The sequence below is a fragment of the Lithobates pipiens genome, unplaced genomic scaffold (assembly GCF_037356315.1).
Source record: "Lithobates pipiens isolate NorthernLeopardFrog02 unplaced genomic scaffold, aLitPip1_a1.2 Scaffold_30, whole genome shotgun sequence".
NCBI lineage: Eukaryota > Metazoa > Chordata > Amphibia > Anura > Ranidae > Lithobates > Lithobates pipiens.
Genome location: NW_027507791.1, coordinates 27,530,431 through 27,658,774, shown reverse-complemented (window position 1 = coordinate 27,658,774; position 128,344 = coordinate 27,530,431). Strand labels below are relative to the sequence as shown.

The 128,344-nt window shown below is 50.8% G+C and overlaps 3 protein-coding genes across 3 annotated transcripts; 1 reads left to right on the top strand and 2 right to left on the bottom strand.

Annotated features, from left to right (window-relative positions):
- Nucleotides 1–6,664: 6,664 nt before the first annotated feature.
- On the top strand, nt 6,665–39,877 carry TRIM46 (tripartite motif containing 46; the record flags this gene model as incomplete). Its single annotated transcript, XM_077463817.1, is given in 9 exon segments — nt 6,665–6,908; nt 8,389–8,732; nt 8,834–8,977; nt 9,519–9,614; nt 11,204–11,457; nt 12,202–12,323; nt 23,397–23,696; nt 25,889–26,186; nt 38,685–39,877. Coding segments are annotated over 9 exon segments (2,181 nt in total), but the record flags the coding sequence as incomplete, so codon positions are not given.
- Nucleotides 39,878–63,792: 23,915 nt separating this feature from the next.
- Nucleotides 63,793–67,392, bottom strand: LOC143942504 (uncharacterized). The gene is made up of 2 exons (XM_077463818.1): nt 66,237–67,392; nt 63,793–66,162 (listed from the first exon to the last, which is right to left on the bottom strand). The coding sequence occupies exons 1-2, from the start codon at nt 67,390–67,392 to the stop codon at nt 65,996–65,998; spliced, it is 1,323 nt and encodes a 440-aa protein (XP_077319944.1). The 3' UTR covers nt 63,793–65,995.
- Nucleotides 63,793–96,242, bottom strand: MUC1 (mucin 1, cell surface associated). The gene is made up of 7 exons (XM_077463816.1): nt 96,110–96,242; nt 81,207–83,326; nt 81,047–81,120; nt 76,359–76,495; nt 76,018–76,136; nt 75,804–75,935; nt 63,793–68,142 (listed from the first exon to the last, which is right to left on the bottom strand). Exons 1-7 carry the CDS (start codon nt 96,153–96,155, stop codon nt 68,074–68,076), a joined length of 2,697 nt encoding a protein of 898 aa, XP_077319942.1. The 5' UTR covers nt 96,156–96,242; the 3' UTR covers nt 63,793–68,073.
- Between the last annotated feature and the right edge of the window lie 32,102 nt (nt 96,243–128,344).

The window sequence follows — 128,344 nt, the reverse complement described above, 5'->3', positions numbered from 1 at the left end:
TAGTTTGGCCCTCATGGTGGTGATGAGGATAAGTGTGGCCCCAATGGTGGTGGTTGGAGGCTTTGTTTGGCGCTCTTGGCGGTGGTGTGGCTTAGTGTGGCGCTCTTGGTGGTGGTGTGGCTTAGTGTGGCGCTCTTGGCGGTGGTGGTGGCTTAGTGTGGCGCTCTTGGTGGTGGTGTGGCTTAGTGTGGCGCTCTTGGTGGTGGTGTGGCTTAGTGTGGCGCTCTTGGTGGTGGTGTGGCTTAGTGTGGTGCTCTTGGCGGTGGTGTGGCTTAGTGTGGCGCTCTTGGTGGTGGTGTGGCTTAGTGTGGCGCTCTTGGTGGTGGTGTGGCTTAGTGTGGCGCTCTTGGTGGTGGTGTGGCTTAGTGTGGCGCTCTTGGCGGTGGTGTGGCTTAGTGTGGCGCTCTTGGTGGTGGTGTGGCTTAGTGTGGCGCTCTTGGTGGTGGTGTGGCTTAGTGTGGCGCTCTTGGTGGTGGTGTGGCTTAGTGTGGCGCTCTTGGGGGTGGTGTGGCTTAGTGTGGCGCTCTTGGTGGTGGTGTGGCTTAGTGTGGCGCTCTTGGTGGTGGTGTGGCTTTAGTGTGGCGCTCTTGGTGGTGGTGTGGCTTAGTGTGGCGCTCTTGGTGGTGGGTGGCTTAGTGTGGCGCTCTTGGTGGTGGTGTGGCTTAGTGTGGCGCTCTTGGTGGTGGTGTGGCTTAGTGTGGCGCTCTTGGGGGTGGTGTGGCTTAGTGTGGCGCTCTTGGCGGTGGTGTGACTTAGTGTGGCGCTCTTGGTGGTGGTGTGGCTTAGTGTGACGCTCTTGGCGGTGGTGTGGCTTAGTGTGGCGCTCTTGGTGGTGGTGTGGCTTAGTGTGGCGCTCTTTTGCGGTGGTGTGGCTTAGTGTGGCGCTCTTGGTGGTGGTATGGCTTAGTGTGGCGCTCTTGGTGGTGGTGTGGCTTAGTGTGACGCTCTTGGTGGTGGTGTGGCTTAGTGTGGCGCTCTTGGTGTGGTGTGGCTTAGTGTGGCGCTCTTGGTGGTGGTGTGGCTTAGTGTGGCGCTCTTGGCGGTGGTGTGGCTTAGTGTGGCGCTCTTGGTGGTGGTGTGACTTAGTGTGGCGCTCTTGGTGGTGGTGTGGCTTAGTGTGGCGCTCTTGGCGGTGGTGTGGCTTAGTGTGGCGCTCTTGGTGGTGGTGTGGCTTAGTGTGGCGCTCTTGGTGGTGGTGTGGCTTAGTGTGGCGCTCTTGGTGGTGATGTGACTTAGTGTGGCGCTCTTGGTGGTGGTGTGGCTTAGTGTGGCGCTCTTGGTGGTGGTGTGGCTTAGTGTGGCGCTCTTGGTGGTGGTGTGGCTTAGTGTGGCACTCTTGGTGGTGGTGTGACTTAGTGTGGTCCTCATGGATATGGTGGAGCTTAGTGTTGCTCTCATAGTGGTGGTGAATCTTAGCATGGCCCTCGTGGTGGTGTTGGGGTTTAGTGTGGTTCTCATGAATATGGTGACATGGACCTTAGTGTTGCTCTCATAGTGGTGGTGAAGCTTAGTGTGGCCCTCATGATTGTGATGAAGCTTAGTGTGGCCTTCATGGTGGTGGTGTGGCTTAGTGTCATCCTCTGGATATGGTGGGTCTTAGTGTTGCCCTCACGGTGGTGGTAAGGCTTAGTGTGGCCCCCATGGAAGTGGTGGGAATTAGTGTTGCCCTTGTGGCAGCGGTGGTGGTGGTAAGGCTAATGCCCCATACACACGATCGGACATTGATCGGACATTCCGACAACAAAATCCGTGGCTTGTTTCCGAAGGACGTTGGCTCAAACTTGTCTTGCATACACACGGTCACAGAAAGTTGTCGGAAATTTCGATCGCCAAGACGCGGTGACGTACAACGAGCCGAGAAAAATAAAGTTCAATAGCCTGTGCGGCTCTTCTGCTTGATTCCGAGCATGCGCGGAACTTTGTGCGTCGGAATTGTGTACACACGATCGGAATTTCTGACAATGGATTTTGTTGTCGAAAAATTTGAGAACCAGGTCTCAAATTTTGTGTGACGGCAATTTGGATGGAAAATATCCGGTGGAGCCCAAACACGGTCGGAATTTCCAACAACAAGCTCCCATCGAACATTTTCCGTCTGGTATGGGGCATTAGTGTTGCCCTCATGATGGTGGTAAGGCTTAGTGTGGTCCCCATGGTGGTGGTGAGGATTAGTGTGGCCCTCATGGCAATCATGGAGCTCAGTATTGCCGTCATGGTGGTGGTAAGGCTTAGTTTGGTCCTCGTGAATGCGGTTGGGCTTGGTGTGGCCCTCATGGTGGTGGTAAGGCTTAGTTTGGTCCTCGTGAATGCGGTGGGGCTTGGTGTGGCCCTCATGGTGGTGGTAAGGCTTAATGTGTTCCTCATGGATGTGGGGGGGTTTAATGTGGCCCTCATGGTGGTGGTAAGGCTTAGTGTGGTCCACATAGATGTGGCGGGGCTTAGTGTGGCCCCCATGGTGGTGGTAAGGCTTAATGTGTTCCTCATGGATGTGGGGGGGGTTTATTGTGGCCCTCATGGTGGTGGTAAGGCTTAGCATGGTCCACATAGATGTGGTGGGCTTTAATGTGGCCCTCATGGTGGTGGTGAGGATTAATGTGGTCCCCATGGTGATTTTTAGGCTTGCGTGGCCCCCGTGGAAGTGGTGGGGATTAGTGTTGCCTTTGTGGTGGTAGTAGTAAGACTTAGGCCGCGTACACACGGGCGGATTGTCTGCCCAACTAAGTTCGTCATACAATCCGACGGACAGTCCGTCCAACTTTTAAATGAACGGACTTGACCACACACGGATGCACAAACAGTCCGCTGAAAGCTTGCGCGATGACGTGTACAGCACGTACGACGGGACTAGAAATTCGACGTCAAATACACTGCAATGCAACCTTCGGCCGTGTGTAAATCCTTTCTGAGCATGCGCCATACTTAGTCCGTCCAGCTTGCCTACTCACGAGCGGACTGTCCGCTGAAACCAAGTTTGGACGGACAAAATTACGGAAATTCCGAAATACTAAGTCCGTCAGACTGTCCGCTGAAAAAGTCCGCTGAAGCCCACACACGAGCGGACTGTCCGCTGAAACACGGTTCAGCGGACTAAGTTGGGCAGACAATCCGCCCGTGTGTACGCGGCCTTAGTGTTGCCCTCATGATGGTGGTAAGGCTTAGTGTTATCCTCATGATGGTGGTAAGGCTTAGTGTTGTCCTCATGATGGTGGTAAGGCTTAGTGTTATCCTCATGATGGTGGTAAGGCTTATGCCGCGTACACACGAGAGGACTTATGTCCGGCAGACTTCCAAAGGAGTTCCGCCGGAGTTCCGCCGGAGTTCCGACGGAGTTCTGGCGGACTTTTCGACCGAACGGACTTGGACACACACCATCACACCAAACTCCGACGGAGTCGAACGTGATGACGTACGACTGGATTCGAATAAGGAAGTTCATAGCCAGTAGCCAATAGCTGCCCTAGCATCGGTTTTAGTCCGTCGGAGTAGCATACACACGAGCGGATTTTTCGTAGGGGACCGGGTCCGGCGGAGTTCCGTCGGGAAAATTTGAAGCATGTTCCATATTCTAAAGTCCGTCAGACTTTGGTGAATCAAAAGTCCGTTGCAGCCCACACACGATCGGATAGTCTGACGGACTCGGTCTGATGGACTTTGGATGTTGAAAAGTCCGCTCGTGTGTACGGGGCTTTAGTGTTGTCCTCATGATGGTGGTAAGGCTTAGTGTTGTCCTCATGATGGTGGTAAGGCTTAGTGTTGTCCTCATGATGGTGGTAAGGCTTAGTGTTATCCTCATGATGGTGGTAAGGCTTAGTGTTATCCTCATGATGGTGGTAAGGCTTAGTGTTATCCTCATGATGGTGGTAAGGCTTAGTGTTATCCTCATGATGGTGGTAAGGCTTAGTGTTGTCCTCATGATGGTGGTAAGGCTTAGTGTGGTCCTCATGATGGTGGTAAGGCTTAGTGTTGTCCTCACGATGGTGGTAAGGCTTAGTGTTGTCCTCACGATGGTGGTAAGGCTTAGTGTGGTCCTCATGATGGTGGTAAGGCTTAGTGTGGTCCTCATGATGGTGGTAAGGCTTAGTGTTGTCCCCATGATGGTGGTAAGGCTTAGTGTTGTCCTCATGATGGTGGTAAGGCTTAGTGTTGTCCTCATGATGGTGGTAAGGCTTAGTGTTATCCTCATGATGGTGGTAAGGCTTAGTGTTATCCTCATGATGGTGGTAAGGCTTAGCCCTTGTACACACGGTCGGAGAATCAGTCGGAATATGTCCTATCAGACCGTGTCGTCGGATAATCCGACTGTGTGTGGTCTGCATCGGACTGATTCCGTCCGAATCTCCGTCGGACCCAATTTTCCAATTTGTTGGAAATATTTTCCGACCAACTGGTTCGATCGGACATACTCCGATCATGTGTAGAGAATTTTGATCGGACCAAGTGCCACGCATGCTCAGATCAAATTCCTACATCAAAGCTATTGGCTACTAGCCTGAACGTAGTCCCATCGTAACAAAATTACGTCATCACGTTCTGAATGATCGGATTTTTCGACAATTTAGTCCGACCGTGTGTATGCAACAGTTTCGGACAAGATCCGAGGGACAAAATCCGTTGGATTTGGTTGTCGAAATCTCCGACTGTGTGTACAGGGGCTATGTGTTGTCCTCATGATGGTGGTAAGGCTTAGTGTTGTCCTCATGATGGTGGTAAGGCTTAGTGTGGTCCTCATGATGGTGGTAAGGCTTAGTGTGGTCCTCATGATGGTGGTAAGGCTTAGTGTGGTCCTCATGATGGTGGTAAGGCTTAGTGTTGTCCTCATGATGGTGGTAAGGCTTAGTGTTGTCCCCATGATGGTGGTAAGGCTTAGTGTTGTCCTCATGATGGTGGTAAGGCTTAGTGTTGTCCTCATGATGGTGGTAAGGCTTAGTGTGGTCCTCATGATGGTGGTAAGGCTTAGTGTGGTCCTCATGATGGTGGTAAGGCTTAGTGTTGTCCCCATGATGGTGGTAAGGCTTAGTGTTGTCCTCATGATGGTGGTAAGGCTTAGTGTGGTCCTCACGATGGTGGTAAGGCTTAGTGTTGTCCTCACGATGGTGGTAAGGCTTAGTGTGGTCCTCATGATGGTGGTAAGGCTTAGTGTGGTCCTCATGATGGTGGTAAGGCTTAGTGTTGTCCTCATGATGGTGGTAAGGCTTAGTGTTGTCCTCATGATGGTGGTAAGGCTTTGTGTGGTCCTCACAATGGTGGTAAGGCTTAGTGTTGTCCTCACGATGGTGGTAAGGCTTAGTGTTGTCCTCATGATGGTGGTAAGGCTTAGTGTTGTCCTCACGATGGTGGTAAGGCTTAGTGTTGTCCTCATGATGGGGGTAAGGCTTAGTGTTGTCCTCATGATGGTGGTAAGGCTTAGTGTTGTCTTCACGATGGTGGTAGGGCTTAGTGTTGACTCATGATGGTGGTAAGGCTTAGTGTTGTCCTCATGATGGCGGTAAGGCTTAGTGTTGTCCTCATGATGGCGGTAAGGCTTAGTGTTGTCCTCATGATGGTGGTAAGGCTTAGTGTGGTCCTCATGATGGTGGTAAGGCTTAGTGTGGTCCCCATGATGATGGTAAGGCTTAGTGTGGTCCCCATGATGATGGTAAGGCTTAGTGTTGTCCTCATGATGGTGGTAAGGCTTAGTGTTGTCCTCACGATGGTGGTAAGGATTAGTGTTGTCCTCATGATGGTGGTAAGGCTTAGTGTTGTCCTCACGATGGTGGTAAGGATTAGTGTTGTCCTCATGATGGTGGTAAGGCTTAGTGTGGTCCTCATGATGGGGGTAAGGCTTAGTGTTGCCCTCATGATGGGGGTAAGGATTAGTGTTGTCCTCACGATGGTGGTAAGACTTAGTGTTGCCCTCATGATGATGGTAGGGCTTAGTGTGGTCCTCATGATGGGGGTAAGGATTAGTGTTGTCCTCATGGTGGTGGTAAGGCTTAGTGTTGTCCTCATGATGGGGGTAAGGATTAGTGTTGTCCTCACGATGGTGGTAAGGCTTAGTGTTGCCCTCATGATGATGGTAGGGCTTAGTGTGGTCCTCATGATGGTGGTAAGGCTTAGTGTTGTCCTCATGATGGGGGTAAGGATTAGTGTTGTCCTCACGATGGTGGTAAGGCTTAGTGTGGTCCTCATGATGGTGGTAAGGCTTAGTGTGGTCCCCATGGTGATGTTGAGGATTAGTGTGGCACTCATGATGATTTGGGGGATTGTGTGTCCTCATGGCAGTGGTGGGTATTAGTGTTGGGACTTATGGCAGTCCCCATGGTGGTGGAAGGACTTTGTTGAGCCCTCATAGAAGTGGTGGGACTTCGTGTGGCCCTCATGTCTCATGCTATGTTCCTCGTGGGATGCTTTTACTAATGAAATTGTACGGAGACGTTATATTTCGGTTTTCAGTTGGTGACACTTGGTGGCCATAATTATCCCCTTCTATTGGCTTGTATACTTAGCCTAACCAATAGGCACATCACACTGAGGATTCTGGGAAGAGAACGATGATGTCATCACGGAGCAGTGTTTATAATCTGTAGGGAACTGTGATGTCATCACCCAGCATTCCCAGCCTCGGTAGCTCCATTGAATTGGATTGATGGTAATCCTGGCATGTTCTCTCTCTCTCTCTTTACAGACCAGTATGAAGAACATGGAGCGTGAGCTCTTGTGCCCAGTGTGTAAGGAGATGTACAAGCACCCCGTCATCCTGCCATGTAAGCACAACGTGTGCCATGTGTGTGCCAGCGAAATCCTCCTCCAGAGGGGGTACGTCTGCGACCCCAACTCCGAGCCCAACTCGCCAGTCTCCTCCCCCTCCACCCGCAGCCCCCGCATGGGCAGGAGGGTAGTGCCAAAGCAGGAGCGGCTCGTCAAATCAGGTGAGTGCCGCCCCACCCCCTGTCCTGGTCCACCCCGCCCCTGAGGAATGGTGAAAGACAGACACGTGATCGCTCTGTACACTGGATGCTGAGCTGAGGGGGGTCCTTAGGGGAATGAGGAGGAGATATGGGGGGGGGTCCCTGATATAGGTGGTTACTGAGGGGCATTGATAAGGAGATATATTGCTTGATGGAAATGATGAGATATGGTGGGGGGAGGGTCATTTAGAAGAATTAGGAGCAAATATGAGGGGGGGGGGTCGCTGAAAGCAAAGAGGTGGGAATATGGAGCATTCCTGATGATAATGAGGAAGAGATTAGGAGGGGTCAATGAGAAGGAAATATTGGGGGACTGTAATGAGGGGATGTGGGGGTTACTGAGAGAAATGAGGAAGAGATATGGAGGGGGGTTCCCTGAGAGGAATGAGAAATTATGAGGGGGTAAGGAGAGAATTTGGGTGGTCACTAAGGGGAACAAAGATGAAATATGGAGGGGGGCGGGTCACTGCGAGGAATGACGAATGAGATGAATGAGGAGATGTGGTGGGCACAAGGAGGAATGAGGAGGAGATAGGGGTTACTGAGGGGAATGAGGAGAAGACATGAGGGGTCACTGCAGGAGATGAGGAGAAGATATTGGGGTAAGCCATGGTGGTGGTGGGGGGTCACTAAGGGGTATTTAAGGAACAGCAGAATTTGGGGTTATTGGAGGGGTTTCAGTTGGACCGTCTCCAGGGATTCTCTCCGGTAAGTTCTGGTAGACTCCATTTCTTTAGGATATTGGAGGGGTTTCAGTTGGACCCTCTCCGGTAAGTTCTGGTAGACTCCATTTCTTTAGGATATTGGAGGGGTTTCAGTTGGACCCTCTCCGGTAAGTTCTGGTAGACTCCATTTCTTTAGGATATTGGAGGGGTTTCAGTTGGACCCTCTCCGGTAAGTTCTGGTAGACTCCATTTCTTTAGGGTATTGGAGGGGTTTCAGTTGGACCCTCTCCGGTAAGTTCTGGTAGACTCCATTTCTTTAGGGTATTGGAGGGGTTTCAGTTGGACCCTCTCCGGTAAGTTCTGGTAGACTCCATTTCTTTAGGGTATTGGAGGGGTTTCAGTTGGACCCTCTCCGGTAAGTTCTGGTAGACTCCATTTCTTTAGGGTATTGGAGGGGTTTCAGTTGGACCCTCTCCGGTAAGTTCTGGTAGACTCCATTTCTTTAGGGTATTGGAGGGGTTTCAGTTGGACCCTCTCCGGTAAGTTCTGGTAGACTCCATTTCTTTAGGGTTAGGGGTTCGTCAGAGGGCGGTCTGGTGACGATTGGCCCGTGTATGGACCTCCATCTTCTAACAAGCCAGCAGATATCAGACACTCTTGGGGGGCGCCCCTCCATGTACATTGAGTCCTCTTATCTGATGGCTGATGTCCCTGGAGAACTCACATCTGTTGACCACAGAGGATCATGTCCTGGTTGTCTCTCTTCTCCCTGGCAGGGTTTGGCACCTATCCTGGCAGGAAGCGCGGCCCTGCCCACCCACAGATGGTCCTCTTCCCGTGTCCGTCCTGCCACCACGATGTGGACCTCGGGGAGCGGGGGCTGGGCAACCTGTTCCGGAACCTGACCCTGGAGCGGGTGGTGGAGCGCTACCGGCAGACGGTCAACATCAGCACGGCCATCATGTGCCAGTTCTGCAAACCCCCCCAGCAGGAGGCCAGCAAAGGCTGCACCGAGTGCCGGGCCAGCTTCTGCAACGAGTGCTTCAAACTCTACCACCCCTGGGGCACCCAGAAGGCCCAACACGAGCCCACGCCGCCCACCCTGACCTTCAAACCCAAGGTGAGTGCGGGAGGTGAGCGCCGAAGGGCCCGCGTCTGGGGGGGGGGGGGGGCGGGAGGTGTAGAACGCCTCTGACTCCATCTTTGTTTTATCTACCGCAGGGCCTGACCTGCCCCGACCACAAGGAGGAGGTCCACCTCTACTGCAAGACCTGCCAGCGCCTGGTGTGCCAGATCTGCCGAGTGCGCCGCACCCACAGCGGCCACAAAATCACCCCCATCATCAGCGCCTACCAGGCACTACGGGTGAGATGGACGCCGCGCCATTATATACTGTCTGGTCAGAGTATAAGAAGTATAATCAATCGATCGGGGGAGGGGGAGGGGCTTCATGTAATAAGAAGAAGTATAGAGCAGACTTTATTCTCTGTCTGATACGAAAAATAGACTTCGATAAAAGAGGAATATGAAATAATATACAGTAATTCTATACAAAAGAAAATGTTGGGTTTTTACAATGTAACAATATTATAATACAATATAATATAACCTGATACATTGTTGTGTTTTAGGACATTCTATATTCTGATGTAATAGAAGAAATTGAAATATAATATATAAGCTCAGTCTCTGTATTTCAGGTTATTATGATCTAATACAATATATTCTATTACAGTGTGTCTTATTATCATATTATATTGTTATTTTCTATTATATTTCGGAGTAGTTTCATATTTTTAAACTCTTATGTATGTTTAGGTTATATTGTACCACAAGAGATGATATTGTATAATAATGTAATGATATTATAATCCATGAGATGATATAATGGGGTTGTGTGTTGCAGGAGAAGCTCAGTAAGAGTTTGGGGTACATCCTGGGCAGTCAGCACGTTGTTCAGGGGCAGATCAATGAACTGGAGGAGAGTATAAAGCAGACCGAGGTGAGGACTGACCGAGATCTCCTATTGGATACCACACCCCCCCCCCCCAATACCCGCCGCTCACTGTACCTCATTATCAATATAATGGTATTGTTGCTGGGAGTGGGGGGAGGGGGGGACTGGACAATGAATAAGATATTGCCTCCATCACTTGTCCCCAGAAATTGGCCATTTATTCCCCAATCTGGGCGTACAATGGGGGGAGGGGGGAGAAGAGGGGCTGGACACAAGTTATCCCCATCCTTTCTCCTCCCTGTAACCTCCGCACCCCCCTCCCCCTCCTGACACCAGGGACCGACAACAGTAAAAGGTTTAAAGTGGTTGCCCAATAATTACTGATCAATAATTACCCCCATACTTTCCCAATAACTACCCTATAACTGATCAATAATTACCCCATACCTTCCCAATAACTACCCTATAACTGATCAATAATTACCCCCATACTTTCCCAATAACTACCCTATAACTGATCAATAATTACCCCCATACTTTCCCAATAACTACCCTATAACTGATCAATAATTGCCCCATTCTTTCCCAATAACTACCCTATAACTGATCAATAATTACCCCCATACTTTCCCAATAACTACCCTATACCTGATCAATAATTACCCCCATACTTGCCCAATAACCACCCTATAACTGATCAATAATTACCACCATACTTTCCCAATAACTATCCTATAACTGATCAATAATTATCCCCATACTTTCCCTGTAACTGATCAATAATTACCCCATACTTTCCCAATAACTACCCTATAACTGATCAATAATTACCCCCATACTTTCCCAATAACTTCTTTATAACTGATCAATAATTACTCTCATACTTTCCTAATAACTACCCTATAACTGATCAATAATTACCCCCATACGTTCCCAATAACTACCCTATAACTGATCAATAATTAACCCAAACTTGTCCAATAACTACCCTATAACTGATCAATAATTACCCCCATACTTTCCCAATAACTACCCTATAACTGATCAATAATTAACCCAAACTTGTCCAATAACTACCCTATAACTGATCAATAATTACCCCCATACTTTCCCAATAACTACCCTATAACTGATCAATAATTACCCCCATACTTTCCCAATAACTACCCTATAACTGATCAATAATTACCCCCATACTTTCCAAATAACTACCCTATAACTGATCAATAATTATCCCCATACTTTCCCAATAACTACCCTATAACTGATCAATAATTACCCCCATACTTTCCCAATAACTACCCTATAACTGATCAATAATTACCCCCATACTTTCCCAATAACTATCCTATAACTGATCAATAATTACCCCCATACTTTCCCAATAACTACCCTATAACTGATCAATAATTACCCCCATACTTTCCCAATAACTATCCTATAACTGATCAATAATTACCCCCATACTTTCCCAATAACTACCCTATAACTGATCAATAATTACCCCCATACTTTCCCAATAACTATCCTATAACTGATCAATAATTACCCCCATACTTTCCCAATAACTGATCAATAATTACCCCATACTTGCCCAATAATTACCCCAATAACGGGACATATCTCCCCCTCAGATGAACGGGGGGAAGGCGCAGGAAGAGGCTCTGCAGCTGATTGGGGCGCTGCGCTCGGCACTGGACGACAAGCAGGCGGCGCTGACCCGGGACATTGCGGAGCGGCAGAGGGAGCGGCGCTGTGTTCTGGAGTCCCAGGTGTGGGAGCGGCAGACATTGCTGGAGAACTCGGGGCTGGTTTGTTACGCTCACGAAGTGATGAAGGAGATGGAACAGCCGTGCTTCGTGCTGGCGGCCAAACAGCTGCACGAGCGGTGAGAACCGACACCCCACCCATTGGGCTCCCTCATTTCACCCCACCCATTGGGTGCCCTCATTTCACCCCACCCATTGGGCGCCCTCATTTCACCCCACCCATTGGGTGCCCTCATTTCACCCCACCCATTGGGTGCCCTCATTTCACCCCACCCATTGGGTGCCCTCATTTCACCCCACCCATTGGGCGCCCTCATTTCACCCCACCCATTGGGCGCCCTCATTTCACCCCACCCATTGGGTGCCCTCATTTCACACCACCCATTGGGCATCCTCATTTCACCCCACCAATTGGGGGCCCTCATTTCACCCCACCCACTGGGCGCCCTCATTTCACACCACCCATTGGGCATACTCATTTCACCCCACCAATTGGGGGCCCTCATTTCACCCCACCCACTGGGCGCCCTCATTTCACCCCACCCACTGGGCACCCTCATTTCACCCCACCGATTGGGCGCCCTCATTTCACCCCACCCACTGGGCGTCCTCATTTCACACCACCCATTGGGCGCCCTCATTTAACTCCACCCATTGGGCGCCCTCATTTCACCCCACCCATTGGGCACCCTCATTTCACACCCCACCCATTGGGCGCCCTCATTTCACCCAGTGATAATACACACAGCAGCGACACTCAGTGTCAGGCTAAAGCTGCACAAGCCGATAAAAATTGGGATATGGAAGAATTATAGACCCCTCCCCCCTCACTTCTCCTCCAATGTCCTCTTTTTATTCCTCAGGATCATCCGAGCCATCGACTCCGTTCAGACCTTCCGCCTGGCGGCGTGCGTCCCTCTGCCGCCATTCAAGCTGGACGTCAGTAGAGAGCTGAAGCTGCTGACCGAACTCAACTTCGTTCGAGGTAATTCCCATCCCCCCCCCCCAGAGAGTGAAAACACTACAGAGAGTCATGTCTGATATGAGGGGTGCTAAACCATCGTCAGAAAGGCCCCGATCCATCCATCTGGTGTGCTAACATGCCGGCCGTGCCCCTTATGTGATGAGTATAGCTGGATGAGACCCTTCTATACCCATCCAATCAGAAACTCCTCCCCCAAAGAAGAGAAAAACACGCAGCCAAATCCTCCTTTTTACTATAAAGAGCCCTAACGCTTTTACCGTAATAAACCCTCCCTACAGCTTTTACTATAAAGAGCTCTTCCTAATGCCCGTACTGTAATGAACCCTTTCCTACAGCTTTTCTTAGAAAGAGCCCTTCCTAGGGATGAGCCGAACACCCCCCGGTTCGGTTCACACCAGAACTTTCGAATGGACCCCAAATTCGTATGAACGTTAGAACCCCATTGAAGTCTATGGGACTCGAACGTTCAAAATAAAAAGTGCTCATTTTAATGGCTAATATGCAAGATACTGTCCTAAAAAGGGTTTGGGGACCTGACTCCTGCCCCAGGGGACATGGGTCAATGCCTAAAATGTTTTTAAAAACGTCCGTTTTGGCGGGAGCACTGATTTTAATGACGATTAAAGTGAAAAAAAAAGTGAAATATTCCTTTAAATATGGTGCCTGGGGGGTGTCTGTAGTATGCCTGTGAAGTGCCACGTGTTTCCCGTGTTTAGAACAGTCCCTGCACAAAATGACATTTCTAATGGAAAAAAAGTCATTTCAAACTGCTTGCGGTTTTAATGTTATATCTGGTTCCTGCAATATGGATGAAAATCATTGAGAAAATGGCATGGGTAGCCCTCCCTGCCCATTACCAGCCTATTTGGGTCTTGTACGCATATTAAGGGGAACCCCGTACCCATATTAAAAAAAGGAAATGCGTGTGGCCCCCAGGCCCTATATACTCAGAACAGCAGTATACAGGCGGTGCAAACAAGACAGGGACTGTGTAGGTTTGTTGTGTTAAGTTGAATCTGTTTGTAATTTTGAACTGGTACATTTTTAAAGTGTAGCTCCAGTCAAAAAAACGATTTTTAAAGCTTTTTGGAAAACATAGGGAAGGGTTATCACCCCTGTATAATTTGTTTTGTCATCCATCTTTTTTCATCTCACTTCCTGTTGTCTCCTTCCGTTTGCAAGTAGGAGATGTTTGTAAGTTGGATGTTTGAAAGTAGGGGCCTGCCCTATATGCTCTGCAGAAATGGCGGAACAAGGTGTTGGTTTTGCCACAACATTGTAAGCCCTGAAAGTGACTCTTGGTGGGCGCTGGAGCGCCCTGCTGTGACCGATTATATCAAGAATTGTAATTACATGCCATTGTTGAACAGTGGTAGAAAAATTGACCTTTGGTGGTTGTGGTGCTGGTGCCACAACACTATAAGTCCTCACCGTTACTCTGGGTGGGCACAGGAACGGGCCCTCCTGTGAAATATTATATCAAGAATTGTAATTACATGTCCCTGTTAAACAGGGGCAGAAAAATTGGGCCTTAGGCACTGGTGCTGGTGCCACCACACTGCAACCTCTCCCATATACTCTAAATTTATTGCAGGAATTAGCCCTGCTGCAAAGCATTGCATCAAAAATTGTAATTAAACGCCCCTGTTAAACAGGGGCAGAAAAATTTGGCCTTAGGCACTGCTGCTGGTGCCACCACACTGCAACCTCTTCCATATACTCTAGTTTTATTGCAGGAATGAGCCCTGCTGCAAAGCATTGCATCAAAAATTGTAATTAAACGCCCCTGTTAAACAGGGGCAGAAAAATTGTGCTGATGGCATCACCCAGAACCAAAAATGTTCTTCCAACATATCAGCGGAGGAGGAAGAGGATAGACAATCAACATAACAGGACAGTCACTCAGCATCAGCATAGGCAGTCTTGAAGGGATGTGATATTTCAAAAAAAATTATTCTGTTACATCAGCTTCAGGTGCTTGGTAGCTGTGGGTGATCCAAGACTGATTCATCTTGATGAAGGTCAGCCGATCAACCGAGTCTGTGGACAAGCGCACTCTGTGATCGGTAACAAAGCCACCAGCAGCACTGAAGGTGCGTTCCGAAAGAACGCTGGATGCAGGACAGGCCAGTAGCTCAATTGCATACTGTGCAAGCTCTGGCCAGTGATCCATCCTCAAGACCCAGTAAGCCAGAGGATTTTCGGTGGGAAAGGTGTCCAAGTCTGACCTTGCCCCTAGGTATTCCTGCACCATGTAAATCAGACGCTGGCGATGGTTGCTGGAACCGATCATACCTTGGGGCTGCGGACTAAAAAAATTGTCTGAAAGCATCAGTCAGATGGCCACCTTCTCCACCGCTCCTTCTGACCGATGCCTCAGCAACACGTTGTCCAGGACCAGGAGTTTGTAACCTCCCAGTCTCTGGGAACGCGTTGCACAGAGCTTTCTGCAAGGCCTCCCGGAGATGTCTCATCCTCTGCTCCCTCTGCGATGGCAAGATAAGGTCGGCAACCTTACCCTTGTACCGTGGATCAAGGAGAGTGGCCAGCCAGTAATGGTCCCTCTCCTTGATCCGAAGAATACGAGGATCCTTCCGCAGGCTTCGCAGGATCAGGGAGGCCATGAAGCGTAGGTTAGCTGAGGCATTCGGTCCGGAGTCCTCTGGGTCACTAAGGACAACATGATCCGCAGCTACCTCCTCCCAGCCACGTACAAGTCCACGGGTAGGGACATTTGCCTGCTATAATCGGACGTGGGTGTACTGCTAGCAGAGTGCCCGGAAGCACTTGGCTGTGACACACCTAATTATACACCTTCATTCCTCTCAGAGCAGGTTTCAGAGAGGACTGAAGGTCTAGTGGGGTTGGAGATGCCAGCTGATGAGGAGCAAGGAGAGCTCCGCTTTGTTCTTTGGTGTGGGTCTTTGAGGTACGCTTGCCAACGAGCTGCATGGCAGGTCAACATATGTCTGGTCAAGCATGTGGTGCCCAAGCGGCTGATGTTTTGGCCACGTGAGATACGCTTGAGACATATGTTGCAAATAGCAGCGGTGCGATCTGATGCACTCGTCTCAAAAAAGGCCCACACCAAAGAACTTTTAGAATAACGCGCAGAGGCAGCGCCCTGCACAGGCGGAGCTCTGCGGTGTGATTCAGTCGGTGTGCTGCCCCTAAGCTGGCCCCCGGAGGGCATCCTGCCTCGTTGGACATGTGCCTCCTCCTCTCTCCTTCCAGGCACCCACGTGGAGTCAGTGCCCTCATCATCCCCTCCCTCTTCATCACTGGAGCAAACCTGGCAGTATGCTGCAGCTTGTGGAACATGACTGCCAGATTGCTGTCCTTCTTGAGCATCCCCTCTCTCTGCGCTCACGCTACTGCCTTCCTTTAGCTGAGTGTCATCATCAGAGCCCACCAAACACTGGGCATCCTCCTGGAGCATGTACCCAACACTGTGCTCAAAGAGTTCAGGGGACTCCTCAGGAGGACGTGGTGGGTCTAGGGAAGGAGTCACTGATGATGACATTGAGAGGAGGGAAGACGATGCGTTGGCAGCTGCTTTGCTACTACCCTGAGACTGGGTGAGAGAGGATGAGGAGGATGAAGAGGGCTTGGTCATCCACTCTACCAAGTCGTTGGCATGTTGGGGTTCAACATGTCCAGCTGCTGAAAAGAAGGACAAGCGTGTCCCATGGCCACGTGCTGATGATGACGATGCACCGCGTCCATGACCAGCACTGTTGTCTCTAGACACAGAGCCTGCTTGCCCTCTTTTATTGGCTCGCGCCTGTCTGCCTCTCCTTGCTGGCCTTCCAGACATGGTAATGGCCTGAAGGGAGTTGGGTAAAAAAGCAGTTGGGTAGTTTATATTGTGCTGGAGGCACGCAACACCCACTAACTCCTGCAGATGGCAGATGGCTCAATTACAGAAGAGCAAGATAGCTATATAGGTGGATATAGCGGTGTATACTGCGGTCAGGGCACACAGACAACAACCACTACAGAAGAGCAAGAACGAAAATCGGCCAAAAACGATCGGTGTATACTGTGTTGAAGGTACACAGAACACCCACTAACTCCTACAGATGCCAACACACTACACAAGGCCGCCGCGCTGGCGGCCTTATATAGTGTGGGGCGTTTACTACACAGCCTGAGCTATGATCGGCCACAGGCATCCTGCCTGTGGCCAATCATGGCTCTCCTCGCTGCCGGCGCTGTGATTGGCCAAGCATGCGGGGTCACAGTGCATGCTTGGCCAATCATGAGCCAGCAATGCACTGCGATGACGCAGTGCATTGTGGGCTGTGAGCGCTACACGAATTTGGCACGAACGGCCCATAACGTTCAGTATTCACCAAACGTGCGAACAGCCGATGTTCGAGTCGAATGTACGTTCGACTCAAACACCAAGCTCATCCCTAGCCCTTACTGTAATGAACTGTTTCCTACAGCTTTTACTATAAAGAGCCCTTCCTAATGCCCTTACTGTAATAAATCCTCCCTATAGATTTTACAATAAAGAGCTCTTCCTAATGCCCTTACTGTAATGAGCCCTTCCTACAGTTTTTACTATAAAGAGCCCTTCCTAATGCTCTTACTGTACGTAACCCTTCCTACAGCTTTTACTATTAAGAGCTCTTCCTAATGCCCTCACTGTAATAAACCCTCCCTACAGCTTTTACTATAAAGAGCCCTTCCTAATGCTCTTACTGTAAAGCGCTCCTTCCTGTAGGGAAGGTGAGATCCCTTCCCCCCATACACAGCTCCCCTGTACTGCTCTGTAGGGTGGAATCTCTCCATATTAGAAGTATTGATCGCCATTGGAGGAGACCTCCCCTCAGGAAATGAAATTTCCGGCCTCGAGAAGATCCAATCAGGAGAGAGGATTCGGGATTTGGTGTCGGAAGGATGGATGGAGATGTTGGTGGATTGGCTCGTCTATGACGGGGCCGGCGCTGTATACCTTGCATATATATGAAGGGGTTCTGGATGGGGGGGAGGAGCTTCAGCCTTATATATACTATGATGTCATACATTAAAGGGTCACTCCACCAAAACCTCATATGTCAGCTTTGCCTCCAGCAATCAGGAAGTCCGTCTGAAAAGATCCATCACTGAGAGGAGACCAGCGTCCCCGAGAGAGAAAAGACCCCGGGGAGGGGGGGGGGGGTAATTGTCCTTCTGGAACCCACCCATAGCTGACACATGGATTAATGGTGGAGTGGCCCTTTAAATGGCGTGCTGCGCTCACAGTATACCACCGGCAGGCTGTATTGGATTGTTCAGACAGGCTGGGAGTCCTGCTGCCTCCTGCAGGGGGCACTACTGGCCCAGACATGGCCCATTGCAGATCCACATGTCCCTCTCTCTGTTTGTAGGCCTCTCAGTGTGACCTGCAAGTCCAGGAGGCAGAAGAGGCAAGTGATCAACCTAGTCTCCTCCCCCGAGGCTTGGACCTCCCCTTTCTCCTCCCACCCTGTCCCTGTCCCCACCCACTGCTAAGGGGGAACTCTACCCTCTTCTTCCAAGATGGCCTCCACTTTGACTTACTTTTATCTTCTTCTATGTTTAGGATAATTCTAAACACCCCCTCCCCCCCAATCTGCCCTCCGTGTCCTCTCTCCATGAGATCATTCCCCTCCCCCCCTCCAATCTGCCCTCCGTGTCCTCTCTCCATGAGATCATTCCCACCCCCCCCCCCAATCTGCCCTCCGTGTCCTCTCTCCATGAGATCATTCCCACCCCCCCCCCCCAATCTGCCCTCCGTGTCCTCTCTCCATGAGATCATTCCCACCCCCCCCCCCCAATCTGCCCTCCGTGTCCTCTCTCCATGAGATCATTCCCACCCCCCCCTCCAATCTGCCCTCCGTGTCCTCTCTCCATGAGATCATTCCCATTCCCCCCTGAAATCTGCCCTCCGTGTCCTCTCTCCATGAGATCATTCCCACCCCCCCCCAATCTGCCCTCCGTGTCCTCTCTCCATGAGATCATTCCCATCCCCCCCCTCCAATCTGCCCTCCGTGTCCTCTCTCCATGAGATCATTCCCACCCCCCCCCCCAATCTGCCCTCCGTGTCCTCTCTCCATGAGATCATTCCCCTCCCCCCCTCCAATCTGCCCTCCGTGTCCTCTCTCCATGAGATCATTCCCACCCCCCCCCCCCCAATCTGCCCTCCGTGTCCTCTCTCCATGAGATCATTCCCACCCCCCCCCCAATCTGCCCTCCGTGTCCTCTCTCCATGAGATCATTCCCACCCCCCCCCCCAATCTGCCCTCCGTGTCCTCTCTCCATGAGATCATTCCCACCCCCCCCTCCAATCTGCCCTCCGTGTCCTCTCTCCATGAGATCATTCCCATTCCCCCCTGAAATCTGCCCTCCGTGTCCTCTCTCCATGAGATCATTCCCACCCCCCCCCAATCTGCCCTCCGTGTCCTCTCTCCATGAGATCATTCCCATCCCCCCCTCCAATCTGCCCTCCGTGTCCTCTCTCCATGAGATCATTCCCACCCCCCCCCCCAATCTGCCCTCCGTGTCCTCTCTCCATGAGATCATTCCCATCCCCCCCTCCAATCTGCCCTCCGTGTCCTCTCTCCATGAGATCATTCCCATCCCCCCCTCCAATCTGCCCTCCGTGTCCTCTCTCCATGAGATCATTCCCATCCCCCCCTCCAATCTGCCCTCCGTGTCCTCTCTCCATGAGATCATTCCCATCCCCCCCTCCAATCTGCCCTCCGTGTCCTCTCTCCATGAGATCATTCCCATCCCCCCCTCCAATCTGCCCTCCGTGTCCTCTCTCCATGAGATCATTCCCATCCCCCCCTCCAATCTGCCCTCCGTGTCCTCTCTCCATGAGATCATTCCCATCCCCCCCTCCAATCTGCCCTCCGTGTCCTCTCTCCATGAGATCATTCCCATCCCCCCCTCCAATCTGCCCTCCGTGTCCTCTCTCCATGAGATCATTCCCATCCCCCCCCCCAATCTGCCCTCCGTGTCCTCTCTCCATGAGATCATTCCCACCCCCCCCCCCCATCTGCCCTCCGTGTCCTCTCTCCATGAGATCATTCCCACCCCCCCCCCCAATCTGCCCTCCGTGTCCTCTCTCCATGAGATCATTCCCACCCCCCCCCCCCAATCTGCCCTCCGTGTCCTCTCTCCATGAGATCATTCCCATCCCCCCCCCAATCTGCCCTCCGTGTCCTCTCTCCATGAGATCATTCCCATCCCCCCCTCCAATCTGCCCTCCGTGTCCTCTCTCCATGAGATCATTCCCATCCCCCCCTCCAATCTGCCCTCCGTGTCCTCTCTCCATGAGATCATTCCCATCCCCCCCCCTCCAATCTGCCCTCCGTGTCCTCTCTCCATGAGATCATTCCCATCCCCCCCTCCAATCTGCCCTCCGTGTCCTCTCTCCATGAGATCATTCCCATCCCCCCCCCCAATCTGCCCTCCGTGTCCTCTCTCCATGAGATCATTCCCACCCCCCCCCCCCCCAATCTGCCCTCCGTGTCCTCTCTCCATGAGATCATTCCCATCCCCCCCCCCCAATCTGCCCTCCGTGTCCTCTCTCCATGAGATCATTCCCATCCCCCCCTCCCCCCAATCTGCCCTCCGTGTCCTCTCTCCATGAGATCATTCCCACCCACCCCCCCAATCTGCCCTCCGTGTCCTCTCTCCATGAGATCATTCCCATCCCCCCCCCAATCTGCCCTCCGTGTCCTCTCTCCATGAGATCATTCCCATCCCCCCCTCCAATCTGCCCTCCGTGTCCTCTCTCCATGAGATCATTCCCATCCCCCCCTCCAATCTGCCCTCCGTGTCCTCTCTTCATGAGATCATTCCCACCCCCCCCCCCAATCTGCCCTCCGTGTCCTCTCTCCATGAGATCATTCCCATCCCCCCCTCCAATCTGCCCTCCGTGTCCTCTCTTCATGAGATCATTCCCATCCCCCCCTCCAATCTGCCCTCCGTGTCCTCTCTCCATGAGATCATTCCCACCCCCCCCCCTCCAATCTGCCCTCCGTGTCCTCTCTCCATGAGATCATTCCCATCCCCCCCCCAATCTGCCCTCCGTGTCCTCTCTCCATGAGATCATTCCCACCCCCCCCCCAATCTGCCCTCCGTGTCCTCTCTTCATGAGATCATTCCCATCCCCCCCTCCAATCTGCCCTCCGTGTCCTCTCTCCATGAGATCATTCCCACCCCCCCAATCTGCCCTCCGTGTCCTCTCTCCATGACATTCCCACCCCCCCCCCAATCTGCCCTCCGTGTCCTCTCTCCATGAGATCATTCCCACCCCCCCCCCCCAATCTGCCCTCCGTGTCCTCTCTCCATGACATTCCCACCCCCCCCAATCTGCCCTCCATGTCCTCTCTCCATGAGATCATTCCCATCCCCCCCTCCAATCTGCCCTCCGTGTCCTCTCTCCATGAGATCATTCCCATCCCCCCCTCCAATCTGCCCTCCGTGTCCTCTCTCCATGAGATCATTCCCATCCCCCCCTCCAATCTGCCCTCCGTGTCCTCTCTCCATGAGATCATTCCCATCCCCCCCTCCAATCTGCCCTCCGTGTCCTCTCTCCATGAGATCATTCCCACCCCCCCCCCAATCTGCCCTCCGTGTCCTCTCTCCATGAGATCATTCCCATCCTCTTTTCCACCATCCTCGTCTCCATCTTCATCCTCTCTTCCATCTCCTCTCCTCTCCTCCATCTTCATCCTCTCCTCCATCTCCTCTCCTTCATCTTCATCCTCTCCTCCATCTCCTCTCCTTCGTCTCCTCCATCTTCATCTTCATCCTGTCTTCCATCTCCTCTCCTTCGTCTCCTCCATCTTCATCCTCTCTTCCATCTTCTCTCCTCTCCTCCATCTTCTCTCCCTCTCCTCCATCTTCATCCTCTCCTCCATCTCCTCTCCTTCGTCTCCTCCATCTTCATCTTCATCCTGTCTTCCATCTCCTCTCCTTCGTCTCCTCCATCTTCATCCTCTCTTCCATCTCCTCTCCTCTCCTGCATCTTCATCCTCTCTTCCATCTCCTCTCCTTCGTCTCCTCCATCTTCATCCTCTCTTCCATCTCCTCTCCTCCATCTTCATCCTCTCCTCCATCTCCTCTCCTTCGTCTCCTCCATCTTCATCCTCTCTTCCATCTCCTCTCCTTCATCTCCTCCATCTTCATCCTCTCTTCCATCTCCTCTCCTTCATCTCCTCCATCTTCATCCTCTCTTCCATCTCCTCTCCTCCATCTTCATCCTCTCTTCCATCTCCTCTCCTTCATCTCCTCCATCTTCATCCTCTCTTCCATCTCCTCTCCTTCGTCTCCTCCATCTTCATCCTCTCTTCCATCTCCTCTCCTTCATCTCCTCCATCTTCATCCTCTCTTCCATCTCCTCTCCTTCATCTCCTCCATCTTCATCCTCTCTTCCATCTCCTCTCCTCCATCTTCATCCTCTCTTCCATCTCCTCTCCTTCATCTCCTCCATCTTCATCTTCATCCTGTCTTCCATCTCCTCTCCTTCGTCTCCTCCATCTTCATCCTCTCTTCCATCTTCTCTCCTCTCCTCCATCTTCTCTCCTCTCCTCCATCTTCATCCTCTCCTCCATCTCCTCTCCTTCGTCTCCTCCATCTTCATCCTCTCTTCCATCTCCTCTCCTCTCCTGCATCTTCATCCTCTCTTCCATCTCCTCTCCTTCGTCTCCTCCATCTTCATCCTCTCTTCCATCTCCTCTCCTTCATCTCCTCCATCTTCATCCTCTCTTCCATCTCCTCTCCTTCATCTCCTCCATCTTCATCCTCTCTTCCATCTCCTCTCCTCCATCTTCATCCTCTCCTCCATCTCCTCTCCTTCATCTCCTCCATCTTCATCCTTTCCTCCATCTCCTCTCCTTCGTCTCCTCCATCTCCATCCTCTGTCTCCTTATCTTCAGGACTCATCTTTTTGTTTCTCACCTCCTCCATTGCAGCCATTCTTTCCTTAAATCCTATGATGGATTTTGTTCTCCATCTCATGTGATCTCCTCTCCTCATCTATTGTGTTCTCCTCTTTGCTTTTGTCCTTCTCTCCTCATTTCTTCTACCCTCCTCTCCTCATCTCCAGCATCTTCTATTTCTTGTGTTCTCCGTTACTTACCTCTGGTGTTCCCCTCTCCTCTTAATGTTTTCTCCTTTCCTTATTTCCCCCATCTTCCCATCTCCTTTGATCTCCCCTTCTCTCCTCATCTCCCATAACCTGACCCCCCATCTCTTCACCTAATGACCCCTCTCCTTATCGCCAGCATTCTCCACTCCCATCTCCTGTGTTCACATTTCCTGTGATCTCTTGTGATCCTTTTGTGTCCTCCTCGTCTCCTCCTCATCACCTGTGTCCTCCTCGTCTCCTGTGTCCTCCTCGTCTCGTCTCCTGTGTCCTCCTCGTCACCTGTGTCCTCCTCCTCGTCTCCTGTGTCCTCCTCGTCTCCTGTGTCCTCCTCGTCTCCTGTGTCCTCCTCGTCTCCTGTGTCCTCCTCGTCTCCTGTGTCCTCCTCGTCACCTGTGTCCTCCTCGTCACCTGTGTCCTCCTCGTCTCCTGTGTCCTCCTCGTCTCCTGTGTCCTCCTCGTCTCCTGTGTCCTCCTCGTCACCTGTGTCCTCCTCGTCACCTGTGTCCTCCTCGTCACCTGTGTCCTCCTCGTCTCCTGTGTCCTCCTCGTCTCCTGTGTCCTCCTCGTCTCCTGTGTCCTCCTCTCCTCGTCACCTGTGTCCTCCTCGTCACCTGTGTCCTCCTCGTCACCTGTGTCCTCCTCGTCTCCTGTGTTCTCCTCCTCTCCTGTGATCTCTTCTCCTTTTTTTCTGTGTTCAGCTCCCCACATCTGCTGGTCCCCATCTCCTCACCTCTTCCTTCTCCTCATCTCCTGCATCCTCCTCTCCTCTTGACTCTCCAGGCTCCTTGGACTGCATCCTCCTGCTCGTCCTCCGATGTGCAGTAAGGAGGTCTCTCTCCCTCTCTCAGCATGGACTTCTCCCTGTCTTCCCACTCTGCTCGCTCCACCTCCGTCCATCTCCTCTCCATCCTCTCTTACTTTTCTCCTTCCTCCCCCTTCAGCTCCGGACGCTCCCGTTATCGACACCCAGCGTACCTACGCCTACGACCAGATCTACCTGAGCTGGCGCCTCCCCCAGGACTCCGCCCCCGCCTGGCACTACACGGTGGAGTACCGCAAAACAGACCCCAAACACAAGACCCTCAAGCTATGGCAACGGCGGGAAGAGATCTGGAGCCTGAGCACCATCCTAGAGGGTCCCGACATCGACAGCGTGTATGTGCTCCGAGTCCGGGGCTACAACAAGGCCGGATACGGCGAGTACAGCGAGGACATCCACCTGCACACCCCGCCCGCTCCAGGTACGCCCCGCCCCTACCAACGGCCCGCTCCAGGTACGCCCCGCCCCTACCAACGGTCCGCTCCAGGTACACCCCGCCCCTACCAACGGCCCGCTCCAGGTACACCCCGCCCCTACCAACGGCCCGCTCCAGGTACACCCCGCCCCTACCAACGGCCCGCTCCAGGTACGCCCCGCCCCTACCAACGGTCCGCTCCAGGTACGCCCCGCCCCTACCAACGGCCCGCTCCAGGTACGGCCCGCCCCTACCAACGGCCCGCTCCAGGTACGCCCCGCCCCTACCAACGGTCCGCTCCAGGTACACCCCGCCCCTACCAACGGCCCGCTCCAGGTACACCCCGCCCCTACCAACGGCCCGCTCCAGGTACACCCCGCCCCTACCAACGGTCCGCTCCAGGTACGCCTCGCCCCTACCAACGGCCCGCTCCAGGTACGCCCCGCCCCTACCAACGGCCCGCTCCAGGTACACCCCGCCCCTACCAACAGCCCACCCATACCAACGGCCCGCCAATCACCTCCTTCATTATACCCTGCACACCCCGCCCGCCTGAGGTACGGCCCGCCCCTACCAACGGCCCGCTCCAGGTACGCCCCTCCCCTAACAACAGCCGACCGATACCGACACACCCCGCCCGCCTGAGGTACGCCCCGCCCATACCAACGGCCTGCCCATTCCAACAGCCCGCCCATTCCAACGGCCCGCCAATCACCTCCTTCATTATACCCTGCACACCCCGCCCGCTCCAGGTACACCCCGCCCCTACCAACAGCCCACCCATACCAACGGCCCGCCAATCACCTCCTTCATTATACCCTGCACACCCCGCCCGCTCCAGGTACACCCCTCCCCTACCAACAGCCCACCCATACCAACGGCCTGCCAACCACCTCCTTCATTATACCCTGCACACCCCGCCCGCCTGAGGTACGCCCCGCCCATACCAACGGCCTGCCCATACCAACGGCCCGCCCATTCCAACAGCCCACCCATTCCAACTGTCCGCCCATCACTTCCTTCATTATACCCTGCACACCCCGCCCGCTCCAGGTACGCCCCGCCCCTACCAACAGCCCACCCATACCAACGGCCCGCCCATTCCAACAGCCCACCCATTCCAACTGTCCGCCCATCACTTCCTTCATTATACCCTGCACACCCCACCCGCTCCAGGTACGCCCCGCCCCTACCAACAGCCCACCCATACCAACAGCCCGCCAACTACCTCCTTCATTATACCCTGCACACCCCGCCCGCCTGAGGTACGCCCCGCCCCTACCAACAGCCCACCCATACCAACGGCCCGCCAACCACCTCCATTATACCCTGCACACCCCGCCCTGACACCAACCTACCTCTAACCCTGACACCAACCTACCTCTAACCCTGACACCAACCTACCTCTAACCGTAACACCAACCTACCTCTAACCGTAACACCAACCTACCTCTAACCCTGACACCAACCTACCTCTAACCGTAACACCAACCTACCTCTAACCCTGACACCAACCTACCTCTAACCGTAACACCAACCTACCTCTAACCGTAACACCAACCTACCTCTAACCCTGACACCAACCTACCTCTAACCCTGACACCAACCTACCTCTAACACTTACACCAACCTACCTCTAACACTTACACCAACCTACCTCTAACCGTAACACCAACCTACCTCTAAACCTAATATCAACCTAACTCTTACACCAAACTACCTCTATCCCTTACACCAACCTACCTACAACTCTAACACCAACCTAACCCTTACACCAACTTACCTCTAACACCAACCTAAGCCTTACACCAACCTAACCCTAACCTTTACACCAACCTACCTCTAACCCTAACACTGACCTAACCCTTACACCAACCTACCTCTAACACCAGCCTAACCCTAATGATTGTCCTATCACTAACACTACTCCTAAGCTTAACAGTAACTCTAACCCCAACGCTGCTCCTAAAGCTTCTATTAATCCTAACACCTAACTCTTACCCTAAGGATATTACTAGCTTTAAGGTTAATTCCTATGCTACTCCTAACCTTAACACTACTCCAAGCACTGCTCCTAATCCTAACTCCAAACCTAACGCCCCCCCAACTCCAACCCTAACTCTGATTTCAAGGCTAACCCTAATTCTAAACCTACCTCCAACCCTTACGCTCACCCCAACTCTTCTCTCTCTCTGCAGTGCTAAACTTCTTCCTGGACAGCAGCTGCGGCTTCCCGAGGGACCGCCTGGTGGTCAGCAAGGATCGGCGGGCAGTGCGGAGCATCCCGGGGGTCCCCATGCTGTTTGCCGCTGAGCGCCTGATGACCAGCTGCCACGTCTCCATGGAGTTGGTGCTCGGAGATGTCGCCATCACTCAGGGCCGCTACTACTGGGAGTGCACGGTGGACCCCAGCTCCTACGTGGTGAAGGTGGGCGTCGGCCAGGAGAGCAAACTGCAGGAGTTATTCCAGATGCCACAAGACGTGGTGAGCCCGAGGTGAGAGCGCCAACCCCACCCCCATCATCACATTCCACCAATCATCAGGGGTTCCACCATCCCTATGCCGAGTTCCCGGGTCTGTACACCCGCTGTGCCCATTATGAGGGGTTCCACCATCCCTATGCCGAGTTCCCGGGTCTGTACACCCGCTGTGCCCATTATGAGGGGTTCCCACCATCCCTGTGCTGAGTTCCCAGGTCTGTACCCCCGCTGTGCCCATTATGAGAGGTTCCCACCATCCCTGTGCTGAGTTCCCAGGTCTGTACACCCGCTGTGCCCATTATGAGGGGTTCTCACCATCCCTGTGCTGAGTTCCCGGGTCTGTACACCCGCTGTGCCCATTATGAGAGGTTCCCACCATCCCTGTGCTGAGTTCCCGGGTCTGTACACCCGCTGTGCCCATTATGAGGGGTTCCCACCATCCCTGTGCTGAGTTCCCGGGTCTGTACACCCGCTGTTCCCATTATGAGGGGTTCCCACCATCCCTGTGCTGAGTTCCCGGGTCTGTACACCCGCTGTGCCCATTATGAGGGGTTCCCACCATCCCTGTGCTGAGTTCCCAGGTCTGTACCCCCGCTGTGCCCATTATGAGAGGTTCCCACCATCCCTGTGCTGAGTTCCCAGGTCTGTACACCCGCTGTGCCCATTATGAGGGGTTCTCACCATCCCTGTGCTGAGTTCCCGGGTCTGTACACCCGCTGTGCCCATTATGAGAGGTTCCCACCATCCCTGTGCTGAGTTCCCGGGTCTGTACACCCGCTGTGCCCATTATGAGGGGTTCCCACCATCCCTGTGCTGAGTTCCCGGGTCTGTACACCCGCTGTGCCCATTATGAGGGGTTCCCACCATCCCTGTGCCGAGTTCCCGGGTCTGTACACCCGCTGTGCCCATTATGAGAGGTTCCCACCATCCCTGTGCTGAGTTCCCAGGTCTGTACACCCGCTGTGCCCATTATGAGGGGTTCTCACCATCCCTGTGCTGAGTTCCCGGGTCTGTACACCCGCTGTGCCCATTATGAGAGGTTCCCACCATCCCTGTGCTGAGTTCCCGGGTCTGTACACCCGCTGTGCCCATTATGAGGGGTTCCCACCATCCCTGTGCTGAGTTCCCGGGTCTGTACACCCGCTGTGCCCATTATGAGGGGTTCCCACCATCCCTGTGCCGAGTTCCCGGGTCTGTACACCCGCTGTGCCCATTATGAGAGGTTCCCACCATCCCTGTGCTGAGTTCCCGGGTCTGTACACCCGCTGTGCCCATTATGAGGGGTTCCCACCATCCCTGTGCTGAGTTCCCAGGTCTGTACCCCCGCTGTGCCCATTATGAGGGGTTCCCACCATCCCTGTGCTGAGTTCCCGGGTCTGTACCCCCGCTGTGCCCATTATGAGGGGTTCCCACCATCCCTGTGTTGAGTTCCCGGGTCTGTACACCCGCTGTGCCCATTATGAGGGGTTCCCACCATCCCTGTGCTGAGTTCCCGGGTCTGTACCCCCGCTGTGCCCATTATGAGGGGTTCCCACCATCCCTGTGTTGAGTTCCCGGGTCTGTACACCCGCTGTGCCCATTATGAGGGGTTCCCACCATCCCTGTGCTGAGTTCCTGGGTCTGTACACCCGCTGTGCCCATTATGAGGGGTTCCCACCATCCCTGTGTTGAGTTCCTGGGTCTGTACGCCCGCTGTGCCCATTATGAGGGGTTAATTTTGTTTTATTGAAAATCTTACAAACAACAACTTATATACAATAAAACCATAATAAATAAATAAAAACATATTTACAAAATAATTGAATATAATTATACAAACCAGAAAGAACAAGAACAAAATAAACAGTGCAAAACAAATTGCACACAAGATAATCCCTATGGGAGAGCCAGACTAAGGAACATCACCGTCCCCATGCATGTAGCCTTTTATCAAAATTGTATTTGATCTGAAAATCTAAGGGAGTGAAAGAAGAATACAAAGAAAGCCGCACACCCCGAGATCAACAGGCAGCAGCTACAGAGCCCTGATATTCCTCCACGCCTTTATCCAGGCCTCCTGCTGCCACCTGTCTTTCTCAAGACCCCGAATCTTCCCAACCTCACCCCGTAAGGATACCTGACACCGTGCACTCCACGTGAAATAACGGACTACTAAAGTAACTAAAAAAAGGGTTTCCAAATCATAATCCCGACGAGTCTGGAAAGCCCCATACACCCACTCTGCATAACTCATATGGGGGAGGAAGGGTATACTCAGAGCCCTCCCCACCCTCTTGTACACCTCTATATTAAAAGGGCACTGAAGTAGAAAGTGATCCATGGACTCCACCACTCCTCCACACTCCACTCTCGGGCAGCCCCGATCACTCATGGAAAGAAACTTCAAGTTGCCCTTCACATATAGTTTTCCATGAAAGGCAAGCCAAGCCTGATCCCTAAACTTCATTGGGATTCTCTCCAAATTAATCAACCGCAAACCCACCCCCAAAACCAGGCTTGGGCAATCCCTCAAGGCCAGTGGCTCGCAAAAAACAGAGCTCATGATCCGCTTCTCAAGAAGTTTCCTTGGAAGAGATCTGACTTCTCCTGCCGTTACTTGCCACTGCCGAAGTATTTTCAAACACGGGGCAACATAAGCCGGGAGCTTATCATGCTTGACCCTCAGGCTTTTCACTGGCCCACCATTTTCCCAGTCTCGCAGAAAGGGCCTAAACCAGGACTGGAAAATACCAACCCACCCAGGCGGTCTCTCTGCCAACATGTTACCAAGATTGTACTTCACAAACATCAGAGAGAAAAAGACTACAGGGTTGATCATCCCTAGACCACCCTCCCGCCTAGAAAGGTAAGTCACATTCCTTTTGACAAGGTTTATTCTGTTCCCCCATAACAGCTGGAAGAAACAAGTATAGACCCTGGTATAGAGAGAAGCTGGCAAAACGCAAACAAAACTGACATATAGAAAAATCGGAATCAGGTAAGTCTTGATCAGATCAACCTTTTCCCTCAAGGAAAGCTGCCAACCTTTCCAGCTTGCCACCTTGGCATCGGCATTCTCCAGCCTGTTCACCCAATTTGCATGACCATAGTCACCTGGGCCAAATTCAATGCCTAGAACTCTAATTTTTTGCTGGGGCTCCGGGAAGTCATCCGGGAGAACAAAGCTCTCACCTTCCACGCCCATCCAGAAAGCTTCACACTTGTCCTGGTTGACCTTTGAACCTGATGCCTCTGAATACTGCGTTATCACTGAGACCACCTCCTGCGCCTCTCCAGTCCCAGAGACAAAAACAGAAACATCATCAGCATAGGCCACAACTTTCAAAGGAGGCTCACCAGCGATGCCCAAAGGTACCCCACACAATGGCCCATTCTCCAGCCTTCTGACGAAGGGGTCGATTGCAAATGCATATAACAGAGGACTCAATGGGCACCCCTGACGCACACCTGAGCCAACCACAAAGGGTTGCCCGACCCAACCATTAACTAGCGGAAAGCTTTCAGCCCCTTTGTACAAAATCTTGAGCCAATCAATGAAACCCCCCTCCAGGCCATATCTGCCAAGAAGGAGCCATAAGTACTCATGATTAACCCTATCAAAGGCCTTAGCCTGATCCAATGTCAGCAAAAATTTACCCCAACCAGCAGCCCTACAACGCTCCAAGGCCTCCCGGACGGCTAACACTGCTGAGAAAGTGCTTCTACCTTGGACCGAACAGTGCTGGTGGTGGGATAACAAACTGCCTGCCACTGGCGATAATCGCCAGAAAAAAATCTTTGCCAGTATCTTTCTATCGACATTAAGAAGGCTAATGGGGCGCCAATTCTCAATCATCGAAGGATCTTTACCCTTTGACAGAAGGATCACTGCAGATTGCCTCATGGAGGGAGGGAGAGAACCCTCCTGCAAACAGCTATTAAAAACCTCCGCAAGGTAGGGAGCCAGGATCGTCTTAAAACATTTATAAAACTCAGCTGTCAACCCATCTGGCCCTGGCGTTTTCTTGATGGCCAGTTTATCAATAGCCTGGACTACCTCATCTGCAGTGATTTCATCCGTCAAATTCATCAAAGGAACATTACTCTCCAGTCCTGGTGTAGAGTCCAAAAAACCCAACATCCTTGTCCGATCAAGGTTCCTTCCTCCCAGGAGATCGGCATAGTATGACCTGACAACCTCCAGGATCCCTGACCTAGACTTCGTCAGGGAGCCCGTACTGTCCTTCAGGCCATGGACCGTCTTAACTGCTACGCTCTGTTTACAGTTCTGGTAAGGGTCAGGCGAATGGTATTTCCCGTAATCCCTCTCCTGAACCAAAGAGGCGTGCCGGTCATATTCATGTCTCCTAAGGAGGAGCTTCACCTCAGAGATCGCCCCAGAATCTCCTCCATTCGAAACAAGACGGTCAAGTTTCCTCCGCAAACGCTGGTAGGTGATATACTTATCTCGCTGCTTCTTTCTTCCTATGGCCTTGAAAAGCCTAACAGTCCGCTGTTTTACAAGCTCCCACCATTCTGACTTGCTGTTGCAAAAGTCTAGGATCGTTACCTGTGCTTGAAAAAAGTCCTCAAAGGATTGTCTTACTCTCTCGTCTTCCAGGAGGGCCGAATTCAATCTCCAGATACCCCTCCCCCTAGGTGGCATGTCTGAGGCATTCAGAGTCACAGATAGAATACAGTGATCAGAAAACTCCACTGCCCGGCACACAGGTGCCGAAAAAGCAGAGTCTCCCTTTAAAAAAAACCTATCTATCCTACTCTGACTACTACCTCTCTGAAAAGTGAACCCCGTGCTGTCTGGGCAACGCTTAATGTGCGCATCTACCAGACCTGCTTCCCTAACTATCGCATTGAGAAAAAGGGTGTCATAGCCCAGCTTATCTCTGAAACCTCTCCTGTCTTTAGACCTAGTAATGGTGTTGAAATCACCTCCAAAGATAACCTGCTGGGCCGTAAAAAGAAAAGGCTTAATCTTTGTAAAGAGGCATTTCCTGTCCCACTTCGTCTGGGGACCATAGATGTTAATCAGGCGCAAGTCCTGCCCCCCTACAGAGACGTCCAAGACCATGCATCTCCCAATCTCTACCTCAATTACCCGCCGGCACGTTACCATACCAGAAAAAAGGACTGCAACCCCGCTGTAAGGCTCGGCCGCAAGAGACCAAAATGAGGGACCACGTCTCCACTCCTTCTTTGCCAGATGTATATCAGCCAGACTACTCAGATGGGTCTCTTGTAAAAACAAAATGTCAGCATCAAACTCGCTGAGCAAAAATAAGGCCATATGACGAGCGCTTACTGATCTCAAGCTGGCAACATTAATGGTTGCCACTTTTATCGGAGTGGGAACTGCCATTAGGGTAATTGAGGCAGACGTTTCTTAGCCTGACTACTCCCTCTGCCTGGAGAACCAGCACGCTTTGTTGCGCCCTGGCACTCATCATCCATGGAGGACGCTGAACTGAACGAGTCCCACTCATCATCATCATCATCCGACAGGACCTTAAACTTATTTTCCAAAGGCAAAACTACAGGATTTAAGGGAACTGAACCCCTTTTTTTCCTTCTTTTGCCCCTCCTCCTCCTATCCTCCAACCACTCCATATCATCTTTGGATAAACCACAACCAGCCTCCCCACACCTATCCTCCCCTTCAACCCCCTCCCCCCCACTCTCCCTTCCCTTATCTACCACCAGGCCAGCCTCCCCACTATTTTCCCCACTCCTCTGGCCCCCACGATCTGCAATAGGAACCCTGCAGCGTCGGGGGAGGGGGACTGGCACCACACCTGATGCACCAGCCTCAGCACCTCTTGCTGCCTCTGCAATTTTAGAAGACACAGAAGGATTGGACACAGAAGGATTGGACACATTCTTGGCAACTGAAACTTTACATACAGGCTGGGCGGACACAGACACATTGGGTACTGGCACAGACTGGGAGGACACAGACACATTGGGTACTGGCACAGACTGGGGAACCACAGACTGGGGAGACACGGACCCATTGGGTATGGGCACAGACTGGGGAGACACAGACACATTGGGTATTGGCACAGACTGGGGAGACACATTGGGTATGGGCACAGACTCCGATGGAATCACAGGCCCTCCAGCTGATGAGCTCTGTGCATCCTCCATGTCCAGACGGAAGAACTCTCTCATGAGCTCCGGCTTGTTGTGCATTGCCTCAGGACACTGACTATAAGGATGTCCCACTGCATTGCACAGATTACACCTTATAATATTACAATCCTTTGCCAAATGTCCTATACCCTGACACAGAGAGCACTTCATCACTGGACAGGAGGATGCAAGATGCCCTTTATCTCCACATTTATTGCAGAGCTTTGGCTGGCCCGGGTAGAAGATGGTCAGCCTGTCCCTCCCCAGGAAAGCTGAGGATGGCAGATGCTGGACGACATTATCAATAACCTTTAGTTTCAGCTGCACAGACCATCCCCCTGTCCATATTCCCCGATCGTCCAAAATCTTTCTCAGGGGGCTCAGGACGTCCCCATACCTCCTCAACCATACAGTCAGATCCCCTTGGGGTATGGATTCATTGCGCACAAGTATTGTCACCATCTTAATGAGGGGCTGGCGGGATATAAGTTTGGGGATGAGCCCTTTCCAGTCCGGCAGGCCCCTACACACGTGTTCAAACTTCTCCCAAAATATGTCCAGAGACTCGGGACGGATAAAGGACAAATCATATTCATAGGAACCTGCCGGACTGATCAGGGCGAAGATATCCGCAGGCCTAAACCCCATCTGCAGGATTTTATCCACCACCACCCTCCTATGTGGGGGGTTTCCATCACCTTCCCATTTCAATTGTACAACATTCCTCCTTTTAAACAGGGAGAAAGATAAAACGTCCCCATGGTCCCTCCCTGCTTGTTCCCCCTTCCCAGATCCTGTGGCAGCAACACCAGCATAAGTTTTTCTTCCAGCTTTTGCAGTCTTGTCCTCAGATACATTCAAACCTGCTGGCAGAGAGTCTGAATCAGCTGGGATAGCAGTCTTCCGATTAGCAGGACCCACCCCCTCCCCCGAACACTCAGCTTCAATCCTGGGAGCCATCGCAGTCTTGGCTGCTGCAGACTCCTGGAGAGCTGTAGTACTACTGCTCCCAGCATCACCTCCACCATTCACAGGAACAGCCGCTGTGCCTGGTCCAGGCAAAGTCACTGTATTGTCCATGGACCTCTCTGCAGACTGAAGCTGACAGTTATTAGCAGATGTTATTGCTTGCAGTACATTGTCTATGGGTCTGGGCTGACTGTCTGCAGTACCACAACCCTCAGCAGGCCCATTGTTATTAAAGATCCCACCATCCTGCACACACACAGTACCTGCAGCTGCTCTCTCCACAGGAATAGGAACGGTGTCCATCTTCTCCTCACCTTCCTGGGGAGCTGAATCTGGACTGGACTCCAGTTTGTTGATCAGATCCAACATGTCAGAACCTTCAACCTCCGGCTCAGATGTTCCACATTGCTGGGGAGGGAAGGGGACAGAGGCCTCCGCCATTGAGGGCTCAGCAGATGTCTGAGATGTTGAACAGCTGGGCTCATCCTCCGGGCCCACTTTCTCACTCTCTGCTTCCATCTCCTCGCTCTCCATGCAGGAAGAAGCTCCTTTCCTCATTTGATTAAATCGCTCCTCGTTTTTATATTTTTCTTTAAAAGCTCCACTATTCTCCTTCAGAGAACTCACCAATTCTTTCTGCTTCCGCAGAGCTTGTTCCAGGTCCTTCAATTCAGGCCTTAGAGCCGGTCTCTTCTTACTGAAGACTTTGGCACAAATCTGCTTCTTCTTTTTAAATTCAGATTTCAAAGCTCCCAACTTCTCCTCTTCCTTCTCAATCCGCTTCAGCGTTTCCACAATCCTCCGTCTAAAGGAAGACAGAGATTCATCCTTCCTTGGGCCAGGCCCAGAATCTTCCACAGGTTGAGGCCTATCCAGGGGGCCCCCGCCAGGGTCCTCCCCAGGATCCAGCATCCTTCCTGGGGCAGAGGAGTAACTCTAACCCCTGGTCTCTGGAAGCACAGGAGCAAAGGAACTAGCAACCTCTCACCTCGCTGTCAAGGAGAGGAATGGCAGTTTCCCACCATCCCTGTGCTGAGTTCCCGGGTCTGTACACCCGCTGTGCCCATTATGAGGGGTTCCCACCATCCCTGTGCCGAGTTCCCGAGTCTGTACACCCGCTGTGCCCATTATGAGGGGTTCCCACCATCCCTGTGCTTTGTTCCCGGGTCTGTACACCCGCTGTGCCCATTATGAGGGGTTCCCACCATCCCTGTGCTGAGTTCCCGGGTCTGTACACCCGCTGTGCCCATTATGAGAGGTTCCCACCATCCCTGTGCTGAGTTCCCGGGTCTGTACACCCGCTGTGCCCATTATGAGAGGTTCCCACCATCCCTGTGCTGAGTTCTCAGGTCTGTAGCCCCGCTGTGCCCATTATGAGGGGTTCTCACCATCCCTGTGCTGAGTTCCCGGGTCTGTACACCCGCTGTGCCCATTATGAGAGGTTCCCACCATCCCTGTGCTGAGTTCTCAGGTCTGTAGCCCCGCTGTGCCCATTATGAGGGGTTCTCACCATCCCTGTGCTGAGTTCCCGGGTCTGTACACCCGCTGTGCCCATTATGAGGGGTTCCCACCATCCCTGTGCTTTGTTCCCGGGTCTGTACACCCGCTGTGCCCATTATGAGGGGTTCCCACCATCCCTGTGCTGAGTTCCCGGGTCTGTACACCCGCTGTGCCCATTATGAGAGGTTCCCACCATCCCTGTGCTGAGTTCCCGGGTCTGTACACCCGCTGTGCCCATTATGAGGGGTTCCCACCATCCCTGTGCTTTGTTCCCGGGTCTGTACACCCGCTGTGCCCATTATGAGGGGTTCCCACCATCCCTGTGCTGAGTTCCCGGGTCTGTACACCCGCTGTGCCCATTATGAGGGGTTCCCACCATCCCTGTGCTTTGTTCCCGGGTCTGTACACCCGCTGTGCCCATTATGAGGGGTTCCCACCATCCCTGTGCTGAGTTCCCGGGTCTGTACACCCGCTGTGCCCATTATGAGAGGTTCCCACCATCCCTGTGCTGAGTTCTCAGGTCTGTAGCCCCGCTGTGCCCATTATGAGGGGTTCTCACCATCCCTGTGCTGAGTTCCCGGGTCTGTACACCCGCTGTGCCCATTATGAGGGGTTCCCATCATCCCTGTGCTGAGTTCCCGGGTCTGTACACCCGCTGTGCCCATTATGAGGGGTTCCCACCATCCCTGTGCCGAGTTCCCGGGTCTGTACACCCGCTGTGCCCATTATGAGGGGTTCCCACCATCCCTGTGCTGAGTTCCCGGGTCTGTACCCCCGCTGTGCCCATTATGAGGGGTTCCCACCATCCCTGTGTTGAGTTCCCGGGTCTGTACACCCGCTGTGCCCATTATGAGGGGTTCCCATCATCCCTGTGCTGAGTTCCCGGGTCTGTACACCCGCTGTGCCCATTATGAGGGGTTCCCACCATCCCTGTGCTGAGTTCCCGGGTCTGTACCCCCGCTGTGCCCATTATGAGGGGTTCCCACCATCCCTGTGTTGAGTTCCCGGGTCTGTACACCCGCTGTGCCCATTATGAGGGGTTCTCACCATCCCTGTGTTGAGTTCCCGGGTCTGTACCCCCGCTGTGCCCATTATGAGGGGTTCCCACCATCCCTGTGTTGAGTTCCCGGGTCTGTACACCCGCTGTGCCCATTATGAGGGGTTCCCACCATCCCTGTGTTGAGTTCCCGGGTCTGTACCCCCGCTGTGCCCATTATGAGGGGTTCCCACCATCCCTGTGTTGAGTTCCCGGGTCTGTACCCCCGCTGTGCCCATTATGAGGGGTTCCCACCATCCCTGTGTTGAGTTCCCGGGTCTGTACACCCGCTGTGCCCATTATGAGGGGTTCCCATCATCCCTGTGCTGAGTTCCCGGGTCTGTACACCCGCTGTGCCCATTATGAGGGGTTCCCACCATCCCTGTGCTGAGTTCCCGGGTCTGTACCCCCGCTGTGCCCATTATGAGGGGTTCCCACCATCCCTGTGTTGAGTTCCCGGGTCTGTACACCCGCTGTGCCCATTATGAGGGGTTCCCACCATCCCTGTGCTGAGTTCCCGGGTCTGTACCCCCGCTGTGCCCATTATGAGGGGTTCCCACCATCCCTGTGTTGAGTTCCCGGGTCTGTACACCCGCTGTGCCCATTATGAGGGGTTCCCACCATCCCTGTGTTGAGTTCCCGGGTCTGTACACCCGCTGTGCCCATTATGAGGGGTTCCCACCATCCCTGTGCTGAGTTCCCGGGTCTGTACACCCGCTGTGCCCATTATGAGGGGTTCCCACCATCCCTGTGCTGAGTTCCCGGGTCTGTGCACCCGCTGTGCCCATTATGAGGGGTTCCCACCATCCCTGTGCTGAGTTCCCGGGTCTGTACACCCGCTGTGCCCATTATGAGGGGTTCCCACCATCCCTGTGCTGAGTTCCCGGGTCTGTGCACCCGCTGTGCCCATTATGAGGGGTTCCCACCATCCCTGTGCTGAGTTCCCGGGTCTGTGCACCCGCTGTGCCCATTATGAGGGGTTCCCACCATCCCTGTGCTGAGTTCCCGGGTCTGTACACCCGCTGTGCCCATTATGAGGGGTTCCCACCATCCCTGTGCCGAGTTCCCTGGTCTGTACACCCGCTGTGCCCATTATGAGGGGTTCCCACCATCCCTGTGCTGAGTTCCCGGGTCTGTACACCCGCTGTGCCCATTATGAGGGGTTCCCACCATCCCTGTGCTGAGTTCCCGGGTCTGTACGCCCGCTGTGCCCATTATGAGGGGTTCCCACCATCCCTGTGCTGAGTTCCCGGGTCTGTACACCCGCTGTGCCCATTATGAGGGGTTCCCACCATCCCTGTGCTGAGTTCCCGGGTCTGTACACCCGCTGTGCCCATTATGAGGGGTTCTCACCATCCCTGTGCTGAGTTCCCGGGTCTGTGCACCCGCTGTGCCCATTATGAGGGGTTCCCACCATCCCTGTGCTGAGTTCCCGGGTCTGTACACCCGCTGTGCCCATTATGAGGGGTTCCCACCATCCCTGTGCCGAGTTCCCGGGTCTGTACACCCGCTGTGCCCATTATGAGGGGTTCCCACCATCCCTGTGCCGAGTTCCCTGGTCTGTACACCCGCTGTGCCCATTATGAGGGGTTCCCACCATCCCTGTGCCGAGTTCCCGGGTCTGTACACCCGCTGTGCTCATTATGAGGGGTTCCCACCATCCCTACAGTCACACACAAGGGTTTCTCCAACTGCTAAGGGGGTCAAATACTTATTTTACTCACTGTGTATTATATATTGATTAGTATAGACAATATATTGATAGGTATACATGATATATTAATCAGGGTAAATAATATATTAATTGGTATAATGATATATTGATCACTATAGGTGATATATTGATAGGTATAGGTGATATTGATATCATCTATACTAATCAATATATCATGTATATATATCAATAGGTATAGATTATATGTTGTTAGGTAAAGATGATGTATTGATTATTATAGGTGATCCTGATAAGAAAAGATGATGTGTTGATGGGTATAGATGATATATTGACGGGTACATGACATATTGATCAGGTAAAGATGATATAATTGGTATACATGATTTATTGATCAGGTAAATGATATATTGAGTGGTATAGATGATATATTGATCAGGTAAATGATATATTGATTGGTATAGATGATATATTGATCAGGTAAATGATATATTGATTGGTATAGATGATATATTGATCAGGTAAATGATATATTGAGTGGTATAGATGATATATTGATTGGTATAGATGATATATTGATTGGTATAGATGATATATTGATCAGGTAAATGATATATTGATTGGTATAGATGATATATTGATCAGGTAAATGATATATTGAGTGGTATAGATGATATATTGATCAGGTAAATGATATATTGATTGGTATAGATGATATATTGATCAGGTAAATGATATATTGATTGGTATAGATGATATATTGATCAGGTAAATGATATATTGATTGGTATAGATGATATATTGATCAGGTAAATGATATATTGATTGGTATAGATGATATATTGATCAGGTAAATGATATATTGATTGGTATAGATGATTTATTGATCAGGTAAATGATATATTGAGTGGTATAGATGATATATTGATTGGTATAGATGATATATTGATCGGTATAGATGATATATTGATTGGTATAGATGATATATTGATCAGGTAAATGATATATTGAGTGGTATAGATGATATATTGATTGGTATAGATGATATATTGATCGTATAGATGATATATTGATTGGTATAGATGATATATTGATCAGGTAAATGATATATTGATCGGTGTGTCATGGCGCATTGGATGATTATTATTACTATACAGGATTTGTATAGCGCTGACAGTTTGAATATTATGGTCTTCTCTCTCTCCGGCAGCCGCTATGACCCGGACAGCGGACACGACTCGGGAGCAGAAGACGCCACAATGGACGTGTCTCCATCCTTCTGCTTCCTGACGATCGGCATGGGCAAGATTCTGCAGCCACACGGCTCCCCGCCCACCTCCCGGGACCCCACCGGATGTACCATACCCCTCCCCCCACGCCTGGGCGTCTGCCTCGACTACGAGAAGGGGCGCGTGGGTTTCTTCGACGCCGTGTCCCACCGCGGCCTGTGGGAGGGCAGCGTGGACTGTTCGGGCCCCGTGTGCCCGGCGTTCTGCTTCATCGGCGGCGGGGCCCTCCAGCTGCAGGAACTGGTCACCATCAAACACGAGCGCAAGGTGACGATAAGCGGCTTCAGCAAAGCGGAGTGACCCCCCCCTCCCCCCATTAGACTAGCATAGTGGGAGAGGCCGAGTCACTGAGTGCCCTCTGGGGGGGCAAACCTGCAGCCCTTTGTGCCCATTCAACCCAGCACAAGAAATGGCCGCCAGGGCGCCCGACCGCCAAACACCCACCAGGGGGGGCGCGCTCTGCGGTCCAAGATCGGAACGAAGCCAAGACAGATGGACAAGGAAGGGTTCGATGTGCCACACATTGCATCATGGGTAACGCGTTCATTCACCGTCTTCGTCTGACCGCCCTTCTGTCCCCCTCAATCTGGGCTGGACCCACTGTGACCCCTCCCCCCCGACCCCCAGTAACAGGGTTACACCCCTCCCCCTCCCCAGTCCCAGAGCAGTCCTTCATCGCCAATGATTTCTACGCACTTTTTATTTAAGAGAAAACTTTTTGTAGGGAACGTCTTCCCTTTTCTATGTGTATGTGACCTGCACAGGATGAACATGACACACGCATGTGCACACACTCACACACGCATGCAGACTGCGAGCCCCGCCGGTGACCCCCCCCCCCCTCTCGGCCGCTCCTCAGTGCTATGCATGTTCCCGTGTACAGAGGGAATAGCCAATCACACATCTCTGCCTTCATCCTTCATTCCGCCCCTCTCAATCCACCACTGAGAGGAGTACACTGGGGGGGGGCGGAGATCCTCGGGGGCGGGGCTCCCTGACATTCATCACCACTTATACACACACAAGTAATAGGTAGTGCATTGCAGACGGTGACGGCTCTGTGTAATAGACGGACAGATGATAATAAAGAGGAACGCGGAGGATCTGCACCTGATTGGTTGTTTTGTTTTGTTTTTTGTCTGGAGGTAGGAGGAGCTTCCTCATCCCAGAGCCCTCTGTATATGGGGGAAGGGAGTAAAGTTATTATTATTTATCCTCATTACAGGGGGGGGTGTATATAAGGGGGGAAGGGGAGTATATGTGGGGTGTATATAGAGGGGGAAATAACGATCGTCTGCCCTGCAGATGGGGTAAGTTTTGCCCACTTACATAGAAATGAAGGGTCTATAATTGTATTTTATATGATGGAGACAGAAGATCAACCAAAAATCACACAATACAAATGTTACAAATGGAGTTCAGTGAGTAAAATAAGTATTTGACCCCCTTAGTGGTTGGTGGAGAAAGGGATGGTGTTCATGTTCCCACCTTCGTGTGTGACTGTAGGGATGGTGTTCGTGTTTCCACCTCCGTGTGTGACTGTAGGGATGGATGGTGTTTTTAGGGTGGGAACATGAACACCATCCCTACAGTCACACATGGAGGTGGGAACATGAACACCATCCCTACAGTCACACACGGAGGTGGGAACATGAACACCATCCCTACAGTCACACACGGAGGTGGGAACATGAACACCATCCCTACAGTCACACACGGAGGTGGGAACATGAACACCATCCCTACAGTCACACACGGAGGGTGGAAACATGAACACCATCCCTACAGTCACACACGGAGGGTGGAAACATGAACACCATCCCTACAGTCACACACGGAGGGGGGGAACATGAACACCATCCCTACAGTCACACACAGAGGTGGGAACATGAACACCATCCCTACAGTCACACACGGAGGTGGGAACATGAACACCATCCCTACAGTCACACACGGAGGTGGGAACATGAACACCATCCCTACAGTCACACACGGAGGTGGGAACATGAACACCATCCCTACAGTCACACACGGAGGTGGAAACATGAACACCATCCCTACAGTCACACACGGAGGGGGGAACATGAACACCATCCCTACAGTCACACACGGAGGGGGGAACATGAACACCATCCCTACAGTCACACACGGAGGTGGGAACATGAACACCATCCCTACAGTCACACACGGAGGGGGGAACATGAACACCATCCCTACAGTCACACACGGAGGTGGGAACATGAACACCATCCCTACAGTCACACACGGAGGTGGGAACATGAACACCATCCCTACAGTCACACACGGAGGTGGGAACATGAACACCATCCCTACAGTCACACACGGAGGGGGGAACATGAACACCATCCCTACAGTCACACACGGAGTTGGAAACATGAACACCATCCCTACAGTCACACACGGAGGGGGGAACATGAACACCATCCCTACAGTCACACACGGAGGTGGGAACATGAACACCATCCCTACAGTCACACACGGAGGGGGGAACATGAACACCATCCCTACAGTCACACACGGAGTTGGAAACATGAACACCATCCCTACAGTCACACACGGAGGTGGAAACATGAACACCATCCCTACAGTCACACACGGAGGGGGGAACATGAACACCATCCCTACAGTCACACACGGAGGGGGGAACATGAACACCATCCCTACAGTCACACACGGAGGTGGGAACATGAACACCATCCCTACAGTCACACACGGAGGGGGGAACATGAACACCATCCCTACAGTCACACACGGTGGTGGGAACATGAACACCATCCCTACAGTCACACACGGAGGTGGGAACATGAACACCATCCCTACAGTCACACACGGAGGGGGGAACATGAACACCATCCCTACAGTCACACACGGAGTTGGAAACATGAACACCATCCCTACAGTCACACACGGAGGGGGGAACATGAACACCATCCCTAAAGTCACACACGGAGGTGGGAACATGAACACCATCCCTACAGTCACACACGGAGGGGGGAACTTGAACACCATCCCTACAGTCACACACGGAGTTGGAAACATGAACACCATCCCTACAGTCACACACGGAGGTGGGAACATGAACACCATCCCTACAGTGACACACGGAGGGGGGAACATGAACACCATCCCTACAGTCACACACGGAGGTGGGAACATGAACACCATCCCTACAGTGACACACGGAGGTGGGAACATGAACACCATCCCTACAGTGACACACGGAGGGGGGAACATGAACACCATCCCTACAGTCACACACGGAGGTGGGAACATAAACACCATCCCTACAGTCACACACGGAGGTGGGAACATGAACACCATCCCTACAGTCACACATGGAGGTGGGAACATGAAAATCATCCCTACAGTCACACACGGAGGGGGGAACATGAACACCATCCCTACAGTCACACACGGAGGGGGGAACATGAACACCATCCCTACAGACACACACGGAGGGGGGAACATGAACACCATCCCTACAGACACACACGGAGGGGGGAACATGAACACCATCCCTACAGTCACACATGGAGGGAGGAACATGATGCTTTGGGGCTGTTTCTCTGATAAAGGTCCAGGCCGACTTTGCCGCATTGGGGGGCCAATGGACGGGGTCATGTATTGTAAGATCTTGGAGGAGAACCTTCTTCCCTCATCCAGAACACTGAAGATGGGTCATGGACGGGTCTTCCAGCATGACAATGACCCAAAATATACCGCCAAGGCAACAAAGGAGTGGCTCAAGAAGAAGCACATGAAGGTCATGGAGTGGCCTAGCCAGTCTCCAGACCTTAATCCTATAGAAAATGTATGGAGGAGCTGAAACTTCGAGTTGCCAAGAAACCTTCAGGATTTAGAGAAGATCTGTAGAGAAGAGAGGAGAAAATCCCTCCTGAGATGTGAAAACCTCATCACCACCTACAAGAAACGTCTGACCTCTGTGATCACCAACAAGGGTTTCTCCACCAACTACTAAGGGGGTCAAATACTTATTTTACTCACTGAACTCCATTGATAACATTTGTATTGTGTGGTTTTTGGTTGATCTTCTGTCTCCATCATATAAAATACAATTATAGACCCTTCATTTCTATGTAAGTGGGCAAAACTTCCAACATCTGCAGGGGAGACCATCGTTATCCCCCCCACTGTATGTACTGAATGCTGGGACACAAAAAATCTATTCCCCTCCCTGTCCACCAGAGGGCAGCAAATACTAAATAATGTATAATAGGGAGAGAATGGTGTCATTGCTGAGCTCTCATCGCCTTCCCAATCATGGAGCAAGCATGCAGCCAGTGAAGTCACAACTCCTAATCCTTCCTCCTCCAATGTACAAACTAATCACTGGGGGAGGGGAGATTGAGGAAATGACTCCCCGTCTACAAAGTTACAATGTACAGTCTGATCACTGGGGGAGGGGAGACTAAGGAAATGACTCCTCCTCCTCCTTCTACAAAGTTACAATGTACAGTCTGATCACTGGGGGAGGGGAGACTGAGGAGATGCTCAGCATAGACACAGTCACTGACTGTAGCTCAAGAATGTCTTTTTAATGATAAACATTTCTGATTATTGATCCGGTTTGCTGTGTATTGGGACAGGTCGGGGATTTCACTGCCAGGTCTTATATCCAGCAGGCCATAAAAGAGGATTTTCAGCATATCAGAGTTTACTTTGTAACTTTTATTGATTGTTTCCTGTTTGATTGATGTCACTGCTCCTATGATGTCATCGATTTACCTTTATACCTCCTCACCTCCCTGGCCGTGCCATAAAAACCGGCCACATCCCCGATTACCCAACTATACTCTCCTCGTAATATCCCTGACCCCAGGAGCTTACAGTCTAGAGGTATAATGAGACCCTGACCCCAGGAGCTTACAGTCTAGAGGTATAATGAGATCCTGACCCCAGGAGCTTACAGTCTAGAGATATGAGACCCTGACCCCAGGAGCTTACAGTCTAATGTATAATGAGACCCTGACCCCAGGAGCTTACAGTCTAGAGATATAATGAGACCCTGACCCCAGGAGCTTACAGTCTAGAGGTGTAATGAGATCCTGACCCCAGGAGCTTACAGTCTAGAAGTATAATGAGACCCTGACCCCAGGAGCTTACAGTCTAGAGGTATAATGAGATCCTGACCCCAGGAGCTTACAGTCTAGAGGTATAATGAGATCCTGACCCCAGGAGCTTACAGTCTAGAGGTATAATGAGATCCTGACCCCAGGAGCTTACAGTCTAGAGGTATAATGAGACCCTGACCCCAGGAGCTTACAATCTAGAGATATAATGAGATCCTGACCCCAGGAGCTTACAGTCTAGAGGTATAATGAGATCCTGACCCCAGGAGCTTACAGTCTAGAGGTATAATGAGACCCTGACCCCAGGAGCTTACAGTCTAGAGGTATAATGAGATCCTGACCCCAGGAGCTTACAGTCTAGAGGTATAATGAGACCCTGACCCCAGGAGCTTACAGTCTAGAGGTATAATGAGATCCTGACCCCAGGAGCTTACAGTCTAGAGGTATAATGAGATCCTGACCCCAGGAGCTTACAGTCTAGAGGTATAATGAGACCCTGACCCCAGGAGCTTACAGTCTAGAGGTATAATGAGACCCTGACCCCAGGAGCTTACAGTCTAGAGATATAATGAGATCCTGACCCCAGGAGCTTACAGTCTAGAGGTATAATGAGATCCTGACCCCAGGAGCTTACAGTCTAGAGGTATAATGAGACCCTGACCCCAAGAGCTTACAGTCTAGAGGTATAATGAGATCCCGACCCCAGGAGCTTACAGTCTAGAGGTAAAACGAGACCCTGACCCCAGGAGCTTACAGTCTAGAGGTAAAACGAGACCCTGACCCCAGGAGCTTACAGTCTAGAGGTAAAACGAGACCCTGACCCCAGGAGCTTACAGTCTAGAGATATAATGAGATCCTGACCCCAGGAGCTTACAGTCTAGAGATATAATGAGATCCTGACCCCAGGAGCTTACAGTCTAGAGGTATAATGAGATCCTGACCCCAGGAGCTTACAGTCTAGAGGTATAATGAGATCCTGACCCCAGGAGCTTACAGTCTAGAGATATAATGAGATCCTGACCCCAGGAGCTTACAGTCTAGAGATATAATGAGATCCTGACCCCAGGAGCTTACAGTCTAGAGATATAATGAGATCCTGACCCCAGGAGCTTACAGTCTAGAGGTATAATGAGACCCTGACCCCAGGAGCTTACAGTCTAGAGGTAAAACGAGACCCTGACCCCAGGAGCTTACAGTCTAGAGGTAAAACGAGACCCTGACCCCAGGAGCTTACAGTCTAGAGATATAATGAGATCCTGACCCCAGGAGCTTACAGTCTAGAGATATAATGAGATCCTGACCCCAGGAGCTTACAGTCTAGAGATATAATGAGATCCTGACCCCAGGAGCTTACAGTCTAGAGGTATAATGAGACCCCGACCCCAGGAGCTTACAGTCTAGAGGTATAATGAGATCCTGACCCCAGGAGCTTACAGTCTAGAGGTATAATGAGACCCTGACCCGAGGAGCTTACAGTCTAGAGGTATAATGAGATCCTGACCCCAGGAGCTTACAGTCTAGAGATATAATGAGATCCTGACCCCAGGAGCTTACAGTCTAGAGGTATAATGAGACCCTGACCCCAGGAGCTTACAGTCTAGAGGTATAATGAGATCCTGACCTCAGGAGCTTACAGTCTAGAACTCTTACTCTGTATAGAGACGTATATATGAAGTGATGATGCAATAAAGGCCCCTCCCCCTATATTTGGCCCCTCGGGATTCGGCCCCCATTGGCCGGCTACTGAACGGCCTGGATCTCCGGAATGGAAATTTCGGCATTTTGCGGGTTAATAAAACGTTTTTATAGCGGAAATAAAATTTTCTATGCAAATTCATCTCCAAGTAGAGCGGAAAGTTTCAGTTTCCTGGCCGACACCCATCACATGGAGGAACGGCGTGAAATCCGATGACAAATACAGAGATAATACAATCTATTAACCACCGCGCTGCCAACCCGCGAGGACAAAGACGTATCTGATGATTGCAGGAGGAAAACGTTTCCTTAAATGTTACTTTGACTACAAGGAAACAACAAAGAAAAATTAGAAAAACAAAATAAATGCCAGATCTGTGATCTGAAAACCGCTCCTGGGTGCGTCCGCGTCCCATCACCGGTCAGATCACCATGGATAAAATATCGCCATATACTCGATGGGACTCCTCCAGATGTAATGAGGGATGGACAGAAGGTCACAGTGGTGGGACAAAGTGGTAAAGCACACAACCAGGTCACCCTGGCGGATGACGGGGGGAGGGGGGGTCATCTGAAGGGCGGGGTCTAAGCACTAACCAGTGATTAAAAGGGTCCAGTAGAAGATACAGCAGGGAGTGATCGAGGGGAGACGTAGTCAAGGAACAAGCCAAAGGTCAGCGATGAGAGGTAGTGGAGAAGAGGACAAAGGAGAGAACAATAACCACAAACAGGAAACGCAAAGGCGGAGCTTAAATAGGAAGTTCATGGAAGGAGCAAAGAGTTCAAAGTTCACCAGAAACAAAGCAAGATTGTCCAAGGAATCAGGCGGGACGCTGTCTGGTATCTCAGGTGGCTCATCGAGGAGAGGCAGTGCCAGAAGCAGCTGAGGACGTGGGTTCAGATGCTGGAAATACGACTTTGTACCTTTTTATCTGGAGATCCTTCTATTGTCCTATCTGGAGACCTCGTATCTTCCTATCTGGAGACCTCGTATCTTCCTATCTGGAGACCTCGTATCTTCCTATCTGGAGACCTCGTATCTTCCTATCTGGAGACCTCGTATCTTCCTATCTGGAGACCTCGTATCTTCCTATCTGGAGACCTCGTATCTTCCTATCTGGAGACCTCGTATCTTCCTATCTGGAGACCTCGTATCTTCCTATCTGGAGACCTCGTATCTTCCTATCTGGAGACCTCGTATCTTCCTATCTGGAGACCTCGTATCTTCCTATCTGGAGACCTCGTATCTTCCTATCTGGAGACCTCGTATCTTCCTATCTGGAGACCTCGTATCTTCCTATCTAGAGACCTCGTATCTTCCTATCTGGAGACCTCGTATCTTCCTATCTAGAGACCTCGTATCTTCCTATCTATAGACCTCGTATCTTCCTATCTATAGACCTCGTATCTTCCTATCTATAGACCTCGTATCTTCCTATCTGGAGACCTCGTATCTTCCTATCTGGAGACCTCGTATCTTCCTATCTATAGACCTCGTATCTTCCTATCTATAGACCTCGTATCTTCCTATCTGGAGACCTCGTATCTTCCTATCTATAGACCTCGTATCTTCCTATCTGGAGACCTCGTATCTTCCTATCTATAGACCTCGTATCTTCCTATCTGGAGACCTCGTATCTTCCTATCTGGAGACCTCGTATCTTCCTATCTAGAGACCTCGTATCTTCCTATCTGGAGACCTCGTATCTTCCTATCTAGAGACCTCGTATCTTCCTATCTGGAGACCTCGTATCTTCCTATCTGGAGACCTTGTATCTTCCTATCTGGAGATCTCGTATCTTCCTATCTGGAGACCTCGTATCTTCCTATCTGGAGACCTCGTATCTTCCTATCTATAGACCTCGTATCTTCCTATCTATAGACCTCGTATCTTCCTATCTGGAGACCTCGTATCTTCCTATCTGGAGACCTCGTATCTTCCTATCTAGAGACCTCGTATCTTCCTATCTGGAGACCTCGTATCTTCCTATCTGGAGACCTCGTATCTTCCTATCTAGAGACCTCGTATCTTCCTATCTGGAGACCTCGTATCTTCCTATCTATAGACCTCGTATCTTCCTATCTAGAGACCTCGTATCTTCCTATCTAGAGACCTCGTATCTTCCTATCTGGAGACCTCGTATCTTCCTATCTATAGACCTCGTATATTCCTATCTAGAGACCTTGTATCTTCCTATCTAGAGACCTCGTATCTTCCTATCTAGAGACCTCGTATCTTCCTATCTGGAGACCTCGTATCTTCCTATCTGGAGACCTTGTATCTTCCTATCTGGAGACCTCGTATCTTCCTATCTATAGACCTCGTATCTTCCTATCTGGAGACCTCGTATCTTCCTATCTAGAGACCTCGTATCTTCCTATCTGGAGACCTCGTATCTTCCTATCTGGAGACCTCGTATCTTCCTATCTAGAGACCTCGTATCTTCCTATCTATAGACCTCGTATCTTCCTATCTGGAGACCTCGTATCTTCCTATCTGGAGACCTCGTATCTTCCTATCTGGAGACCTCGTATCTTCCTATCTGGAGACCTCGTATCTTCCTATCTGGAGACCTCGTATCTTCCTATCTAGAGACCTCGTATCTTCCTATCTGGAGACCTCGTATCTTCCTATCTAGAGACCTCGTATCTTCCTATCTGGAGACCTCGTATCTTCCTATCTGGAGACCTTGTATCTTCCTATCTAGAGACCTCGTATCTTCCTATCTGGAGACCTCGTATCTTCCTATCTGGAGACCTCGTATCTTCCTATCTGGAGACCTCGTATCTTCCTATCTGGAGACCTCGTATCTTCCTATCTGGAGACCTCGTATCTTCCTATCTAGAGACCTTGTATCTTCCTATCTAGAGACCTCGTATCTTCCTATCTGGAGACCTCGTATCTTCCTATCTGGAGACCTCGTATCTTCCTATCTGGAGACCTCGTATCTTCCTATCTGGAGACCTCGTATCTTCCTATCTGGAGACCTCGTATCTTCCTATCTGGAGACCTCGTATCTTCCTATCTAGAGACCTCGTATCTTCCTATCTAGAGACCTCGTATCTTCCTATCTGGAGACCTCGTATCTTCCTATCTATAGACCTCGTATATTCCTATCTGGAGACCTCGTATCTTCCTATCTAGAGACCTCGTATCTTCCTATCTGGAGACCTCGTATCTTCCTATCTAGAGACCTCGTATCTTCCTATCTGGAGACCTCGTATCTTCCTATCTGGAGACCTTGTATCTTCCTATCTAGAGACCTCGTATCTTCCTATCTGGAGACCTCGTATCTTCCTATCTGGAGACCTCGTATCTTCCTATCTGGAGACCTCGTATCTTCCTATCTGGAGACCTCGTATCTTCCTATCTGGAGACCTCGTATCTTCCTATCTAGAGACCTCGTATCTTCCTATCTAGAGACCTCGTATCTTCCTATCTGGAGACCTCGTATCTTCCTATCTGGAGACCTCGTATCTTCCTATCTGGAGACCTCGTATCTTCCTATCTGGAGACCTCGTATCTTCCTATCTGGAGACCTCGTATCTTCCTATCTGGAGACCTCGTATCTTCCTATCTGGAGACCTCGTATCTTCCTATCTAGAGACCTCGTATCTTCCTATCTAGAGACCTCGTATCTTCCTATCTGGAGACCTCGTATCTTCCTATCTAGAGACCTCGTATCTTCCTATCTGGAGACCTCGTATCTTCCTATCTGGAGACCTCGTATCTTCCTATCTAGAGACCTCGTATCTTCCTATCTGGAGACCTCGTATCTTCCTATCTGGAGACCTCGTATCTTCCTATCTAGAGACCTCGTATCTTCCTATCTAGAGACCTCGTATCTTTCTATCTGGAGACCTCGTATCTTCCTATCTGGAGACCTCGTATCTTCCTATCTGGAGACCTCGTATCTTCCTATCTGGAGACCTCGTATCTTCCTATCTGGAGACCTCGTATCTTCCTATCTGGAGACCTCGTATCTTCCTATCTGGAGACCTCGTATCTTCCTATCTGGAGACCTCGTATCTTCCTATCTGGAGACCTCGTATCTTCCTATCTGGAGACCTCGTATCTTCCTATCTGGAGACCTTGTATCTTCCTATCTGGAGACCTCGTATCTTCCTATCTGGAGACCTCGTATCTTCCTATCTGGAGACCTCGTATCTTCCTATCTGGAGACCTCGTATCTTCCTATCTGGAGACCTCGTATCTTCCTATCTGGAGACCTCGTATCTTCCTATCTGGAGACCTCGTATCTTCCTATCTATAGACCTCGTATCTTCCTATCTGGAGACCTCGTATCTACCTATCTAGAGACCTCGTATCTTCCTATCTATAGACCTCGTATCTTCCTATCTAGAGACCTCGTATCTTCCTATCTGGAGACCTCGTATCTTCCTATCTAGAGACCTCGTATCTTCCTATCTGGAGACCTCGTATCTTCCTATCTGGAGACCTCGTATCTTCCTATCTGGAGACCTCGTATCTTCCTATCTGGAGACCTCGTATCTTCCTATCTGGAGATCTCGTATCTTCCTATCTATAGACCTCGTATCTTCCTATCTGGAGATCTCGTATCTTCCTATCTGGAGACCTCGTATCTTCCTATCTAGAGACCTCGTATCTTCCTATCTATAGACCTCGTATCTTCCTATCTGGAGACCTCGTATCTTCCTATCTAGAGACCTCGTATCTTCCTATCTGGAGACCTCGTATCTTCCTATCTGGAGACCTCGTATCTTCCTATCTGGAGACCTCGTATCTTCCTATCTAGAGACCTCGTATCCTCCTATCTGGAGATCTCGTATCCTCCTATCTGGAGATCTCGTATCTTCCTATCTGGAGACCTCGTATCTTCCTATCTGGAGACCTCGTATCTTCCTATCTAGAGACCTCGTATCCTCCTATCTGGAGATCTCGTATCCTCCTATCTGGAGATCTCGTATCTTCCTATCTGGAGACCTCGTATCTTCCTATCTGGAGACCTCGTATCTTCCTATCTGGAGACCTCGTATCTTCCTATCTGGAGACCTCGTATCTTCCTATCTGGAGACCTTGTATCTTCCTATCTGGAGACCTCGTATCTTCCTATTTGGAGACCTCGTATCTTCCTATCTGGAGACCTCGTATCTTCCTATCTGGAGACCTCGTATCTTCCTATCTAGAGACCTCGTATCTTCCTATCTGGAGACCTCGTATCTTCCTATCTGGAGACCTCGTATCTTCCTATCTGGAGACCTCGTATCCTCCTATCTGGAGACCTCGTATCTTCCTATCTGGAGACCTCGTATCTTCCTATCTAGAGACCTCGTATCTTCCTATCTGGAGACCTCGTATCTTCCTATCTGGAGACCTCGTATCTTCCTATCTGGAGACCTCGTATCTTCCTATCTGGAGACCTCGTATCTTCCTATCTGGAGACCTCGTATCTTCCTATCTATAGACCTCATATCTTCCTATCTGGAGACCTCGTATCTTCCTATCTGGAGACCTCGTATCTTCCTATCTGGAGACCTCGTATCTTCCTATCTGGAGAACTCGTATCTTCCTATCTAGAGACCTCGTATCTTCCTATCTGGAGACCTCGTATCTTCCTATCTGGAGACCTCGTATCTTCCTATCTATAGACCTCGTATCTTCCTATCTAGAGACCTCGTATCTTCCTATCTAGAGACCTCGTATCTTCCTATCTGGAGACCTCGTATCTTCCTATCTATAGACCTCATATCTTCCTATCTGGAGACCTCGTATCTTCCTATCTGGAGACCTCGTATCTTCCTATCTGGAGACCTCGTATCTTCCTATCTGGAGACCTCGTATCTTCCTATCTAGAGACCTCGTATCTTCCTATCTGGAGACCTCGTATCTTCCTATCTGGAGACCTCGTATCTTCCTATCTAGAGACCTCGTATCTTCCTATCTAGAGACCTCATATCTTCCTATCTGGAGACCTCGTATCTTCCTATCTAGAGACCTCGTATCTTCCTATCTGGAGACCTCGTATCTTCCTATCTGGAGACCTCGTATCTTCCTATCTGGAGACCTCGTATCCTCCTATCTGGAGATCTCGTATCTTCCTATCTGGAGACCTCGTATCTTCCTATCTGGAGACCTCGTATCTTCCTATCTGGAGACCTCGTATCTTCCTATCTGGAGACCTCGTATCTTCCTATCTAGAGACCTCGTATCTTCCTATCTGGAGACCTCGTATCTTCCTATCTGGAGACCTCGTATCTTCCTATCTGGAGACCTCGTATCTTCCTATCTAGAGACCTCGTATCTTCCTATCTGGAGACCTCGTATCTTCCTATCTAGAGACCTCGTATCTTCCTATCTGGAGACCTTGTATCTTCCTATCTAGAGACCTCGTATCTTCCTATCTGGAGACCTCGTATCTTCCTATCTGGAGACCTCGTATCTTCCTATCTAGAGACCTCGTATCTTCCTATCTGGAGACCTTGTATCTTCCTATCTAGAGACCTCGTATCTTCCTATCTAGAGACCTCGTATCTTCCTATCTGGAGACCTCGTATCTTCCTATCTGGAGACCTCGTATCCTCCTATCTGGAGATCTCGTATCTTCCTATCTGGAGACCTCGTATCTTCCTATCTGGAGACCTCGTATCTTCCTATCTAGAGACCTCGTATCTTCCTATCTGGAGACCTTGTATCTTCCTATCTAGAGACCTCGTATCTTCCTATCTGGAGACCTCGTATCTTCCTATCTGGAGACCTCGTATCTTCCTATCTAGAGACCTCGTATCTTCCTATCTGGAGACCTCGTATCTTCCTATCTGGAGACCTCGTATCTTCCTATCTAGAGACCTCGTATCTTCCTATCTATAGACCTCGTATCTTCCTATCTAGAGACCTCGTATCTTCCTATCTGGAGATCTCGTATCTTCCTATCTGGAGACCTCGTATCTTCCTATCTAGAGACCTCGTATCTTCCTATCTGGAGACCTCGTATCTTCCTATCTGGAGACCTTGTATCTTCCTATCTAGAGACCTCGTATCTTCCTATCTGGAGACCTCGTATCTTCCTATCTATAGACCTCGTATCTTCCTATCTGGAGACCTCGTATCTTCCTATCTGGAGACCTCGTATCTTCCTATCTGGAGACCTCGTATCTTCCTATCTAGAGACCTCGTATCCTCCTATCTGGAGACCTCGTATCTTCCTATCTGGAGACCTCGTATCCTCCTATCTGGAGACCTCGTATCTTCCTATCTGGAGACCTCGTATCTTCCTATCTATAGACCTCGTATCTTCCTATCTGGAGACCTCGTATCTTCCTATCTGGAGACCTCGTATCCTCCTATCTAGAGACCTCGTATCTTCCTATCTATAGACCTCGTATCTTCCTATCTGGAGACCTCATATCTTCCTATCTGGAGACCTCGTATCCTCCTATCTAGAGACCTCGTATCTTCCTATCTGGAGACCTCGTATCTTCCTATCTGGAGACCTCATACGGTCTTTTTAGGTATGTTGGAATTTTCCAATGTAGAAGAGAAGTCGTATTTCCAGTGATAATTGAAGAGTGTCTAGGAGAAGAGTTCCTTGAGGCATCTCCTCTACAGTCCTAATATTGAGAATGTTTATCTCTAGTATTTATGGAGAGGAATTTCCTCCAGGTGGGAAGATGATTCAGAAAATGTTCTGGACCCCCGAGTCACATGTACGGAAATGGAGGAAAACATGGAGAAGCCGAGCACCGCAGAACAACCGGGAGACATTCACAGATGGGAAAGGTGATTGTTGCCGATCCTCGAGCCGGTTATGAGGTGCGGAGCTCTCAGCCGGATCTCCAGAAGTCACATTCTCCCAGGGGGCCGCCCATTTCATCCACCAGAACCAAACACATGATGGCGGCCTCCATACTGGAGGGTGGGAGGGATCATACTGACGGGTGGGCGGGGTCATACTGGCGAGTGGGCGGGATCATACTGGAGGGTGGGCGGGATCATACTGGCGGGTGGGCGGGATCATACTGACGGGTGGGTGGGATCATACTGGAGGGTGGGCGGGATCATACTGACGGGTGGGTGGGATCATACTGGAGGGTGGGCGGGATCATACTGGAGGGTGGGTGGGGTCATACTGGCGGGTGGGCGGGATCTTACTGGAGGGTGGGCGGGATCATACTGGAGGGCGGGATCATACTGGAGGGTGGGTGGGATAATACTGGAGGGCGGGATCATACTGGAGGGTGGGTGGGATCATACTGGAGGGCGGGATCATACTGGAGGGTGGGCGGGATCATACTGGAGGGCGGGATCATACTGGAGGGCGGGATCATACTGGAGGGTGGGTGGGATCATACTGGAGGGCGGGATCATACTGGAGGGTGGGTGGGATCATACTGGAGGGTGGGATCATACTGGAGGGTGGGCGGGATCATACTGGAGGGCGGGATCATACTGGAGGGTGGGTGGGATCATACTGGAGGGTGGGCGGGATCATACTGGCGGGTGGGTGGGATCATACTGGAGGGCGGGATAATATTGGCGGGTGGGTGGGATCATACTGGCGGGTGGGCGGGATCATACTGGCAGGTGGGCGGGATCATACTGGCGGGTGGGTGGGATCATACTGGCGGGTGGGCGGGATCAATGGCGATGAGGCTCACCATCTGGGATGACAACCTTGATGGACTTTTTCTAATGACCTCTCTTTGGATATGACCAATGCGCTCGTGTTCTGGGCCCTAGGAGAGATGGGGCGTCGGGGGATGGGTAGGGCCACCATCGGCGGTTCCGGAGCGGGGCCAACCATTTAGGCGCGCTCTGTTCCGGAGCTCCGGGGGAGGCTGGAAAAAAGTCAATTACAGGTTTGCAGCTTCTCACGGCTGACGGAGCAAATACAGTGCAGAGCAACCGCCGGCCGAGACTTGAGATGCCGACCGACTAACCCCTCATCTGCTGCACTGATAATACTGTCCTGAGGAGCGCCCCTCCTTGTAGGCCCCACACTGATAATACTGTCCTGTGGAGCGCCCCTCCTTGTAGGCTCAACACTGATAATACTGTCCTGAGGAGCGCCCCTCCTTGTAGGCCCCACACTGATAATACTGTCCTGAGGAGCGCCCCTCCTTGTAGGCCCAACACTGATAATACTGTCCTGAGGAGCGCCCCTCCTTGTAGGCCCCACACTGATAATACTGTCCTGAGGAGCGCCCCTCCTTGTAGGCCCAACACTGATAATACTGTCCTGAGGAGCGCCCCTCCTTGTAGGCCCCACACTGATAATACTGTCCTGAGGAGCGCCCCTCCTTGTAGGCTCAACACTGATAATACTGTCCTGTGGAGCGCCCCTCCTTGTAGGCTCAACACTGATAATACTGTCCTGAGGAGCGCCCCTCCTTGTAGGCCCAACACTGATAATACTGTCCTGAGGAGCGCCCCTCCTTGTAGGCCCCACACTGATAATACTGTCCTGTGGAGCGCCCCTCCTTGTAGGCCCCACACTGATAATACTGTCCTGAGGAGCGCCCCTCCTTGTAGGCTCAACACTGATAATACTGTCCTGAGGAGCGCCCCTCCTTGTAGGCTCAACACTGATAATACTGTCCTGAGGAGCGCCCCTCCTTGTAGGCCCAACACTGATAATACTGTCCTGTGGAGCGCCCCTCCTTGTAGGCCCCACACTGATAATACTGTCCTGTGGAGCGCCCCTCCTTGTAGGCCCCACACTGATAATACTGTCCTGTGGAGCGCCCCTCCTTGTAGGCCCCACACTGATAATACTGTCCTGTGGAGCGCCCCTCCTTGTAGGCTCAACACTGATAATACTGTCCTGAGGAGCGCCCCTCCTTGTAGGCCCCACACTGATAATACTGTCCTGTGGAGCGCCCCTCCTTGTAGGCCCCACACTGATAATACTGTCCTGAGGAGCGCCCCTCCTTGTAGGCCCCACACTGATAATACTGTCCTGTGGAGCGCCCCTCCTTGTAGGCCCCACACTGATAATACTGTCCTGTGGAGCGCCCCTCCTTGTAGGCCCAACACTGATAATACTGTCCTGAGGAGCGCCCCTCCTTGTAGGCCCAACACTGATAATACTGTCCTGAGGAGCGCCCCTCCTTGTAGGCCCCACACTGATAATACTGTCCTGAGGAGCGCCCCTCCTTGTAGGCCCCACACTGATAATACTGTCCTGTGGAGCGCCCCTCCTTGTAGGCCCCACACTGATAATACTGTCCTGTGGAGCGCCCCTCCTTGTAGGCCCAACACTGATAATACTGTCCTGAGGAGCGCCCCTCCTTGTAGGCCCAACACTGATAATACTGTCCTGAGGAGCGCCCCTCCTTGTAGGCCCCACACTGATAATACTGTCCTGAGGAGCGCCCCTCCTTGTAGGCCCCACACTGATAATACTGTCCTGTGGAGCGCCCCTCCTTGTAGGCCCCACACTGATAATACTGTCCTGTGGAGCGCCCCTCCTTGTAGGCCCAACACTGATAATACTGTCCTGTGGAGCGCCCCTCCTTGTAGGCCCAACACTGATAATACTGTCCTGAGGAGCAGGAGAGGGCTGAACCTACATGGAGGGGCGCTCCAGAGGTCAGAGGTTATCATGGGTGGCGTGATATCAGTGCGGAGCGCACACAATGAACTGACTTATCACACAGACATTCCTGGTATGTTGGTGATGGGCCAGCTGCTAAGGTGAGGCGGGGGAGGTGTCGGGCTCAGCGATGCCAATATTTGTATGTAAATATTTGTGATGGGCAAACAAGAAGGGGCGCTTCATAGGGCACGATTCATCCCGGAATTATTCTATATAACACAGGGAGATCTTCTCCCAACACGTTTCATGGGATGAGGATCACTTCCTCAGGGATCACACTCAGGTTCAGGGATATCCAGGAATTCTTCTATATATCACAGGGAGATTTTCTCCCAACACGTTTCATGGGATGAGGATCCCTTCCTCAGGGATCACACTCAGGTTTAGGAATATACACGATCCATCCAGGAATTCTTCTATATATCACAGGGAGATCTTCTCCCAACACGTTTCATGGGATGAGGATCACTTCCTCAGGGATCACACTCAGGTTTAGGAATATACACGATCCATCCAGGAATTCTTCTATATATCACAGGGAGATCTTCTCCCAACACGTTTCATGGGATGAGGATCACTTCCTCAGGGATCACACTCAGGTTCAGGAATATCCAGGAATTCTTCTATATATCACAGGGAGAACTTCTCCCGACACGTTTCATGGGATGAGGATCACTTCCTCAGGGATCAACCTCAGGTTCAGGGATATCCAGGAATTCTTCTATATATCACAGGGAGAACTTCTCCCGACACGTTTCATGGGATGAGGATCACTTCCTCAGGGGTCACATTCAGGTTCAGGAATATACACGATCCATCCTGGAATTCTTCTATATATCACAGGGAGATCTTCTCCCGACACGTTTCATGGGATGAGGATCACTTCCTCAGGGATCACACTCAGGTTCAGGGATATCCAGGAATTCTTCTATATGTCACAGGGAAATCTTCTCCCAACACGTTTCATGGGATGAGGATCACTTCCTCAGGGATCACACTCAGGTTCAGGAATATCCAGGAATTCTTCTATATGTCACAGGGAAATCTTCTCCCGACACGTTTCATGGGATGAGGATCACTTCCTCAGGGATCACACTCAGGTTCAGGAATATCCAGGAATTCTTCTATATGTCACAGGGAAATCTTCTCCCGACACGTTTCATGGGATGAGGATCACTTCCTCAGGGATCACACTCAGGTTCAGGAATATCCAGGAATTCTCCTATATATCACAGGGAGATTTTCTCCCGACACGTTTCATGGGATGAGGATCACTTCCTCAGGGATCACACTCAGGTTTAGTAATATACACGATCCATCCAGGAATTATTCTATATATCACAGGGAGATCTTCTCCTGACACGTTTCATGGGATGAGGATCACTTCCTCAGGGATCACACTCAGGTTAAGGAATATCCAGGAATTCTTCTATATGTCACAGGGAAATCCTCTCCCGACACGTTTCATGGGATGAGGATCACTTCCTCAGGGGTCACACTCAGGTTCAGGGATATCCAGGAATTCTTCTATATATCACAGGGAGATCTTCTCCCGACACGTTTCATGGGATGAGGATCACTTCCTCAGGGATCAAACTCAGGTTCAGGAATATCCAGGAATTCTTCTATATATCACAGGGAGATCTTCTCCTGATACGTTTCATGGGATGAGGATCACTTCCTCAGGGATCACACTCAGGTTCAGGAATATCCAGGAATTCTTCTATATATCACAAGGAGATCTTCTCCCGACACGTTTAATGGGATGAGGATCACTTCCTCAGGGGTCACACTCAGGTTCAGGGATATCCAGGAATTCTTCTATATATCACAGGGAGATCGTCTCCCGACACGTTTCATGGGATGAGGATCACTTCCTCAGGGATCAAACTCAGGTTCAGGAATATCCAGGAATTCTTTTATATATAACAGGGAGAACTTCTCCTGATACGTTTCATGGGATGAGGATCACTTCCTCAGGGATCACACTCAGGTTTAGGAATATACACGATCCATCCCGGAATTATTCTATATATCACACGGAGTTCTTCTCCCGACACGTTTCATGGGATGAGGATCACTTCCTCAGGGATCACACTCAGGTTCAGGAATATCCAGGAATTCTTCTATATAACAGGGAGAACTTCTCTCGATACGTTTCAGGGGATGAGGATCACTTCCTCAGGGGTCACACTCAGGTTTAGGAATATACACGATCCATCCTGGAATTCTTCTATATATCACAGGGAGATCTTCTCCCGACACGTTTCATGGGACGAGGATCACTTCCTCAGGGATCAACCTCAGGTTCAGGGATATCCAGGAATTCTTCTATATATCACAGGGAGAACTTCTCCCGATACGTTTCATGGGATGAGGATCACTTCCTCAGGGGTCACATTCAGGTTCAGGAATATACACGATCCATCCTGGAATTCTTCTATATATCACAGGGAGATCTTCTCCCGACACGTTTCATGGGATGAGGATCACTTCCTCAGGGGTCACACTCAGGTTCAGGAATATCCAGGCATTCTTCTATATATCACAGGGAGATCTTCTCCCGACACGTTTCATGGGATAAGGATCACTTCCTCAGGGGTCACACTGAGGTTTAGGAATATACACGATCCATCCCGGAATTCTTCTACATATCACAAGGAGATCTTCTCCCAACACGTTTCATGGGATGAGGATCACTTCCTCAGGGGTCACACTCAGGTTCAGGGATATCCAGGAATTCTTCTATATATCACAGGGAGATCTTCTCCCAACACGTTTCATGGGATGAGGATCACTTCCTCAGGGATCACACTCAGGTTCAGGGATATCCAGGAATTCTTCTATATATCACAGGGAGATCTTCTCCCAACACGTTTCATGGGATGAGGATCACTTCCTCAGGGATCACACTCAGGTTCAGGGATATCCAGGAATTCTTCTATATATCACAGGGAGATCTTCTCCCAACACGTTTCATGGGATGAGGATCACTTCCTCAGGGATCACACTCAGGTTCAGGGATATCCAGGAATTCTTCTATATATCACAGGGAGATCTTCTCCCGACACGTTTCATGGGATGATGATCACTTCCTCAGGGATCAAACTCAGGTTCAGGAATATCCAGGAATTCTTCTATATATAACAGGGAGATCTTCTCCCGACACGTTTCATGGGATGAGGATCACTTCCTCAGGGGTCACACTCAGGTTCAGGGATATCCAGGAATTCTTCTATATATCACAGGGAGATCTTCTCCTGACACGTTTCATGGGATGAGGATCACTTCCTCAGGGGTCACACTCAGGTTCAGGAATATCCAGGAATTCTTTTATATATAACAGGGAGAACTTCTCCTGATACGTTTCATGGGATGAGGATCACTTCCTCAGGGATCACACTCAGGTTCAGGGATATCCAGGAATTCTTCTATATATCACAGGGAGATCTTCTCCCGACACGTTTCATGGGATGATGATCACTTCCTCAGGGATCAAACTCAGGTTCAGGAATATCCAGGAATTCTTCTATATATAACAGGGAGATCTTCTCCCGACACGTTTCATGGGATGAGGATCACTTCCTCAGGGGTCACACTCAGGTTCAGGGATATCCAGGAATTCTTCTATATATCACACGGAGATCTTCTCCCGACACGTTTGATGGGATGAGGATCACTTCCTCAGGGATCACACTCAGATTCAGGAATATCCAGGAATTCTTCTATATATCACAGGGAGATCTTCTCCCGACACGTTTCATGGGATGAGGATCACTTCCTCAGGGATCACACTCAGATTCAGGAATATCCAGGAATTCTTCTATATATCACAGGGAGATCTTCTCCCAGCACGTTTCATGGGACGAGGATCACTTCCTCAGGGGTCACATTCAGGTTTAGGAATATACACGATCCATCCCGGAATTCTTCTACATATCACAAGGAGATCTTCTCCCAACACGTTTCATGGGATGAGGATCACTTCCTCAGGGATCACACTCAGGTTCAGGAATATCCAGGAATTCTTCTATATATAACAGGGAGATCTTCTTCGACACGTTTCATGGGATGAGGATCACACTCAGGTTTAGGAATATACACGATCCATCCAGGAATTCTTCTATATATCACAGGGAGATCTTCTCCCAACACGTTTCATGGGATGAGGATCCCTTCCTCAGGGATCACACTCAGGTTCAGGAATATCCAGGAATTCTTCTATATATCACAGGGAGATCTTCTCCCGACACGTTTCATGGGATGAGGATCACACTCAGGTTTAGGAATATACACGATCCATCCAGGAATTCTTCTATATATCACAGGGAGATCTTCTCCCGACACGTTTCAGGGGATGAGGATCATTTCCTCAGGGATCAAACTCAGGTTCAGGGATATCCAGGAATTCTCCTATATATCACAGGGAGATCTTCTCCCGACACGTTTCATGGGATGAGGATCACTTCCTCAGGGATCACACTCAGGTTCAGAAATATCCAGGAATTCTTCTATATATCACAGGGAGATCTTCTCCCAACACGTTTCATGGGATGAGGATCCCTTCCTCAGGGATCACACTCAGGTTCAGGAATATCCAGGAATTCTTCTATATATCACAGGGAGATCTTCTCCCGACACGTTTCATGTGATGAGGATCACTTCCTCAGGGATCACACTCGGGTTCAGAAATATCCAGGAATTCTTCTATATATCACAGGGAGATCTTCTCCCAACACGTTTCATGGGATGAGGATCCCTTCCTCAGGGATCACACTCAGGTTCAGGAATATCCAGGAATTCTTCTATATATCACAGGGAGATCTTCTCCCAACACGTTTCATGGGATGAGGATCCCTTCCTCAGGGATCACACTCAGGTTCAGGAATATCCAGGAATTCTTCTATATATCACAGGGAGATCTTCTCCCGACACGTTTCATGGGATGAGGATCACACTCAGGTTTAGGAATATACACGATCCATCCAGGAATTCTTCTATATATCACAGGGAGATCTTCTCCCAACACGTTTAATGGGATGAGGATCACTTCCTCAGGGGGTCACTTGCTATTCAGATTGCTTATTGCATCGAAATAATAAATAAATCATATAAGGATAGAGAAAGCATTTCACAAAGACCTCCTCTTATTGATTATATAGATTGATAAATGATCAATCGTCTATAGTAACAATGTGTCCTTCCAGGAATGGAGTGTATCCAGTGTTGGGATAGGTGGGATTTTCTCCTTTACTCGGCGCTCCTCTGCACATGTTGGTGCTCTGGGAACACTGAAGAGTGAGCTGTGATTGGTTGCTATGGGTTACAGCCCCGTGGTGGGGGGCAGGGTGAGCGCAGGTAATCCGGCAGAGCTGGGTGTGGACGGGCGATAAGATCGGGTGTATCAGAAATCATCGCTCGCTGTTTACTTAAAATAAGTCAGAGAATCGAGAAAGGCGCCGCACCCCGGGGTCATGTGACCGATGACATCGTTCATGTGTGACAACAGCTGCATTCGGTGCCAGAACACGGAACCTCGGCGTGCGTCCACTGGCACCGGATTCTACCGATCCGCACATGGAGAAGGATAACGGGCGACGCCGCATTTACACCAATCAAAATTCTCACAAAAAGAAAAGAAAAACAAAGACAAACGCGATGCGGCTGCATTGTGTCCAGTGCCGGGACAAGGTCATGTGTCAGTAAAAATCCCCTCCCCCAAGATGTATGAGCATTATGTGTCAGGAAAACCCCCCTCCCCCAAGATGTATGAGCAATATGTGTCAGGAAAAAGCCCCCCCCAAGATGTATGAGCATTATGTGTCAGGAAAAAGCCCCCCCCAAGATGTATGAGCATTATGTGTCAGGAAAAAGCCCCCCCCCCCAAGATGTATGAGCAGTATGTGTCAGGAAAAAGCCCCCCCAAGATCTATGAGCATTGTGTGTCAGGAAAAATCCCCTCCTCCCAAGATATATGAGCATTATGTGTCAGGAAAATCCCCCTCCAAGATGCATGAGCATTATGTGTCAGGAAAATCCCCCTCCAAGATGCATGAGCATTATGTGTCAGGAAAAATCCCCTCCTCCCAAGATATATGAGCATTATGTGTCAGGAAAAATCCCCTCCCCCCAAGATGCATGAGCATTATGTGTCAGGAAAAATCCCCTCCCCCCAAGATGTATGAGCATTATGTGTCAGGAAAAAGCCCCCTCCAAGATGTATGAGCATTATGTGTCAGGACCCCCCCCCCAATACGTATGAGCATTATGTGTCAGGAAACCCCCCCACCCCCCAAGATGTATGAGCATTATGTGTCAGAAAAAAGCCCCCCCCCAAGATGCATGAGCATTATGTGTCAGGAAAATCCCCCTCCAAGATGTATGAGCATTATGTGTCAGGAAAAAGCCCCCCCCCCCCAAGATGTATGAGCATTATGTGTTAGGAAACCCCCCAAGATGCATGAGCATTATGTGTCAGGAAAAAGCCCCCCCAAGATGTATGAGCATTATGTGTCAGGAAACCCCCCCAAGATGCATTAGCATTATGTGTCAGGAAAAAGCCCCCCCAAGATGTATGAGCATTATGTGTCAGGAAAATCCCCCCCAAGATGTATGAGCATTATGTGTCAGGAAACCCCCCCAAGATGCATGAGCATTATGTGTCAGGAAAAATCCCCTCCCCCAAGATGTATGAGCATTATGTGTCAGGAAAAATCCCCTCCCCCCAAGATGCATGAGCATTATGTGTCAAGAAAAATCCCCCTCCAAGATGTATGAGCATTATGTGTCAGGAAAAAGCCCCCCCAAGATGTATGAGCATTATGTGTCAGGAAAAATCCCCCCCAAGATGTATGAGCATTATGTGTCAGGAAAAATCCCCTCCCCCCAAGATGTATGAGCATTATGTGTCAGGAAAAATCCCCTCCCCCCAAGATGTATGAGCATTATGTGTCAGGAAAAAGCCCCCTCCAAGATGTATGAGCATTATGTGTCAGGACCCCCCCCCCCCAAGATGTATGAGCATTATGTGTCAGGAAAAAGCCCCCTCCAAGATGTATGAGCATTATGTGTCAGGACCCCCCCCCCCCAATACGTATGAGCATTATGTGTCAGGAAACCCCCCCACCCCCCAAGATGTATGAGTGTTATGTGTCAGGAAAAATCCCCTCCTCCCAAGATATATGAGCATTATGTGTCAGGAAAAAGCCCCCTCCAAGATGTATGAGCATTATGTGTCAGGAAATCCCCCCCCCCCCAATACGTATGAGCATTATGTGTCAGGAAATCCCCCCCCCCCAAGATGTATGAGCATTATGTGTCAGGAAATCCCCCCACCCCCCAAGATGTATGAGCATTATGTGTCAGGAAAAAGGTTTGGCATAACTGGGGGGCGATGATGTCAGCAAGAGCAATTTGGCCACACCCACTATGCGCAGCACATTACTAAAGTTGTCCCCGCCCACTAACCTGCTGGTCTTGCAGAAAAGGTGACAACCCCGCCTCCATCTGACATATGGAGGGACAATGCATTATGGGAAATCCTGAGCAGACAGGAGGAGGAGCTTATATATAATAGAGCCGCCCTCCAATGCTCCTGTGACCCCTCCCCCCTCCCCTCCCCCATCATGTGAAGAAATCAGAATCGATTTGTTTAATTTTCTTTATTGAAAATAAATCATTAATAATACAGATATAAATAGATTGCTGTGAGGGCGGGAGAAGGGGCGGGGCTAGGCGGCCCCAGGGACCCTCAGATCTGCCCCCCAGACCCCCTGGATAAGGCAATGCTTTGAATATATCGGCATGAAAACCGGCCACACACCTTACAATCTGATTGTACAATCTCATATGGGAAGTGATTGGATAGATAAGGGAGGTCCTCGTATAATACAAAGTTTATGACGCCAGATTGTAACGTGTATGGGGGGATTGTATTGTGTATGGGGGGCTTTAGGGGGATTGATTGTGTATGGGGGGCTTTAGGGGGATTGTAACATGTATGGGGGGCTTTGGGGGGATTGTAACGTGTATGGGGGGCTTTAGGGGGATTGTAACATGTATGGGGGGCTTTGGGGGGATTGTAACGTGTATGGGGGGCTTTAGGGGGATTGTGACGTTTATGGGGGCTTTGGGGGGATTCTCAGATGTATGGGGGGGCTTTAGGGGGATTGATTGTGTATGGGGGCTTTAGGGGGATTGATTGTGTATGGGGGGCTTTAGGGGGATTGTAACATGTATGGGGGGCTTTAGGGGGATTGTAACGTGTATGGGGGGCTTTAGGGGGATTGTAACATGTATGGGGGGCTTTAGGGGGATTTTATTGTGTATGGGGGGCTTTGGGGGGATTGTAACGTGTATGGGGGGCTTTGGGGGGATTGTAACGTGTATGGGGGGCTTTAGGGGGATTGTGACATTTATGGGGGCTTTGGGGGGATTCTCAGATGTATGGGGGGGGCTTTGGGGGATTGTAATGTGTATGGGGGACTTTGGGGGGATTGTAACGTGTATGGGGGACTTTGGGGGGATTGTAACGTGTATGGGGGACTTTGGGGGGATTGTAACGTGTATGGGGGGCTTTGGGGGGATTGTATTGTGTATGGGGGTCTTGTATTGTGTATGGTGGGCTTTGGGGGGATTGTAATGTGTATGGGGGTCTTGTATTGTGTATGGAGGGCTTTGGGGGGATTGTAATGTGTATGGGGGTCTTGTATTGTGTATGGTGGGCTTTGGGGGGATTGTAATGTGTATGGGGGTCTTGTATTGTGTATGGGGGACTTTGGGGGGATTGTAACGTGTATGGGGGACTTTGGGGGGATTGTAACGTGTATGGTGGGCTTTGGGGGGATTGTATTGTGTATGGGGGTCTTGTATTGTGTATGGAGGGCTTTGGGGGGATTGTATTGTGTATGGAGGGCTTTGGGGGGATTGTAATGTGTATGGGGGGCTTTGGGGGGATTGTATTGTGTATGGGGGGGCTTTGGGGGGATTGTAATGTGTATGGGGGGGCTTTGGGGGTCTTGTATTGTGTATGGTGGGCTTTGGGGGGATTGTAATGTGTATGGGGGGCTTTGGGGGGATTGTATTGTGTATGGGGGGGCTTTGGGGGGATTGTAATGTGTATGGGGGGGCTTTGGGGGGATTGTATTGTGTATGGTGGGCTTTGGGGGGATTGTAATGTGTATGGGGGGCTTTGGGGGGATTGTATTGTGTATGGAGGGCTTTGGGGGGATTGTAATGTGTATGGGGGGCTTTGGGGGGATTGTATTGTGTATGGTGGGCTTTGGGGGGATTGTAATGTGTATGGGGGGCTTTGGGGGGATTGTATTGTGTATGGTGGGCTTTGGGGGGATTGTAATGTGTATGGGGGGCTTTGGGGGGATTGTATTGTGTATGGGGGGCTTTGGGGGGATTGTAATGTGTATGGGGGGGCTTTGGGGGGATTGTATTGTGTATGGAGGGGCTTTGGGGGGATTGTATTGTGTATGGGGGGCTTTGGGGGATTGTAACGTATTCGGGAAATCTTCACTCCCTGACATTCCGTCATCTCGGCTCTTACAATCTGATTGGCTGCGATGTTTTGCATTGCAGAAAAATAAACATTGTATAAGTGGCGTAGATAGGAAGTCACAGTGCAGCGTTCCTCGGGGGCGGGGCTCAGCCTCCTGGGATCCCCCTCCCCCGCGTTCCAGGAAGGATTATTCTTTGTGGGAGTGGGTGCGGAGAATCCGTTCTGTCCAATAAATAAAGCCTCGGCGGCGGTTGCCGTCATAGAACCGTCACCCCGACCGGACGGCGTCTCAGGAACCGCGCCGGACCCGGACCCGGCAACCCCCTCCCCATCCCCCACCATCACCACCATCCCCCGACCTTCACAGGTTCAATCTTTACAATGATCAGATACAGAGCAGACAGCCAATGTGGGGTGAATGTGATAAGATGGAGGTCTGGGTGAATGTGGGGTGAATGTGATAAGATGGAGGTCTGGGTGAATGTGGGGTGAATGTGATAAGATGGAGGTCTGGGTGAATGTGGGGTGAATGTGATAAGATGGAGGTCTGGGTGAATATGGGGTGAATGTGATAAGATGGAGGTTTGGGTGAATGTGATAAGATGGAGGTCTGGGTGAATATGGGGTGAATGTGATAAGATGGAGGTCTGGGTGAATGTGGGGTGAATGTGATAAGATGGAGGTCTGGGTGAATGTGGGGTGAATGTGATAAGATGGAGGTCTGGGTGAATGTGATAAGATGGAGGTCTGGGTGAATATGGGGTGAATGTGATAAGACGGAGGTCTGGGTGAATGTGGGGTGAATGTGATAAGATGGAGGTCTGGGTGAATGTGATAAGATGGAGGTCTGGGTGAATATGGGGTGAATGTGATAAGATGGAGGTCTGGGTGAATATGGGGTGAATGTGATAAGATGGAGGTCTGGGTGAATGTGGGGTGAATGTGATAAGATGGAGGTCTGGGTGAATGTGATAAGATGGAGGTCTGGGTGAATATGGGGTGAATGTGATAAGACGGAGGTCTGGGTGAATGTGATAAGATGGAGGTTTGGGGGAATGTGGGGTGAATGTGATAAGACGGAGGTCTGGGTGAATGTGATAAGATGGAGGTCTGGGTGAATATGGGGTGAATGTGATAAGATGGAGGTTTGGGTGAATGTGATAAGATGGAGGTCTGGGTGAATGTGGGGTGAATGTGATAAGACGGAGGTCTGGGTGAATGTGATAAGATGGAGGTTTGGGGGAATGTGGGGTGAATGTGATAAGACGGAGGTCTGGGTGAATATGGGGTGAATGTGATAAGATGGAGGTTTGGGTGAATGTGGGGTGAATGTGATAAGACGGAGGTCTGGGTGAATATGGGGTGAATGTGATAAGATGGAGGTCTGGGTGAATGTGGGGTGAATGTGATAAGACGGAGGTCTGGGTGAATGTGGGGTGAATGTGATAAGACGGAGGTCTGGGTGAATGTGATAAGATGGAGGTTTGGGGGAATGTGGGGTGAATGTGATAAGACGGAGGTCTGGGTGAATGTGATAAGATGGAGGTCTGGGTGAATATGGGGTGAATGTGATAAGATGGAGGTTTGGGTGAATGTGATAAGATGGAGGTCTGGGTGAATGTGGGGTGAATGTGATAAGACGGAGGTCTGGGTGAATGTGGGGTGAATGTGATAAGTCGGATCTCTGGGTGAATGTGGTAAGAAGCGGGGGAGGAGGTGCGCACTGTGCGGCGGTCATGCTGGCACTTGTAGTCCCCCCGGCTCGCTGTCACATGACCCGTCTCATCACATTCACACACAGGTGTGAATTCTGACACGGGGGAAAGGAATGTCGGCTCTGACCGTAGAAATGCGATTATCCGCCAGGCTGAGCGGAAGAGTCGGAGGTGTGGAGGGCGTGCCTGTGCGCACCGTGATTATCAGACTGATTGGATGCACATTGGCTGTCCGTCCAGGTGAATGGGACACTCCGCCCCAATCTGGTACCTGGGATATGGGTGGGGGATGGTGGGGTGAGGCACCGTCCGGATTCCTGCGGGGGGGGGGGGGGGGGAGTCTCACTTCTCCAGCTGCAGGTGGCAGGAATGCGGAGCCGTCATACAGACACATGTAACATAACATCCTTTGTTCTTGTATGGCAGCACAACTCATGCAGGAGCAGAGCCGGGACGTTCCTGTTGGGGTAGCTGAGGGTTTCCTCCTGGAAGTCAGAGTCCTGTGGACACCACAGATAGGAAGGGGTACAGATGTTCCATAGCAGGAATAAAATAGTGGGGGGAGTTCCCCTTTAAGTTGCCCCAGGGTGGGGTCAGAGTTCCTGGAGGCGGTACATTAGGCTCCGCCTTGAAATTGTCCCGCCATGGCGTCTCTCTAATGGTCAGTCTGCGGAGGTTGTGCGGCCCTCCCCCGCGGAGCGCTCTCACAGGTTGTCGGTCTCCAGGCCCTGGTTGGAGTAGGAGAACTGGTTCTTGGTTCCATTCCCGGCTGCCTGAAAGAGAAGAAACGCGAACTGTCAGAGGTGCGTTTTATACGGCGAGCCTTTCACCCCACCCACTGCCGCCATGACAGGTCCTCTTTAGACTCTCATCACCACAATAACAATCCGGGGTCCCCCGACACCAACTTCTCATACACCGGGGCCCCCCGGCACCAACTACTCATACACCGGGGTCCCCCGACACCAACTTCTCACACACCGGGGTCCCCCGGCACCAACTACTCATACACCGGGGTCCCCCGACACCAACTTCTCATACACCGGGGCCCCCCGGCACCAACTACTCACACACCGGGGTCCCCCGACACCAACTTCTCATACACCGGGGCCCCCCGGCACCAACTACTCATACACCGGGGTCCCCCGACACCAACTTCTCACACACCGGGGTCCCCCGGCACCAACTACTCATACACCGGGGTCCCCCGACACCAACTTCTCATACACCGGGGCCCCCCGGCACCAACTACTCACACACCGGGGTCCCCCGACACCAACTTCTCATACACCGGGGCCCCCCGGCACCAACTTCTCCTACACCGGGGCCCCCCGGCACCAACTACTCATACACCGGGGTCCCCCGACACCAACTTCTCATACACCGGGGCCCCCCGGCACCAACTACTCATACACCGGGGTCCCCCGACACCAACTTCTCATACACCGGGGCCCCCCGGCACCAACTACTCACACACCGGGGTCCCCCGACACCAACTTCTCACACACCGGGGTCCCCCGGCACCAACTACTCATACACCGGGGTCCCCCGACACCAACTTCTCATACACCGGGGCCCCCCGGCACCAACTTCTCCTACACCGGGGCCCCCCGGCACCAACTACTCATACACCGGGGTCCCCCGACACCAACTTCTCATACACCGGGGCCCCCCGGCACCAACTACTCATACACCGGGGTCCCCCGACACCAACTTCTCATACACCGGGGCCCCCCGGCACCAACTACTCACACACCGGGGTCCCCCGGCACCAACTTCTCATACACCGGGGTCCCCCGGCACCAACTTCTCACACACCGGGGTCCCCCGACACCAACTTCTCATACACCGGGGCCCCCCGGCACCAACTACTCATACATCGGGCCCCCATGGCAGGGATGGTGGGAGGGTGTCTGGAGGAAGAGCTAAAACCACTATTGGCTCCTCCCACAGTGCACAGGGGTCATAACCCAGAGTGCCAACACACTTCACCTTGGTCAAAGGCTCTATATTAAAGCCGGGGGATGGGCATGACAAGAGGGCAGGGCCGAATCGCAGGGGGGCAGAAGGGCCAGTTGCCTTGGGCGCTTGGGCAGAGAAGGGGGAACTGCGACCCATTGAGGTAGTTCACAGCTCATATGTCACATGATAGAGAGGTAGGAATTATCAGGGCTGGGTCGGGGGGGGGGGGGGGGCAGAAGGGTCACCCGCCTTGGGCACTTAGGCAGAGAAAGGAGGACCAGCAACGTGCTGAGGTAGCTCACAGCTCATATCTCCCATGACAGGGAGGTAGTTGTTATCAGGGCCAGGTCCAGGGTGGGGGGGCAGAAGGGGCAGCCGCTTTGGGTGCTTCGGCAAAGAGGAGACACTTGTAACCTCCTTAGGTAGTTCACAGCTCATATGTCACATCACAAGGAGGTCGCCAATATTGGGGCCGGGTCAAGGGGGGCAGAAGGGGCAGCCGCCTTTGGAAGTTATCAGAGCTAGGTAAAAGTGGGGGCAGAAGGGACGGCTGACTTGGGCGCTTAGGCAGAGAAAGAGCTCATAGGCCACATCACAAGTAGGTCGCTAATAGCAGGGCTGGATCAAGGGGGCAGAAGGGGAAGCCGCCTTGGGATGTTATCAGGGCCGGGTAAAAGTGGGGACAGAAGGGACGGCCGCCTTGGGTGCTTAGGCAGAGAAAGAGCTCATACATCACAAGGAGGTAACCAATATCAGGGCCGGGTCAAGGAGGCAGAAGGGGCAGCCGCCTTGGGATGTTCCATCCCTAAGGCTCAGTCCAAGTGCGGATGTGTCTGCAGACGCGGAGGGCAGCGTTACCGATTACTGGCGCCATTGCATGCCTGCTCTATGTCAGTGCGCCTCTCTGCGCGCCGTCAGGAAGATGCACAATCTTTGCGCGCACTCCGCACGCACTGTCGGGGGGGAATGAGGGGAAAAAAACGAAACGTCGGCCTGCCGATTTTCCGCGTTCACCAAACCGAACGGTGCCGCAGCGCCACTCGGCTTCTCGGGAAAAGAGACTTCTTTTCCACTTTCTGGCACATGGGGCCGCCCCTTGAAATGAACGGACCGCCCTACGTGTGACGCGCGGGGACGCGACCGTGCTTGGTGTGAACGTTACCGAATCGCCCATTCACGCCATGGCGTCAGAAAAACGCGCAAGTGTTCCTCCTCAGAGCGCACACTGTGCGTTTTTTTAAAAGCGCTGCGTTTATACGTGACGCAACGCAAGAGGTGCTTCCCCTGCGCGTTTCGGATTCCGTGCGCGTCCCTCCATTTCCTGCGACTACTTCTCTAAAGAAAACGTTATTTTATGTTCTTCGCGCCTTTTCAGTGCGTTTTTTTGCATGTGGCCGCCATTGGCTACGGCGTGGAAATCATTGATTTGTTTTTTTGGCCGCTCACGTTGACAGATGATGTGAAGGGGGAAGGGCGGAGGTCAGTTGGTGTCGTGGCACCGGATTGTACGAGTCAATCCGCCCGCTAATCATTAACTCGCAGTTCTGGCCGCCGCCACCTCCTTTGTGTAAACCGCAAACACGGCGAGGTGGTATTTACAAATCAACGGCGGGTTCACCTCGGGGGCGCGTTTACCTGTTGACATTGGCGGCGGCGGCGTCGGCGCTGAGCCAACTTCTCAGGGTCGTCTATAAACCATCACCCGTCCGGGGAGGAGATAGGAGCGCGAGGAAACGGCAGATGTGCGAAAAAAAAAAAGAGACCGCGATCGGGGGAGGGGAGGGGGGATATTTCCGTGTTCTCCGGGGCCAAAATTTGAAATTTTAGAAAATCTGCGTAATTTCCGATAAAACCGCTCTGGGGGGGGGGGCGGTAATCAGCAACGCACAGATTACTTCCTGTCCGCCAATCCCATAGGAGGAGCCAACAGTCAGCCACTCCCACCCAACAAGGCGATGACCTCACACCGCCATCTATGTGACATCATCCATACACTATGACATCATCAGTACAATGATATTATTATATCACATCATCCATACACTATGACATCATCCATACACTATGACAGTGATGGAGAACCTCGGCACCCCAGATGTTTTGGAACTACATTTCCCATGATGCTAAACTTCATTGCAGAGTGCCGGGCATCATGGGAAATGTAGTTCCAAAACATCTGGGGTGCCGAGGTTCTCCATCACTGCACTATGACATCATCAGTACAATGATATTATTATATCACATCATCCATACACTATGACATCATACATACACGGATAATAACTGTCTGTACTCTATGGGGGGAGGGTATCCAATCACGTCACTCCCCCGGGTGATTACCCCGGTAGGATCCCCCCCGGCATTGTACGCCGAGTTCCCAAGGCGTGGCAATTACCCGCCCTCCGCGTGCCGAACGTTCTGCGTTGTTATGCAAACGTCCAAATGCAAATCTCCCTTTTCAATCATCGACAGTTATCCTGCTGGAACCGGTTCTAGAGAGCGGCAAGGAGAACGCCAGAGGAAATATATACTGTGTGCTACGGAGGATAGAGCGTCAGCTCCTCTGTACAGAGACTGATGTGACTGTGGGGGGAGGGAGGGGACATTAGAGTGTAAGCTCCTCTGTACAGAGACTGATGTGACTGTGGGGGGAGAGGACATTAGAGTGTAAGCTCCTCTGTACAGAGACTGATGTGACTGTGGGGGGAGGGAGGGGACATTAGAGTGTAAGCTCCTCTGTACAGAGACTTATGTGACTGTGGGGGAGGGGACATTAGAGTGTAAGCTCCTCTGTACAGAGACTGATGTGACTGTGGGGGAGGGGACATTAGAGTGTAAGCTCCTCTGTACAGAGACTGATGTGACTGTGGGGGGAGGGAGGGGACATTAGAGTGTAAGCTCCTCTGTACAGAGACTTATGTGACTGTGGGGGAGGGGACATTAGAGTGTAAGCTCCTCTGTACAGAGACTGATGTGACTGTGGGGGAGGGGACATTAGAGTGTAAGCTCCTCTGTACAGAGACTGATGTGACTGTGGGGGGAGGGGACATTAGAGTGTAAGCTCCTCTGTACAGAGACTGATGTGACTGTGGGGGGAGGGGACATTAGAGTGTAAGCTCCTCTGTACAGAGACTGATGTGACTGTGGGGGAGGGGACATTAGAGTGTAAGCTCCTCTGTACAGAGACTGATGTGACTGTGGGGGGAGAGGACATTAGAGTGTAAGCTCCTCTGTACAGAGACTGATGTGACTGTGGGGGGGAGGGGACATTAGAGTGTAAGCTCCTCTGTACAGAGACTGATGTGACTGTGGGGGAGGGGACATTAGAGTGTAAGCTCCTCTGTACAGAGACTGATGTGACTGTGGGGGGAGGGAGGGGACATTAGAGTGTAAGCTCCTCTGTACAGAGACTTATGTGACTGTGGGGGAGGGGACATTAGAGTGTAAGCTCCTCTGTACAGAGACTGATGTGACTGTGGGGGGAGGGAGGGGACATTAGAGTGTAAGCTCCTCTGTACAGAGACTTATGTGACTGTGGGGGAGGGGACATTAGAGTGTAAGCTCCTCTGTACAGAGACTGATGTGACTGTGGGGGGGAGGGGACATTAGAGTGTAAGCTCCTCTGTACAGAGACTTATGTGACTGTGGGGGAGGGGACATTAGAGTGTAAGCTCCTCTGTACAGAGACTGATGTGACTGTGGGGGGAGGGGACATTAGAGTGTAAGCTCCTCTGTACAGAGACTGATGTGACTGTGGGGGGAGGGGACATTAGAGTGTAAGCTCCTCTGTACATAGACTGATGTGACTGTGGGGGGGAGGGGACATTAGAGTGTAAGCTCCTCTGTACAGAGACTGATGTGACTGTGGGGGGAGGGGACATTAGAGTGTAAGCTCCTCTGTACAGAGACTGATGTGATGTGGGGGGAGGGGACATTAGAGTGTAAGCTCCTCTGTACAGAGACTGATGTGACTGTGGGGGGGAGGGGACATTAGAGTGTAAGCTCCTCTGTACAGAGACTGATGTGACTGTGGGGGGAGGGGACATTAGAGTGTAAGCTCCTCTGTACATAGACTGATGTGACTGTGGGGGGGAGGGGACATTAGAGTGTAAGCTCCTCTGTACAGAGACTGATGTGACTGTGGGGGGAGGGGACATTAGAGTGTAAGCTCCTCTGTACAGAGACTGATGTGATGTGGGGGAGGGGACATTAGAGTGTAAGCTCCTCTGTACAGAGACTGATGTGACTGTGGGGGGAGGGGACATTAGAGTGTAAGCTCCTCTGTACAGAGACTGATGTGACTGTGGGGGGAGGGGACATTAGAGTGTAAGCTCCTCTGTACAGAGACTGATGTGACTGTGGGGGAGGGGACATTAGAGTGTAAGCTCCTCTGTACAGAGACTGATGTGACTGTGGGGGGAGGGGACATTAGAGTGTAAGCTCCTCTGTACAGACTGATGTGACTGTGGGGGGAGGGGACATTAGAGTGTAAGCTCCTCTGTACAGAGACTGATGTGACTGTGGGGGGAGGGGACATTAGAGTGTAAGCTCCTCTGTACAGAGACTGATGTGACTGTGGGGGAGGGGACATTAGAGTGTAAGCTCCTCTGTACAGAGACTGATGTGACTGTGGGGGGAGAGGACATTAGAGTGTAAGCTCCTCTGTACAGAGACTGATGTGACTGTGGGGGGGAGGGGACATTAGAGTGTAAGCTCCTCTGTACAGAGACTGATGTGACTGTGGGGGAGGGGACATTAGAGTGTAAGCTCCTCTGTACAGAGACTGATGTGACTGTGGGGGGAGGGGACATTAGAGTGTAAGCTCCTCTGTACAGAGACTGATGTGACTGTGGGGGGAGGGGACAGAGTGTAAGCTCCTCTGTACAGAGACTGATGTGACTGTGGGGGAGGGGACATTAGAGTGTAAGCTCCTCTGTACAGAGACTGATGTGACTGTGGGGGAGGAGACATTAGAGTGTAAGCTCCTCTGTACAGAGACTGATGTGACTGTGGGGGGGAGGGGACATTAGAGTGTAAGCTCCTCTGTACAGAGACTGATATGACTGTGGGGGGAGGGGACATTAGAGTGTAAGCTCCTCGGGTAGGTATAGCGTTGGGGGCGGCCCCTCAGTATATTTCCTATAACCCCTCCCCCTCTGTATATTGGGTTGTGGGGTGACTCCGCACACATAGTAGAAGAGATGCTAATCCCGGGTGAGGGGGAGGAACCTGTCGGCGGTTTGCTCTCGGCCGTATCCTGGACACCGGCACATCTCGACTGTCAATCATTAACTCCCTGAGGAAGGGTGGGAAGGGGCCGGCATGTGGCGGCTCCCAACGTCTCTATGGGACCGATGCCAGGGGAAAGGATATCTAGAGCAAGGTCAAATCCTTCCACAGGTCACGTGATCACTTTCCACTTGTCACACACCAGCTGAAAGCTGAAATCAGGCTTGCAGTGACAACAGTCAGGCTCGGAGGGAGGTGAGAATGTAAGGTGGGCGTCACCCAGTGTGATGTCACGGACAGCCCCAGTAGGAGGAGTCTCCAGACCTGCAGTCCCTGAAGGGCATTGCCTTCCTCTATATAGCTCCGCGGGGGCGGAGCTCTCTGTACCTTACATTGAAATAGTTCCTGTATGTCGGTTCATCTAAGGTCAGGCTCGCAGTGACAATGCCTGGCGGTCGGGAAGGGGAACACTTAGGCTCGGAGGGAGGAGAAAAGATAAAGTGGGCGTGACCAGTATAACGTCACTTAAAACCACCAGTGGCAGCCAGTAGGAGGAGTCTCCAGATCTGCAGGCACTGAAGGGTGTTACTTTCTTCTGTATAGCTCCGCGGGGGCGGAGCTTTCTGTACCTTACATTGAAATAATTCCTGTATGTGTGTTTGTCTGAAATCAGGCTTGCAAAGACAACAGTTAGGCTCGGAGGGAGGAGGGAATTTTAGGTGGGTGTCACCAGTGTGATGGTCCCAGTAGGAGGAGTCTCAGACACTGAAGGGTGTGGCCGCCCCCTGTATAGCTCTGCAGGGGCAGAGCTCCCTGTATGTGTGGTCATCTGTTCCAGTAGGAGGAGTCTCAGGCACTGAAGGGTGTGGCCTCCCCTGTATAGCTCTGCAGGGGAGGAGCTCCCTGTATGTGTGGTCATCTGTTCCAGTAGGAGGAGTCTCAGGCACTGAAGGATGTGGCCTCCCCCTGTATAGCTCTGCAGGGGCGGAGCTCCCTGTAACCTGTATGTGTGCTCATCTGTTCCAGTAGGAGGAGTCTCAGGCACTGACGGGTGTGGCCTCCCCCTGTATAGCTCTGCAGGGGCGGAGCTCCCTGTATGCTGTATGTGAGCTCATCTGTTAATTGTCAGTGTGATTGGGAATGCAGCGACAGAAGTGAGACTCCACTGCAGTATATTGAAGCAATCATCAGCAACCACAAGCGAAACGCCGGATTGGCCGCCATGACCAGCGCCATCACTCACCTCGTACTTGTTTGGCGCCACGTAGCGGCCGTGCGTCTGGTAGGAGGTGTAGTCGTTCATGGAGTGGTAGGAGCCCCGGGTGGTGAACATGTCCATGTGTCCGGAGTGCTTCCGGCGGCAGAGCAGGACGATCTGCGGGGAGAGGAGGAAAGTGATTGGAGGATTCCGGGAGAAGATGGGGGTGCCCATGGCTGGAAGGAAGCCGAGTACTCACCATGGCGATGATGAAGATGATGCAGAGGAAGACGAGGACGGAGGCCAGGACCAGCAGGGCGATCCCCCATCCCGGCACCGGGGAGGCGGAACTGGAGACAATCGATGGCGATGTGCTGACTGCGGGGAGGAAGGAGAGGCTGTGATTGGATGGGAAGACAGGATCTAAGCTCATACAACCAATGGGGAGAGACTGGCCCTCCACTTCCTGTCCTGGTGACCCCCTGTGTGTAATGATGCGACGGGGTCACCGCCAGGGAAAAGTCAACAATACTAACAGTTGCCCCCCCTCCCCCATCTGAAACTGACCTGGACACGAGGATTCAGTCTGTGGTCACTTACCTTGTACACTGTCTATTTGGAGACCATTCAGCTGATTGCTGTTCTTGGACAGCGCCTCCGTCAGCAGGGTCTGGGCAGTGCTGGAGCTTTCCGTCCCTTTAAATTGGGTTTGTGTGTCGGCATTGATGGACCCAGGGCTGCAGAGAGGATGAGAATGGATTACACCGAGTACCTAGAGGGTACCTACCGTATACCTAGAGAGTACCTACCGTGTACCTAGAGAGTACTTACCGTGTACCTAGAGAGTACTTACCGTGTACCTAGAGAGTACCTACCGTGTACCTAGAGAGTACCTACCGTATACCTAGAGAGTACCTACCGTGTACCTAGAGAGTACTTACTGTGTACCTAGAGAGTACCTACAGTGTACGTAGAGAGTACCTACCGTGTACCTAGAGAGTACCTGCAGTGTACCTAGAGAGTACCTACCGTATACCTAGAGAGTACCTACAGTGTACGTAGAGAGTACCTACTGTATACCTAGAGAGTACCTACCGTATACCTAGAGAGTACCTACCGTATACATAGAGAGTACCTACAGTATACCTAGAGAGTACCTGCAGAGTACCTACAGTATACCTAGAGAGTACCTACAGTATACCTAGAGAGTACCTACAGTATACCTAGAGAGTATCTAGAGAGTACCTACAGTATACCTAGAGAGTACCTACCGTATACCTAGAGAGTACCTACAGTATACCTAGAGAGTACCTACAGAGTACCTACCGTATACCTAGAGAGTATCTGCAGAGTACCTACCGTATACCTAGAGATTACCTACCGTATACCAAGAGAGTACCTACAGAGTACCTACCATATACCTAGAGAGTATCTATAGGGTATCTACAGTATACCTAGAGAGTATCCACATAGTATCTAGCATATCCATAGAGTATCTTTGGAAAATCTACATAGTATTCACAGTGTATTTGTAATGCTGGCACTGTAGATGACGTGGATTTGTAGGGGTGGCACTGTACATGACGTGGATTTGTAGGGGTGGCACTGTACATGACGTGGATTTGTAGTGGTGGCACTGTACATGACAGGGATTTGTAGGGGTGGCACTGTACATGATGTGGATTTGTAGGGGTGGCACTGTACATGACGTGGATTTGTAGGGGTGGCACTGTACATGATATGGATTTGTAGGGGTGGCACTGTACATGACAGGGATTTGTAGGGGTGGCACTGTACATGACGTGGATTTGTAGGGGTGGCACTGTACATGACGTGGATTTGTAGGGGTGGCACTGTACATGACGTGGATTTGTAGGGGTGGCACTGTACATGACGTGGATTTGTAGGGGTGGCACTGTACATGATGTGGATTTGTAGTGGTGGCACTGTACATGATATGGATTTGTAGTGGTGGCACTGTACATGATGTGGATTTGTAGTGGTGGCACTGTACATGATATGGATTTGTAGGGGTGGCACTGTACATGATGTGGATTTGTAGTGGTGGCACTGTACATGATGTGGATTTGTAGTGGTGGCACTGTACATGATGTGGATTTGTAGGGGTGGCACTGTACATGACAGGGATTTGTAGTGGTGGCACTGTACATGATGTGGATTTGTAGGGGTGGCACTGTACATGATGTGGATTTGTAGTGGTGGCACTGTACATGACGTGGATTTGTAGTGGTGGCACTGTACATGATGTGGATTTGTAGTGGTGGCACTGTACATGACAGGGATTTGTAGGGGTGGCACTGTACATGATGTGGATTTGTAGGGGTGGCACTGTACATGACGTGGATTTGTAGGGGTGGCACTGTACATGACGTGGATTTGTAGGGGTGGCACTGTACATGATGTGGATTTGTAGGGGTGGCACTGTACATGATGTGGATTTGTAGTGGTGGCACTGTACATGATGTGGATATGTAGTGGTGGCACTGTACATAATGTGGATTTGTAGTGGTGCACTGTACATGATGTGGATTTGTAGTGGTGCACTGTACATGATGTGGATTTGTAGGGGTGGCACTGTACATGATGTGGATTTGTAGGGGTGGCACTGTACATGACGTGGATTTGTAGGGGTGGCACTGTACATGAGGAGGATATGTAGTGGTGGCACTGTACATGATGTGGATTTGTAGGGGTGGCACTGCACATGACGTGGATTTGTAGGGGTGGCACTGTACATGATGTGGATTTGTAGTGGTGGCACTGTACATGATATGGATTTGTAGTGGTGGCACTGCACATGACGTGGATTTGTAGGGGTGGCACTGTACATGATGTGGATTTGTAGTGGTGGCACTGTACATGATGTGGATTTGTAGTGGTGGCACTGTACATGACGTGGATTTGTAGGGGTGGCACTGTACATGATGTGGATTTGTAGTGGTGGCACTGTACATGATGTGGATTTGTAGTGGTGGCACTGCACATGACGTGGATTTGTAGGGGTGGCACTGTACATGATATGGATTTGTAGTGGTGGCACTGTACATGACGTGGATTTGTAGGGGTGGCACTGTACATGACGTGGATTTGTAGGGATGGCACTGTACATGATGTGGATTTGTAGTGGTGGCACTGTACATGATGTGGATTTGTAGTGGTGGCACTGTACATGATGTGGATTTGTAGTGGTGGCACTGTACATGATGTGGATTTGTAGTGGTGGCACTGTACATGACAGGGATTTGTAGTGGTGGCACTGTACATGATGTGGATTTGTAGGGGTGGCACTGTACATGATGTGGATTTGTAGTGGTGGCACTGTACATGATGTGGATTTGTAGGGGTGGCACTGTACATGATGTGCATTTGTAGTGGTGGCACTGTACATGATGTGGATTTGTAGGGGTGGCACTGTACATGATGTGGATTTGTAGGGGTGGCACTGTACATGACAGGGATTTGTAGTGGTGGCACTGTACATGATGTGGATTTGTAGGGGTGGCACTGTACATGATGTGGATTTGTAGTGGTGCACTGTACATGATGTGGATTTGTAGTGGTGCACTGTACATGATGTGGATTTGTAGGGGTGGCACTGTACATGATGTGGATTTGTAGTGGTGCACTGTACATGATGTGGATTTGTAGTGGTGCACTGTACATGATGTGGATTTGTAGTGGTGCACTGTACATGATGTGGATTTGTAGGGGTGGCACTGTACATGAGGAGGATATGTAGTGGTGGCACTGTACATGATGTGGATTTGTAGTGGTGGCACTGTACATGATATGGATTTGTAGGGGTGGCACTGTACATGAGGAGGATATGTAGTGGTGGCACTGTACATGATGTGGATTTGTAGGGGTGGCACTGCACATGACGTGGATTTGTAGGGGTGGCACTGTACATGACAGGGATTTGTAGTGGTGGCACTGTACATGACAGGGATTTGTAGGGGTGGCACTGTACATGATGTGGATTTGTAGGGGTGGCACTGTACATGACGTGCATTTGTAGGGGTGGCACTGTACATGACGTGGATTTGTAGGGGTGGCACTGTACATGATGTGGATTTGTAGTGGTGGCACTGCACATGACGTGGATTTGTAGGGGTGGCACTGTACATGACAGGGATTTGTAGTGGTGGCACTGTACATGATATGGATTTGTAGGGGTGGCACTGTACATGATGTGGATTTGTAGGGGTGGCACTGCACATGACGTGGATTTGTAGGGGTGGCACTGTACATGACAGGGATTTGTAGTGGTGGCACTGTACATGATATGGATTTGTAGGGGTGGCACTGTACATGATGTGGATTTGTAGGGGTGGCACTGTACATGACGTGCATTTGTAGTGGTGGCACTGTACATGACGTGGATTTGTAGGGGTGGCACTGTACATGACGTGGATTTGTAGGGGTGGCACTGTACATGACGTGGATTTGTAGGGGTGGCACTGTACATGACGTGGATTTGTAGTGGTGGCACTGTACATGACGTGCATTTGTAGGGGTGGCACTGTACATGACGTGGATTTGTAGGGGTGGCACTGTACATGACGTGGATTTGTAGGGGTGGCACTGTACATGACGTGGATTTGTAGGGGTGGCACTGTACATGATGTGGATTTGTAGTGGTGGAACCCTATAATCTACCAGTGTGATAAATTCTAGCAGGAAAATATCTGCAAGAAATGTGGCACAAAAGTTGCAGACTAGAAGGTGGCAGTGACCACGGGTTATATGGAGCCTGAGCCACATACAGCATGGTGTTTAATGTGATATTATATCTAATCTCTTCCATAATTGGCGCACAGATTGTGACATTCTCTTTGCTGAGGCACACGTCACATTCCACGGGAATGTTGTGATTGTCTGTCACACCAGTGCGAATGTCACAATCTGCCACCCTTTTAGTGTCACGCCTTTGTTAGTTCATAGGGTCCGGTGAGAGTTCATGGGGGCCGGTGATAGTTCAATGGTACCCGTGTTTGTATTTTAAATAAAGGCGTGGGACATGAACCCCCTACGTGGCACACCTATCACTGACCTTTCTGGCTGATCGTTCCAGAACTGTATGTAATGTACAGAAGTTTGATCTCCATTGTTTAGTCTTTGTATACATAAGAGGGACTTCTGATAAGATAGCAGACTACTTCCCCTGGAAACATCGTCACCTTGGACCTCTGCCAACGTGGCCTATCCATTCATTCTCGTCTACCACTTGTCTGTTTGTACAAAAGTTACATAAATTCGGCACTAACCTGAAAGACAGAATTAATACACCGATGTAGCTGTTACGGGTCGAGCAGGCAGAGCAGTTATACACGTCGTTGAACTATAAAGAACACAAACAAAAGATTAGAAGATGATCAGAGGGTGGCGGGAGGACAAGGCACATTCGTGGCCAGACAATCCCCTCACCAGGTTTTTGATCTTCGCCTCCAGGTCCAGGAAGACAGAGGATGTAGGGTCATTGAGTTGGATGGAATACACCTTGTTGGTGATGTGCAGTCTCACGTAGATATTAGTGATGGGCTGACTTGTGGTCTGTACCACGGAGGTGCTGGGTGGGGTGACCACGCTTGTGTTTTTCGCTGTGGTTGGTCCCGTGGCATTTGAAGTTGCTGTATTTGCTGTGGATGTTATGGTACTTGCAGTGCTTGAATTTGTGTTACTTGCAGTGGTGCCTGTGGCAGGTGGTGCAGCTGTAGTACTATTCGCTGTACTTGTATTATTTGCTGTGGTCGTGCCCGTGGCAGGTGGTGCAGCTGTAGTACTATTTGCGGTACTTGTATTATTCGCTGTGGTCGCGCCCGTGGCAGGTGGTGCAGCTGTAGTACTATTTGCGGTACTTGTATTATTCGCTGTGGTCGCGCCCGTGGCAGGTGGTGCAGCTGTAGTACTATTTGCTGTACTTGTATTATTCGCTGTGGTCGCGCCCGTGGCAGGTGGTGCAGCTGTAGTACTATTTGCGGTACTTGTATTATTCGCTGTGGTCGCGCCCGTGGCAGGTGGTGCAGCTGTAGTACTATTTGCGGTACTTGTATTATTTGCTGTGGTCACGCCCGTGGCAGGTGGTGCAGCTGTAGTACTATTTGCGGTACTTGTATTATTTGCTGTGGTCGCGCCCGTGGCAGGTGGTGCAGCTGTAGTACTATTTGCTGTACTTGTATTATTTGCTGTGGTCGCGCCCGTGGCAGGTGGTGCAGCTGTAGTACTATTTGCGGTACTTGTATTATTTGCTGTGGTCACGCCCGTGGGAGGTGGTGTAGCTGTAGTACTATTTGCTGTACTTGTATTATTTGCTGTGGTTGCGCCCGTGGCTGGTGGTGCAGCTGTAGTATTATTTGCGGTACTGCCATTATGGGTTGTGCCTGTGGCAGGTGGTGCAGCTGTAGTACTATTTGCGGTACTTGTATTATTTGCTGTGGTCGCGCCCGTGGCTGGTGGCACAGCTGTAGTATTATTTGCGGTACTTGTATTATTTGCTGTGGTCGCGCCCGTGGCTGGTGGTGCAGCTGTAGTATTATTTGCGGTACTTGTATTATTTGCTGTGGTCACGCCCGTGGCTGGTGGTGCAGCTGTAGTATTATTTGCAGTACTGCCATTATGGGTTGTACCTGTGGCAGGTAGTGCAGCTGTAGTACTATTTGTGGTACTTGTATTATTTACTGTGGTCGCACCCGTGGCAGGTGGTGCAGCTGTAGTATTATTTGTGGTACTTGTATTATTTGCTGTGGTCACGCCCGTGGCAGGTGGTGCAGCTGTAGTACTATTTGTGGTACTTGTATTATTTACTGTGGTCGCACCCGTGGCAGGTGGTGCAGCCGTAGTATTATTTGTGGTACTTGTGTTATTTGCTGTGGTTGCGCCCGTGGCTGGTGGTGCAGCTGTAGTATTATTTGTGGTACTTGTATTATTTGCTGTGGTCAAGCCCGTGGCTGGTGGCACAGCTGTAGTATTATTTGCGGTACTGCCATTATGGGTTGTACCTGTGGCAGGTAGTGCAGCTGTAGTACTATTTGTGGTACTTGTATTATTTACTGTGGTCACACCCGTGGCAGGTGGTGCAGCCGTAGTATTATTTGTGGTACTTGTATTATTTGCTGTGGTCACGCCCGTGGCTGGTGGTGCAGCTGTAGTATTATTTGTGGTACTTGTATTATTCGCTGTGGTCACACCCGTGGCTGGTGGTGCAGCTGTAGTATTATTTGTGGTACTTGTATTATTTGCTGTGGTCACGCCCGTGGCTGGTGGTGCAGCCGTAGTATTATTTGTGGTACTTGTATTATTTGCTGTGGTCACGCCCGTGGCTGGTGGTGCAGCCGTAGTATTATTTGTGGTACTTGTATTATTTGCTGTGGTCACGCCCGTGGCTGGTGGTGCAGCTGTAGTATTATTTGCGGTACTGCCATTATGGGTTGTGCCTGTGGCTGGTGGTGCAGCTGTAGTATTATTTGTGGTACTTGTATTATTTGCTGTGGTCGCGCCCGTGGCTGGTGGCGCAGTGGTCGGATCCGTGGCAATGTTTGCAGATAAGGCTGAAAGAGAATAAGAAACAGGAATGATAACATGAAAATGACAGATGTGATCTCACCGTGTACAGTATGCTCTGTACTGCGCTGTGGTATATGGTGGCACTATATACAGGGGTGGAATGCGGGGGACGTTGCGATATCCTTTCCATTGTTTTGTAGATTATTAATATTGGTGGAATGTCTCCCCCTCCCCCTCCTATCATTTCCCCTCTGTGAACTTCTCTCGCCCTCTTCGGTTGGAGGTGACTTCTTCCTCGGGGCGCAGAGACTGATGCCAAAACACACAGCTTGGCATGCAGAGTCACAGAGCCCAACCAAGGTGAGAGAGGAGGAGAGACAGCAGAGACTGGAGAGGAGAGACAGCAGAGACTGGAGAGGAGAGACAGCAGAGTCTGGAGAGGAGAGACAGCAGAGTCTGGAGAGGAGAGACAGCAGAGTGTGGAGAGGAGAGACAGCAGAGACTGGAGAGGAGAGACAGCAGAGACTGGAGAGGAGAGACAGCAGAGACTGGAGAGGAGAGACAGCAGAGTCTGGAGAGGAGAGACAGCAGAGACTGGAGAGGAGAGACAGCAGAGACTGGAGAGGAGAGACAGCAGAGACTGGAGAGGAGAGACAGCAGAGACTGGAGAGGAGAGACAGCAGAGTCTGGAGAGGAGAGACAGCAGAGACTGGAGAGGAGAGACAGCAGAGACTGGAGAGGAGAGACAGCAGAGTCTGGAGAGGAGAGACAGCAGAGACTGGAGAGGAGAGACAGCAGAGACTGGAGAGGAGAGACAGCAGAGTCTGGAGAGGAGAGCGCAGAGAGTTTAAAGTGATTTTCTGTCTTGGCTGTGTAGTGGGTGAAGAGTGCAAACCCCTTTCCCCTCAATTCCCACCCCGACCCCAAACAAATATTCTACAGATCGGACGTCCCGATATTCCGGGGTAGCTGGAGATTTCTTAAATTTCCAAAATATTGTTCTATTAACCCTTTACTGACAATAATTGGTCCTTGAAGAAAGCTGATTGGGTGAAGGTGGCCAGTCAGGGAATCTACCAATCATCTCCCCGCCAATCATCACCCCACCAATCATCTCCCCACCAATCATCTCCCCACCAATCATCTCCCCGCCAATCATCTCCCCGCCAATCATCTCCCACCAATCATCTCCCCGCCAATCATCTCCCCGCCAATCATCTCCCACCAATCATCTCCCCACCAATCATCTCCCCACCAATCATCTCCCCACCAATCATCTCCCCGCCAATCATCTCACCGCCAATCATCTCCCCGCCAATCATCTCCCCGCCAATCATCTCCCCGCCAATCATCTCCCCGCCAATCATCTCCCCGCCAATCATCTCCCCGCCAATCATCTCACCGCCAATCATCTCCCCACCAATCATCTCCCCGCCAATCATCTCCCCGCCAATCATCTCCCCGCCAATCATCTCCCCGCCAATCATCTCCCCGCCAATCATCTCCCGCCAATCATCTCCCCACCAATCATCTCCCCGCCAATCATCTCCCCGCCAATCATCTCCCCGCCAATCATCTCCCCGCCAATCATCTCTCCGCCAATCATCTCCCCGCCAATCATCTCCCCGCCAATCATCTCCCCACCAATCATCTCCCCGCCAATCATCTCCAAATCATCTCCCCACCAATCATCTGCCCGCCAATCATCTCCCCGCCAATCATCTCCCCGCCAATCATCTCCCCGCCAATCATCTGTCCGCCAATCATCTCCCCGCCAATCATCTGCCCGCCAATCATCTGCCCGCCAATCATCTCCCCGCCAATCATCTCCCCGCCAATCATCTCCCCGCCAATCATCTCCCCGCCAATCATCTCCCCACCAATCATCTGCCCGCCAATCATCTGCCCGCCAATCATCTCTCCGCCAATCATCTCTCCGCCAATCATCTCCCCGCCAATCATCTCCCCGCCAATCATCTCCCCGCCAATCATCTCCCCGCCAATCATCTCCAAATCATCTCCCCGCCAATCATCTCCCCGCCAATCATCTCCCCGCCAATCATCTCTCCGCCAATCATCTCTCCGCCAATCATCTCCCCGCCAATCATCTCCCCGCCAATCATCTCCCCGCCAATCATCTCCCCGCCAATCATCCACCAATCATCCGCCAATCATCTCCCTGCCAATCATCTCCCCGCCAATCATCTCCCCGCCAATCATCTCCCCGCCAATCATCTCTCCGCCAATCATCTCCCCGCCAATCATCTCACCGCCAATCATCTCTCCGCCAATCATCTCCCCGCCAATCATCTCCCCGCCAATCATCTCTCCGCCAATCATCTCCCCGCCAATCATCTCCCCGCCAATCATCTCCCCGCCAATCATCTCTCCGCCAATCATCTCCCCGCCAATCATCTCCCCGCCAATCATCTCCCCGCCAATCATCCACCAATCATCCGCCAATCATCTCCCTGCCAATCATCTCCCCGCCAATCATCTCCCCGCCAATCATCTCCCCGCCAATCATCTCCCCGCCAATCATCTCCCCGCCAATCATCCACCAATCATCCGCCAATCATCTCCCTGCCAATCATCTCCCCGCCAATCATCTCCCCGCCAATCATCTCCCCGCCAATCATCTCCCCGCCAATCATCTCCCCGCCAATCATCTCTCCGCCAATCATCTCCCCGCCAATCATCTCCCCGCCAATCATCTCCCCGCCAATCATCTCTCCGCCAATCATCTCCCCACCAATCATCTCCCCACCAATCATCTCCCCACCAATCATCTCCCACCAATCATCTCCCCACCAATCATCTCTCCGCCAATCATCTCCCCGCCAATCATCTCACCGCCAATCATCTCACCGCCAATCATCTCACCGCCAATCATCTCCCCGCCAATCATCTCACGCCAATCATCTCCCCACCAATCATCTCCCCGCCAATCATCTCACCACCAATCATCTCCCCACCAATCATCTCCCCACCAATCATCTCCCCACCAATCATCTCACCGCCAATCATCTCCCCGCCAATCATCTCACCGCCAATCATCTCCCCGCCAATCATCTCACCACCAATCATCTCCCCGCCAATCATCTCCCCGCCAATCATCTCCCCGCCAATCATCTCACCACCAATCATCTCACCACCAATCATCTCACCGCCAATCATCTCACCACCAATCATCTCCCCGCCAATCATCTCCCCGCCAATCATCTCTCCACCAATCATCTCCCCGCCAATCATCTCCCCGCCAATCATCTCACCACCAATCATCTCACCGCCAATCATCTCCCCGCCAATCATCTCACCACCAATCATCTCACCGCCAATCATCTCACCACCAATCATCTCCTTTGCCAAAAGAGAGGGCAGTGGTTTCTTCGCTTCCACGGAAAATAGGCAACTGATAATTCCGGCTATTTTTTCCACAATTTCACAAATTGTTTTAACTTTTTTACATTTTGTTTATTTCATGTTGCAGATTTCATCTCAAACTTCCGTCAATGGGGGAAAGTTCTGCGATGGAATTGTACATGGGGGGGTCACATGAGGCAGGTATTTTGTGAAGGACACACCTGATATATGAAGCCCCTTTAACACACATGAAGGCTGTACCCACACACATCACACATACAAGGATTTATCCATTTATTTTATCCGGGATATCTATTCTTGAAGAACGCCGTCATAGAACAATCTGACTAGAGAACAACATTACAGAACTTTCTACAGAGACATCGCCATAGCCAATCTAACCAGAAGACAACATTACAAGATCTTCTACAGAGACTTCGGCATAGAAAAACCCAAACAAAGGATGACATTACAGAACCTTCCATGGAGAACAACATAATAGAACAATCTAACCAGAAGATGACATTACAGAACCTTCTATGGAGAACAACATAATAGAACAATCCAACCAGAAGATGACATTACAGAACCTTCCATGGAGAACAACATAATAGAACAATCCAACCAGAAGACAACATTACAGAACCTTCTATGGAGAACAACATAATAGAACAATCTAACCAGAAGACAACGTTACAGAACCTTCTATGGAGAACAACATAATAGAACAATCTAACCAGAAGACAACGTTACAGAACCTTCTATGGAGAACAACATAATAGAACAATCTAACCAGAAGATGACATTACAGAACCTTCTATGGAGAACAACATAATAGAACAATCCAACCAGAAGACAACGTTACAGAACCTTCTATGGAGAACAACATAATAGAACAATCTAACCAGAAGATGACATTACAGAACCTTCTATGGAGAACAACATAATAGAACAATCTAACCAGAAGACAACGTTACAGAACCTTCTATGGAGAACAACATAATAGAACAATCCAACCAGAAGATGACATTACAGAACCTTCTATGGAGAACAACATAATAGAACAATCTAACCAGAAGATGACATTACAGAACCTTCTATGGAGAACAACATAATAGAACAATCCAACCAGAAGACAACGTTACAGAACCTTCCATGGAGAACAACATAATAGAACAATCTAACCAGAAGATGACATTACAGAACCTTCTATGGAGAACAACATAATAGAACAATCTAACCAGAAGACAACGTTACAGAACCTTCCATGGAGAACAACATAATAGAACAATCCAACCAGAAGACAACGTTACAGAACCTTCTATGGAGAACAACATAATAGAACAATCTAACCAGAAGATGACATTACAGAACCTTCCATGGAGAACAACATAATAGAACAATCTAACCAGAAGACAACGTTACAGAACCTTCCATGGAGAACAACATAATAGAACAATCTAACCAGAAGATGACATTACAGAACCTTCTATGGAGAACAACATAATAGAACAATCTAACCAGAAGACAACGTTACAGAACCTTCTATGGAGAACAACATAATAGAACAATCTAACCAGAAGACAACGTTACAGAACCTTCTATGGAGAACAACATAATAGAACAATCCAACCAGAAGATGACATTACAGAACCTTCTATGGAGAACAACATAATAGAACAATCTAACCAGAAGACAACGTTACAGAACCTTCTATGGAGAACAACATAATAGAACAATCTAACCAGAAGACAACGTTACAGAACCTTCCATGGAGAACAACATAATAGAACAATCCAACCAGAAGATGACATTACAGAACCTTCCATGGAGAACAACATAATAGAACAATCCAACCAGAAGACAACGTTACAGAACCTTCTATGGAGAACAACATAATAGAACAATCTAACCAGAAGACAACGTTACAGAACCTTCCATGGAGAACAACATAATAGAACAATCTAACCAGAAGACAACGTTACAGAACCTTCCATGGAGAACAACATAATAGAACAATCTAACCAGAAGACAACGTTACAGAACCTTCCATGGAGAACAACATAATAGAACAATCTAACCAGAAGACAACGTTACAGAACCTTCCATGGAGAACAACATAATAGAACAATCTAACCAGAAGACAACGTTACAGAACCTTCCATGGAGAACAACATAATAGAACAATCCAACCAGAAGATGACATTACAGAACCTTCTATGGAGAACAACATAATAGAACAATCTAACCAGAAGATGAAATTACAGAACCTTCCATGGAGAACAACATAATAGAACAATCTAACCAGAAGACAACGTTACAGAACCTTCCATGGAGAACAACATAATAGAACAATCTAACCAGAAGACAACTTTACAGAACCTTCCATGGAGAACAACATAATAGAACAATCTAACCAGAAGATGACATTACAGAACCTTCTATGGAGAACAACATAATAGAACAATCTAACCAGAAGACAACGTTACAGAACCTTCCATGGAGAACAACATAATAGAACAATCTAACCAGAAGATGACATTACAGAACCTTCTATGGAGAACAACATAATAGAACAATCTAACCAGAAGATGACATTACAGAACCTTCCATGGAGAACAACATAATAGAACAATCCAACCAGAAGATGACATTACAGAACCTTCTATGGAGAACAACATAATAGAACAATCTAACCAGAAGATGACATTACAGAACCTTCCATGGAGAACAACATAATAGAACAATCCAACCAGAAGACAACGTTACAGAACCTTCTATGGAGAACACTGTGATAGAACAATCTAGTCAGAGGATGACACTTTAGAACCTTCTATGGAGAACATCATCATAGAAGAATCTAGCAAGAAGATGAAATTACAGAACCTTCTATGGAGAACATCATCATAGAAGAATCTAGCCAGAAGATGACATTACAGAACTTCCTATGGAAAAGCTAGTCATAGATTAAAGTCAGAAGACAACGTTATGGAACGTTCTACAGAGAGTCTTCTAGCCAGAAAATGACATTACAAAACTCTCTACGGAGAACATCATCAAAGAACAATGTGGTGACATTATGGAATCTTCTACGGAGGTCATTGTCATAAAACAATCTAACCAGAGGATGATGTAACAGTAAAAGAACTTTCTATGGAGCATAGAAATATGGGGCCTTCCATAGAGAACGTTGTCATAGAACAAACTGAAGAAGAAGAAGAAGAATCATCGACAGAGAATATTGTGATAGAACAATCCAACCAAAGGATGACAGTATGGGACTTTCTATGGAGAACATCGTCATAGAGCAATCTAACCAAAAGACAACATTACGGAACTTCCTTCAGGGAACATTGCCATAGAACAATCTAGCCAGAAGACATTACAGACATTTCTACAGAGAATATCAAGAAAGAACAAGAAAAAAACAGAGAAAGACCTCACAGAGCTTTCTACAGGGAATGTTATCATAGAACAATCTTACCATAGGCCAACATGACAGAACTTTCTACAGAGAATATCATAGAACAATCTAACCATAGGCCAACATGTCAGAACTTTCTACAGAGAATATCATAGAACAATCTAACCATAGGCCAACATGTCAGAACTTTCTACAGAGAATATCATAGAACAATCTAACCATAGGCCAACATGTCAGAACTTTCTACAGAGAATATCATAGAACAATCTAACCATAGGCCAACATGACAGAACTTTTCTACAGAGAATATCATAGAACAATCTAAGCAGAGGAAGATGTTAAAGAACGTTCTACAGAGAATATCAGTAAAGAGCAATCTAACCGGAGGAAGAAGTTACAGATTGTTCTACAAAGAATGTTATAATAGAACATTCTAGTCAGGGAAGACGTTACGAACTTTCCATAGAGAACATCGTCATACAACAAAGTCAACAATATGAACACTTTTATGGAGGACATTGTCAAAGAACAAACTAACCAGAGGAAGACATTACAGAACATTCTACAAAGAATGTTATCATAGAACAATCTAGTCAGGGAGGACATTAAGAAACTATCCATAGAGAACATCATCATAAAACAAACTAGTCAGAAGATAACATTATGGACACTTCTATGGAGGACGTTGTCATAGAGCGATCTAACCGGAGGATGATGTAACAGAACATTCTATGGAGAATATTGTGATGGAACAATCTAACCAGAGGAGGACATTACGGGACATTCTATGGAAAACATCATCATAGAACAATCTAACCAAAGGGAAAAATTACAGAACTTTCTACGGAGAACATCGCCATAGAACAATTTAACTAGAAGACAACATTACAGAACTTTCTACAGAGAATATCAATATAGAACAATCTAACCAGAGGAAGACGTTACAGAACTTTCTACAAAGATTGTTAACATAGAGCAATCTAACCAAAGGATAACATTACAGAACTTTCTATGGTGAACATTGCCATAGAACTATTTAAGTAGAAGACCTGAAAGAACGGAGGATATCATCATAGAGCAGTTATACCAGATAAAGATGCTACAGAACTTTCTACTTGTCATAGAACAATCTAACCAGAAGAAGACGTCACAGAACTTTACTACAAAGAATGGTATCATAGAACAATCAAACCAGAGGATGACATTACAGAACCTTTTATGGAAAAAATTGCCATAGAACAATCAAACCAGAGGATGACATTACGGAACTTTCTATGGAGAACATTATCATAGAACAATCTAACAATAGGACAACTTTCTGCCAAGAACAGTGCCATAGAATATTTTAACTAGAAGACGACGTGAAAGAACTGAGAATATCATCATAGAACAGTCATAGCAGAACCAGACAAAGGTGTAACGGAACTTTCTTCACAGAATGTTATCACAGAACAATCTAACCAGAGGCCAACATTATAGAACCTTTTATGGAGAACATCACCATAGAACAATCAAACCAGAGGATGACATTAAGGAACTTTCTATGGAGAAATTCACCATAGAACAATCAAACCAGAGGACGACATTACGGAACTTTCTATGGAGAACATCACCATAGAACAATCAAACCAGAGGACGACATTACGGAACTTTCTATGGAGAACATCACCATAGAACAATCAAACCAGAGGAAGACATTACGGAACTTTCTATGGAGAACATCACCATAGAACAATCAAACCAGAGGACGACATTACGGAACTTTCTATGGAGAACATCACCATAGAACAATCAAACCAGAGGACGACATTACGGAACTTTCTATGGAGAACATCACCATAGAACAATCAAACCAGAGGACGACATTACGGAACTTTCTATGGAGAACATCACCATAGAACAATCAAACCAGAGGACGACATTTCGGAACTTTCTATGGAGAACATCACCATAGAACAATCAAACCAGAGGAAGACATTACGGAACTTTCTATGGAGAACATCACCATAGAACAATCAAACCAGAGGACGACATTACGGAACTTTCTATGGAGAACATCACCATAGAACAATCAAACCAGAGGACGACATTACGGAACTTTCTATGGAGAACATCACCATAGAACAATCAAACCAGAGGAAGACATTACGGAACTTTCTATGGAGAACATCACCATAGAACAATCAAACCAGAGGACGACATTACGGAACTTTCTATGGAGAACATCACCATAGAACAATCAAACCAGAGGAAGACATTACGGAACTTTCTATGGAGAACATCACCATAGAACAATCAAACCAGAGGAAGACATTACGGAACTTTCCATGGAGAACATCATCATAGAACAATCAAACCAGAGGACGACATTACGGAACTTTCTATGGAGAACATCACCATAGAACAATCAAACCAGAGGACGACATTACGGAACTTTCTATGGAGAACATCACCATAGAACAATCAAACCAGAGGACGACATTACGGAACTTTCTATGGAGAACATCACCATAGAACAATCAAACCAGAGGAAGACATTACGGAACTTTCTATGGAGAACATCACCATAGAACAATCAAACCAGAGGACGACATTACGGAACTTTCTATGGAGAACATCATCGTAGAACAATCAAACCAGAGGATGACATTATGGAACTTTCTATGGAGAACATCACCGTAGAACAATCAAACCAGAGGAAGACATTACGGAACTTTCTATGGAGAAAATCATCATAGAACAATCTTACCAGGAGATATTACCGAACTTTCCACAGAGAATATTAATCTAGAACAATCTAACCAGAGGAAGACATTACAGAACCTTTATACACAGAATGTTATCATAGAACAATGTAATCACAGGCTGACATTACAGAACCTTTTATGGAGAACATCGCTATAGAACGATCTAACTAGAGGATGACATTACGGAACTTTCTACAGAAAATATTTGCATAGAGAACTCTGAGAAGGAAATGATATATTAGAGGTGTAGAATGATCTATCGTAGCGCCGCTCCCGGAACGGCCATTTTTTCGGAATAGAAGGACAATTCATCTCATAAACATCCTTCACGGAACAACGTATCGCCTTCTACAGGAAGTCTCCTCACCAGAAACCTTCCACCTGAGCCGATGGAGAGAAGAGATTAGAGACTTAATGAGTAAAGAAGGTTCTCCTCCCACCCAGATAATCCCTGCAGGAGATTTATCCGCAGGAAGGTTACAGATCCAAATCTTCCAAATCTGGAACTCCGACTTTCTGCCCTCAAAAATTGGGTAAAACTTTTTTTTCTTTTACATTCGCCGGTTTCCTTTGGGGATCTTTCAGCTCCACGTAGAATAAAACGTCAAAAGATCCGCCCACCGCGAGGGGAGATAAGAGGGTGACCCCCATAAGATGCGTCTTATACCGAAACCCCGGGGGCAGCGGAAGGATTGCCCCCCCCCCCCCCCAGAGCACACAAATAATTCTTCAAGTGTGGCGGAAAATCACCCCCAATTTCCAGGAACCCCCTTAGTGGAGGTCCGTGGGTGATGGATGGCCCCGCCGAAGAAGCCCCCCGTCACATCCTGGAGGCCCCCCAACATCTACAGCTTATACTGATCCTTATAAGATGGCCCTGGCGAAGAAGCCCCCCTAGTCACATCCTTAGGTCCCCCCAACATCTACTCCAATATTAGGACTCGACAAGTGGCCTCCTCATCTTCTCTTCCCCTAAACAATCGTCCATCCTCAGCTCCCCCCCGTCACATCCTGGGGGCCCCCCAACATCTGCGGCTTATACTGATCCCTATCAGAAGGCTCAATACCTCGGCTCCACAATAGTTGAAGTCTGGTGTATTCTCAGTAGAGACCCCAAAACATCCAGCCTCAATTTTGGGGGCCCCCCATGGATCTGGTCACCCTACTTTCTATGTCTCCTGAACATTGACTTCAAAAACCAAACGTCCTCCTAACTCAACTCCATGTCCTCATTGACGATATTTAAGGCCGGGGGATGTTCCCCAGGGACCCCAAACTCCTCAGGCCAGACCCCTCAGGCCGGACCCCTCAGGTCGGACCCCTCAGGCCGGACCCCAAACCCCTCAGGCCAGACCCCAAACCCCTCAGGCCAGACCCCTCAGGTCGGAACGGTCGGTGTTCTGCTCTTTTGTCCCTCAAGCAATGAACTTTCCTATTACTATAAAACTAACTACTATTCAATTTGATGAGGACCCCAAAAAACATATCCTAAATGACGGGGGTCCCATCCATTCCCAGTACATCCCATGTCTTCTAAACATTTCTGAGTACTCAAAACACCTTTGAGGACCCAGTTCTCCCAGACACCTAGGGTGGGGGTCTGCTCAACAGGGACCCCAATTACTAATTCTTAGCACAGATCAGACCCCGGTGCATTCTATCTCAGTATATTCAAACCCAGATCAGATCGGACCCCAATACATTCGATCCCAGCACAGATCGGACCCCAGTACATTCGATCCCAGCACAGATCGGACCCCAGTACATTCGATCCCAGCACAGATCGGACCCCAGTACATTCGATCCCAGCACAGATCGGACCCCAGTACATTCGATCCCAGCACAGATCAGACCCCAGTACATTCGATCCCATTTCAGATCGGACCCCAGTACATTTGATCCCAGCTCAGATAGGACCCCAGTACAATCGATCCCAGCTCAGATCGGACCCCAGTACAATCGATCCCAGCTCAGATCAGACCCCAGTACATTCGATCCCAGCTCAGATCAGACCCCAGTACATTCGATCCCAGCTCAGATCGGACCCCAGTACAATCGATCCCAGCTCAGATCGGACCCCAGTACAATCGATCCCAGCTCAGATCAGACCCCAGTACATTCGATCCCAGCTCAGATCGGACCCCAGTACAATCGATCCCAGCTCAGATTGATCCCAGTACATTCTGCCCCTCTGGCTCCTACTATAAGGGGGATTTTGTTGCTTTGCCCCTCCAATCAAAAAATTTGGGGGCTGACACCTGCGCAGGAGAAAAATGTACTGTATTTAGAACTTTGAGGCTTCAGCCCCTGAAAATTCCTCTTCTCCGGATTGGAGGGTCCCTTGAATCTCTTCTCTGGACTGGAGGGTCCCTTGAATCTCTTCTTCTCCAGACTGGAGGGTCCCTTGAATCTCTTCTTCTCCAGACTGGAGGGTCCCTTGAATCTCTTCTTCTCCAGACTGGAGGGTCCCTTGAATCTCTTCTTCTCCGGACTAGAGGGTCCCTTGAATCTTTTCTCCAAGCTTGAGGGTCCCTTGACTCTCTTCTTCTCCGGACTGGACCCTTGAATCTCTTCTCCGGACTAGAGGGTCCCTTGAATCTCTTCTCCAAGCTTGAGGGTCCCTTGACTCTCTTCTTCTCCAGACTGGAGGGTCTCTTGAATCTCTTCTTCTCCGGACTGGAGGGTCCCTTGAATCTCTTCTCCAAGCTTGAGGGTCCCTTGACTCTCTTCTTCTCCGGACTGGAGGGTCCCTTGAATCTCTTCTCCAAGCTTGAGGGTCCCTTGACTCTCTTCCTCTCTGGACTGGAGGGTCCCTTGAATCTCTTCTTCTCCTCCGGACTGGAGGGTCCCTTGAATCTCTTCTCCGGACTGGAGGGCCCCTTGAATCTCTTCCTCTCCGGACTGGAGGGTCCCTTGACTGTGTCTTCTTAAGGGGTCCTTCCACTTTCTACATCTTCCACAATTTCCATCAGAGGTCAGATTCTGGATCTTCGGAACGGATGTCGCCTGATCTTCTTACAATCCTTTTTTTTGTTTGCCCCCCCCCCACCTTCCTCTCAGGAGAAGTTTACATTTCGGACCCCCCCCCCCGCGGCCCCCTTGGGAGAAGTTTACATTTTGGACCACCCCCCCCCCCCCCCCCCCCCGCGGTCCCCTTGGGAGAAGTTTAAATTTTGGACCCCCCCCCCGGGAGAAGTTTAAGGCTCTGATACCTCCAACACCCCAAGATGTACCCCCCCCCCCCACCTACACTTGGTAGGACCCCCCGGACCCCCATATGGTGGGGCACTTACATAGGGTGAGGATGAGGAGGGCGCTGAGGGTCCCGCTTGTGGACATCTTGGCTGCTCCTCCGTCTGTCTCTCCTTCTGTCCGTCTGCCAGGACTTCAGTCCCTCGGGCACCTGTAGGCAGGTGGAGCGCCCCCCCTCCCCCGCCCCGCCCCTGTGATAGGCGTTCAGTGAAGGACCTGTGAGGTCACTAAACAAATTTACTGACTTATTTTTAGATACTTGAAACTATTAACCCTTTCCTCAGATTTCACCTGGAGGGGGGGGGGGGCAAATCCCGGAGGAAAAGCCCTGGAAGGGTGACTGTGAGGAGCTCTGGGAAGGTTGTCCCTGGAAAAGGTCCCACCACCCCTCCCCCCACTAATCAAATATTGTTCTACAACTTCCCAATATTTACCAAGAGAAAGATAAATGTATAAAGTGCGGGAAGTGTGTATGAGGAGGGTAACAATGTATAAAGTGTGTATGAGGAGGGTAACAATGTATAAAGTGTGTATGAGGAGGGTAACAATGTATAAAGTGTGTATGAGGAGGGTAACAATGTATAAAGTGTGGGAAGTGTGTATGAGGAGGGTAACAATGTATAAAGTGTGTATGAGGAGGGTAACAATGTATAAAGTGCGGGAAGTGTGTATGAGGAGGGTAACAATGTATAAAGTGTGTATGAGGAGGGTAACAATGTATAAAGTGCGGGAAGTGTGTATGAGGAGGGTAACAATGTATAAAGTGTGTATGAGGAGGGTAACAATGTATAAAGTGCGGGAAGTGTGTATGAGGATGGCGAACACGGAGGATGGAGGACACGGAGGATGGAGGACACAGAGGGGGGAGGACACGGAGGATGGAGGACACGGAGGATGGAGGACACGGAGGATGGAGGACACAGAGGGGGGAGGACACGGAGGGTGGAGGACACGGAGGGTGGAGGACACGGAGGGTGGAGGACACAGAGGGGGGAGGACACGGAGGGTGGAGGACACGGAGGGTGGAGGACACGGAGGGTGGAGGACACGGAGGGTGGAGGACACGGAGGATGGAGGACACGGAGGATGGAGGACACGGAGGATGGAGGACACGGAGGGTGGAGGACACGGAGGGTGGAGAACACGGAGGTGGAGAACACGGAGGGTGGGGGACACAAAGGATGGAGGACACGGAGGGTGGAGGACACAGAGGGTGGAGGACACAGAGGTGGAGGACACAGAGGTGGAGAACACGGAGGGTGGAGGACACAAAGGATGGAGGACACGGAGGGTGGAGGACACAGAGGGTGGAGGACACAGAGGTGGAGGACACAGAGGTGGAGGACACGGAGGGTGGAGGACACGGAGGGTGGAGGACACAGAGGTTGGAGAACACAGAGGTGGAGGACACAGAGGATGGAGGACACGGAGGGTGGAGGACACGGAGGGTGGAGAACACGGAGGGTGGAGGACACGGAGGGTGGAGAACACGGAGGGTGGAGGACACGGAGGGTGGAGGACACAGAGGTTGGAGAACACAGAGGTGGAGGACACAGAGGATGGAGGACACGGAGGGTGGAAAACACGGAGGGTGGAGAACACGGAGGAGGACACGGAGGGTGGAGAACACGGAGGGTGGAGGACACAGAGGGTGGAGGACACAGAGGGTGGAGAACACGGAGGATGGAGAACACAGAGGTGGAGGACACGGAGGGTGGAGGACACAGAGGGTGGAGGACACGGAGATGGAGGTCACAGAGGATGGAGGACACAGAAGATGGAGGACACAGAGGATGGAGGACACGGAGGGTGGAGAACACCGAGGGTGGAGGACACGGAGGGTGGAGGACACGGAGGGTGGAGGACACGGAGGGTGGAGGACACGGAGGGTGGAGGACACAGAGGGTGGAGGACACAGAGGGTGGAGGACACAGAGGGTGGAGGACACGGAGGGTGGAGAACACAGAGGTGGAGGACACGGAGGGTGGAGGACACAGAGGGTGGAGAACACAGAGGTGGAGGACACGGAGGGTGGAGGACACAGAGGGTGGAGAACACAGAGGATGGAGGACACGGAGGGTGGTGGACACGGAGGGTGGAGAACACGGAGGGTGGAGAACACGGAGGGTGGAGAACACGGAGGAGGACACGGAGGGTGGAGAACACGGAGGGTGGAGGACACGGAGGGTGGAGAACACAGAGGGTGGAGAACACAGAGGGTGGAGAACACAGAGGGTGGAGGACACGGAGGGTGGAGAACACAGAGGGTGGAGGACACAGAGGGTGGAGAACACAGAGGTGGAGGACACAGAGGTGGAGGACACAGAGGTGGAGGACACGGAGGGTGGAGGACACAGAGGGTGGAGAACACAGAGGTGGAGGACACAGAGGATGGAGGACACAGAGGGTGGAGGACACGGAGGGTGGAGGACACGGAGGGTGGAGAACACGGAGGGTGGAGGACACGGAGGGTGGAGAGCACGGAGGGTGGAGGACACAGAGGGTGGAGAACACAGAGGGTGGAGAACACGGAGGGTGGAGGACACGGAGGGTGGAGGACACGGAGGGTGGAGAACACAGAGGATGGAGGACACAGAGGATGGGAACACCCCCGAGGAGAGCAGAGATTACAGGAATGCCCCGAGGAGAGCGGAGATTATAGGAATGCCCCCGAGGAGAGCAGAGATTACAGGAATGCCCCCAAGGAGAGCAGAGATTACAGGAATGCCCCCGAGGAGAGCGGAGATTATAGGAATGCCCCCGAGGAGAGTGCAGATTACAGGAATGCCCCCGAGGAGAGCAGAGATTACAGGAATGCCCCAGAGGAGAGCGGAGATTATAGGAATGCCCCCGAGGAGAGCAGAGATTACAGGAATGCCCCCGACGAGAGCAGATGTTATGGGAACACCCCCAAGGAGAGCAGATATTACAGGAATGCCCCCAAGGAGAGCAGATATTACAGGAATGCCCCCGAGCAGAGCAGAGATTACAGGAATGCCCCCGAGCAGAGCGGAGATTACAGGAATGCCCCCGAGGAGAGCGGAGATTATAGGAATGCCCCTGAGGAGAGTGCAGATTACAAGAATGCCCCCGAGGAGAGCAGAGATTACAGGAATGCCCCCGAGGAGAGCGGAGATTACAGGAATGCCCCCAAGGAGAGCGGAGATTACAGGAATGCCCCAGAGGAGAGCAGAGATTACAGGAATGCCCCCGAGGAGAGCAGAGATTACAGGAATGCCCCCGAGGAGAGCAGATGTTATGGGAACACCCCCTAGAAGAGCCGAGATTACAGGAATGCCCCCGAGGAGAGTGAAGATTACAGGAATGCCCCCGAGGAGAGCAGAGATTACAGGAATGCCCCCGAGGAGAGTGCAGATTACAGGAATGCCCCCGAGGAGAGCAGAGATTACAGGAATGCCCCCAAGGAGAGCAGAGATTACAGGAATGCCCCCCCAGGAGAGTGGAGATTACAGGAATGCCCCCGAGGAGAGCGGAGATTACAGGAATGCCCCCAAGGAGAGTGCAGATTACAGGAATGCCTATGAGGAGAGTGCAGATTACAGGAATGCCCAAAAGGAGTGTAGGGATTATAGTGATGTCCCTGAGGACAGTGGAGATTATGGTAAAGCCCCGAGGAGAGTGGAGATTTACAGAAATGCCCCCAAGGAATGTAGGGATTATGGTAATGCACTTGAGGAAAGCAGAGATTGCAAGAATGCCCCTGAGGAGAGCGAAGATTACAGGAAAGCCCCTGAGGAGTGTAGGGATTATGGTAATGCTCCTGAGGAGAATGGAGATTACAGGGATGTCCAGGAGCATTGAGAATATAGTAATGCCCCTGTGGAAAGCAGAGATGGCAAGAATGCCCCTGAGGTGAGTGGAGATTATGGTAATCCCCCTGAGGAGAGCGAAGATTACAAGAAAGCCCCTGAGGGGTGTAGGGATTATGGTAATGCCCCTAAAGAGAGTGGAGATTATGGTAATGCCCCTGAGGAGAGTGGAGATTATGATAATGCCCCTGAGGAGAGTGAAGATTATGGTAATGCCCCTAAGGAGAGTGGAGATTATGATAATGCCCCTGAGGAGAGTGGAGACTATGGTAATGCCCCTAAGGAGAGTGGAGATTATGGTAATGCCCCTGAGGAGAGTGGAGATTACAGGAATATCCGGGAGTATAGGGAATATGGTAATGCCCCTGAGGAAAGCAGAGATTGCAATAATGCCTCTGTGTAGTGTGGTGATTATGGTAATGCCCCTGAGGAGAGTGGAGCTATCGGTAATGCCCCTGACTACAGTGAGGATTATGGTATTGCCCCTGAGGAGAGTAAAGATTACAGGAATGCCCTTGAGGAAAGCGGAGATTGCAAAAATGCCCCTGAGAAGAGTGGAGATTTTGGTAATGCCCCTGAGAAGAGTAGGGGTGACAGGAATGCTCCTACGGAGTGTTGGGAATATGGTAATGCCCCTGAAGAAGTGGTGACTGTGAGAATGGCCCTGAGAAGAGTGGAGATTACAGACACGCCCTCGAGGAACTGGTACATTCTGCTCAGAGAACATTGTGAGGGTCATTTCTGAGCTCCCAGCAGAGGTCCTCATGTAGATGTTCTGCCACCACCTCCCCTTTGATTGTCAAATGCCCCTCATAATTGCCATCTGGTGCTGTACCTCCCCCCCCCCCCAAACCCTGACGTGCCGGTTCTGGTTGGAGCGCACAAAAGTCCGCGATGGTCGGCGGTGTGACTCTTTCACTCATTTATGGTTGTTCTCAGCACATGTCACCCACACATGGGCCCTGTTAATACCCCCCCCCCCCCCAGGACCAGGTCAGGGTGCAGAAGTTGGGCATCATGTGACCTCAGAAATGATCATAAACATGTCACCCTTTCCTATTAAACAGGAGAACGGGCCGCACCTCTCCATAAACACATCTGTGTGATCCGGGGTGGCATTTTATAGGGTGAAGTACGGGGGGGGCAGCTGTACCCGGGGGCCCCAGAAAGTCTAAGGGCCCAACCATAACTGCCCCCATACTCGTCTCTGTATTGTGGCTCCAGAAGTCTCTTCCTATGGAGGTGAAAGGCGAAGAGTCGATTGTAACGCCCCATCAAGCCATTTATTACCGTTTACTTTTGGTTAACAAATTCTGCTCCCTTTTATTGACATTTGCGTGACGTCACCGGCGGCGCGATCCGAGCTCCTTCCCACCCGTAAAACAGAGCCGCAAACAACCCGCAACCTTCCAAGATGAAGCAATAGCTTCGGAAAGAACTCATAAAATGAATACGAGAATGTCTGAATAACACATAAAACCAATAAAATGATGAGGACAACGCGAACCGATCCAACCGAATATTAGGTCAGACGTCTCGCGATAACCCCCCGAGATACGAGGGGTCCGCCGGAGATATGAGGGGTCCACCGGAGATACGAGGGGTCCTCTGGAGATACGAGGGTCCACCGGAGATACGAGGGGTCCTCTGGAGATACGAGGGTCCGCCGGAGATACGAGGGGTCCTCTGGAGATACGAGGGTCCGCCGGAGATACGAGGGGTCCGCCGGAGATACGAGGGTCCACCGGAGATACGAGGGGTCCGCCGGAGATACGAGGGGTCCGCCGGAGATACGAGGTGTCCCCCTGAGATACGAGGGGTCCCCCGGAGATACGAGGTGTCCCCCTGAGATACGAGGGGTCCCCCCGGAGATACGATGTGTCCCCCTGAGATACGAGGGGTCCCCCGGAGATACGAGGGGTCCGCCGGAGATACGAGGGTCCCCCGGAGATACGAGGGGTCCCCCGGAGATACGAGAGTCCCCTGGAGATACAAGGGGTCCGCCGGAGATACGAGGGGTCCGCCGGAGATACGAGGGTCCCCCGGAGATACGAGGGTCCCCCAGAGATACGAGGGGTCCGCCAGAGATACGAGGGGTCCCCCGGAGATACGAGGGTCCCCCAGAGATACGAGGGGTCTGCAAGACATTGCTGAGCTTTTTATTATATATATATAAAAGTGCAGAAACTTTTTGAAGACCCCTCATATCTCCATTATATAGCCACATAACCTGGACCATAGATAAGTATCACAGGCTCCTCCCATGACCCCCAGCACTGATCTCAGGTCCCTCCTGTCTCCACTGATCCTCCTTGAGATGTTTCTACAAGCTGATTGGAGGTCACCTGTGGTAGAGTCAGGTGATTGGACATGATTTGGAAAGGCACACCCCTGTCTATAGAAGGTCCCACAGGTAACAGTGCATGTCAGAGCACAATCCAAGTCCAAGGAATTGTCTGTAGACCTCGGAGACAGGATTGTATGGAGGCACAGATCGGGGGAAGGGGACAGAAAGATTTCTGAAGGTCCCAATGAGCACAGTGGTCTCCATCATCCATAAATGGAAGAAGTTTGGAATCACCGGGACTCTTCCTAGAGCGGCCGCCCGGCCAAACTGAGTGATCGGGGGAGAAGGGCCTTAGTCAGGGAGGTGACCGAGAGCCCCGATGGTCACTCTGGCAGAGCTCCAGCATTTCTCTGTGGAGAGAGGAGAACCTTCCAGAAGAAGAACCATCTCTGCAGCTCTCCACCAATCAGGCTGTACGGTAGAGGGGCCGGACGGAAGCCACTCCTCAGTAGAAGTCACATGACAACCTGCCTGGAGTTTCCCAAAAGACACCTGAAGGATCTCAGATCATGAGAAACAAAATTCTCCGGTCTGATGAAACAAAGATTAGACTCTTTGGCCTGAATGGCAACTGTCATGTCTGGAGGAAACCAGGCCCCGCCCATCACCTGACCAATAACATCCCTACTGTGAAGCATGGTGGTGGCAGCATCATACTGTGGGGATGTTTTGCAGTGGCAGGAACCAGGAGACTAGTCAGGATGGAGGGAACTATGAATGCAGCAAAGTACAGAGACATCCTTGATGAAGACCTACTCCAGAGAGCTCTGGACCTCAGATTGGGGTGAAGGTTCATCGTCCAACAACCACCCTCAGCACACAGCCAAGATAACAACGGGGTGGCTCCGGGACAACTCTGAATGTCCTCGAGTGGCCCGGCCAGAGAACAGACTTAAACCCAATTGAACATCTCTGGAGAGATCTGGAAGTGGCCGTACACTGACCCTCCCCCATCCAACCTGATGGAGCGCGAGAGGTCCTACAAAGAAGAACGGGAGAAACTGCCCAGAAATAGGAGTGCCGAGCTTGTAGCCTCATCCTCATCATACATCATACTCATCATACATCATCGTCATCATACATCATCCTCACCAAGACTGGAGGCCAAAGGAGCTTCACCAAAGTACTGAGGAAAGGCCGTGATACTTATGTACATGGGAGGAGTCTGTGATACTTATGTACATGGGAGGAGTCTGTGATAGTTATGTACATGGGAGGAGTCTGTGATACTTCTGTACATGGGAGGAGTCTGTGATACTTATGTACATGGGAGGAGTCTGTGATAGTTATGTACATGGGAGGAGTCTGTGATATTTATGTACATGGGAGGAGTCTGTGATAGTTATGAACATGGGAGGAGCCTGTGATACTTATGTACATGGGAGGAGTCTGTGATACTTATGTACATGGGAGGAGTCTGTGATACTTCTGTACATGGGAGGAGTCTGTGATACTTATGTACATGGGAGGAGTCTGTGATACTTATGTACATGGGAGGAGTCTGTGATAGTTATGTACATGGGAGGAGTCTGTGATATTTATGTACATGGGAGGAGTCTGTGATAGTTATGTACATGGGAGGAGCCTGTGATACTTATGTACATGGGAGGAGCCTGTGATACTTCTGTACATGGGAGGAGTCTGTGATATTTATGTACATGGGAGGAGTCTGTGATAGTTATGAACATGGGAGGAGCCTGTGATACTTATGTACATGGGAGGAGTCTGTGATACTTATGTACATGGGAGGAGTCTGTGATACTTCTGTACATGGGAGGAGTCTGTGATACTTATGTACATGGGAGGAGTCTGTGATACTTATGTACATGGGAGGAGTCTGTGATAGTTATGTACATGGGAGGAGTCTGTGATATTTATGTACATGGGAGGAGTCTGTGATAGTTATGTACATGGGAGGAGCCTGTGATACTTATGTACATGGGAGGAGCCTGTGATACTTCTGTACATGGGAGGAGTCTGCGATACTTCTGTACATGGGAGGAGTCTGTGATACTTATGTACATGGGAGGAGCCTGTGATACTTATGTACATGGGAGGAGTCTGTGATACTTATGTACATGGGAGGAGTCTGTGATACTTATGTACATGGGAGGAGCCTGTAATACTTATGTACATGGGAGGAGCCTGTGATGGGAGGAGCCTGTGATACTTATGTACATGGGAGGAGCCCGTGATGGGAGGAGCCTGTGATACTTATGTACATGGGAGGAGCCCGTGATGGGAGGAGCCTGTGATACTTCTGTACATGGGAGGAGTCTGTGATACTTAGGTACATGGGAGGATCCCGAGATACTTATGTATGTGGGAGGAGCCTGTGATACTTATGTACGTGGGAGGAGTCTTTGATACTTATGTACATGGGAGGAGTCTGTAATACTTCTGTACATGGGAGGAGTCTGTGATACTTAGGTACATGGGAGGAGCCTGAGATACTTATGTACATGGGAGGAGCCTGAGATACTTATGTATGTGGGAGGAGCCTGTGATACTTACGTACATGGGAGAAGCCTGTGATACTTACGTACATGGGAGGAGCCTGTGATACTTACGTACATGGGAGGAGCCTGTGATACTTACGTACATGGGAGGAGCCTGTGATACTAATGTACATGGGAGGAGTCTGTGATACTAATGTACATGGGAGGAGTCTGTGATACTTATGTACATGGGAGGAGCCTGTGATACTTATGTACATGGGAGGAGCCTGTGATACTTATGTACATGGGAGGAGTCTGTAATACTTATGTACGTGGGAGGAGCCTGTGATATTTATGTACATGGGAGGAGCCTGTGATATTTATGTACATGGGAGGAGCCTGTGATACTAATGTACATGGGAGGAGCCTGTGATATTTATGTACATGGGAGGAGCCTGTGATATTTATGTACATGGGAGGAGCCTGTGATATTTATGTACATGGGAGGAGCCTGTGATACTTATGTACATGGGAGGAGCCTGTGATATTTATGTACATGGGAGGAGCCTGTGATATTTATGTACATGGGAGGAGCCTGTGATGGGAGGAGTCTGTGATACTCACGTTGTCATTATGGGGGATGTTTGTAGAATTTTGAGGGAAATAATGAATTGCATCCATTTTGGAATAAGGCTGTAACATAACAAAATGTGGAAAAAGTGAAGCTCTGTGAGTACTTTGCGGTTGCTCTGTAACCTCATATATATACAGTATACACATCCCCCCTATACAGTCCCTGTATGATCTTCATTCTGCTGGCCATACACATTCCAATCTCTTCTAGATTCATCACAATTACAATGAGGACAAATCTAAGCAATGCACTGGCTCTGTACGCAGGCACGGTGTCATTGTAGGGGATTGTACAATCAGATTGTCAGGTGTGTGGTCACCTTTGGTCGGAGGGACCGGATTCTCCAGTAATGGAGGAAATTCTTCTGCCCCACCTCCACATTCCTCCTCCTCATCCTCCTCGTCACACACAATGACTCTGCCGTCATCCCAGCGCACCTCCACCTGTCAGACCTCCCCGAGAGACCAGATTAACCCCACACACCCTGCGACTCCCGCCACATTCCACAACGACCCGGGGACGGGGGACGCAACGCGTTCCATGGAGAGTGAGGGGGATATGGGGGCCGCCCATCGACCACCACTGACCATCAGATCGATCGATCGATAGATAGATCAATAGAATACAGATAGGTAGATCAATAGATAGATCAATAGAATACAGATAGGTAGATCAATAGAATACAGATAGGTAGATCTATAGATAGATCAATAGAATACAGATAGGTAGATCAATAGAATATAGATAGGTAGATCTATTGATCTATCCATTGATCTACCAATCTATTGATCTAGATATCTATTTCCTATTGATCTATATTCTTTTGATCTGTATATCTATCTCTCTATCTAATATGGATAAATACCATCATATATATATATACATATAGATCTACCTCTATCTATATTCTATCTACTAACAATCTATATATCTATTGATCAGTCTCTCTATCTATATTCTATCTATTCTATTCATTTTATATCTATCCATCGATTGATTTACTGATTTATCTATCTGTCGATCTTTTTATATATATATAGAAAGAGAGATAGAGAGAGATCAATAAATATATAGATTGATAGATATAAATTGATAGATAGATAAATGATAGAAAGATCAATAGATATATAGATTGTTAGTAGATAGCTAGATCGATAGGGTAAATAGATTAGATAAATAAATGATAGGTAAATTGATAGAAAGATCAATAGATAGATAGAGAGATAGACAATAGTTTGATTGATTGATAGACAATAGTTTGATTTGATTGATTGATGGATCAATAGATAGATAGTGTGTTGTGCCCGGGCATGCCCGGCCGGTCCGGTGATCCCTCCACACTCCTCGGCTCCCCTCCCCCTCTGATCTGGTGATTGGAGGACCTGCGATCCCCGGACAGAACTATAGATACATATACATAGATATAGCCTCGGTGTGGAGGGCGGGGTGGCGCCCGGGTCTGCCCGGCCGGTCCGGTGATCCCTCCACACTCCTCGGCTCCCCTCCTCCTCTGATCTGGTGATTGGAGGACCTGCGATCCCCGGACAGAACTATAGATACACATACATAGATATAGCCTCGGTGTGGAGGGCGGGGTGGCGCCCGGGTCTGCCCGGCCGGTCTGGTGATCCCTCCACACTCCTCGGCTCCCCTCCCCCTCTGATCTGGTGATTGGAGGACCTGCGATCCCCGGATAGAACTATAGATACATATACATAGATATAGCCTTGGTGTGGAGGGCGGGGTGGCGCCCGGGTCTGCCCGGCCGGTCCGGTGATCCCTCCACACTCCTCGGCTCCCCTCCCCCTCTGATCCGATGATTGGAGGACACGTAATCCCCGGACAGACGTTGATCCTTTAGTTGGCCTCTGATGTCAGGGAAGGATTATCTGTAACTCTCAGTAATCGGCGGATCTCACGGAAGAATCTTCCTCTAATCTGAACCACTTACCGATATCTTACATCACAACTCCATCCCGAGACCAGGAGATACCACAGACAACACAACCAGCTTTCCCTGCAGTACTCACCTCCATCCCAGAGCTGCCCCCCCCCCCACAATACTTCTCTTCTGCCACAAGATGCCCTCAGTCTGATGGCCGGAATCATCCAATCCCCTTCCTTTGGGTCATCCCGGACGAGCCCCCAACCAATGACTGGACAGTGAAAGGAAAAGCAGCACAGCGATGAGCTCATCTCTCTGTCACTCTGCTCTCTCCTCCTATCAGCACGCTTCTTGTCAGGAAACGATTGGCTCCTTGTGCTGTTTCTCATACAATGGTCAATCGATGTAGCTGTTATTAGAGCTAAAGGAGATTGTACAATCGGATTGTAAGCTGTGTGCCCGGCTTTAAGGAGGTTGTACAATCGGATTGTAAGCTGTGTGCCCGGCTTTAAGGAGGTTTTACAATCGGATTGTAAGCTGTGTGGTCGGGTTTAAGGCGATTGTGCAATCGGATTGTAAGCTGTGTGGCCGAGTTTAATGAGATTGTACAATCAGATTGTAAGCTGTGTGGTCGGGTTTAAGGAGGTTGTACAATCGGATTGTAAACTATGTGGTCGGGTTTAAGGCGATTGTACAATCGGATTGTAAGCTGTGTGGTTGAGTTTAAGGAAATTGTACAATCAGATTGTAAGCTGTGTGGTCGGCTTTAACGAGATTGTACAATCGGATTGTAAGCTGTGGGGTCAGGTTTAAGGAGATTGTACAATCGGACTGTAAGCTGTGTGGCCGGCTTTAAGGAGATTGTACAATCGGATTGTAAGCTGTGTGGCTGGGTTTAAGGAGATTGTACAATCAGATTGTAAGCTGTGTGGTCGGGTTTAAGGAGATTGTACAATCGGATTGTAAGCTGTGTGGTCGGGTTTAGGAGATTGTACAATCGGATTGTAAGCTGTGTGGCTGGGTTTAAGGAGATTGTACAATCAGATTGTAAGCTGTGTGGTCGGGTTTAAGTAGATTGTACAATCGGATTGTAAGCTGTGTGGTCGGGTTTAAGGAGATTGTACAATCGGATTGTAAGCTGTGTGGTCGAGTTTACGAATGCTTTGGCCATAGCTGTGTCTGGAGATGTGATCCCCCCCTTAGGATCTGCTCGGTGCGTCACCCTGGATCCTGAGATCCCCGGGGGGGGGGAGGGGTGCACCGCGGTGGAGTTTCGGTTGTTTCGTTTTCTCGGATCGTCCTGAGAAAAGTCTGTCGTCACGTTCTCCTCGGCAGGCGATGGATTGTTGTGTAGAAGTGGAGAGTCAATATGTACTCAGAGTGACTCCACGGCAAACCTCCTGACCTGCCGACACTTCCACCACAACAACCAATTCCCATCGAGTGACACTTCCACCGTGACACCAGACTCCCATCCGGGACAATGCCGGGACCGGGGACGGGAGATTGCTCGGCCGGGAGGAGGGGAAGGCAGTAGGGGCGGCCGCCTTGGGCCCCTCACTAGGACTACTGCTGAACTAGTTCACAGCTCATGGAGGGGGGAGGGGTCATTTTGCTAATGAATCTCAGCACTGAACAGGTGTGTACAGGTAGAAGCTTCTGATTGGTGGTGACCTTTTGTAATTACTGAACACCGACAGCAACAGGGAACTGGCCAAAAATTTCCAATCGGACCAAACACTGATATACAAAACTCTACATAGAGGGGGCTGGGCTGGTGTATGATTGGATTAGATTGGGGTATAGTAGAGGGGGTGGGGTGGTGTATGACTGGGGTAGATTGGGGTATAGTGGAGAGGTTGGGATACAATGGGGGTGCATGATGACAGTAGACTGGGGTAAAATAGAGGGGTTGGTGTAGATTGGGGTACAATAGAGGGGTTGGTGTAGATTGGGGTACAATAGAGGGGTTTGGGTAGATTGGGGTATAATAGAGGAATCAGGGAGGTGTATGGCTGGGGTAGATTTGGGTACATTAGAGGGATTGGTGTAGATTGGGGTACAATAGAGGGCTTGGTGTAGATTGGGGTACAATAGCGGGGTTTGGGTAGATTGGGGTATAATAGAGGAATCAAAGTGGTGTATAGTTGGGGTAGATTGGGGACTTTGGGGCTGTGTATGGTTGGGGTAGATTAGGGTACAATAGAGTGTTTGGGGTAGATTGGGGTACAATAGAGTGTTTGGGGTAGATTGGGGTACAATAGAGTGTTTGGGGTGATGTATGGTTGGGGTACAATAGAAATGGGGTGGTGTATGGTTGTAGTAGATTGGGGAGTTGGGGCTGTGTATGGTTGGGGAAGATAAGAGTACAATGGAGTGGTTGGGGTAGATTGGGGTACAATAGAGTGGTTGGGGTAGTGTACAGTTTGGGTACATTGGGGTACAATAGAATTTGGGGTGTTGTATGGTGGGGTAGATTTGGGTACAGAAGAGGTGTCAAGAAGGTGTATGGTTAGGGTACAATGGGGGTTAGGGTGGTGTATGGTCGGGGTATATTGGGGTACAGTAGAGGGGTTGGTGTTATGTATTGCTGGGGTAGATTGGGGTACAATAGGTGGATTTGGGTACAGTAGATGGGTTGTGGTTATGTATGACTGGGATAGAATATGGTACAATAGAATTGGGGTGGTGTACGGTTGGGGTAGGTTGGAGAGTTGGGGTGGTGTACGGTTGGGGTAGGTTGGAGAGTTGGGGTAGGTTGGAGAGTTGGGGTGGTGTACGGTTGGGGTAGGTTGGAGAGTTGGGGTAGGTTGGAGAGTTGGGGTGGTGTACGGTTGGGGTAGGTTGGAGAGTTGGGGTGGTGTACGGTTGCGGTAGGTTGGAGAGTTGGGGTGGTGTACGGTTGGTTTAGGTTGGAGAGTTGGGGTGGTGTACGGTTGCGGTAGGTTGGAGAGTTGGGGTGGTGTACGGTTGGGGTAGGTTGGAGAGTTGGGGTAGGTTGGAGAGTTGGGGTGGTGTACGGTTGGGGTAGGTTGGAGAGTTGGGGTGGTGTACGGTTGGGGTAGGTTGGAGAGTTGGGGTGGTGTACGGTTGTGGTAGGTTGGAGAGTTGGGATGGCGTACAGTTGGGGTAGGTTGGAGAGTTGGGGTGGTGTACGGTTGGGGTAGGTTGGAGAGTTGGGGTAGGTTGGAGAGTTGGGGTGGTGTACGGTTGGGTTAGGTTGGAGAGTTGGGGTGGTGTACGGTTGGGGTAGGTTGGAGAGTTGGGGTAGGTTGGATAGTTGGGGTGGTGTACGGTTGGGGTAGGCTGGAGAGTTGGGGTGGTGTACGGTTGGGGTAGGTTGGAGAGTTGGGGTGGTGTACGGTTGGGGTAGGCTGGAGAGTTGGGGTGGTGTACGGTTGGGGTAGGTTGGAGAGTTGGGGTGGTGTACGGTTGGGGTAGGCTGGAGAGTTGGGGTGGTGTACGGTTGGGGTAGGTTGGAGAGTTGGGGTGGTGTACGGTTGGGGTAGGTTGGAGAGTTGGGGTGGTGTACAGTTGGGGTAGGTTGGAGAGTTGGGGTGGTGTACGGTTGGGGTAGGCTGGAGAGTTGGGGTGGTGTACGGTTGGGGTAGGTTGGAGAGTTGGGGTGGTGTACGGTTGGGGTAGGTTGGAGAGTTGGGGTGGTGTCAGCGCCTAGAGGCGATTCAGTTCGCATTGTGCGCTATACAAGTATTTCATTCATTCATTCATTCAGTTGGGGTAGGTTGGAGAGTTGGGGTGGTGTACGGTTGGGTTAGGTTGGAGAGTTGGGGTTGTGTACGGTTGGGGTAGGTTGGAGAGTTGGGGTGGTGTACGGTTGGGGTAGGTTGGAGAGATGGGGTGGTGTACGGTTGGGGTAGGTTGGAGAGTTGGGGTGGTGTACGGTTGGTTTAGGTTGGAGAGTTGGGGTGGTGTACGGTTGGGGTAGGTTGGAGAGTTGGGGTAGGTTGGAGAGTTGGGGTGGTGTACGGTTGGGGTAGGTTGGAGAGTTGGGGTAGGTTGGAGAGTTGGGGTGGTGTACGGTTGGGGTAGGTTGGAGAGATGGGGTGGTGTACGGTTGTATTAGGTTGGAGAGTTGGGGTGGTGTACAGTTGGGGTAGGTTGGAGAGATGGGGTGGTGTACGGTTGGTTTAGGTTGGAGAGTTGGGGTGGTGTACAGTTGGGGTAGGTTGGAGAGATGGGGTGGTGTACGGTTGGTTTAGGTTGGAGAGTTGGGGTGGTGTACGGTTGGGGTAGGTTGGAGAGTTGGGGTGGTGTACGGTTGGGGTAGGTTGGAGAGTTGGGGTGGTGTACAGTTGGGGTAGGTTGGAGAGTTGGGGTGGTGTACGGTTGGTTTAGGTTGGAGAGTTGGGGTGGTGTACGGTTGGGGTAGGTTGGAGAGTTGGGGTGGTGTACGGTTGGGGTAGGTTGGAGAGTTGGGTTGTGTATGGTTGGGGTAGGTTGGATAGTTGGGGTAGGTTGGAGAGTTGGGGTGGTGTACGGTTGGGGTAGGTTGGATAGTTGGGGTAGGTTGGAGAGTTGGGGTGGTGTACGGTTGGGGTAGGTTGGATAGTTGGGGTAGGTTGGAGAGTTGGGGTGGTGTACGGTTGGGGTAGGTTGGAGAGTTGGGGTAGGTTGGAGAGTTGGGTTGTGTATGGTTGGGGTAGGTTGGATAGTTGGGGTAGGTTGGAGAGTTGGGGTAGGTTGGAGAGTTGGGGTGGTGTACAGTTGGGGTAGGTTGGAGAGTTGGGGTGGTGTACGGTTGGGGTAGGTTGGAGAGTTGGGGTGGTGTACGGTTGGGGTAGGTTGGAGAGTTGGGTTGTGTATGGTTGGGGTAGGTTGGATAGTTGGGGTAGGTTGGAGAGTTGGGGTAGGTTGGAGAGTTGGGGTGGTGTACAGTTGGGGTAGGTTGGAGAGTTGGGGTGGTGTACGGTTGGGGTAGGTTGGAGAGTTGGGGTGGTGTACGGTTGGGGTAGGTTGGAGAGTTGGGGTAGGTTGGAGAGTTGGGGTAGGTTGGAGGGTTGGGGTGGTGTGCGGTTGGGATGCACTGGGAACGAGGTCCTGGTCTGAGAAGCTGACACTCTAGTATGATAAATCTGTGTCCGGGAGGTAAGTCCCGGGTAAATATCTGGTGTTTGATTTGCTCTCGGCTTATCAGATAATAGAATATCTGGGAGATTCTCAGGCTCCGCCCACAATGCACACACGGCGCGGCACGCAATCTCCGGGCTGGGCGCTATAGGCTGACGTCCGGGGCCAGGAATGTGGAGGGGCTCCGGGTCACAATCACTCCTTTGTGAAGTCCGCCGTTCCCATAATCCTCCAATCCCCGGCGTGTGAATGGCGGGCGCTCAGCGTGACGGCGAGGAAATTGTGACTTCCTTTATCTCCTTGTCTGTGTACCGTATCCAATATCTCCATGGGGGGGGGATTATATACCAGACTCTTATCTGATCCCAAAACCTGTGACCCCCCCTCCCCCTCCACAATCCCCCCCTCCCCCTCCCCCTTCCCAATCCTCTCAAACGTGTAGAAGGTCAGAGAGACAAATACCAAATAAAATAGAAAAAAGTAAGAAGAAAACAACCGAAATGTCCAGGAATGGTGGCCGGCGCCCCGATCAGGTGATGTAAATTACCGGGAACGTTTTTGGTGATCTAGAGAACGAGGTCTTCACAATTGTTGCCCCCTTCCTACTGACACCGGGACTTCTTCTACTCCCATTGGTCACAATCCGCCCCCCAAGTCTGAAGGACGGAAATCTCTGGAAGGTTTGAAGACCTCGTCCTTTAGAAGAACGATGAGAGGAGATTGGTGGTTCCATCGTGGTCTAATGTAGGTGGGGGGTCTTAGTTCACGTTTCGTCCTCCTGACGCCCCGCGTACCAATGTTCTGGGGTTCCGGAAGGTTCGGTGGAGTTTGATGTTCTCCGGTGATGTTGACGTTCCTCAGGACCGGTCCTCTTTGCTCAGCTGATTGTATTTGTTCTTCTGGAGATGATAAATATTTGTGGCTCATAAAGGGAAATGATTAACCTCTGATCAATACCGCCAATAAATTCCTAGAGGACAGCGCTGGTGACAATGAGGAGGAGAATTCCTCGTGAATGAAGATAACCCCCGTGTGTGACGTACGCTCGTCCTTCCACTCACCATTGGGCAATATCCTGATCATTGACCGATTATCTGCCAGAGGAATCTGGAATGCCAATGTTACGAAACTCAAATACCAATCAAGTCCCCAGACTCCTCCACCCATCACCGGCACCACTGGGATGAGGTGACACCATGCTGGGATGAGGTGACATCATGCTGGGTGGTGTCATAGCAATGCGATTAACCACTACAGAGCCCATGAGTCAGTGAGCGTTGTCACCCCATGACAGGAAGTGTGTTCCTGCTGGGATCACCACCCTTCTTCTCCATAGACACAGTGCCGGGAGTGAGCGTTGTCACCCTCAGACAGGAAGTGTGTTCTTTAGTGGGATCACCACCCTGATCCTCCATAGACACAGTGTAGAGAGTGAGCGTTGTCACCCCAGGACAGGAAGTGTGTTCCTGGTGGGATCACCAGGAGAAAAAAATAAAAATAACTAAAAAGGAACACAGTCACCATATCTAAGGGCCGGAATGATACAATGGAGGCGGAGCCATGGATTGCTTCCCACGGCGTAGGTTGGAGAGTTGGGGTGGTGTATGGTTCGGTTAGGTTGGAGAGATGGGGTGGTGTACGGTTGGGTTAGGTTGGAGAGATGGGGTGGTGTACGGTTGGGTTAGGTTGGAGAGATGGGGTGGTGTACGGTTGGGGTAGGTTGGAGAGTTGGGTTGGTGTATGGTTCGGTTAGGTTGGAGAGATGTGGTGGTGTACGGTTGGGGTAGGTTGGAGAGTTGGGGTAGGTTGGAGAGATGGGGTGGTGTACGGTTGGGGTAGGTTGGAGAGTTGGGGTAGTGTACGTTTGGGGTAGGTTGGAGAGTTGGGGTGGTGTACGGTTCGGTTAGGTTGGAGAGATGGGGTGGTGTACGGTTGGGTAGGTTGGAGAGATGGGGTGGTGTGTGGTTGGGTTAGGTTGGAGAGATGGGGTGGTGTACGGTTCAGTTAGGTTGGAGAGTTGGGGTAGGTTGGAGAGTTGGGGTGGTGTACGGTTGGGGTAGGTTGGAGAGTTGGGGTGGTGTACGGTTGGGTTAGGTTGGAGAGTTGGGGTGGTGTACGGTTGGGTTAGGTTGGAGAGTTGGGGTGGTGTACGGTTGAGTTAGGTTGGAGAGATGGGGTGGTGTACGGTTCGGTTAGGTTGGAGAGTTGGGGTGGTGTACGGTTGGGGTAGGTTGGAGAGGTGGGGTGGTGTACGGTTCAGTTATGTTGGAGAGTTGGGGTGGTGTACGGTTGGGGTAGGTTGGAGAGTTGGGGTGGTGTACGGTTGGGTTAGGTTGGAGAGTTGGGGTGGTGTATGGTTGGGTTAGGTTGGAGAGTTGGGGTGGTGTACGGTTGGGGTAGGTTGGAGAGTTGGGGTGGTGTATGGTTCGGTTAGGTTGGAGAGTTGGGGTGGTGTACGGTTGGGGTAGGTTCGAGAGTTGGGGTGGTGTACGGTTGGGGTAGGTTGGAGAGTTGGGGTGGTGTACAGTTGGGGTAGGTTGGAGAGTTGGGGTGGTGTATGGTTGGGTTAGGTTGGAGAGTTGGGGTAGGTTGGAGAGTTCAGTTAGGTTGGAGAGTTGGGGTAGGTTGGAGAGTTGGGGTGGTGTACGGTTCAGTTAGGTTGGAGAGTTGGGGTAGGTTGGAGAGTTGGGGTGGTGTACGGTTGGGGTAGGTTGGAGAGTTGGGGTGGTGTACGGTTGGGGTAGGTTGGAGAGTTGGGGTGGTGTACAGTTGGGGTAGGTTGGAGAGTTGGGGTGGTGTACGGTTGGGGTAGGTTGGAGAGTTGGGGTGGTGTACGGTTGGGTTAGGTTGGAGAGTTGGGGTGGTGTACGGTTGGGGTAGGTTGGAGAGTTGGGGTGGTGTACGGTTGGGGTAGGTTGGAGAGTTGGGGTGGTGTACAGTTGGGGTAGGTTGGAGAGTTGGGGTAGGTTGGAGAGTTCAGTTAGGTTGGAGAGTTCAGTTAGGTTGGAGAGTTGGGGTAGGTTGGAGAGTTGGGGTGGTGTACGGTTCAGTTAGGTTGGAGAGTTGGGGTAGGTTGGAAAGTTGGGGTGGTGTACGGTTGGGGTAGGTTGGAGAGTTGGGGTGGTGTACGGTTGGGGTAGGTTGGAGAGTTGGGGTGGTGTACAGTTGGGGTAGGTTGGAGAGTTGGGGTGGTGTACGGTTGGGGTAGGTTGGAGAGTTGGGGTGGTGTACGGTTGGGTTAGGTTGGAGAGTTGGGGTGGTGTACGGTTGGGTTAGGTTGGAGAGTTGGGGTGGTGTACAGTTGGGGTAGGTTGGAGAGTTGGGGTGGTGTACGGTTGGGGTAGGTTGGAGAGTTGGGGTGGTGTACGGTTGGGGTAGGTTGGAGAGTTGGGGTGGTGTACGGTTGGGTTAGGTTGGAGAGTTGGGGTGGTGTACGGTTCAGTTAGGTTGGAGAGTTGGGGTAGGTTGGAGAGTTGGGGTGGTGTACGGTTCAGTTAGGTTGGAGAGTTGGGGTAGGTTGGAGAGTTGGGGTGGTGTACAGTTGGGGTAGGTTGGAGAGTTGGGGTGGTGTACGGTTGGGGTAGGTTGGAGAGTTGGGGTGGTGTACGGTTGGGGTAGGTTGGAGAGTTGGGGTAGGTTGGAGAGTTGGGGTGGTGTACGGTTGGGGTAGGTTGGAGAGTTGGGGTGGTGTACGGTTGGGGTAGGTTGGAGAGTTGGGGAGTCTACTTTCTGATGCCATTCTTGGTGTCACCGGTGAATTGATCGGTTTCAGGAATCAGAAGTATAACGATCCTCTGCAGAATATGTGGGGTGACCCCCATGGTGGGGGGATTATGGTCTGCTGGGACCTGTGGTCACCCTTCACCAACCTAATGACTTCTCCATAAGCTGAACTCTGCTGCCCCCTGGTGTACGAGACTGGAAAATGCTCCCCCATTGCTGTGCGAACCGACTCTCCACCACCCTACAGACGGAGATTCTCCAGGGTATGGGTGGGGGCGGGATCAGGGAACCCATTGGCTGCATTTTCCAAGGTGGCCCAGACCCCGGGACAGCCGATTGGTTCCTTCTTCTGTCTTTTGTTCAGGCTGGGTTCACACCGATCATCTCCAACGTGCGTTTTTTTTAGAGCGTTTACACCCTACGAATTTTTAAGAGCATTTTTTTTTAAAGCGTTTTTGTGTAAAGGGGGGCGCGGTCCATTTCAATGGGCGGTCCTACGTGCGACAAACGCACCACAGAAGCTCATGACCTTTTTTGAATTTTTTTTTCCATGGATTGCGGTACCTTTGGCGCATAAAACTACTGCCGCGTTTCGGGTGCCAGGAAAAACGAATGACGCCGCAAGCACGAAACACTTTTTTTTGCGCGCTCGGTGAACGCACTTTTGCACACAGAAAGTCTTCAGAGGAATCCAATCTCGTTTATAAGAATAATTTCCGCCATGACACCTCCACCCCCCGCTCTGCACTCCAGACAATACAATGATCAAATGTCTGCCGGGGGGGGGGGGGGGAGGGACTCACTTTAAGGAACTTTTCCGTCACCTTGTTTCGTCTTCTCACTAAATAAAACTTTGTTTTGTACAAACACTGGAGGTGACTCAGACAATTACCACTCCCCCTGTACACACAGAGCGCAACTGTCGTCCCTCAACGCATTCCTATCATTTCCGCTCCTCCGAACAAAATGTTTTCTATGTCAATTCCATACTTTGTTTTGTAATCAAATACAATAAATCCTAAAATATCCTCACTGTGTCCTTTCACCTAAAACCAGAACCCCCGAACCCTACAACCGGGGAGATTTCCTGCAGTAGTTTGTGTCTCTGCCCCTCCCACAATGAGGAGATTTCCTGCAGTAGTTTGTGTCTCTGCCCCTCCCACAATGGGGAGATTTCCTGCAGTAGTTTGTGTCTCTGCCCCTCCCACAATGGGGAGATTTACCTGCAGTAGTTTGTGTCTCTGCCCCTCCCACAATGGGGAGATTTCCTGCAGTAGTTTGTGTCTCTGCCCCTCCCACAATGATGAGATTTCCTGCAGTAGTTTGTGTCTCTGCCCCTCCCACAATGAGGAGATTTCCCCCAGTAGTTTGTGTCTCTGCCCCTCCCACAATGGGGAGATTTCCCGCAGTAGTTTGTGTCTCTGCCCCTCCCACAATGGGGAGATTTCCCGCAGTAGTTTGTGTCTCTGCCCCTCCCACAATGGGGAGATTTCCCCCAGTAGTTTGTGTCTCTGCCCCTCCCACAATGGGGAGATTTCCCCCAGTAGTTTGTGTCTCTGCCCCTCCCACAACGGGGAGATTTCCCTGCAGTAGTTTGTGTCTCTGCCCCTCCCACAACGAGGAGATTTCCTGCCGTAGTTTGTGTCTCTGCCCCTCCCACAATGGGGAGATTTCCTGCAGTAGTTTGTGTCTCTGCCCCTCCCACAATGAGGAGATTTCCTGCAGTAGTTTGTGTCTCTGCCCCTCCCACAATGGGGAGATTTCCTGCAGTAGTTTGTGTCTCTGCCCCTCCCACAATGAGGAGATTTCCTGCAGTAGTTTGTGTCTCTGCCCCTCCCACAATGGGGAGATTTCCTGCAGTAGTTTGTGTCTCTGCCCCTCCCACAATGGGGAGATTTACCTGCAGTAGTTTGTGTCTCTGCCCCTCCCACAATGGGGAGATTTCCTGCAGTAGTTTGTGTCTCTGCCCCTCCCACAATGTGGAGATTTCCTGCAGTAGTTTGTGTCTCTGCCCCTCCCACAATGTGGAGATTTCCTGCAGTAGTTTGTGTCTCTGCCCCTCCCACAATGAGGAGATTTCCCTTCAGTAGTTTGTGTCTCTGCCCCTCCCACAATGGGGAGATTTACCTGCAGTACTTTGTGTCTCTGTCCCTCCCACAATGGGGAGATTTCCTGCAGTAGTTTGTGTCTCTGCCCCTCCCACAAGGGGGAGGTTTCCCCCAGTAGTTTGTGTCTCTGCCCCTCCCACAATGAGGAGATTTCCCTGCAGTAGTTTGTGTCTCTGCCCCTCCCACAATGGGGAGATTTCCCCCAGTAGTTTGTGTCTCTGCCCCTCCCACAATGGGGAGATTTCCCCCAGTAGTTTGTGTCTCTGCCCCTCCCACAATGGGGAGATTTCCCTGCAGTAGTTTGTGTCTCTGCCCCTCCCACAATGGGGAGATTTCCTGCAGTAGTTTGTGTCTCTGCCCCTCCCACAAGGGGGAGGTTTCCCCCAGTAGTTTGTGTCTCTGCCCCTCCCACAATGAGGAGATTTCCCTGCAGTAGTTTGTGTCTCTGCCCCTCCCACAATGGGGAGATTTCCCCCAGTAGTTTGTGTCTCTGCCCCTCCCACAATGGGGAGATTTCCCCCAGTAGTTTGTGTCTCTGCCCCTCCCACAATGGGGAGATTTCCCTGCAGTAGTTTGTGTCTCTGCCCCTCCCACAATGGGGAGATTTCCTGCAGTAGTTTGTGTCTCTGCCCCTCCCACAATGGGGAGATTTCCTGCAGTAGTTTGTGTCTCTGCCCCTCCCACAATGGGGAGATTTACCTGCAGTAGTTTGTGTCTCTGCCCCTCCCACAATGGGGAGATTTCCTGCAGTAGTTTGTGTCTCTGCCCCTCCCACAATGGGGAGATCTCCTGCAGTAGTTTGTGTCTCTGCCCCTCCCACAATGGGGAGATTTACCTGCAGTAGTTTGTGTCTCTGCCCCTCCCACAATGGAGAGATCTGCAGTAGTTTGTGTCTCTGCCCCTCCCACAATGGGGAGGATTTCCTCCAGTAGTTTGTGTCTCTGCCCCTCCCACAAGTTGGAGATTTCCTCCAGTAGTTTGTGTCTCTGCCCCTCCCACAAGTTGGAGATTTCCTCCAGTAGTTTGTGTCTCTGCCCCTCCCACAATGGGGAGATTTCTCCCAGTAGTTTGTGTCTCTGCCCCTCCCACAATGGGGAGATTTCCTGCAGTAGTTTGTGTCTCTGCCCCTCCCACAATGGGGAGATTTACCTGCAGTAGTTTGTGTCTTTGTCCCTCCCACAATGGGGGGATTTCCTCCAGTAGTTTGTGTCTCTGCCCCTCCCACAAGTTGGAGATTTCCCTGCAGTAGTTTGTGTCTCTGCTCCTCCCACAATGGGGGGATTTCTTAAAGTAGTTTGTGTCTCTGCCCCTCCCACAATGGGGAGATTTCCTGCAGTAGTTTGTGTCTCTGCCCCTCCCACAATGGGGAGATTTCCTCCAGTAGTTTGTGTCTCTGCCCCTCCCACAAGTTGGAGATTTCCCTGCAGTAGTTTGTGTCTCTGCTCCTCCCACAATGGGGAGATTTCCTCCAGTAGTTTGTGTCTCTGCCCCTCCCACAATGGGGAGATTTCCTGCAGTAGTTTGTGTCTCTGCCCCTCCCACAATGGGGGGATTTCCTCCAGTAGTTTGTGTCTCTGCCCCTCCCACAAGTTGGAGATTTCCCTGCAGTAGTTTGTGTCTCTGCACCTCCCACAATGGGGAGATTTCCTCCAGTAGTTTGTGTCTCTGCCCCTCCCACAATGGGGGGATTTCTTAAAGTAGTTTGTGTCTCTGCCCCTCCCACAATGGGGAGATTTCCTGCAGTAGTTTGTGTCTCTGCCCCACCCACAATGGAGAGATTTCCTGCAGTAGTTTGTGTCTCTGCCCCTCCCACAATGAGGAGATTTCCCTGCAGTAGTTTGTGTCTCTGCCCCTCCCACAATGGGGAGGTTTCCCCCAGTAGTTTGTGTCTCTGCCCCTCCCACAATGGGGAGATTTCCTTCCAGTAGTTTGTGTCTCTGCCCCTCCCACAATGGGGAGATTTCCTGCAGTAGTTTGTGTCTCTGCCCCTCCCACAATGGGGAGGTTCCCCCAGTAGTTTGTGTCTCTGCCCCTCCCACAATGGGGAGATTTCCTTCCAGTAGTTTGTGTCTCTGCCCCTCCCACAATGGGGAGATTTCCTGCAGTAGTTTGTGTCTCTGCCCCTCCCACAATGTGGAGATTTCCCTGCAGTAGTTTGTGTCTCTGCACCTCCCACAATGGGGAGATTTCCTCCAGTAGTTTGTGTCTCTGCCCCTCCCACAATGGGGAGATTTCCCGCAGTAGTTTATGTCTCTGCCCCTCCCACAATGGGGAGATTTCCTGCAGTAGTTTGTGTCTCTGCCCCTCCCACAATGAGGAGATTTCCCGCAGTAGTTTGTGTCTCTGCCCCTCCCACAATGGGGAGGTTTCCCCCAGTAGTTTGTGTCTCTGCCCCTCCCACAATGGGGAGATTTCCTTCCAGTAGTTTGTGTCTATGCCCCTCCCACAATGGGGAGATTTCCTGCAGTAGTTTGTGTCTCTGCCCCTCCCACAATGGGGAGGTTTCCCCCAGTAGTTTGTGTCTCTGCCCCTCCCACAATGGGGAGATTTCCTTCCAGTAGTTTGTGTCTCTGCCCCTCCCACAATGGGGAGATTTCCTGCAGTAGTTTGTGTCTCTGCCCCTCCCACAATGGGGAGATTTCCTGCAGTAGTTTGTGTCTCTGCCCCTCCCACAATGGGGAGATTTCCTGCAGTAATTTGTGTCTCTGCCCCTCCCACAAGTTGGAGATTTCCCTGCAGAAGTTTGTGTCTCTGCCCCTCCCACAATGGGGAGATTTCCTCCAGTAGTTTGTGTCTCTGCCCCTCCCACGATGTGGAGATTTCCTGCAGTAGTTTGTGTCTCTGCCCCTCCCACAATGGGGAGATTTACCTGCAGTAGTTTGTGTCTCTGCCCCTCCCACAAGTTGGAGATTTCCCTGCAGTAGTTCGTGTCTCTGCCCCTCCCACAAGTTGGAGATTTCCCTGCAGTAGTTTGTGTCTCTGCCCCTCCCACAATGGGGAGATTTCCTCCAGTAGTTTGTGTCTCTGCCCCTCCCACAATGTGGAGATTTCCTGCAGTAGTTTGTGTCTCTGCCCCTCCCACAATGGGGAGATTTACCTGCAGTAGTTTGTGTCTCTGCCCCTCCCACAACGGGGAGATTTCCCCCAGTAGTTTGTGTCTCTGCCCCTCCCACAATGGGGAGATTTCCCGCAGTAGTTTGTGTCTCTGCCCCTCCCACAATGGTGAGATTTCCTGCAGTAGTTTGTGTCTCTGCCCCTCCCACAATGGGGAGATTTACCTGCAGTAGTTTGTGTCTCTGCCCCTCCCACAATGAGGAGATTTCCCACAGTAGTTTGTGTCTCTGCCCCTCCCACAATGGAGAGATCTGCAGTAGTTTGTGTCTCTGCCCCTCCCACAATGGGGAGATTTACCTGCAGTAGTTTGTGTCTCTGTCCCTCCCACAATGGGGGGATATCCTCCAGTAGTTTGTGTCTCTGCCCCTCCCACAATCGGGAGATTTACCTGCAGTAGTTTGTGTCTCTGTCCCTCCCACAATGGGGGGATATCCTCCAGTAGTTTGTGTCTCTGCCCCTCCCACAGGTTGGAGATTTCCTGCAGTAGTTTGTGTCTCTGCCCCTCCCACAATGTGGAGATTTCCTGCAGTAGTTTGTGTCTCTGCCCCTCCCACAATGGGGGGATTTCTTACAGTAGTTTGTGTCTCTGCCCCTCCCACAATGGGGAGATTTCACTCCAGTAGTTTGTGTCTCTGCCCCTCCCACAATGGGGAGATTTACCTGCAGTAGTTTGTGTCTCTGCCCCTCCCACAAGTTGGAGATTTCCCTGCAGTAGTTTGTGTCTCTGCCCCTCCCACAATGGGGAGATTTCCTCCAGTAGTTTGTGTCTCTGCCCCTCCCACAATGTGGAGATTTCCTGCAGTAGTTTGTGTCTCTGCCCCTCCCACAATGGGGAGATTTACCTGCAGTAGTTTGTGTCTCTGCCCCTCCCACAACGGGGAGATTTCCCCCAGTAGTTTGTGTCTCTGCCCCTCCCACAATGGGGAGATTTCCCGCAGTAGTTTGTGTCTCTGCCCCTCCCACAATGGTGAGATTTTCTGCAGTAGTTTGTGTCTCTGCCCCTCCCACAATGGGGAGATTTACCTGCAGTAGTTTGTGTCTCTGCCCCTCCCACAATGAGGAGATTTCCCACAGTAGTTTGTGTCTCTGCCCCTCCCACAATGGAGAGATCTGCAGTAGTTTGTGTCTCTGCCCCTCCCACAATGGGGAGATTTACCTGCAGTAGTTTGTGTCTCTGTCCCTCCCACAATGGGGGGATATCCTCCAGTAGTTTGTGTCTCTGCCCCTCCCACAATGGGGAGATTTACCTGCAGTAGTTTGTGTCTCTGTCCCTCCCACAATGGGGGGATATCCTCCAGTAGTTTGTGTCTCTGCCCCTCCCACAGGTTGGAGATTTCCTGCAGTAGTTTGTGTCTCTGCCCCTCCCACAATGTGGAGATTTCCTGCAGTAGTTTGTGTCTCTGCCCCTCCCACAATGGGGGGATTTCTTACAGTAGTTTGTGTCTCTGCCCCTCCCACAATGGGGAGATTTCACTCCAGTAGTTTGTGTCTCTGCCCCTCCCACAATGGGGAGATTTCCTCCAGTGGTTTGTGTCTCTGCCCCTCCCACAATGGGGAGATTTCCTGCAGTGGTTTGTGTCTCTGCCCCTCCCACAATGGGGAAATTTCCTGCAGTAGTTTGTGTCTCTGCCCCTCCCACAATGGGGAGATTTCCTCCAGTGGTTTGTGTCTCTGCCCCTCCCACAATGGGGAGATTTCCTGCAGTAGTTTGTGTCTCTGCCCCTCCCACAATGGGGAGATTTCCCGCAGTAGTTTGTGTCTCTGCCCCTCCCACAATGGGGAGATTTCCCCCAGTAGTTTGTGTCTCTGCCCCTCCCACAATGGGGAGATTTCCCCCAGTAGTTTGTGTCTCTGCCCCTCCCACAACGGGGAGATTTCCCTGCAGTAGTTTGTGTCTCTGCCCCTCCCACAACGAGGAGATTTCCTGCAGTAGTTTGTGTCTCTGCCCCTCCCACAATGGGGAGATTTCCTGCAGTAGTTTGTGTCTCTGCCCCTCCCACAATGAGGAGATTTCCTGCAGTAGTTTGTGTCTCTGCCCCTCCCACAATGGGGAGATTTCCTGCAGTAGTTTGTGTCTTTGCCCCTCCCACAATGAGGAGATTTCCTGCAGTAGTTTGTGTCTCTGCCCCTCCCACAATGGGGAGATTTCCTGCAGTAGTTTGTGTCTCTGCCCCTCCCACAATGGGGAGATTTACCTGCAGTAGTTTGTGTCCCTGCCCCTCCCACAATGGGGAGATTTCCTGCAGTAGTTTGTGTCTCTGCCCCTCCCACAATGTGGAGATTTCCTGCAGTAGTTTGTGTCTCTGCCCCTCCCACAATGTGGAGATTTCCTGCAGTAGTTTGTGTCTCTGCCCCTCCCACAATGAGGAGATTTCCCTTCAGTAGTTTGTGTCTCTGCCCCTCCCACAATGGGAAGATTTACCTGCAGTACTTTGTGTCTCTGTCCCTCCCACAATGAGGAGATTTCCCCCAGTAGTTTGTGTCTCTGCCCCTCCCACAATGGGGAGATTTCCCCCAGTAGTTTGTGTCTCTGCCCCTCCCACAATGGGGAGATTTCCCTGCAGTAGTTTGTGTCTCTGCCCCTCCCACAATGGGGAGATTTCCTGCAGTAGTTTGTGTCTGCCCCTCCCACAATGGGGAGATTTCCCTGCAGTAGTTTGTGTCTCTGCCCCTCCCACAATGGGGAGATTTCCTGCAGTAGTTTGTGTCTCTGCCCCTCCCACAATGGGGAGATTTCCTGCAGTAGTTTGTGTCTCTGCCCCTCCCACAAGGGGGAGGTTTCCCCCAGTAGTTTGTGTCTCTGCCCCTCCCACAATGGGGAGATTTACCTGCAGTAGTTTGTGTCTCTGCCCCTCCCACAATGTGGAGATTTCCTGCAGTAGTTTGTGTCTCTGCCCCTCCCACAATGGGGAGATTTCCCTTCAGTAGTTTGTGTCTCTGCCCCTCCCACAATGGGGAGATTTACCTGCAGTACTTTGTGTCTCTGTCCCTCCCACAATGGGGAGATTTCCTGCAGTAGTTTGTGTCTCTGCCCCTCCCACAAGGGGGAGGTTTCCCCCAGTAGTTTGTGTCTCTGCCCCTCCCACAATGAGGAGATTTCCATGCAGTAGTTTGTGTCTCTGCCCCTCCCACAATGGGGAGATTTACCCCAGTAGTTTGTGTCTCTGCCCCTCCCACAATGGGGAGATTTCCCCCAGTAGTTTGTGTCTCTGCCCCTCCCACAATGGGGAGATTTCCCTGCAGTAGTTTGTGTCTCTGCCCCTCCCACAATGGGGAGATTTCCTGCAGTAGTTTGTGTCTCTGCCCCTCCCACAATGGGGAGATTTCCTGCAGTAGTTTGTGTCTCTGCCCCTCCCACAAGGGGGAGGTTTCCCCCAGTAGTTTGTGTCTCTGCCCCTCCCACAATGAGGAGATTTCCCTGCAGTAGTTTGTGTCTCTGCCCCTCCCACAATGGGGAGATTTCCCCCAGTAGTTTGTGTCTCTGCCCCTCCCACAATGGGGAGATTTCCCCCAGTAGTTTGTGTCTCTGCCCCTCCCACAATGGGGAGATTTCCCTCCAGTAGTTTGTGTCTCTGCCCCTCCCACAATGGGGAGATTTCCTGCAGTAGTTTGTGTCTCTGCCCCTCCCACAATGGGGAGATTTCCTGCAGTAGTTTGTGTCTCTGCCCCTCCCACAATGGGGAGATTTACCTGCAGTAGTTTGTGTCTCTGCCCCTCCCACAATGGGGAGATTTCCTGCAGTAGTTTGTGTCTCTGCCCCTCCCACAATGGGGAGATCTCCTGCAGTAGTTTGTGTCTCTGCCCCTCCCACAATGGGGAGATTTACCTGCAGTAGTTTGTGTCTCTGCCCCTCCCACAATGGAGAGATCTGCAGTAGTTTGTGTCTCTGCCCCTCCCACAATGGGGAGGATTTCCTCCAGTAGTTTGTGTCTCTGCCCCTCCCACAAGTTGGAGATTTCCTCCAGTAGTTTGTGTCTCTGCCCCTCCCACAAGTTGGAGATTTCCTCCAGTAGTTTGTGTCTCTGCCCCTCCCACAATGGGGAGATTTCTCCCAGTAGTTTGTGTCTCTGCCCCTCCCACAATGGGGAGATTTCCTGCAGTAGTTTGTGTCTCTGCCCCTCCCACAATTAGGAGATTTACCTGCAGTAGTTTGTGTCTTTGTCCCTCCCACAATGGGGGGATTTCCTCCAGTAGTTTGTGTCTCTGCCCCTCCCACAAGTTGGAGATTTCCTCCAGTAGTTTGTGTCTCTGCCCCTCCCACAATGGGGGGATTTCTTAAAGTAGTTTGTGTCTCTGCCCCTCCCACAATGGGGAGATTTCCTGCAGTAGTTTGTGTCTCTGCCCCTCCCACAATGGGGAGATTTCCTCCAGTAGTTTGTGTCTCTGCCCCTCCCACAAGTTGGAGATTTCCCTGCAGTAGTTTGTGTCTCTGCTCCTCCCACAATGGGGAGATTTCCTCCAGTAGTTTGTGTCTCTGCCCCTCCCACAATGGGGGGATTTCTTAAAGTAGTTTGTGTCTCTGCCCCTCCCACAATGGGGAGATTTCCTGCAGTAGTTTGTGTCTCTGCCCCTCCCACAATGGGGGGATTTCCTCCAGTAGTTTGTGTCTCTGCCCCTCCCACAAGTTGGAGATTTCCCTGCAGTAGTTTGTGTCTCTGCACCTCCCACAATGGGGAGATTTCCTCCAGTAGTTTGTGTCTCTGCCCCTCCCACAATGGGGGGATTTCTTAAAGTAGTTTGTGTCTCTGCCCCTCCCACAATGGGGAGATTTCCTGCAGTAGTTTGTGTCTCTGCCCCACCCACAATGGAGAGATTTCCTGCAGTAGTTTGTGTCTCTGCCCCTCCCACAATGAGGAGATTTCCCTGCAGTAGTTTGTGTCTCTGCCCCTCCCACAATGGGGAGGTTTCCCCCAGTAGTTTGTGTCTCTGCCCCTCCCACAATGGGGAGATTTCCTTCCAGTAGTTTGTGTCTCTGCCCCTCCCACAATGGGGAGATTTCCTGCAGTAGTTTGTGTCTCTGCCCCTCCCACAATGGGGAGGTTCCCCCAGTAGTTTGTGTCTCTGCCCCTCCCACAATGGGGAGATTTCCTGCAGTAGTTTGTGTCTCTGCCCCTCCCACAATGTGGAGATTTCCCTGCAGTAGTTTGTGTCTCTGCACCTCCCACAATGGGGAGATTTCCTCCAGTAGTTTGTGTCTCTGCCCCTCCCACAATGGGGAGATTTCCTGCAGTAGTTTGTGTCTCTGCCCCTCCCACAATGAGGAGATTTCCCGCAGTAGTTTGTGTCTCTGCCCCTCCCACAATGGGGAGGTTTCCCCCAGTAGTTTGTGTCTCTGCCCCTCCCACAATGGGGAGATTTCCTTCCAGTAGTTTGTGTCTATGCCCCTCCCACAATGGGGAGATTTCCTGCAGTAGTTTGTGTCTCTGCCCCTCCCACAATGGGGAGGTTTCCCCCAGTAGTTTGTGTCTCTGCCCCTCCCACAATGGGGAGATTTCCTTCCAGTAGTTTGTGTCTCTGCCCCTCCCACAATGGGGAGATTTCCTGCAGTAGTTTGTGTCTCTGCCCCTCCCACAATGGGGAGATTTCCTGCAGTAGTTTGTGTCTCTGCCCCTCCCACAATGGGGAGATTTCCTGCAGTAGTTTGTGTCTCTGCCCCTCCCACAAGTTGGAGATTTCCCTGCAGAAGTTTGTGTCTCTGCCCCTCCCACAATGGGGAGATTTCCTCCAGTAGTTTGTGTCTCTGCCCCTCCCACAATGTGGAGATTTCCTGCAGTAGTTTGTGTCTCTGCCCCTCCCACAATGGGGAGATTTACCTGCAGTAGTTTGTGTCTCTGCCCCTCCCACAAGTTGGAGATTTCCCTGCAGTAGTTTGTGTCTCTGCCCCTCCCACAAGTTGGAGATTTCCCTGCAGTAGTTTGTGTCTCTGCCCCTCCCACAATGGGGAGATTTCCTCCAGTAGTTTGTGTCTCTGCCCCTCCCACAATGTGGAGATTTCCTGCAGTAGTTTGTGTCTCTGCCCCTCCCACAATGGGGAGATTTACCTGCAGTAGTTTGTGTCTCTGCCCCTCCCACAACGGGGAGATTTCCCCCAGTAGTTTGTGTCTCTGCCCCTCCCACAATGGGGAGATTTCCCGCAGTAGTTTGTGTCTCTGCCCCTCCCACAATGGTGAGATTTCCTGCAGTAGTTTGTGTCTCTGCCCCTCCCACAATGGGGAGATTTACCTGCAGTAGTTTGTGTCTCTGCCCCTCCCACAATGAGGAGATTTCCCACAGTAGTTTGTGTCTCTGCCCCTCCCACAATGGAGAGATCTGCAGTAGTTTGTGTCTCTGCCCCTCCCACAATGGGGAGATTTACCTGCAGTAGTTTGTGTCTCTGTCCCTCCCACAATGGGGGGATATCCTCCAGTAGTTTGTGTCTCTGCCCCTCCCACAATGGGGAGATTTACCTGCAGTAGTTTGTGTCTCTGTCCCTCCCACAATGGGGGGATATCCTCCAGTAGTTTGTGTCTCTGCCCCTCCCACAGGTTGGAGATTTCCTGCAGTAGTTTGTGTCTCTGCCCCTCCCACAATGTGGAGATTTCCTGCAGTAGTTTGTGTCTCTGCCCCTCCCACAATGGGGGGATTTCTTACAGTAGTTTGTGTCTCTGCCCCTCCCACAATGGGGAGATTTCACTCCAGTAGTTTGTGTCTCTGCCCCTCCCACAATGGGGAGATTTACCTGCAGTAGTTTGTGTCTCTGCCCCTCCCACAAGTTGGAGATTTCCCTGCAGTAGTTTGTGTCTCTGCCCCTCCCACAATGGGGAGATTTCCTCCAGTAGTTTGTGTCTCTGCCCCTCCCACAATGTGGAGATTTCCTGCAGTAGTTTGTGTCTCTGCCCCTCCCACAATGGGGAGATTTACCTGCAGTAGTTTGTGTCTCTGCCCCTCCCACAACGGGGAGATTTCCCCCAGTAGTTTGTGTCTCTGCCCCTCCCACAATGGGGAGATTTCCCGCAGTAGTTTGTGTCTCTGCCCCTCCCACAATGGTGAGATTTTCTGCAGTAGTTTGTGTCTCTGCCCCTCCCACAATGGGGAGATTTACCTGCAGTAGTTTGTGTCTCTGCCCCTCC

Bases quoted from the DNA above. Each gene is read 5' to 3' on its own strand.
- LOC143942504 (XM_077463818.1), bottom strand. From the start codon at position 67,392: ATGACCGCCGCACAGTGCGCACCTCCTCCCCCGCTTCTTACCACATTC. The intron at 66,163-66,236 runs CTCCATCTTATC...ATTCACCCAGAC, and splicing joins CTTATCACATTCACCCAAAC to CTCCATCTTATCACATTCAC.
- MUC1 (XM_077463816.1), bottom strand. From the start codon at position 96,155: ATGTCCACAAGCGGGACCCTCAGCGCCCTCCTCATCCTCACCCTAT. The intron at 76,496-81,046 runs GTTAGTGCCGAA...TCCTCTCTGCAG, and splicing joins GTATTAATTCTGTCTTTCAG to CCCTGGGTCCATCAATGCCG. The intron at 68,143-75,803 runs GTGAGTGATGGC...CTTCTCTTTCAG, and splicing joins TGGCGCCAAACAAGTACGAG to GCAGCCGGGAATGGAACCAA.